The sequence below is a fragment of the Mixophyes fleayi genome, chromosome 4 (genome assembly GCF_038048845.1).
Source record: "Mixophyes fleayi isolate aMixFle1 chromosome 4, aMixFle1.hap1, whole genome shotgun sequence".
In the NCBI taxonomy this organism is placed as follows: domain Eukaryota; kingdom Metazoa; phylum Chordata; class Amphibia; order Anura; family Limnodynastidae; genus Mixophyes; species Mixophyes fleayi.
Window position 1 is genome coordinate 117,115,546 of NC_134405.1, and position 144,179 is coordinate 117,259,724.

The 144,179-nt window shown below is 41.6% G+C and overlaps 1 protein-coding gene across 5 annotated transcripts; it reads right to left on the reverse strand.

Moving 5' to 3' along the window:
* Positions 1 to 59,321: 59,321 nt before the first annotated feature.
* SLTM (SAFB like transcription modulator) lies at positions 59,322 to 115,486 on the reverse strand. Of its 5 annotated transcripts, none has more exons than XM_075208071.1 (21): positions 115,397 to 115,486; positions 98,147 to 98,231; positions 97,674 to 97,735; positions 90,115 to 90,297; positions 85,568 to 85,618; positions 74,504 to 74,534; positions 72,949 to 73,408; positions 72,334 to 72,383; positions 67,665 to 67,774; positions 65,632 to 65,781; positions 65,445 to 65,554; positions 65,210 to 65,364; positions 64,594 to 64,685; positions 63,615 to 63,778; positions 63,262 to 63,442; positions 62,637 to 62,761; positions 62,332 to 62,499; positions 61,417 to 61,731; positions 61,115 to 61,250; positions 60,678 to 60,826; positions 59,322 to 60,479 (listed from the first exon to the last, which is right to left on the reverse strand). In XM_075208071.1, the coding sequence occupies exons 1-21, from the start codon at positions 115,400 to 115,402 to the stop codon at positions 60,374 to 60,376; spliced, it is 2,889 nt and encodes a 962-aa protein (XP_075064172.1). In that variant the 5' UTR covers positions 115,403 to 115,486; the 3' UTR covers positions 59,322 to 60,373. The 5 variants fall into 5 exon arrangements, with proteins under 5 accessions (XP_075064172.1, XP_075064170.1, XP_075064171.1 ...); XM_075208069.1 differs by lacking the exon at positions 115,397 to 115,486 and adding an exon at positions 105,718 to 105,949; XM_075208070.1 differs by lacking the exon at positions 115,397 to 115,486 and adding an exon at positions 99,962 to 100,124.
* Between the last annotated feature and the right edge of the window lie 28,693 nt (positions 115,487 to 144,179).

Sequence of the window (144,179 nt, forward strand, 5' to 3'; positions counted from 1 at the left end):
ATGGATTCACCACATTATAGTGCACTTACATAGAGGACCAGGCTGACAGTAGGCACAAAGCTTCACAGAGCACCATTTCATTCCTTGGGATTCAGACCCCAAACAGCTGCAGGGCATCCACACTAGGTAAGACCAGTTATGTTACATTATGTAGGATGGTAGTTAGTAACTTTAGGGGGTAAATTTATTAAACTGTGGTTTTGTCAAATCGCAGATTCTCAGCGATTTTGACGGCCATATTTAAAACGGCAATTTTATTAATGGCATATCTCTCCTGGTTTTTCCTTTAATAAAATTGCTATTTTAAATATGGTCCTCAAAATTACATTAAGTTGACTATATGACAAAACCGCAGTTTACCGGAGCACTTTTCAGTGCTCTCGTAGAGCCTGTGGAGAAGGATTACAGCAAGATGCATAACATTTGTGCAACCTGTAAAAAACTTTTAACGAAGGGTAAAAATTTGCTCCCGGATCAGTATAATTATAGCATGGGAGAAAGACTTTTGTAATTAAAGATTTGTGCCATATAGAGGTTATGGAGAGCGCATAATTGGAGTATGTGCAATCAGTGTGATTTCCCCACTTGATTTGGATAATTCCTCCAGTGGTGAATCCCGAAAAATTAGAGAGTTACATAGGATATTAAATGTGGACATTGTGGAAAAGTTGTTTAACCATGTTTACAAGTTTATGGGATTGGATCACATTGGGTTTCGACAGAAATGCAAAAATCCTTATTTTAAAAATAAAAAATGTTTTTTCTTGTACATCAGCTGGTGAAGGAACTGATCAATAAGGAATAGGCACAGTTGGATAAGAGTCACTAGCCTAAATAGGTTACAACATATGTATCCATTTAATAATGTTAAGCTCAGATGTGGGGTGTCCTTCCTAAATTAGACACACTTGTAGCGAGTATGTCAGAACTACTATTCCTATTGAAGCTAGGGCCCTCCCTAAGTTATTCCATGGATGGTAAATGTTCTCAGAAATGGGGAGATGTCCATGAGAGAGATGATAGAGCACATGCTGAAAAGCATCAAGGTTCTGACAAGAGAATATTTGTGTGAAGCATCTTTATATACCATTGCTTCTTCAGTAAGGACTATGGCCTCAGCAGTGGCTAGGAGCACCCTCTGTTAGCACACATTAATGGCAGATGCTCAGTCAAAAAATAGTCTAAGCTCCTGTTTGGAGTGTCCCTGCTTTTTTGGGACACAATTATACAGAAGTCCTTTGGGGCTAGATCTAACTGCCTGACACAAAATAGGATGCCTAACTATTCTTCCTCAGCTCGTCGGCACTTCTGAGAGGTGAAAAAATAGAAGCCAGGCAGACAAAAAAAAAAGTCTTCCACTTCCAAACAGGTCTTCCCGGCTTTTAGGCCCAAAGAAGATAAGATCAAATCAAAAGACTCCTCAATGACTATTGTCGGGATCAGCAAATTTATTTGTACCACGTTTCCACATGGAGTCTGAAATCAATTCTCGCTGCCATTAGCAAAGTAGCATTTCACTTCCATAGACCTTCAGGATACCTAGTTTTATATCCTTATTGTGGTTAATCAGAAGAAATTCTTCAGTTTCTGGGTCTCGAGCAAACAATTTCAGTTTACTCGACCGCCCTATTGGCTGGCGATATTTCCATGGACTTTGGCAAAATTGAGAAAACAAGGGCTAAAGGTATGGTATGCATTGTCAGTTGCAAAACTGGTCAAGTAATATGTTCTCTTGGACGACATAACCATCACCTTTTATTTGTATAGCGCCACTAATTCCGCAGCACTGTACAGAGAACTGACTCGCATGAGTCACTGCCCTATTGCAGGGGCGGATCTAGAAAAATTTTCTACCCCGGGTGATTTAGGCCCAGCCCCCTTTCTGACTTCTAAGGCTGCCAGCGGCTGCACACCATGTGCAGGTCCGCTCGGCAGTGACAATGTGCTGGCTGCTCTGTTTGTGTTTTAAACACAATCAGAGCAGCCGGGCAGCACACGGTCACTGCCGAGCGGACCTGCACAGCGTACAGCTGTCGGCAGCAAGCCCCTGCTAGGGGGGGGGGGGGCGATTACCCTGATTGTCCCCCCCTGGATCCGCCACTGCCCTATTGGAACTTACAATCTAAATTTACTGACACAGACATAGAGAGAGAATAGGGTCAATTTGTTAGCCAATTAACCTAGTATGTTTTTTGGAGTGCGGGAGGAAACCGGAGGAAACCCATGCAAAATTGGGGAGAACATACAAACTCCTTACAGATAAGGCCATGTTCAGAAATTGAACTTGTGACCTCGGTGCTGTAAGGCAGAAGTGCTAACCACTTAGCCACGTGCTGCCCACAACATGACTGGATTGTGATCAAGGGAAAAAGTTATCTAATCCTATCACAACAAATACAGTATCTTATCTGGGGGTCCAGATAGAGCAAAGTGTAATTGTATCAGAAAAGTTATATCAAGATCTGGTCCCAGGCACATCAGGTTCAGATTTATCACTGAGTGTCAATAGTAATGGGGATTCAGCTGCTGGGGATGTTTTCCGCCACCATAGGGATCATCCCATGAGATCTCCAGTCAGAACTTGTAAGAAAATTAAATCGCAGATTTGTACCCCGTCCCCTTTTTTTCCCTAATAGAAGCATGGGGCTTCCAGCAGCAGCTCACTAGATTGATGTTCCCGGCGGCTGACAGATAAGCAACTAAACGCTGATCATGTTAAAACAGGATTTTCTACCTGTCGGTCAGCCGCTAGGAACATCAGTATAGTGAGCTGCCGTTGGAAGCCCACTGCTGCTAGGGATGGTTATTGCCCAGATCTCCCCCACCTCCCTGGATCCGCCACTGTTTGGAAGAAATGTATCAAATGGTGTGGCTCTAAATTGTAACCTGCTGCAGCTACATTTCCGCAGATTCAACAAAAGTTTTGCTATATTTACACATAAGGTACCGGTGTCCATGTTGATTGTATTCTTGGATAGCAAGCTAGCCTCAGAAGATTTGATTGTCTCTTCCAAGCAGTGAAAAGGTTTCATCCATCCATCAGACCATTTGTGTCTTCATTGCATCTTAAATTAGTTCTACTCATGCTGATGTCTGATCCTTTTGAATCACTTCAAAAAGTTTAAATGAGATGGATGACACGGAATGCGATTTTCCTGGTAGCAATTACACCTGCTTACAGAGTTGGAGAAATATAGGTACTGTGGTTTAAGGAGCATTTTTTCAATGTTTATATGGATACAATGGTGCTCAGAGCCAATCCAGATTAAGGTAGTGTCTATGCTCCACATTAATCATGAAGTTGTACTGCCATCTTTTTGTCTACATCAAAAGAATTAAAATGAGGATAAAAAACCCTGCATTCACTAAACTTAGTGAGAGCAATTTCTCTCTAGCTTTCCAGGAGGATTCAGAAAGAGAGCAACTCTTTGTGCTTCTGGCTGCACCTAGGAAAGGATATGATCCTTTTAAACAAGCCATTCAAGATGCATCACAAAAGTAGTTCTACAGGCGTGCCAGAGATCATCCATGCCCACTCCACAGGAGCAGTGGCAACATCTTGAACAAGCAAGGTTCCGACTTCTGCAGTAAAGCTTTGCAAAGCAGCTGGATGATATTAAATGTTCACTAGACATAATCAGCTGGAAATCTCATCTGCCTAGACTTCTCAGTTTGAGACACGTTCTCAGTTCAGCCTCTAAATAAATTCTTGATTTGCAGCATATATGGCTGTTTTGTTTTTTTGTTGTGTGGCTCTTCCTACTGTATTGCTGTGGCTGCCATGATTGAGGAGGAAAAATGTGGATTATGGTTACCGGTAAATACTTTTCTTTGAAAGACTCCATGGCAGTCCAATTTCTCACCCGTGCTTGTATCATTTTGTCATTAATATTTTTCAGAAAAAAAAAGCTTCTGCAGTCATTCAAAGACATAGGGCAAGAGGACGAACTACCTTATATGCAGTCTGGCTTATGGTTTGTTACCTGTTTCTACCTCTACTGCAACGGGACTCCGCCCAGAGTTATGCCTGCCACAAAGTCTTTTCAGGATAAGGAATTATTGTCTAGCTAGTGATTGTGAAGGGATCTTTTGTACAGTATGTAATTACCAACCAAAGAGAAGTAATCCCAAGCCCCTTTAGCAATTTTAAAGAGCTGATATAGCTTGTTTGATTAAATAATTTGTGGCTAAGGAGACTTTTTATGGTATACAGGGGTGAATAGAGCAAGGACTCAGACAAATATGGTAACATATTAATAGATTCATTGGAAGAGGTGGATGAATCCTTTGGTAGTAAATTTGTGGAAATTAAATAAAAACCTAGACTATTTAATCTGGATAATATAGATATTCTCCTTGAGCACATATATAAATTCATGGGGATGAATGAAGCATTAGCCTCTACTCCATGTCATAGTGTGTCTTTTGAGGATTGTAGTAAAAGAAAGAGCTTTTTCCATGCACTAATAGTAAAGGATTTAATTCATATAGAATTGGATGAAGTTGGAAACCTTCTGTCTAACGAGAAGAGATTATAACCCTTCAGTAATAAAGAGACATGGAAATAAAGTTCAGATACAAAAGTAGTACTACCACTATTCAATCAATATTCCTTTAGAAGATAGTGGTCCTCTAAGAAATCCAATGGATAGGATGATGGATTTTCCACCTTCATATTTACTTAGGAATTACCTTGAAATCAGTGGTAGCTATGGCTTTAGTGGCTAGAGCACTCAGAATATAAGGTAAGAGTCTTCATACAGATGTCCAGAAAAATAGTAGTAAACAATATTTGCTGAAAAGTATTGAAGCTATACAGAGGGGAATATAATTCCCTTTTGGTGCTTGGTTGGTTGGCGGGAATATTGGGCTGCTACTGAGTATCTCAAGGAAAAAGAACAGTAATTATCACTTAAGTGACACAGTTCACAATCCCTGAAAGTCTGCTTGTTTATTGGATGATCACTTGGAATGATGTTGGAAAACGGAGGTAAATATCCTCAAATACAAAAAAAACAATGATAAAGGTGCCCAGTAGGGGGTACCATCTCCAGATTCCCAAGACAGTGAAAACCATAGTGTGAAACAACTGGATAGAGAATGATATATATTGAGAGGGGATACACCTCTTATTTGGAGCCCCTCTTGTGAATGCACTTGCACAAATAACATTGAACAAGCCTCAGTATGACTTTAGCACCGCAGCTTCCAAAACGTTCCTTCTGAACTCTTTTCCTCAGTCACTTCCGATGCGTTTTGACCTTTATAAAGATGGTCTTTTTCAAGGCTTATAACCTATAAATGCAGCTTACATATCGTGTTAACAATTCCTAGGCAGATATTGAAAATGTGTTCAGTCTATGAAGTACTTGAATTCAGAGAGACACCCCGATATAAATAAATATATGGGTTATAATAAATCACAGTCTTACAATTTTTAGTTCAAAAGAGAGACCGTTTCCAATCCACGAAAGTCTGCTGGTGTACTGGATATCGCTGGATGATCAGTTGAAATGATGTTGGGGAACAGAGGTAAATACAAAAGAAACAATGATGGTATAGTATTTCCAGATATTACATATATGCACCCCCTGTGTCAAAACACCTCCACACTAAAGGTGCCCAGCAGGGTGTACCATCTCCAGACTCTCCAAGACAGTGAAAGCCAGTGAAACAACTGGATAGAAAATCGAAAATGATATATATAGAGAGGGGATCTCCTTCACCTGTTGTTTGGAGCCCCTCTTGTGGATGCACATTCAAGAGGGTGGAGGCAGCACCAACATAGGCCTATCCGTAGGGGTCAGAAGAAATTCAAGGGAAAGAAAAAGCAAAATACTGGAAGAATAAGAGATCTCCCTGCCCACTTAGAAGAATTACAGACAGACTTGAATGTAGAGGACGCTCTGCGAGTGGTTAATCTATCTGACAAATCCTTTAGTCCCACCCAACTGTCATTATTGAGTAGAGGTATATCCTTCTCCCCCCAGGGCTGCCGAGAGGGGGGGGGGTCGGGTACTAATTACCCGGGCCCCGGGCATGTCAAGGGGCCCGGCCCGGGCCTTTGCGCTGACGATTTTTTTTTTTTCAAAACTACTAGAAGTCCAAGAAAGAAGAGAGAAGAAAAGATAAGTGAAGGGAGGAAAACCGGGGGGAGGGGGGGCACAGTGGGGTTAAAAATGAGGGGGGCACAGAGGGGTTAATAAACAGGGGGGGCAGCATGGCCCAGAGGGGTTAAAAAACGGGGGGCATGGCACAGAGGGGTTAAAAAACGAGAGGGGCAGCATGGCATAGAGGGGTTAAAAAATGGGGGTCGGCATGGCACAGTGGGGTTAAATAAATGGGGGGCGGCATGGCACAGTGGGGTTAAAAAGGGGGCAGCATGACACAGTGGGGTTAAAAATGGGGGGCGGCATGGCACAGTGGGGTTAAAAAATGGGAGGGGCATGGCAGAGTGGGGTTAAAAAATGGGGCAGCATGGCACAGTGGGTTTAAAAAACGGGGGCAGCATGGCACAGTAGGGTTAAAAAGGGGGGGAAAGCAGCATAGTATAGTGTGATGAAGGGGAGCCAGGTGAAGGGGGCAAAAGCAGCATGGAGGGCGCATTGTGATCATAAGGCATGGCGATGATGAAGGGGCACAATATTGTCATATTGGAGCTGGAGGAAGGCCTAATTATTAATCGTGGGTGGTATTGGTTTAACGCCAGGGTTGTTTGGAATTATCTAAATGTAGCCATTTTTTCCCAAATAGGGCCCCCAGCATTGCAGGATCCAGACAAGCCACAACTAAAGAAATATGCAGCCACAGGTGGTGAAAGTGAGAAGAACAGGTTGGAGGGAGCAGGACAGTATGTGAAATGTTGTGATTCTAGTAGGGACAATGGCAATTTTTGGTGAGTGTTGTGCCAAATGTAAGGTGCAGGCCAAGACTGAACTCTTTGTGAACACACTGTATTCTTTCTATACTACACTGTGGTGCTAGATGTCCTGAAAGTCAGGAGTGCTCGGACATATGTGACGCTCCGGCGAATTGAGAGCCTAGTGATTTTGATGTGTTAGCCACGCCTCAATAGCACATTTTCCACGCCCCTAAATGCATGACCACACACCTTTTTAGCATACTCGACTATAAGGGGGGCCCCATGAATTTGTTGTACCGTGGCCCTGAATTCCTCTTGGCAGCCCTGTCTCCCCCACACAACATTTAGACAGATTTGAGTGGGAGAAGGATTTGATATTTTCTCGTAAACTTTTATAGAAGAAATTCTTTTGTAACAAGCGGAAAGAGATCAATTCAGCAGATGGTCCTACCCATGATAATGATGACAATGACATCAGAATTTTTCAAACTGAAGAGGAATTACATGCATTGAGTATTTTGGACGAATTAGATTCATCACATTATACCTTGGACATTAATGATTAATGACACTCCACTTACTCGTAGATTATTGATTAAGAAAAAAAAATCCACATTTCTTCTTGACATCTGTATATGTCCTGAAATCAAAACTTACAGAGATCTAGTCTCTAGGGAACTTGATAAGCTTTACACTCAATGCAAATATCAACTTAAAGCAAGGTGGAATTTAACCTGGAACAATATTATAATTAAAGCCTCTGATAAAGGGAGGAATATTGTCCAAATTGTCTATCGTCAGTTGAACACTACGGACTGCTTCAAACGATTGATATTCAATCCAATTGTGAACTATTTATCTATTTATAATGAGCTGATCAAACAGACATTCAGTATAGGAGTGATATCTAAAGCAGATTACAATTTTCTATTCTCAAAATTCACAAAAATGAACCAAACCCCTCGGTAGACCTATGGTTACTGGGGTGGGTAGCCTGACAGAAAATGCCTGCCGATTTGTAGACCTGCACCTATGACAGTTGCAACAAGTTTGGACTCGTACATAAGAGATACACTTGATGTATTAGCCAAATTGAATAATGTTACAGTAAATACAACTACCAAACTAGGTTCCTATGATGTGGAGTCATATTATATATGAACATATTGAACAAGGGATATGTGCTGTATGTTACTTTCTAGACATTGGAAGAGCCAACAATTTAAATGACTTGATCATTAAGCTACTGCAATTTGTACTTACCAAAAATTATTTTTTCAAATTAAAGGGACTGCGATGGGGACAGACTGCGCCCCCACATATGCTAATCTTTTCCTGGGGTGGTGGGAGAAAGAAGTTGTATTCCTTCACTCTAATGATAAATATACCAGCCTTAGTTTGTGGCTTCGGTATATTGATGATATTTTTATTCTCTGGGAAGGGGATGATAACTTGTTTTACGACTTTACAGAATCTTTGAATACAAACACATTGATTTTGAGGTTAACCTCTGAGATTCATGAGACAAATAAATTTCTTGGATCTCACCATCTCCAAAGCTATTGATGGCAAATTACAGACTGATGTATACCGTAAAAAGACAGCTACCAACAGTATTTTACATTCCTCTAATTCACATTTTTCTTCTGTTATCAAAGGGGTCCCAAAAGGAGAAATGTTAAGAATGAAACAAGTTTGTTACCAACATTTTTACAGAGGCCTTGAGAACTCCATAACAAATTACAACGAACAGGTTACAGCAAAACGGTTATCAGGCAAGCAAAGACATTTGTCGAGAATAAGCATAGGGATATTATAATTTATCCGCCCCCTAAGAGTAACACCAGAGATCCTAAAGTCTAAATGGTTGATGCCTTGAGTGGCAGGAAATTGCGAAGGCATTTCAAAAGCATTGGAACATTCTAATGTTAGATGATGACCTGAGGGAGTTCTGGACAACAAAATTTCCATTACATGGCATAGATCCAAGAACCTTAAAGATAAAGTGGTTCATAATTCCCTTGCACCTCCTAAAAATGTATTCAACAAGCCTAAGGGCTTTTTCAAATGTGGAATGTGTAAGGCCTGTCAGTACATGATACAGGTTAAAGAATACACAGTGTCATGATCTGCCTCCTGCAGCTCTTGTCTGCCAGGTACTATGTTGGACTTTTGCCTTTGTGTGTATCCAGCCTGCAGTTCCACTGTTCCACCAAAGGGACCCACTGTCGTACATGGACTGCTTTCCAACTTGCTAGAGCTGAGCTCATTAATCCAGGATGCTTAGCACCTGTCTCTGGCCTATAAAGACTGCCTTCCTCCAGCAATCCTTTCCAGTTAATTTGTTGCCTTGACCTCTGCTGGTTCTCCTGTGAATTATCATTGGTTGACTTCCTGGTTTTTACCTCTGCTTGTCCCTCCGTTTTGGCATCTCTTCCTGTGATCTCTAACTCTGCTTTGTTATGACAGCACAGTTCGCATCCTGTTTCCAGTATCTCCTGTGTATCTGTCCGCAGACTATTGCATCCTGTGTGTCATCTCCACTGTCTAGTGGTAACGCCTCGCAGACCATCATATCCTGTTTCCAGTATCTCCTGTTTTCCGGTCTGCAGACTATTGCATCCTTTGTGTTATCTCCTTGATATAACGGCCCTATTCTGCTGACTTTTAATGCCTTACCGTTTATTGCATCACTTACCTGTGTAACTCGTGTTAAACAAAAACAACTTCATTCCACTTGCATTTTGTTTTTTATATTGGGAATCCTGACACACACAAGTACTCAAAAAAATATGGACGATTCATCAATTTCTAAATTGCAACTCCCCTAATATTGTCTACTATCTATCTTGTCCTTGTGACTTACATTATGTTGGAATGACAAGTAAACCATTGAAAAAAATGTATCTTTGAGCATGTTGGGAACAGTAGAAATTCCCTGAAGGACAAATCTAATTTTAGGCAGATAACATCAGTAGCGAGACACTTTATGAATTATCACAGCAGGACCCTCAAATGCTTAAGGCATTTGCAATTGAGGAAGTTAATTTGGGCCTCAGAGGAGGGGACCTTCAGAAGGAGCTTCTCAAGACAGAAGCTAGGAAAGTCTTCTTAATGAGAAGTGTAACACCACATGGCCTTAATGATTACAATAATTATATGGTGTTCTTATAATTATACATTATAGCTTCCCAATGATATAGGAGAACACAGTCATTGGGAATTTAAGATCGGTTATTGCTGTTAATTCTCACTATACTTTGTATGGGTGCATGTTACTCCCTGATAAGTTTCTGTATATTATTTGAGTCAACCTATGGGTATATACCAATTATCTTTTAATGGTTATATTAATTTAAATATTCATCTTCACTATTTTAGGAATTCTAATAAGTACCCAGAAAATATTTTGTTTAGATGCAGGTATAATTCACTAATTTATTACTAGTATTTATGTAGAGGGGATTTCTTTCATAGTCCTGCATCTTACTTATTTATTATATCATCACTATTTCCATTCACAACTATATTTTTACAATTAGAATTCATAATCACTGTTTTCACTTTTTCTACTGTTAGTGTTATTTGAATTACTTTATCACAATATCTCACTTATTTATATACATTATGGATGTCTCACATCCCCAATACGTTTTAACTTTCACCGACCAATTAATTATTTTTGTTTTATATCTATATACTTATGTTTTTACTATTATGATATTAAAATGATTCTCATTTGATTCAACATGATCTCTCTTTTTTAATTCACTTCTTGCACACCTTTATTATATATTCCCCTTTTTAGGTTTCCATGGTGGACAATTATATTGCTAGTGAGATCCAATTTAATATGTTTCATGAGGAGATAAATATTTCATCTTCAACTCTTAAGAAACATTGAGCATCTTTTTTCCTGGTAATGTATTTCCTATTAGTTATTTATGGGTTTCCTACCTTTGTTTTAATATGACACTTTACACAGTGTGTGTTTCAACATGCAGGAACCAATCACGAGTGAGAGAGGTGATAGAGACACGATATTAGCTCTATCACATGACCCGTCTCCAATACGTTGCTATGTATGACGAATCAGAAGGGGGCATGGATCTCACTATATCAAACCTGTCAAAGCATACCATTGGCTTGCCGCGATTAAGCCTATAGCGAAAAACATGCGTCGGCGTCTTGCCACGCACGCTGCTTCTCTGCTTAATAATTAAATATTATATAGCTTACCTAAGAGATTGGTGTCGGAATGGCTGCATTGTTTACCAGTAATAGGGTGTATTTATCCCCTATACCAGGGTAGGCAACCTGCGGCTCTCCAGGTGTTGTGAAACTGCAAATCCCAGCATGCCTTGCCACCTATCTGCTGGTTATCTACTGGCAAAAGCATGCTGGGACTTGTAGTTTCACAACACCAAGAGAGCCGTAGGTTGCCTACCCCTGCCCTATACACAGTATGTCTGGGAGTATGCATGCCTAAATGGTTGATATATATGTGTGAGGTGACTTATAAAAGAGGAAATAAAATTAGTTTTAGCCCAGAACTAGTGACATGAGGAGAAAATATAATTGACTGTATATTCATTTAGAGATTGAAGTAAGCATGTCTGCCTTACAGCACTGGGGTCTGAGTTCAATTCCCGACCATGGCCTTATCTGTGAGGAGTTTGTATGTTCTCCCTGTGTTTGCGTGGGTTTCCTCCGGGTGCTCCAGTTTCCTCCCACACTCCAAAAACATACTAGTAGGTTAATTGGCTGCTAACAAATTGACCATATTCTTTTTGTCTGTCTGTCTGTCTCTGTCTGTGTATGTGTGTGTGTGTTAGGGAATTTAGACAGGGACAGGGACTGAGTGAGTTTTCTGTACAGCACTGCGGAATTAGTGGCGCTATATAAATAAATGATGATGATGAAGTAAGGTTACCATATATCATCTTATATTAAATTAACTATCCCTTTTGGGGATTTATTGAAACTGTCATCTACATACCTCTCAAATTAGGAGTGTGATACTGTCTAACACATGGTTATTGAGATACAAGATCAGTAATGGAATACATTTAAACTATTATTCCATCTATAGAGGCTTTATTCTTCTTGAAAAATCTATCAACTCACCTTTCAATGCCAAGCAATAATACAAATTAAAATAAATATATACACAGAGACTCAGGGTATACCAATATATATTTTATTGCTTTTCATTACTAAAGGCTCAGCTATATATTTTCATATAACAAAGCAGATGATTTTTAGATCATAATCTTGTGAGATAAATATTGATAATCAACAACAGCGACGAAGTTGGCAGTTTTTTCTGCCATTTTAAGTGGTATTACAATATTCTCAGTTCATCTTTATTCATCAATTTTTATTATTTTGCAATAAGTTTTAATAAGACTATATGTCAATAAAAGGCCTATTAATATATGGCCATTATATGTCCAGTATTTTTGAGAATTATTTTTAATGTATATCAATAAAGAATGACATTTTAATTCTATTTGTAAGTATAACTGAGTTCGTCAGGGATACACACTTTCCTTTCTTTCTTTTGTTCCAAATTGATCGGAGTGGCGCACATGTCAGCCCTGAATCACAAACATTCTATTCACCTTGCACATCTTTCACTCCTCACCGCCCTCGGATATTTGACAGTACTATACTTGCATCAGCTGATTCATCTCATTTGTCTATATCAGATTTAGCAACACCTGTGATTCCCTGCCCCACGCTCCAACCAGGGAGGTTGAACATGAGAGAAATAAGAGCGGACATGGAGGAAGATAGACCAATACTTCAGGCACCGTTACGTACAGTTATGGTCCCTACCCCAAGTGATCCTGAAGCAGTCCAGCAGTATAACATTGTCACAATAATGACCTTTAGAGGATGCCACTGCCTGATATTGACACAACTAATCGCAGAGTTTAACGCACCCCCGGTATTCACCAGGGACCCCTGCAAGGAGGTATGGGCTTGGCTGCCAAACAAGCCTAACATTGGTGCAGTAAGTCAAAAGTGTGATCCAAAGGGGATGTCAGAGGCAAGCCGAGGGTCAAATTTTGGGTAGCAACGGAGCCAAATCGCAGGGCAGAGAATAGTCAGGAAGGAAGCCAAGGAGTCAGGAACCGAAGAACAATATACAGGAGGAAGCAGGGAACACTATGCTGGAGCTGGTGAAGCCAATACTCTGGCACCAGACTCTTGGAGGGAGGTGCCAGAAATACCTAGTGTGGACCCCTGATAGGTGGCAGTGTATTTCGGTGGTCAGATGCACCTGACCGCAGATAAACAGAGGGAAGAGGCGTCCCGTTGCTAGGCAATGGGAAGCGGGTCTACTGCACATGCGCGCACAACAAAAATCCCGGAAGTTGCTAGGCAACGGGACGCGTGCCGGCCTGGGAGACAGGCGTCCGTCCCCGGCACATAGGAACAGTGTGGGGACGACGCCTGATAAACATGCAAATAACCTGGACTGCTGCACAGTTACTTGCTATGACAGAAGCTCTTCCTAATGTGGAGCGCGATCTTAAGGAAAGGAAACGTAAATTTGATTTGTATATTGCATGCTATAACCTTACTTACATTGACCTTATGCAATTATTAGAGACCAATTTGAAACCACATCAGAGGCAAAAGGTTTGCACTCTGTGTAATTTCAAAGGGCCAGTATTGCCACCTTTTGGTGATACTGTATTAAGACAGGCTAAAACTATTTTTAATACTCAATTCTCTGTAGCTTTCCCTACTATAACAAACTAGGTTAAGATACAAACTTGTAAACAAGACATTGTTGAAAGTACAAATGCTTATTATAATCGTCTTTTGGATATGGTAACAGCCCATTCTGGTATAGAGAACCCTGAAACTTCAGCACCAACCTTGTTAGTTAGTGCTTTGTGCAGGGCCTCCTCTCCAAAATACAGGGACAATTGAAAACCATTAAAGTAGGATGGGAACGGTCTACTGACATTTATTATGTATGATCTCGTCTCCTTTTGTGAGCACACACCACAAGCTCAAGCTGCAAAGAAACAGGAAACATTTATGTCTCTGCAAACAGAGAGAATTTGATGTTTCAGTGAGCACAACAGAGAGCGCAGGGGAAGATTTCAAGGGTAATTGAAATAACTATTCTTTATCCATTGGGAATCGGTCTTATTTTTGTGGACAGGAGGGACATTTTTTCAGTATGAATGTCCAGAGTGAATGCATCCGGAGTATCTATAACCCTGTTTTGCAAGACCGATATGATGGTAGGACAACACAATAGAAACTAACATCCAAAATATTCCACCCATTCCTCGTGATTCCTCCTCACAATGATGTAAAGGAGTAGAAGGCAATGACACAGATCTCACAGCTTTTCCTGTTGTTATCTATCCCCTGATGGAACTTACAGTAGCTGCTCAAAAAGAACAAGTCATATGTTGCAGTTTAGCAGGATGGACTGTTCCCTACCTTGTGAACTCTGGAGATACATGTTCTGTTTTGTCAGCTGAACTTTTTTTTAGATTTACCTCATACAAGTGAGCACATAGCAGCTGCAGGAGGGTAAAGGGAATTTGAAGATTTTGTACTCTTCAAACCTTTAGAATTCCTTATTGGTTCACTGTCAGTCAAACAAGGGTTTCTGTTGTCAGCTTCTACTCCCATGAATCCCATTGGTAGGGATTTGCTATGCAAACTAGGAGCAACAATATATTGCATACCAGATGGAGTATTTTTTTACAAATCCCTGAAACCTGTACTGATGATGTATGTAATTTGTTGTCCAAGTCTCTGTCTCCACAGTCTTTTTATATTTTAACATAAGATCAGCGAAGGACCCTTGCCAATGTTCCTATTCTCTGTGGACCACAGGCACCAATGATGTTGGTAAGATGATTATTGATAACGAGAAAGTAAAATTTAATGAGAGTTAATGACTACCTAGGCTCCCTCAGTATGTGCTAATACCATATGCAGTGCAAGGCATTAGGGCAGTCATTACAGACCTGTTACAGCAGAAGGTGATTATACCTACCTCCAGTCTTGTTAACATCCCAATAGATTCAATAAAAAAAACAGGTAAGAATACTTGAAGACTTATACAAGATATAAAAGCCATAAACTAATTTGTCATACCATTATTTCCTGTGTTCCCCAATTCTGCTATTATACTTGCCTCTATCCCTTCAACTGCTACAAGTTTTTCTGTCATTGACCTTTGTTCTGCTTTCTTCTCTATTTCTATTCACACTGATTCTCAATACTTGTTTGTCTTTCAAAATGAAGGTCAGCAATACACATGGACAAGGTTACCCCAGGGGTTCTGTGACAGCCCTGGCATTTATAACACTGCTTTAAAAAGAGACTTAGATATGCTCCCTGCGGATTTTGAATCCACCCTAGTCCAGTACATGGATCATTTATTGTAGCATCCCCTGATCTCGATACATGTAAGAAAAACACCATTTTACTGCTTAACCATCTTGCATCGCATGGGCATAAGGTGTCCAAGGGTAAGTTACGGCTATGGTCTCCTAAGGTTCTGTATTTAGGCCATGACAGCTATAACACAAACCCCAATACCTGAAAGTAAGTATAAGTTGCATACATTTTTGGGGATGACTCGCTTATGTCGTCATTGTTTTGACTATGTCAGAATTGTACATCCCTTGCAGGAGATGTTACTTTCTACTGAGCCTGAACCATTAAGTTGGACACAAGAGAGACTGAAGGTATTTACACACATTAAATGTGATCTTGTTTCTGCACCTGTATTGGAACACCCAGATTATAAGAAACCATTCATGTTGTTTTGTCAACTGCACAAAGGATATGTGTCAGGGGTTCTAACACAACAGCGTCCTATAGCATACTATAGTTTTAAACTAGACAATGTAGCCATAGCATTGCCAGATTGCTTGAAATCAGTGGCAGAAGCTGCTTTGCTAGTTGAAAAATCACCTGATCTTGTATTAGGTAACCCCTTGATTCTTTCATGCTTCTAGATTAACGAAGTATGAAATTGAACTCTTGACATATTAAAATACAGCGTTGCACCACCCTTAACCCACCACACTGCTCCCTACTGTTATGGTTAGCGGTTATTGATATAAACTTCTAGAACTGGTGAACACGGTCTTCACCTATGGCAGCTGCTTTCCCGTAGAGCTTGTTGCATTCAAAGGTAATTGGATGCAGCACTTAACTCTTGGCATAGTAAAAGTTTATATGCAATTCTGCAGCTGGCAGGTAGGATGCAGTAGCCAAGAACAGGAGCAGATGATCAGAACCAATCCGGGGTCAGGAGTCTGTAGCTAACAGGAGAAATGGGGACAGACCAAAGGGTCAGGGCAGGCAGCGAGCAAGGATATCCAGTAACAAGACCATAGGTCAGGACAATCAGCGTACAATCAGGGTCCAGAAACAAGCCAAGGATCACAAAAGGATTCAGAATCAAATGGACAGAGTATCCACAGCATTTGAAACTGGTCAGGTAGTGTGTCACACAAAGCTATAATCGGCAGGGAGGCTAGGTCCTCATTGCCTTAAATACAGAAATTGAGCAATCATCTGCTAGTGCAGCAGCTCCTGTAATTATCCCCAGATGCTGCCTAGTTACGAGGGTCCACCCTGTGCACACACCTGGCTGTCAGCAATTGAGCCGTGGATCAAGAACATCCAAACCGTTGCCCTGGTGACGGCCGGGACGAGTGGGTCAGAAGTGACATCCTGGCTGTCAGGGCAACAACTGGGCCGGTAGCAGCAGAGCCAGAAGGCGAGGCATCATGGCGGCGGCTCGTGATACACACACAGCAGATCATGATTGCCATCAGATGGTTCATGCTGTCACCTCTCTGCATCCGGACTTATCTGACACGCCTCTTCCTAATGCTGATTTAGAATATTTTGTGGATGGAGTGACTGGATCACTGATAAATAACTTTTGGTATGAATTTATTTAAAGGAAATAGCGCAGGGCGCTTATTTATATAATTGCACATGCATTTATTTTTTGATATTGTGAGATAGGAAATCGTTATCTCTGAGACCAGGGCAGAAAATGTGTTTTTTCTGTTTAGCCTCTCTAGATGAAATGCATTCATGTCTAAGGTATATGTTTGATTTCTGATAAGCATTTGTAAGTCTGTTGTGTAGTCTAGAGTCCTCATTAAGGCTAATTAAGTCTATGCAATGTGAGTGACAACACTTGAATGTACAACAGGGGGCCGTTACCTGAATGCAGGTCCTGTTTGACAGACAGGAACTCTAAGCAATGGAGACAGAACATGTGAAGAAATCAGGGGGATGTGGAAGTTAAAATGTGTTAGATGCAAAACTAGATTACATCCTTAGATCTTATGGAAATCAAGTTGATATGGAAGTTCAATTGTTAGATGCAAAATTAGATTACATCCTGAGATCTTAGGGAATATTCTAGACAGGTTAGAGCCAGCTAGGTCCAAGGGGCTGGCTTACCTCTGCTAGGAGTTATGTCAGGACTGTATAAAAGGTGAGCTGTGTGAGCATGTAATGTATCATTCTGATGTTGCATCTGACCTGACCACTAATACCTCTAATCAGTGGATCTTTCAGTTACACTGATTAGAGGTGAATATGTGAAGTGAAAAATAAGGTTCACTTTTCTTCTATCTATTAATATTTCACTTATCGTTGTTTTAATGAATCTAATAAAATATTTTTTATGTATTAAATATGAACTTAGAGTGCATCCTTTATGGAAGAGAGATTCTTCTTCTTTTGTGTAGTGTAACATTATTATTCTCTTTCTGGAAAGCACCTCCTGCCCAATTTTGATAATGATAGGATAAGATATGGGATAATAAGAAAGCAGGTGTTCTTAATAAAAGATAGTATAGAGCTCTGTGTGATTGCTTATTATTTTCCAGTTCTGTAGCCTCGAGTATGTTTTCTCTCACCCAGGTATCTGAAGTGTTAGTGAACCACTGATCCTTAAAAATAAGACTGGCTCTCACCACCAGAATTCCCAGGTGGGCAAAGTGCCCATCATGCCGATTATTTTTCTGAAAGTTTGTGGCTGGACCTTCAGGAAGAAAAAGATGGGGCTTATTCTAGGGGAAATTCTTCGGTCTTCATGGACAATAGCAGAAGACAGGCTAGGTCAGCTAAAAGTACCGAAACCTCCAAGCTCTTTCCCCCTGTGATCTGACTATCAATTTTATCCACTTCAGAACCTAACATGACATTATCTGAAAACAGATGGGACCACAGAGTTCTTTGTGGTCCTGGATCAAAGTGAGAACACCGGGGTTGGAACCGAAGCTCACTAGATACCCAGTCCGCTAGGTTCATAGGTGACTCACATAAGGAGACAGAGATAATAATCCCTTTTATTAAACAAAGTTAACATATTTAGTAAAATACAACAGTGTTCCCCAAGGAGAAATGTGTTCCTCCACCAAAATTAACAATTGTCAGACAATCACCAGTGCAAGTAAATTCCCCAACAAAGTCCTCAAGCAGGTTACCTCACCAGCACAATGTCCTAGTAGGCACAAAGCCCCAGCAAGAACAGACCCCAGAAGATAGTCCAAGTGGGCCAGGGGTTCTGGTCTGTAGGTAGGTCCATGTACCTTGAGTATCCCTGCCGCTCAGCCAACTATCCACCAGCTTGGTGAAACCCTGAGTATTCGTCTCCCTGCTGATGCAAAACATTTTTTATGCATAATTTGTGAGTGTACCATTCTTTGGTTCTGCTAGTATTTCATGATTGTAATTTTGCAACCGGTTGCAAATGGCGTAGCTAGCAGGATTACTTTTGTGAAATCTGCGCTGAGGGAATGTTCAATAACTCTGTATTGTTTATCTGTATAATGGTGATTTGTAGAGTTGTTATAAACTGTGTTGCTATTATTATTGCACTTGTGAAGTGACTCTTTAAATGTCTTGTGATGACACAGGGTTTTTGTGATTTTATTCTTTAACTATAGAAGTGTAGTATATAGTTAAAGAATATGTATGTTTAAATAAAGCAATAGAAAATGCTTGAAAAGCTTAAAAATTGGTTGCTAGGAGGGAAGGAGGAGCTTGCCAGACCACTGCCTACTTGTATTAGAGCTAGCCCATGTTCCAGTACTGCGCAAGTGTTGTTGAAGTATCAAACCCCGATACTATAATGTAATGTACTTAAGCAAGTGCAGGACTTAGGTTTGAGCATGTATAACTGCATGGAGCAGAAGGCCGCAGCATGAGTGGTGTGGGTGTTTCTGGAGTCTCTTCATGAGGTTACACAGCAACAGGCAGTTGTAACTGAGCTGCAGGCAGCGCAGGATCAACTAGCTATGTTAAAAGCATTTTTGAGATCAGCAGAGTGTAGAGAAGAAAAAGTAAAGCAATAATATGCAAAATATGTACCTAATGTTGTAAACAAGCGCAGAAAGCAAATAGAGAGAAATTAATTATAAATGGCACAGGTTAGAACAGTTGTGCAAAAACAACAAGGGTGCAGGGCCGGACTGGCCATCTGGCACTTCTGGCAAATGCCAGAAGGGCCGGTTGCTAGCTGGCCGGCCCCATCGCTCAGCGCACAGACTGTCATGCCAGAATCCGGCATGACAGTCTGTGCGCTGAGCGATGGGGCCGGCACTACACTTACTTCCTGGTGGCCGAGCGTCCCCTCCTCCTCCTCTCCGCTCCAATGAATGGCTCTGGAGATGTGTCACATGGGACGTGCACCATGGGTTTGAGGCGTCAACATTGATTTGGCCATTGCAAAATCTTGATTCTTTTAATTTTCAAACTATTTAGTTGTAGATTTGCTGGTGTGCTTAGAATCAATTTCCTTTTGCATAATCTAATGTTGGCCAAGCTTCAGTTGTCGTACTGATGACCTCACATTTTCCTAGAAAAGAATACTCTGATATAAAGAGGAGTTCATTGCAGACTCAGTGATTGAGAGGCGTGCAGGTCCTGTGGCTGCAAAACAAATCCAAATAACCACTGCTACATCACCATGCTTGTGATATACTGTGTGTTTTATGCCAAACATGGTATTGTGCACTAAGAACAAATAACTTCAGTTTGGTCTTGTCTTTCCAGAGGACGTTGTTCCAGACGTTTGGTTGATATGCAACTTTGCATGCCTAAGGCATACTGAAATAATTGTTTTGGGGTTTTTGGAGAAGGGGGTCTGTTAGCTACCCTTCCTTGATGTAGCTGTTGAAATATTTTTCCATTTCACAGAGCATCATACAGTCTTGTCGTCTCTCCTAGCTTCAGTGTTCTTCATTTGTAAATAATGTTTCTCAGTGTAGAATGATGCATATCAAATTATTTGGAAATGCCCTTATATCAGTTACCAGACTGATAAGCAGCAAGAGTTGCTCCCCTGCGATCAATGCTAATGTCTTTTCTCCTTGGTATGATGTTAACGCATCTCCAGACCAAACAACCTTCTTGATGACCAAATAATGAATGACTTTCTTTATTAAAAAGTAAGTACACTCTTACTATCAAACCAATGTGTGGGTGTGCTTACTTTTAGTTTGTGTGACAGTGTATCTATAGTATGTGTGTGACAGGGTATGATTATAGTGTGTATGTGTGTAACAGTATAACTATAGTATGTGTGTGTGTGACAGGGTATGATTATAGTGTGTATGTGTGTAACAGTATAACTATAGTATGTGTCTGTGTGAGACAGGGTATGATTATAGTGTGTATGTGCGTAACAGTATAACTATAGTATGTGTGTAGGGGTTGGTGTATGACCATAATGTGTGTGTGTGTGTGTGTGTGTGTGTGTGTGTGAGGGCCGCTGTATGACACTAATGTGTGTATGGGGGGCCGGCGTATGACTATAATGTGTGTATGGGGGGCTCTTAATATAATGTGGGAGGTAGGCTGTTAATCTAATAGTGAATTGCAGGTGGGGGCTAATTATTGGGTGCTATTCTATTTATTGGGTGATGGTGGGAGCAATTTTATAGTGGGGCCTATCAATTTAAGATGGGGTGATTGGATTTTTTATTTAATGCTGGGGTGGTTTGGGAGTTATTAATTGAATGTGGGGCTGTTTGGGGAAAATTAGGTCTATTTATTAAATGTGATTATGAGTTATTTAAGGCCTAGGGTGGTTGTAGGAAATGGATATATTTATTAAACTTAAATGCTATTTAATTTCTTGCTGTGGTTGTTTGGAGAGAGGGAAATAGTTTTATTTATTAAATGGGAATACTATTTAATGTCAGGGCTAGTTGGAGGGAAATAGATGTATTTATCAAATGTGAATACTAGTATTTTAATGTTGTGGCTGCAGTGAGGCCTAATTTTAAAACATGGATGCTATATTGATTTAACACCAGGGCTAGATTTCATGTACTTGTTTTTTTCTCCAAATAGGGCATTCAACATTCCAGGATCCAGACAAGCAGCAACTGATCTAAAGACACCAGCAGCCACAAGTGGTGACCATGACAAGATAGGTAGTAGAGACCAGGACAGTCTGCCAACTGTTCTGAATTTGGTGGGTGACTGTCCCGCTTAGTCAGGATTTGGTCTGACTACAAGAACAGTTGGGAGATATGTCCTGCTTCACACTGTACTGCTTGTTAAGGCAGAACTGTGTGCACCTAACAGTAGTGCACACAGTATTGCCTGTGTATTTGTCAAAAATTTCTCTAATAGCCAAAGTACATCATAGGAGCCCCCCTGACTTAAGTGCCCGGGCCCCCCGAGCCTTAATTCAGTTGGTCAGCAGGAGGATCTGTGCTCCGTCCCGGACAGGGCAGGACACAGCCTGCAGAGCAAGCCGAGGAGCTCTAAGTCTCATGAGATTTATTAATCTTGTGAGACTAAGAGCCTCCCTGCTCACTCTACAGGAATGTCAGCAGCATCAGAAGCATAGATAAGTACAGTGGGCTGGGGGTGTCATAATGTATCTGGGGGGTGGCGTAATGTGGATGGGGAGGGTCTGATAAATGTAATGTTTTATTATAATGTATGTATCAACGCACAATTTTGACCACGCCCCCAACATAATGTAGCTACACCCTTGGCGGCACCGCCACTGCACTGCGGCACACATTTTTTTTCCTGCTCATCAACAGAGGTAGGGCCTGTGTGCTTTAAAGGCCAGGGCTGATTTTTTTGTCCCAGTCCGGCCCTGCAAGGGTGGGATGCTGAGGTCATACATAACCTGTGTACAGAAGGTTCAGAAGTAGAGATGGACCTAGAGGAGAGTGACTCACATATTTTTTCCCATGCGGCATGTACAATGATTAACAGACATGCTAGTGAGAATGTGGAAGATATAACACAGACTAGCAGGGGGGAAGTTTCACATGTATTAGACTGTGATGCCAATTTAAAGACAACTAGATATGAACACCAAATGATAAAAGAAACAGAAAATTACAAAACAGTAGAGTTGAGCATTTTGTTGGTAAAATTCAAACAAAAACAAGGAGAAAATGTGCTGTCATGGTTGCCCCACCTCATTACAAGTCACCTTTGTTTGCTATGTTCACTGATATGTGGTTTACAACACAAATACATGAGGCTTTACATTGTTGAACCAATTGATTGAATTGGAACATAATGAGCAAGATGGAATATTTTGCCATCATGTTGATACACAAAAGATGCAATTGAAACCAAAATAAATGTTTTTTGAATTATCAAAAGGTGATACTCCCAAAGAAAACCTAAATGGGCCACCAACTATTGACATGTGGAAACAAATGATGCAGAAACAGAAGGGGCAAGCAACACCTCCAAAGAAGGTGGTACTAAGTGATGCTGAGGAAGCAATAACGCCTTCTGTTCCTCCTATGATTCAACCCAACTCATATGGTCAGACATGGGAGGTACCATAACCTATTGCATGGGAAACAGGCAGGTCTTCAGTCACAGTCCATGCCTTTATAGCTGGAGACCAACACCCTCATAATATTGGTTTTCTTTTTTGGCATGGACAGACCCGCCCTCATCATGTCACTACTGTATTAGATACTGAAACCGACAAAAGTATCTTTTATGGCAATATGTCTATTGCAAACAATACTCACTGTTTACCAACTTTACAATTAGAAGGGTTGGGGAAACATGACACACTGGCATACAAGGTACAAGCACAAATGGCAGTGGGAAAGGGGCAGATATTCGCTGCAGACATACCAGTTAGTGAGCTACCTAATAACAGAGCGCAAAAGCTACATACAGATCAAGAAACTTTACCCAATGGCCTGGTACAGAGACATTCCCTTCTGAATAATGGGAAATTATGTCTAGTGGTTTAAATAGCAAGGCGTTCCAAGCTGGATCTGCTAATATATAATATAATGTTCTGAGTGATTTGTGCATGACTGGGTGAATATGACTAAGCAATATGATAAACATTTTCTTGCTTGTGCTTTTGATAATGTGATTTTGGTTAATGCTTATATAGAAATTGAAAAATAGTTGCTTTTGACATATTATTTCGCTCGGTGAGTGGCTGAAAGAAGAAAAAAAGAAAAAAATTAAAGAAGAAGAAAATCTGGAAGCCATTAGATTGCACAAGTAGTTAATTCTGAAGAGTTAATTCTCAAATTGCACAGCATGTATTTCTTGGCAGAGTTAAAACGGCTGGAAAATGATTCTAGTACAGAAGGCAAGCTTGATGAATTAATTATAGATAATCAAATGGCACTAGCCATTCACAGGATTTTGCAGATGCAAATAGTTGATTAGTGAGTGGCTGCAATACCACAAGTACCAGTAGATGGCTGTCGAAGTTAGCAAATTGGATAAAGTCATTTCAATTAAAATCGAGCAAACTTGGTTGTCTTTGTCTGAAAAGATGCGTAGAGCACGCTACGGCGTAGAAGGGCGTGCCCAGCCGCAACACGTGGCAACAACAGCATTTACGCTTTTACATACATTCGCACAAACACGCACATTTGTAAAATAGTACACATTAATCGTAGTTGCAACACATAGTTATTTATGTCGAAATATAGTAGTGTTTATGTGTAATATTATAAGTTATATGCATATTAGTGATACATATGGTTCAGGTTAAAAGAAATGTGTCATGTTTAATATCATATTAATCCCCTTTACATCAGCAGCTGTTCGGTGCATTCGGCGAAGAGATCGCACATTGCATACTCTAGTTATTGATGTTAGGGAATAAACCTTTAATATGATATTAACTGTCAAATGCTAATGGACTGATTGTAATTGGAGTGTGTCGGGAACAACAGAGCAGTTTGGCGGGAAGAACAGAGCTCATCCCCTGGAGAGACCCCCACCTTTGGATTCCTTAGATTGAATCAGCCTATGATGTGTAACCCCCTGGACCCTCCTAAAGCCTGGACCAATAGAAGCAAGCTATACCATCTGCATTGTTTCACTGTATCTCTGTTTGCATATAAGCAGTAGCTCTCATGTAGTGTTCAGTCACCTTGACCACAGACTTCAGGACCGAATGACTGTTCACTGGATCCAGAGTGCCTGCGATAAGTAACGGCTGTATTTACTATTATTTCGCTTGAATTATTCTGCTACTTTTTGAGAATAAATAATTGTGCGTTGGAAACACAAATTGAGATTCGACAATCGTTATTGGATAGCGACAAAACGCTCATAACAATTTGGGGGCTCGTGAGTTTGGAGGTTTCGTTGCCGGACGATACGCAAGACCAACAGATATCGGTTCCTCAACAAAGGGTGGAGACGCGTCATATATACGGGTAAGAACGCAATGTGTTCAAAACCTGAATTTTACTCTGTGTTGTGAAACCGAATGTCTGTTTTGCATTATCTAAGGTACGCTAACTGAATCTAGGGACAAAAGAGAAAACTGTTTCTTTTTACTGTCATTGTGCGTTTTAACTGTATTGCATTGCTTAGCATAAGTGTACTTCCTGCTTTGCGTACGCGAACTTCCAGTAGATTTTCCACGTGGTTAAACAATTGTTTTGATGTTATACATTCATAGTATAATTACTTGTTAAAACCTCTGGGACATTATTACTATTGTTGGGAACTTTGATTTTCTGCGCAGAAAAGGTGTATGTCGTGTGATTTGATGACTTTAAATACACTAAGGTATGATTTATTGTTGAATAGAGTGTCAGTTGCTGTCTGACGAGGCAGGTGCTCAACTGGTGTATGGTATACAAGGCAGGTATACCGGGGGCGGAAACTAAGTGAGTTTTCGCGAAGTGCACCTAAGGGTAATCGCATCGCTTACTGATAAGCTTTAAGCGTTGCGATTGCACCGCATGGTATGGAAAGCCGTGATTGCGACTTGGGGGTAACGGGGAGGAATTACGTTGGTAAGGCTGGTAATTGACTTTACCGGATGCTGCCAGGCGTAATAAACTCAACAGATTTTGTAGGAGAGTCAGGGGTAATCAAGGAGCTGATAACCCTTTAGTTCGCATTGATATTTCTGTATTAGGGGTCCTCGTTCAATACGAGAGGAAGCGAGTGGACGCGCCTTGTAGCAAATACATTCACGGGCCAGTAAAATATCTCTAGCGGTAGATTGCGGGTAGCAGAGTGTTGAAATTAGTGGCAGGATATTGTGATATTTCTGGAATCCTATTTTTGTGGCAGGATATTGTGATATTACTGGAACCCTATTGTTCAACATGGGTGTAAGCAGACGCTAGAGATGGCCGAGGTACTGCCTAAGGAAGGGCCTATTGGTTCAGCGAGATTTCTCATATGTAAGAAATATGGTGCATACGCAACTGCGTATTGCGACACGTGGGTCAAGATGACCAAAGATTGTGTTAGACCTTTCCCAACAATAGGAAGTTTTAATGCAGAGGTACTAAATACTGTAAAGGAAAATGAGGAATAAACATAATGATTGTTTGAAATTGTGTCAAATGGAAGGTAGCAGAGCAGCGAATGCACAGCGGAAGTAGGCGTGGCAAAAAGCGCGCGCACGGCAGAAGTAACCGTTGAGAAGCGTGGAGAACACCCTATGTGGCGGGGGGGGGGGGGGTAAGTACAGCCGTTATTAAAAATGAAAAAAAGGAAATTGCTAAGTTATATCCTGTTTTAAGTCAGTTTAAAGCAAGTGTTTCTGAAGAAGAGGATGAACCCACTGTAATTTCAGCCATTGCCCATGCTGCTAATATGTTAGAGGTTCAGCGTAAAGGGGGCAATGGCTGAGATAGGTGAGAGTAGTGTGACCACTAGGAGAGATGATATTCAAAGTACTGAAGTAACTAACCCTGAAGATAGTGAACCGGTGGGTACGTATCCAGTCCGCACAATATCAGTTCCCAATGGGAAGGCGGATAAGGATGGTGTAGTTCCTTTAAGAAATGTTACAATGCATTGTCCCTGGACTAGATCAGAATTACGTTCCATTATGACTGAATTCCCAGATCCTAGAAAAGAGTTGGCTAAGTGTCAGAAGTTTGTTAAAGATTTGGGAAACGCGCACGAACCAACCGATAAGGATTGGCGTGTAGTGTTGAGGGCGTCTTCCTCCCAATACTAACGTACAACAATTTATTAAAGATTGTTCGTTGGAGGAAGACGACACCTTGACAGATGAGATTAATCAAGAGAATATAGAACAGATTGTCAAACATTTAGCCATCTATTTTCCAGTAGTAGTGAATTGGAGTAAGATTTTCACCATAAAACAAAAAGATAGTGAAACAGCATCAGATTACTTTAGTAGAGCAATAGCAGCGATAACACGGTTCACTGGGATATCAAACATAGGTGAGGACCCACATCACAGGGAAGTAGCTGTAGGAGTACTAATGGATGGTCTTAGGGAAAATTTAAAAACCAGAGTACAAACCTCATTACCTAATTGGAGAGGCATCACGGTAGATTCCCTTAGGGAGTCTGCTGTGGAGCATGATAAAAATATCTTTAGGAAAAAGGAAGAAAAGAGTGACAAGTTGATGACGGTGAGTATACAAGCATTCGAGGGAATGCATACACGACCACCAGCCTATAACCCACATAACAGGAAACGCAGAATGTTGAGATGTTATAATTGCAAAGAAGAAGGCCATATGAGGAAAGATTGTACTAAGGGAAGATATAATCCTAATGAAGGGTCGCATAGATATCCTCCAATGAGGGATTCACATAGGACTAGAAGACTCACACCTGCCCACGCATATTACAGCAGCAAATCCTGCGTGGGAAAGCAATAGTCAGCGCTAGGGGTCAGGTCATACCTGTAGTCTACAGCCAGTGAGGTTAACCTGAGAGTCTGAGAGAAGAACCAACAATGATAGTTGACATAGCTGGTAGGAAGCAAACTTTTCTTGTAGATACAGGGGCGGCCAGATCTGTGATAACCTCTCCTTTTAATCTACAGGTGACCAGTAAAACTATTCCAGCTATGTGGGTAACGGGAGGAGTGTTACATTATCCTCTAACTAAACCCGCTGAAGTTACTATCGGGCCCCTGCATACTAAGCATTCGTTTCTCTTAGCTGCAGCGGCTCCTACTAACTTGCTAGGGAGAGACTTGTTATGTAAAATGGGATGTGTCATATACTGTACTTCAGATGGTGTGTTCTTAGACATACCAGAGAAGGTCGCGCACGAGGTACAGGATATATTGGACACCCCTCAAAGGTTAATGTTACACTCTACTGTTATAGAACAAAGTCCATCTCAAGTAAAGGGGATGTTGCTGGAAATACCAGGTTCACTATGGACCAGAGATGGACAGGACACTGGACTAATGGCAAACGTAGCACCTGTCATGGTGCATCTAAAAAGTGGTAGGATAGCTCCAAAAATCCCACAGTATCCATTAAAACCAGAGGTGGAATTAGGGGTATATCCTGTTATTGAAAGGCTGTTGCAACAAGGGATTTTAATTTGTACATTGAGCACAGCAAATAGTCTCATTTTCCCTGTCAAGAAGAGTGGGGGGAGGGGCTATAGATTAGTCCAGGACTTAAGGGGAATTAATAAAGTTGTTGAGAGCCAATTCCCCGTAGTGCCGAATCCAGCTGTCATCCTGATGCAGATTCCACCGTCTGCTAGTCATTTTACTGTCATTGACCTATGTTCTGCTTTCTTCTCAGTCCCTCTTCACCCTGACTGCCAATACCTTTTTGCATTCTCCTACCGGGGTGTGCAATACACATGGACCAGACTTCCCCAGGGGTTCATTGACAGCCCCAGTGTTTTCTCCCAAGCCTTACATGACTGTTTGCAATCCTTTCAACCCCGCAATGGGTCTGTTCTAATTCAATATGTGGACGATTTGTTGCTGTGCTCTAATTTTTTTATGTCATGTTTACATGATACTAAATTATTGTTGCTTCATCTCTCACAAACAGGGCACAAGGTGGCAAAGGATAAATTACAGCCATGTCAGACTAAGGTCAAATACTTAGGACACTGCCTCACCAAGGGGCTAAGACACCTGACAACCGACAGAATTGAGGCTATACAACACATGACTCTGCCGCAGAGCCAGAAGCAGATTCGTACCTTCCTGGGGATGTGTGGATACTGTAGATCCTGGATCCCAGGTTTTTCTATTCTGGCATTACCATTGCAGGAACTAGTCTTTTCCTCAAAACCAGAACGTGTGGTACACACAGAAGAGTCAGAACAAGTGTTCTTTAATCTTAAAGATAGTCTGACTAGAGCACCTGCATTGGGAATACCTGATTATGAAAAGCCTTTTGAGCTGTACTGTACGGAAGATGATGGTTGTGCAGCAGGTGTCCTCACACAGAAACATGGTGATGCTAGCAGACCGGTAGCATACTACAGTGCACAATTGGACACTGTGGCAAGATCACTCCCAAAATGTCTCAGAAGTGTAGCAGCAACTGCTCTTATGGTAAGTAAGAGCGAGGACATAGTATTAGGACATAATTCAACTGTCTATACACCCCATGCTGTATCAGCTCTGTTAAATTCAGCTCAAACCAGACATGTTTCTTCAGCTAGATTCACAAAGTGGGAACTAGCTCTGATGGCACCCTCAAACATCACCATCAAACGATGTAGCACCTTAAATCCAGCTACGTACCTTCCATATGTGTCTCTAGAGACACAAAGGGTGGGAGGTGAGGAGACCCTGGTTGATGAGTTAGGCAAGAGTACTGATACGCATGATTGTATGGAACACCTGAACCAGACCTCTACTGCAAGGCCCGACATACGTGACACCCCCTTAGAAAATGTAGATTTTACGTATTATACAGACGGGAGTTGTCATAGACAGACAGAGACGGGAGAGCTATGTACTGGTTACGCTGTTGTAGACGATCAGGATGTGGTAGAAGCTGAATCCCTTGGCCCACCTCACTCAGCCCAAGTGGCGGAACTAGTAGCATTAAGGAGAGCGTGTGAGTTGGCAGAGGGTAAATCAGCCAATATATATACGGACTCTAGGTACGCCTTTGGGGTAGTGCATGATTTTGGGGCCCTTTGGTGTCTTAGAAACTTTACGACAGCAGCAGGTATGCCAGTGGCACACTCACAACACATAAAAGGACTTCTGACAGCGATACAGTTACCCAGAACAGTAGCCGTCATAAAGTGCAAAGCCAATACCTTTGAAGAAGACCCGGTGTCATTGGGCAATAACAGGGCGGACAAAGCTGCTAAATGGGCAGCCGGGCAACCTATGACTGTATCAACCGAGACTATGATGGTTTTTCAGGCATTAGACATGCAGAAATTAATTGAAATGCAAAATTTGTGTTCCCTGCAGGAAAAGGCGGCCTGGAAGGCGAAGGGATGTGGTTAAGAGTCCTCAGGACTCTGGAGGGATGGACAAGGTAAGCCTGTAGCTCCTCGAACATATTATCCAAGCCTGGCTGAAGCAGCACATGGTCTGACTCACCTGGGTAAAGAAGGTATGTGCAAACTGGTGAGAGCATACTGGTGTGCTCCTGGATTTTCCTCTAAAGCTGGTAAGAAAGCAATGTCATGTCTTACTTGTTTGAGGAAAAATGTCAGAAAAACTATTCCAACTGAGCCATCTCACATCCCTCCTACAGACGGACCTTTTCAGGTAATACAAATTGACTATATCCAATTACCACCGTGCAGGAATCTAAAGTATGTGTTAGTATGTATTGATGTGTTTTCCGGTTGGGTAGAAGCATATCCAGCAGCCACTAATACTGCTGTGTTCACTGCAAAGAAAATTGTACAAGATTTTGTGTGTAGGTTCGGTATCCCTAGAATTATTGAAAGTGATAGGGGTACCCACTTTACTGGCGATATCTTACAAAATATGTGTAAACTCATGGGAATCAGTAGCAGACTTCACACCCCTTACCGACCACAAGCCAGTGGTAAGGTGGAAAGAGTAAATGGTACTATTAAGAACAAGCTTTGTAAGGTAATGGCTGAAACTGGGTTGGCGTGGCCTGAAGCTTTGCCACTAGTCTTCCATAGCATCCGAACCACTCCTAGACCTCCTCTTAATCTGTCCCCCTTTGAGATACTGTTTGGCCGACAACCTCATTTGATCGTGCGTCCGCAAGACGACTTAAAGTGTAATAATGAAGTGTCTGTGCAATATCTTATAAAAATGAGCAGACAGCTGAAACAACAACAACAAAAACTCAAAATGCTGTCACCTGGTATGCCAGAAACGAACTGTCATGATGTTGAACCTGGGGACTATGTTATGATCCACAATTTCTTACGTTTAGGTTGTTTAACAGACCGTTGGGAAGGCCCGTACCAAGTGCTGCTGACCAGTACCACATCACTGAAGGTTGCAGAGAGAGATACTTGGGTCCATTCCACCCACTGCAGGAGAGTCAGTAACCCGGAGAAGGTGTGAGATAAAACTGAGACCGACGACACAAATCTGTCACTCATAAATCTGTTCCGGGAGACCTAAAGCCTGCAGTCAAGACACCTGAACCAGAGACGTTGCATCAGAACTATCTTTCCAGCGATGGAGTGGCGGTTTTTGTTTTTCTTTTGTTACAGGATTTTCCTTGTTTTTATTTTTTCTAGGACATTCTATTTTTTGTGAAGGAGGAAGGAGAACACAGGAAGGTTTTGGCAGTGATGCGGATTAAATGGAGATCGAGGAAAAATTACTAGAATACTCAGAGCAGCCCATTATCAAGCTTGGTCCAGGGGTTATGAAAAGGTCTGCTAGCTCAGGAACTCGGAGACAGTGTGAGGGGCTATTGTCTGATGAGTATTGTATCTGCAAGTTCTGTGACTCCCTAGTTGAAGAGAGATGCATCCAGCGATGCCAGTCCACCGGTAATCTGAATGTGGGTGGGCATCCTCTAGAGGATTATCACTCCTTGGTGGGTAAGGTCCTAAACCAAACCAAGTGCTGGGTGTGCTCTCACGTGCCGCAGGGGCAGCATAACATAGGACTAGTGCCATTCCCTTTAAACATCTCCGAAGTACTCGAATTGAGGGGTGGGAGGCCCATAGAGGGGAGGTACAATAACACTAGGTCCCCTAGTCTAACGCTTCGACAATACTCTGTAGACAGTTCTTTGCTGTGCCTAAATATCTCTCATGCAAAGCATCTGGAGAATTGGGAAGCTGACCCATCAGATCAGACAATGGCTCGCCACACTCATTTTAGAGGGAGACTTACAAGGTCACCAATAGGCAGGAATGTTGATGGAAGTCACAAATTAGGGCGCATAACCAAACATAAGAAAGTATCCATTGGAAAAGTCTCTATAGATAATTGTAAGAATGTCATCCATGCTGACACGTGTCTTGAGCAAATGTAGACACTAGGCTTGGGTAGTTTTATCAAAATTCTGTGTGATATAATTAATGGACATACTGTTCCTTATGTTCTCCCTGATGATGTGTATTTTGTTTGTGGGAGAAAAGCTTATTCCTGGGTGACTCCGAGTTCCAAGGGTTTGTGTTTCTTAGCTAAACTGGTTCCTGAAATCATGACTATTACTCATGAGGAAATGGTTGGTATTCACAAGACTACATCACCACCATACATACACACACAGTATGAACACCGTGGCAAGAGAAGTATGATTCCTGGGGAGGAACCCATAGCTACAAAATTGATTAGTGAAACCGCTGGGTTTCAAGTTATGGTTGCTCTAGATCTCACCAGGACCGCTCGGGGAACGTTAAACTTTAAATATATCCAAGACCTAGCTAAATTAATGACAATATCACTGAGATGATTGATGACACTTTCAGGTATACTGGAAGGGAGCTACAAGCGTACAAGAAGGAGTTGGTGCAACATAGACTGGTACTAAATTATCTCACCTCTATTACTGGCGGGTACTGTGTGACACTGGCCACCCAGTGCACATACATCACCAATAATACGGATGACCCTAAGGAGGTTATAGACCGGAAGATGGATGAAATTCTGCAACTGAAATGGGAATTTCGAAAGAACCATAATTCTTCGTTATATGAGGTCGGGGAAAAGGTGGCAGGTTGGTTCTCGTGGTTGAACCTTGTGAAATGGTTCTCTGGTCTGGGGGAGTGGGTACAGGAAATAGTTGCTAGTGTAGGTAAGCTCCTTCTCCTTATACTGGGTGTCACCTTAGCAATTGGTTTATGTGTCAAATGTGTTCCTACTGTGTTGAAGTGTGAAAAACAGTCTTCTGGGAGTAACACTGAGAAAGAAACTGAAAGGTTGGTGAGAGATACCGAGATCATGGTCTGTGAAGATGTATTGTATAATCCTGAACTTGAAACGGTGATTAGGTGATAGTTTATTACACTATCAAAGTGTGGAGCTGTCGAAGTCAGCAAATTGGATAAAGTCATTTCAATTAAAATCGAGCAAACTTGGTTGTCTTTGTCTGAAAAGATGCGTAGAGCACGCTACGGCATGGAAGGGCGTGCCCAGCCGCAACACGTGGCAACAACAGCATTTACGCTTTTACATACATTCGCACAAACACGCACATTTGTAAAATAGTACACATTAATCGTAGTTGCAACACAGTTATTTATGTCGAAATATAGTAGTGTTTATGTGTAATATTATAAGTTATATGCATATTAGTGATACATATGGTTCAGGTTAAAAGAAAGGTGTCATGTTTAATATCATATTAATCCCCTTTACAACAGCAGCTGTTCGGTGCATTCGGCGAAGAGATCGCACATTGCATACTCTAGTTATTGATGTTAGGGAATAAACCTTTAATATGATATTAACTGTCAAATGCTAATGGACTGATTGTAATTGGAGTGTGGCGGGAAGAACAGAGCAGTTTGGCGGGAAGAACAGAGCTCATCCCCTGGAGAGACCCCCACCTTTGGATTCCTTAGATTGAATCAGCCTATGATGTGTAACCTCCTGGACCCTCCTGATGCCTGGACCAATAGAAGCAAGCTATACCATCTGCATTGTTTCACTGTATCTCTGTTTGCATATAAGCAGTAGCTCTCATGTAGTGTTCAGTCACCTTGACCACAGACTTCAGGACTGAATGACTGTTCACTGGATCCAGAGCGCCTGCGATAAGTAACGGCTGTATTTACTATTATTTTGCTTGAATTATTCTGCTACTTTTTGAGAATAAATAATTGTGCGTTGGAAACACAAATTGAGATTCGACAATCGTTATTGGATAGCGACAAAATGCTCAAAACATGGCGCAGCAACTCCATTTGAGGTGGATGCTATGGAGGAGTACAATATGCCACTAGTATATCAGAAACAGTTAAAAGGTGAGAGAATAGGCAGACAGTTCATTTGCATTATCATGTAATAAGTGCTAACATATAGGAAAACAGATCAGATCGTTAAGAAGGAATAGGCAGCTCTTGGCAATGATAACGTGTCTGTCAGGCGCCGCCTCCGCACCCCCCATAGGTGCTGGAGACGGTCGCCCTTGTGTTCTCGCTCGCATCCCGTTGCCTAGCAGTGGGACATCCCCCCGGGTATGATGGCGCAGCGCACGCATGCGCTGTGCGTGTCGTCCCATTGCTCGACAATGGGACGCCAGCTCTTTCCCTGCTTTCGGCTGTCAGCTGTGCCGGAAACCCTCTCTCCTGTCAGAACACACCCACCAGTATTTAAGCATCACTCTGGCGCCATTAGCGGTCCAGAGTATTGGTTCTCGCTACTCCAGCATTCCTGTGTTATTCTGTGCTATCTTTTACTCAACTGGTTCCCAACTTGGCTTGCCTAGACTTTTCTACTGGATTCCATTTGTACTGCACTGCCGTTCTAGTTTTGATACTCTGCCTGTCCCCGACTACTCTTCTGTTTACCTACATTGTACTGCGCTACAGTTGGCTTTGATCCGGACTGTCTGACCATTCTTCCTCCATCACTGCACTGGTGAATATCTGGGAGAACCGCGACCTGGGCACCTCACCTAGCAAAGTCCATACTTCCTTGCGCGAGTCCTTGTCGAGCACCGGGGATACATTAGACTCTGCGCCTCCCAGTTTAGTTGCACCAATACCAGTCAGTGGTAATTCCTGTGTCATACATGTGACAGTGCCATAGCACACATTATGACTATCTGCATTTAGTATGTGTGTATCATTCCACATAGCATGTCTGTGCTCACCCCCATACTGTGTTTGAATAAAAGCCTTAAAATTAGTAATATATGAGATTGTGTTATATTATCTATTACACTGTAGGTGAGGTATTCATGTTAGCCTAGTGCTTCCTATTGTTTACTTATGCCAAAGGAATAAGTCTGTGTGTATTCTAGATCTGCAGAAACAATGCATCAATAAATAATTATATTATCAGGTAGACCAGACTACTGTCTAATGGAAGCTTTCTTTGTTTACCTAAACATTAGGGGATCTAGTTAGGGATAGTAACCCTCCCCCTGCTGTTCCAGGCAAGTGTTATGTTTAAAGCACAATTCAGTGAATAGCCAACATTACAATATACTGTAACTATTCATATAGATAAATTCTGCCCTGCTATTTGCATTGCTATTTAGCCACATGTTCTAGGCTAACAGTAATAGACTATAAGATGGTGCGTTTTAGAGAAGCTCGGACTCGATTCTCTGAGAACCGAGCCAACTTGAACTTTGCCAATCTGAGTGCCAAGCCAAGCCGGCTCAGTACATTCGCATGCCTTTGGAAGTGAAAACGAGGCAAAACATCATTGTTGCATCGTTGGATTTCGCGAGTTTTGGATTCTATAAGTATCGCCCTCCAAGGCACTCTGGCGCCATTTCACAGAGAGACACAGAAGGGGTAGCACAGTTCTTTGCAGTCTCTAGTGCAGTTGGGTAGCGTCATATCTAAAACAGAAAGAAGGGGCTGGCAGATTTCTTAAAAGTCTCCGGTGACATTCTACTGAGTTATAGCTCACACAGAAACAGGAGAGGTCCCAGTGTCGTTGCCAGTCTACAGTCTACGTGCCAATGCTCCATTGCTAATTGTCATTGCTGAAATAGAAATAATAGGGCTGGCAGACTTTAGCCTGGGGGACAAGCACACAGCACTGGTCCATAAGTAGCGGCCCATCCTTAAAGGGTGGTTTTCAGTACACTATATATTTATCAATATAAATAGAGCCTATTTTAGTGTTGCTTAATCCAGCGATACTTTATTAGTATAAATGAAAAATCTTAAATAAAATAAATAAACAACAAAAAACAAACCTCACTTTATTTTGCATTTTATATGTTCCTTCTCCCTACAGCACTTTTATCAAAATGCTAAAAGCCTGTTTGCTTTAAAAACCTAGTGTTTTTGCCAGCAAAAGCACTTGTTTTTGCTTCGTCCTATATACTAACAGGGATATTAATTGTTTTAGGGTTAACCTAATCCAAATAATATTAGGGGTGTTACTGGGAGGAGGAGCAGAGCACTAGGTGTCAATCTGACACCCTGCCTCAGAACTGGATTAAGGCTCTGGGGGCCTGGGGCACTTTAAAAGGGGGGGGGCTATGATGTAACATGGTTATCATTTTAGACAAATACACTGGCAATAAAGTGTGCACTACTGTTAGGTGCATGCAGTTCTGCCTTCACGAACAGTACACTGTGAACCGGGACATACCTCCCAACTGTCCTTGCAGTCGGACCAAATCCTGACTAAGCAAGATAGTCACCCAAATTCAGGACTGTCCCACCAGACTCAGGACAGTTGGCAGGCTGTCCTTCTCTCTCCTACCTGTTCTTGTCACTGTCATCACTTGTGGCTGCTGGTTTGTTTAGCTCATTTGCTGCTTGTCTGGATCCTGGAATGCTGCAGGCCCTATATGGAAAAATAAATAGGTACTTACAATTTTGAAAATTCCAACCAGCCTCAACATTAAAATAATAATATTTAAATTTGATAAATAGATCCATTTCCTTCAAAACAACATTGACATTAAATTAATAATAAACACATTTAATAAATAGACCTATTTCCCTCCAATCAGCCCCAACATTAAATTAATAGTATGCCCATTTAATATATAAACCTATTTCCCTCCATCCAAACTAAATAGCATTTATATTTAATAAATATAACCATTTCCCACAACCTTCCCTGGCATTAAATAATTCATATTCACATTTTGTAAATAGCCCTCCTCCCCAAACTCAGCCCCATATTCAAATAATAGCCCAAACCACCTCAGCATTAAATTAAAGGTCACCTCACCTTAAATGAATAGGCCCCACTATTAAATAGCCCCACCATCACCCCACAAATAAAATAGAACCCATTAAATAACGAATCCTCACCATTAAATAGCCAACCTCCGACACTATATTATGACCTCCCTTCCTTCACACATTATGTTAACATACTCCCCCCTCCACAAACATTATGCTGGCATGCTCCCCCTCACACACAAACACAATCCTGCCATGCTCTCTCCCCCCCACACATAATGGTGCCATGCTTACGCCCCCTCACACACACATAATTGTGCCATGCTTCCCCCTCACACACACATAATGGTACCATGCTCCCCCCACTCACACACACATAATGGTGCCATGTCGTGTCCCCCTCACACACACACACACACACAATACTGCTATGTCACACACACACTATGTTCCCCCCAACACATATTTTACTAACACCCCACCACTTCCATCCGCGCAATGTGCTCCTCACACATGGGACGGCACCAGTCACATGGTGCGCGTCCCATGGGATTCCAGTCTCTCGAGCCACGCATAAGGGATGGAGGGGGAACAGATCTCCAGATCCGCAGCGGCCAACGATGTAAGGTAGCTGGTCCTGGAGGAGGGGCCAGCCACCAATCAATCGTGACTTGGAACGGTCTTTGCACCGGCCCAAAATAGGCTTTGTCTGTCTTTCCCAGGCGGCCTATGCCGGCCCAGCCCGCCCCTGGCTACCAGTGTTTTTAAAAGTCTCCAGTCACATTGTACTGTGCCATAGCTCACCCAGAAATAGGAGAGGTGTCAGTGTTTAGTGCTGAAACAGAAATTCAAATAATAGGGCTGGCAGTGTTTTTAAAAATCTCCAGCCACATTCTACTGTGCCATAGCTCACCCAGAAATAGGAAGGGTGGCAGTGTCCTTGTCACTCTCCAGTCACATTGTTCTTGTCACTCTCAAGTCTTAGTGGCATTAGTCACACAGAAACAGGGGAAGCAGTGTTCTTGTCACTCTCCAGTCTCAGTCATAATGATACTAATCCCTCTACGTCATGTGCTAAAGCCTATGTTCAAGTGCATAGTGGTTTTAAGTCAGGGAAAGAAAAATGTAAAAAAAAAGCTTGTACCTTTTTAAAGAAAAATACTCCTCTCTAATAAAGGTGAAAGTTTACTGTAGAAAAGCATAAAATTGCCAACATGCCATTCTACCCAAAATATTAACAAGCATACCAGCATCAGCTATCTCCCTTCTCTCAGCTAGATCCCAGCACCTGCCATCTACACTGTCATCATCCTCACCCTCATCAGTGTGTACATCATTCTCACAAAATACTAATACATCCCCGCTGGAATCCACTATTACAGAAGTCTCTGTACTTTGATGTAATTGCCGGTAATGGCCTACCCCATGGAATAGTTTATTTTATGACAGAGCTGTCACGATTTTTGGGCAATTCTTTTACACCAGACCAAATGTCAAAATGTTGTGCTGACTCATCTGCATCATCACTGGGTGTCTTTGGAAAGCTAAGTTTTTTCCTAGCAGCAGTTGACAATGAAACTGAGGGAGGATGAGTTGTTGTGTCATGTACCATTTGAGCTGTCAGCTTGCTGACCAGGAGCTCATTGCATCTCTTGAGATCTGGGGCAGCTGGAAAGAAGAGAAGACATAGCTCTTAAACCTAGGATCATGGACAGTTGCCAAAATGTACTGATCCGATTTCAAGATGTTGATAACTCTTGGATCCTGGCGAAGCAAATAAAATACTTGATCTACAAGTCCTTCATAGTTAGCGGAATTCCTTAGTTTCATCCCCTCCTTCAATTTCTCCACCTGCTTTTCCAAAAGTTTAATTAGGGGAATCACTTGACTCAGCTAACAGTGTCTGAACTCACTTCACAGGTGACTACTTAGAGTGGTTTCAGTACCTTGCACAACACGGAAAGTATTTCCCACTGTGCTGGACTAAAGTACATTCCCCCTCAAATTCGATTCTTCTTGCACAGCTGCAATCTCCTACATGCTGTTACAGAATGCCGAAAATTATCCAAATTATTTCTGGACACAGACAGCATCTCCTGCATGTCACTGTCATTTTTTAAAAAAGCTTGGTACCACCAAGTTGATTGTGTGAGAAAAACAGGGAATGTGATGGAATTCTCCCACTGTAATGCTCTCACAATATTGGTGGCGTTATCACAAATGACATATCCTCTGGAGAGTCCAAGCAGGATAAGCCATGTTTCAATGATATCCCTTAGTTTTTGAAACAGGTTGTCAGCGGTATGCCTCTTAGTGTAGCCGGTGATGCACAAATGTAAGATTCCACTTTGTATGTGCAACAGGATGAGGGGGATATCTGTGTAGCTGACGACGACGCTGATGAGGATGTTGATGAGGATGATGATGAGCATGATGTTGTTTGTGTAAGTCCTGCACCATTGGAAGCAGTTCTTGCCACTGATAAGAATAAGGCCATTTTCATGCCTGGACATAAAACCCAAAAATCCACTCTTATGTGTGCAATTATTTTTACCCAATCCTGGCAACAGTTGTCTAGCGTTTGTAAAAGCCACACCGAAAACACCTTCCTCATCAACATCTTCACTAGTGATCGAAGTTAGTCCTGCATCCAAGTTGCTAAGGCTAGATGACTTCTCCCCTATCGAGGATTACTCTGAAGAATTCTTGAGCATTAGTCCCACTGATGCTTCTGGGGTTGGATCCTCAACCCAGAAGTAGGCCAAGAGGAAGACTACTAGTAATTTACAACAATTGACTGTTAAACAATCCTTTGCAAGAGGATGCAAGTATGAAAGCTGTCACCCAGTTGCAAAGCTATGCTAATATTAGCGTAGTCGGCAATATCCACAGTCCAATATCCACAATTAATGCAGCTGATTTTAGACAGTTAATTGAGGTCCTGTGTCCCCATTGCCAAATTCCATCAAGACACCATTTTACTAGAAAAGCAATTCCTCACCTCTACCAGAAGGTTCCATGAAATTTAATTATTGGGCTACAAAATGCCATTCTACCCACTGTACACTTAACCACAGGTATGTGGACAAGCGGAACTGGGCAAACTAAATATTATATCACTGTGACAGACACTGGGTTGTTGAATTGCCTTCAGCAGCAGGCACAGCAGCAGCAGCAGCATGTACCCAACATTGCCAGATTATTCAGAGGCAGACTACTCTGTGTATCAGTAGCTTCACTAAGAGGCATATCAATGACAATCTGTTTGAAAACTAAGGAATGTTATTGCAACATGGCTTATCCCATTTGGACTCCTCTGAGGATATGTAATTTATGATAACGCCACCAATATTTGTGAGAGCATTACAGCTGGGCGAAATCCATCACATTCCCTGTTTTGTTCACACAATCCACTTGGAGGTACAGAGCTTTATTAAAAATTACAGGGACGTGCTGGAGATGCTGTCTGTGGGCCGAAAAATTTCGGCCCATTTTCGACATTCTGAAACAGCATGTAGGAAATTGCAGCAGCTGCAAGAACAAATTATTTTGCACTGCCACCAACTGAAGCAAGAGATGGTAACAAGGTGGAATTCCACACTTTATATGCTTGTGAGGATGGAGGAACAGCAAAAAGCCATCCACGCTTACTCCACAAGCCATGACATTGGTAAAGTAGGGGGAATGTATTTTAGTCCAGCGCAGTGGAGAATACTTTCCATGTTGTACAAAGTGCTGAAACGATTCAAAGTAGTCACCTGTCAACTGAGTTCAGACACTGATTGCTTGAGCAAAGTGATTCCCTTAATTAGACTTTTGGAAAAGCACCTTGAAAAATTGAAGAAGGAGATGAAACAAAGAAATTACGCAAAGTATGTCAGACTTGTAGATGAAGTACTTTAATCGCTTCGCCAGGATCAAAGAGTTATCAACTTCTGGAAAATGTATCAATACATTTTGGAGACTATGCTTGATCCCAGGTTTAAGAGCCATGTCCTCTCTTTATTTCCCACTGTCCCAGATCACAAGAAATGCGATGAGCTCCTGGTGAGCAATTTGACAGCTGAAGTGTTACCTGACACAATGGCGTCTCCTCCTTCAGTTTCTCATGCTACTGCTGCTGGGAAAAAAACTAAGCTTTTCTAAAAGACCCAAGGATGATGCAGACGATTCAGCAGAACCTTTTTGACATTTGGTCTGGTCTAAAATAATTGCCCAGAAATCATAACAGCTCTGTTGTAAAATGAACTACAAATTTTACAAGGAAGGCCTTTACTGGCATTTAGATCAAAGTACAGATGCTTCTATAATGATGGATTCCAGCCGGGATTAATTAGTATTGAGTTATGATGATGAACACAATAATGAGGGTGAGGACGATGACAATGTAGATTGCAGGTGCTGGGATCTAACTGATAGAAGAAAGCTAGCTGATGCTGGAAAGCTTATTAATATTTGGCTAAAATGACATGTTGGCAATTTCATGTTTTTCTACATTAAAGTTTTACCTTTATTAAAGATGTGTTTTCTTTTCTTTAAAAAGGTAAAGTTTACATTTTTGTTTTTGACATTTATGTTACAGAGACTTCTGTAATGGTGGTTTCCTGCGGGTTGAATTAATATTGTGTTAGGATGATGTAAACACTGATGAGGGTGAGGATAAGGCTGAAGATAATGACAACAACATCTTGCCCCTGTTGAGTTCATTGACAGCACTGTTACCTTTGCTGCCTTAACCCCATTGTTACCTTGTTTTGGGGGGCCCAACCAAGCACTTCAGACACAAATGTGGCACTCCTTGTCGCTGAAGTGCTTGGTTTGTTAAATTATGCATGTCCTTTTTAAGATCCATTATAAGGGTGGGTGGGAGGGTTCCAAGGAAAATTCCATCTTGCACCACTTTTCCATTCAGCTTCCGCTCTTTGCCAATCTTACCTACGTGTGCTATAAGTACTGAAGTTTGTTTTCAATCATTCTTTCAATTGCTTCTCTCTCGTACGTGTGACCACATACTTTGTTTTTCACTGGGTTCACCATCTCCAACTGTGTTATAGGAGTGCTCTGGGTGATGGCGATCTCCTCGTATTCATCTTCCAAATCTTCGTCTGCACGGTGACACAATCATTTGTTTTCTCAGGTCTCTTAGCAGTTCTTTAAACTGGACATATTTATCATCCTGACTCAGGGCCTCCTCTGTATTATTCTTCTGAAACGCAGTGTATCTCTCGTGTACAAGCTCTCTTAAATCTGGGATCTCATCCGGTGGGTCACGTTTTAATTTAAGTACGATCTCCTCAACTGCATCTATATATTGGTTTAAATCTCTGTTCAATGCAGCCTATTCCAAGATGACAGATTCCATGCTGCCCACATTTTCTGTGTCATAGTCTGTGTGAAGCAGATGTAATGCCACTCCAGTTGTATTATCCATTCCTGTGTCTATATAAGTTTGGCAGTTCTTGAGAGCTGAGAGGGAGGTATTCAGAGAGGAGAAGGAGATTAAAGATGCAGCACGAGCAGACATGGTTTGATAATGTAGCATTCATTGACAGCACTGTTGGGCTTAAGGCAGCTAAGATATTGGTAGCTTGTTTTGTGGGGGCCAAAACAAACCAAGCACTTCAGCCACAAAAGTGGCACTCCTTGTTGCTGAAGTGCTTGCTTTGTTAAAATGTACATGTCCTTTTCAATATTTTACATAATTGTGGGTGGGAGAGCCCCACTATTCTTTTCTGCCACTGCTGTGTGGCATTGTTTCCTTGATGTGCTATGAACTGCCGTGTGTTTGTGTCATTGCTCTGTCGCTTAGCATCCAGCCAGGTCGCTGCAGTCTTTGTCCGAAAGTGGATAAAGATAATATTGTGACCTGTGAGGTGGTCAAAATTGACTGGAAATGACTGAAAGTTAGTGTTATTGAGGTTAATAATAATGTAAGAACAAAAAAGGAGCAAAATTATGTGATTTTAGCATATTTTAGCTATTTTTCTAAAAAATACAGATCCAAAAGCAAAACCAAAACACAAGGGTCAGTGAACATCTCTAGTGCTTTTAGTTACATCTGTAGGCAAACTAGATAAGGTTTAGGAGTGTATTCACATGCCAGACATGGTGGCTCTCTGTGCCTGATTTAAACTTCTTAATTAGTACATGTATATTGTATTTCTGTGGTTTAAGATCCTAAGACACAGAAGAAAGCAAAACACACCCTTACAGCTTGAAGCTATTCTGTGGGTATAAGAAGGAACAGTTTAGTATTCAAAGGGATTTTAATTCTGAGGAATGACTCGTAGAAGGTGCAGGGTGGCTGATGTTGAGTTTATGTTCTCTACCAGTAGACTACATTTTCAAGTGCAGTTTTTGCAGAGCCAGGAGCAACAGGGCCAGGAGGCAACTTTGAAAGCTTGGGACAAATATGCCTCCAGAGTGGCGACCCGGGGGTGCCATAAATCAATGGTCATGCGCCTTTATCACGTGATTTTGTTGGCACCTTGCACTTTTGACCACTTCCTTTAAGCACCGCCCTTATATTTGGCCACTGGCGGATTCAGGGGGGGGGGGGGGGGGGCTTGCTGCCTACGGCTGCACACTGTGTGTAGGTCCATTCGGCAGAGACAGGCAGAGAGTCCTGTGTTTTAAATACAATTAGAGCGGCCGGGGAGCATACTCTCCCTGCCTGTCTCTGCCGAACAGACCTGCATACAGTGTGCAGCCACAGGGAGCCTTAGCCCCAAAAGGGGTGGGACTAAATTGACAAACTTGACAGTAACAGACAATGTCTTGGACCTATTAAACCTCCGTTTGGTATTGAACAACTCCTAAAAAAAATGGTTGTTTTTTCTTTCGCAAGAAAGTTATTATTCTTATAATTGTAATTCTTTTGGGAAAGCAAGAAGAAGAGGGGGTATTAATATGTCAAGGGGTTATCTCCCCACTCATTCTTCAGTGGGTGAGTAGGGGGCATGATCAACTACAGTTTGTTTTCAATAAACACACTAAACTCCTAGCAGGTGAATTCAATAGCTTTCAAGAAAGTTTTTTATATCCATAAAATTATGAGCTAATTTTTTTGCTGTCACTCCCTAACAAAGAGGTTATGCCACCTCCCCTCTTAATCCAAAAATCCAATAGTAACGTATAGTATAAGTAGCAAAATATAAAAAAATAAAAATAAATATTATATATATATATATATATATATAATTTTTTTGCTGCTTATATTATGTGCTATATATAAAAGTTTGTAGTGCCCCCAATTGTATATTATTGGATTTACAGTTTGTTTTCAAGTTCTCACCCATCCCCCAAAACTCTAAATTCTAGTGCTATTAATTTTGTGTGCTCAGAATACAATCGGCAAGAAGAAACAATGCCTTTTGAAAAATCACATGTGCAGATTGCTAGGCAGCAGCTGCAATTTTTTTTTTCATAAAGATATGATGATCATACCTGTAATTTAGACACTTCAGAAACTGCAGATGTTGTGCCATTAATTTTATTGTCTGATTGTCCTGAGGCTTTTATAACGCAATGTCATTCTGTATTGATCCAACATGTTGATAACTTACTTTTGTGTTCTGCTTGTTTACAGTCCTTGCAGATACCAATTTGCTGTTAACATTCCTGTATCAAACTGGCCATGAGGTTTCCAGAGATAAATTCCAACCTTGCCAGAATCATGTTAAGCATTTGGGTCATTGCTTGAAGGACTGAGACAGCTTTTCTCAGAAAGGACATGACCACAGAGTATTATCTTAATATCGGGGAGGCCCCTGCCGGCTCGGGGATTGGCTATTCTAGGATGTAGGCCGGAATCCTTGGGGGGTCTGTTCTTCCATATAAAGCTGGAAAGGGCCTTCTGACACACCCAGGCAGTATAAAAAGTACTGCCAGAGCTGGCCCCACGTGCTGGGGAGGCAGCCTGGACGGGAGCTGATGTGGAGAAGTGTGAGGCAGAGAGCACCCAACAACAAGCAGGTCAATACAGGGCAATAGACCCAATGCACATAGGGGGTCTCAAGAAAGGCATGGACCCAGAGTGGTACCTAAGCATTCACTAGGGATCTGCACCTAGGCATGTCAGTAGAGGAATGAAAAAAAGGAAAAAATACAAGTAAGATAAAACATTGCGGAGCAAGGGATTGGGGCCACAACCACCGGGGTTGAGCAATCCAGAGAGCTATGAGAGGGGGGTCATAGTTTCCAGTGGTTATATCCAGTTTGGGGAGTAAATCCTGAGCCTCGGAGAGGGACCTGGCCATAAGCATTGAACCTTGATGCCATATCAGGATGTGGAAGGGAAAGCCCCAGCGGTATTTGATTTCTCGCTGCTGGAGTAGAGTAGTAATAAGTTTGAGGTCCCTTCATTTGGTCAGAGTGAGTAGGGAAATGCCCTGGAAGATTTGTAGGCTGCCATTGTCGAAGGTGATCATTTGGAGGCAGCAGACCTCTTTCATGATGGCTTCTTTTGCCGTGAAGTAGTGCATTCTAAGTAGGGATGTGCACCGGCCACTTTTGGTGTCTCGTGTTTTGGATTTGGATTTGCTTGAGGTTTTGGGTTCGGATTTGTTTCACAAAACACCTGACGAAAGGTTTTGGTTCGGATTCAGATTTATTTTGAAAAAAACATAAAAAGTGCTAAAAACCAGTTTTGTGGGTTTTTTTTTTTCACTCCTATGCTATTATTAACCTCAATAACATTCATTAGCAATCATTTCCACTAATTTCCAGTCTATTCTGAACACCTCACAATATTGTTTTTAGGCCAAAAGGTTGCACCGAGGTAGCTTTAGCACATAATGCCAAAAAAAGAGGTACAAGATGGAATTGTTCTGGGCCCTCCCTCCCACCCCTCGCGAGATTCGACGTGAGACTTGGACGACAGAGCCTCGTTTTCATTTTTTTGCCCGCCGGAAATATCCGAACAGTGCTCGGATCCCGTTCGGATCCACGCTGTTCGGGTGGGCTCGGATTAGCGGAATCCGAGCCCGCTCATCTCTAATTCTAAGCAGGGTAACCCTGGGAGCAGGGTATCAGGGCCGATAGACTTGATCCAGAAGAAGGAGGTCCTCATGTGTCAAGAGGGAGACCTGGGTATAAAGTTTCTTGAGGTAGCGTTCCAAGAGGGCGTGTTCAACTTGTTTGGGTATCCCCCGGAGTGTCAGGTTGTTTCACCATGCCCGGTTGTCCTGGTCTTAAGCTTCTTGTAACTGGACAATATCTTGGTGCATTTGATGGAGGTCTGTTTTGAGTGACTGTTGATATGTTACCACCAGATAGGATAGGGGGTTACAGCAGGTATCCCCTCAAAGATACCACAGCACAGGAGCAGATAAACAGGGCTCAGGTGGTACCTTGGGGGGCAGGCAAGACAAGTTATCTGCCAAGTTGGTATGCAGCAGTATGTTCTTTGTCCATGGAAGATGATGTCTGGTCCAGGTGCAGGCAGGGAAGAAGGAACGCTGTACCCAGGTTTCCAAGATGGTGGCTGCTTCTTATAGCATGACCAATATCATGCAGGGGATTGCCGGCAGGGTGCCAAATTGTGCTCAGGAGGGTGTTGATCAGCTCAGGGAGAAGCACAGGGTCTCTCAGGGAGTGGGGAGCCGCTGATGTTCTACAAATGTGGCAGTGGAACCGTACGCCGCCCACCCCAAAAGCTATGTGATGAGACCTGTGTGTGGAAGTGGGTTGGGTGTCCGTCAGCTGACCTCACTGTGGAGTGCCCGGCACTTTGGGGGCTCCAGTAGGCCGGGTCACTATGTAGAAGATGACGCTGACCTGGCACCGGACTGGTGGGGGCACCTGTAGAGGGGGACCAGTGGACTGTAGTTGCAACTCCATTGTGGTGGGAGTCCCTGGACAAGGATGCGGCTCAGCAGTGTGGTGGAGTGGCCGGGGTGCCAATGGAGGACAACAGTAAAGAAATAAGTGGGTGAGAGGGTGGGCAGGGGACGGTTTTGGGTGGGGGTGACCTAGAATATCCCGTTTTGAGACCATTAAGCAGTAAATGCAGTGGGAGCTCATCCAGTGTGCTGCTGCTCTGTTTAGGCTGCCTAGCCATGCCCAATCCGATAGCACACTTTCAACATGTAAAGAAGTTGTTGGATGCTCTTCAGTTGCCATTTAAAGTAGCAGTGATTAAGTGACAAGCTCACACAGGTAATACGGATCCAATTGCAGTGGGTAATAAAAGGGCAGGCGAAACTGCAAAAGATGTAGTAAGAAGACCATTACTAACTAACTTCTTCACAGGATTCAAATTTTATGTTATTTCAATTAATTATTGATCAAAAACTAATCAGAATATAAAATGTTGTTATTCCCGAGATGTGACCCTCTGGAAGTTGAAGGGATGTGTACAAGATACCAATGATATGTGCATAGATGATAAAGGTAGACCAGTGGGCCAAAAGGCTTACCTACCAGCACTAGCAGAAGCAGCTCATGGTCTGACTCATTTAGGCAAGGATGGTATGTGTAGACTTGCTAAGTCCGCCTGATGTGCGCCTGGTGTCTCCTCTCATGTAGGTAAAAACAACCAGAACAATCCCTAATAATTTATACATTGTCTAAATAAACTTGGCTTGGCTTGTAAATTACGTTAATTCATATTACCTGGCTTGGGTTTTTCAGACAATGTATAAATTATTAGGAATTGAGAATAAATTACAAAACTCATATAGACCACAAGCAGTGGCAAGGTTAAAATATAACTACACCCAGGCCTCCATTTAATCTTTCACCCTATGAGATTTTGTTTGGAAGATATTTTAAAATGTACACAAGATATAGCAGTGAAGTGAATGATAGAAATGAGTAAATAGTTACAGAAACAACAAGAGACATTGAAATTAATTGCACCACAGATGCCAACTGAGAACTGTCCTGAGATAAAGTCAGGAGAATGTCATGGTCTGAAACTTTTTATGTTCTGGTTGTTTGACGGATTGATGGGGGAAGGACCTTACCAAGTATTGCTAAAGCTGGGTACACACTACACAGTTTTCATCCAATAATCGGCTTCAAAAGTCGGGTCAGTGTGTGCAGTGACACGATGGTTGAAAGTCTGCCCAAATGGACGATTATCGCCTCATTTGTTTGGTCGTACCGTTTAATATTTTCGTTCCATTCTCGTTTCCGCTGTGTAGTGTGTATAAACTTCCGACCGATCCACAACAGTGAGTACGAAATTACAGTCATTGCTCATGACAACATGGCTGTAAAAAGTCGCTAAAGGGACGTCCGCTCCTCCATCGTTCTAAACAAGGCTAGTGTGTATGCAGTCCATGGGCCGAGCGATCGGAACATCGATCGCATGTAAAATCGCTCGCCATAAAAAGTTGGTCGAAATTTCTGTACTGTGTACCCAGCTTAACAGTGACAACAACATTGAAAGTTGCTGTAAGAGATCCACATATCATACTGCATGAAGGTAGCCGATCCGGCAAAGCCCCCAAAAGCATGCAGAAAATAATAAAGTTGTTGATCCAGATAGCCAGTTTGTTTCAGGAGTTTGAAAAATGGCGTGGTATGGAAATAAGAATGTGACTAAGAATTTTTCAACAGGTAATAAGGTGGCAACAGATTTGCCTCTATAATTTACTTTACTCAACAACGGAATGATTTTCACTTGGTTAAGAAATATATAATCATAAAGAGACCGGTAATTGATGGTAAAAAGGAAGATTGTGGTGAGAAACTGCCATTGTAGTCATCCTCCTGATGAAAGATGTGTAAGATGGTGTAAGGAGGCTCCAGAACATTTTTTTGAATCAACATCTTATATTTTTGTAACATAATATAATAGTTAATCAGACTCATTGTTGGATATTTTTGCACACACCAAATGGACATGAACATTTAGGATTATTACCTGCATCCTTAAATTAATTATGTTAATTGAGTTATTATATATGAGAATTAACCAGAAGGACAAGCTGATTAAACCCTAGTGGTATTTTGGTTACAGAAGGACGTCCCACCTCATTTGAAATTGTTACCACATGTTTTAAATGAAAATGTTATATGTATAAACTTTACAGGTACACAAGTAATTAGTAATTGGGAGTTAAAATGGTTTGCATGGGTAGTAACATTTTTCAAAGACCTGATGGATTTGGATCCAAAGGTGAATATACAAATAAGATAAGAAGTCCAGCATTTGGTAATCCAAAATTTACTAATGTGGGGGAAAAGTTATTATTAGGAACTGTGCCCCAGAAATATTTTAATATAACTTTACAGGATGAAGGTTGATAAGAATGAATGGAAATGAGTAAGTATGAATCATTGATAGATATTCTGCGTACCGATATATACAAAGTTCATATGCCTTACTTGTTACCAGATGATGTATACTGTATATTACAGGGGCAAGGATTTTTAAGGGGGGGTTTCCAAATAGTTGAATGAAAAAAAATAAAAAATAAAAATCTTATAATATACATATCACACAGCTCTGCATCTCAAAATACTATATGTGATTTCTTCTTGTGGGCAGTATCTGAGACCTATTTACCGATTTGTATATATATATATATATATATATATATATATATATATATATATATATATAAATTTTGCCATATAAGCAAGCCCTCATCGTTCTTCAGGCCAGCCAGCGATGTAATGCCTGCAGATATGTGAAGGAGGAGCTGCGGCCGTGCATGCGCAGAAGATCGATTTCTGCAATGCTGAACAATACAGCGCCGCTGCGGACGCTTCTTTGACAGCGCCGCGGCAGCTGTACAGTACAGCAGCCGTGGCGTTGTCAAAGAAGCGACCGCGGCAGTCCTGTGTAGGGGCAATGTTTAGCATGTTTAAATACATGCTGTTTTTTGCCCATTCGTTCACTGAGTTGGAGGTTCCTTGCAAGTTTGGGGCTGCATTTCAGGAAATGGAGTTGGGGATTTGGTCAGGATTAATGCTGTCCTCACTGCTGAGAAATACAGGCATGTACTTATCCATCATGCAATACCACCAGAGAGGCATCTGATTGGCTCCAACTTTATTCTGTATTCGGACAAGGACCCCAAACATGCAGCCAATATCATTAAAAAAATATCTTCAGCGTAAAGAAGAACAGTCCTGGAAGTGATGACCTGCCAAAACTTTAAATGATGCCAAACATTGGGGGACACTGCGACACATTGGGGTATAGTAGGTGGAATTGGAGATAGGGCACTTTCAATCTTAAACTGAAGTACAGGACATCAGAAGCCAGCTTCAGTTTTAGTAAAGTGCTGCATGGAGTATGGTGTTTTTTTGTTGCCCTGTTTTATATTTTTAATTTATTTTGTTTTTATTTTTACAGATCAGAGACGCTTCTCCAGGGGTGAAATGCCTGATGGCTGCTTTCACCCTGAAGAGCAGAGCTGGACAGCGCATGTGTGGAGGGATCACATGATCCCTCCCTGTCACTCACTGCTCACTCTTTGCAGAGACAGAGCGGAGATGTCTGTGCGCATGTGCAGTTCGAAAAACTGCACATGCGCAATTCCAGTGTGAAGAAAAATGAAGAGGACCAGGAGGAGATCCGTAGACATCGCGTTCCGAAGAGGAGGGGTGTGATCTTTTTTTTTTATCACAGAAACAGCAGTTTATCGGAACTGCCGTTTCTGTGTTGCGTTTTTCATAAATTTAAGAAATAGTTCAATCCTCATCAATGCGATAAGGATTGAAAACTATTTTTCACTTTATGATAAGATTGGTAAATGTGCCCCTTAGGTACTATCTCAGACACGGAGGAAGGTGTACCTGTTACGCTGACAGTCAGTACACAAACTCACAGAACTAGTTGGTGGAGGTCTTCACCTTTAGCAGCTGCCTTTCCCATATAGCTTTATGCGCTCACCGGTACTCAGATGCCCCAGGACTTATCTCCAGATGTAGTGTGAGTTTGTGATACTAAACCGTAGCGGCAGGCCAGTAGACATCGTAGATGGCAGCAGATGGTCAAACGAAATCCAAGGTCAGGGGTCACTTGTAAGCAGGAATAGTCGGGAAAACCGCCAAAGGTCAGGGTCACGAGCAATATAGCGGGGTCCAAGGCACAGGCAAGATAAGTCAGGGTCACAGGCAAAAAGACAAATCCAAGGTACAGGCAGGGGTCATACACGGCAAAGACAATCCAAAAAGGGTTTACATCAACAGCACAGGAGCAGGTAGCAGGCAGAAAACTGGAAGCTATAACCATCAGGGAGGCTAAGCCCTCCTTGCCTTATATACTGAGACTCTCCAATCAAGGCTTAGACCTGTAATCACTACCAGGCCCCAGCTAATTAATTAATGAGGGATTTAATCAGCCCACAGGCTGTGCAGCACTAGCGCACGCGCCCAGATGGGTCCTGCTAACAGAGTGCTCGGCCTCCGGCCGTTGTCCTGGCAACGGTCGGGCAGAGTACAGGAAGTGACGTCCCGGTCTTTATAGCGACGGCCGGGACGTAGGTGAGAGAGTCGTGGCGGCTGGCCACCGCCGCGGCTCGTAAAAGTACCGTTTTCCTTCTCAATATTCAATGCACATATTTGTTTCACAGCTAGTACTAACCACTAGTGGGTCATCCAGGATGGAGGTGAGGCAGCTATGGGTCTGCCTAGAGAGGATTCATCATGGAACATCTCTTTAGAGGAATACTATCAAGTACTATATTCCTGAACTTATGCAGTTCTTTTTTCTAAGACTGTACTCCTTTCCACGGAGGATAGGGAATTTGTTTGAATCTGAGAGGAAGAATACTTGTGAAATAGGAGATATCCAGTCTACATAATCTAAAGGGCTGGCTCCTGATTGTTTGGCAGATTTAGGATTGGCACCCCAATTCCTCTAACTTCCTCTTTTTATGAGACAGAGTTAACAGATGTACCATTTTACAAAGTCTCGTCAAACTAAGCGGTCAGTTCCAATTGCCAGGAAACCTTTAACTTTTTCCCTTTACCTGCAGAAGTTTCTAATCATAACAATCTTCTCCCAGGGTAGATCCTCCTGCTGCCCGTCTCTCTAGATCCACAACAATCCAAGGAAGCAGCCTTGCTCCGGGTCAGTGTGGGTACAGGGTAAATCTCTTTTCCTTAAATCTGTCAAATGCACGTTTGTAGAGCCTGTCAGGTCTCTGTGATGGTATTCAGACTGGGGCGGCATAATTAGCAACCGTTCCCACACAAGGATGAGCCCAAAGGTGAGTTTTCTATTGGTTGAACATCGACTCAGCCTAGGCTTTGGTCCTTCTGTTCGTTCAAGTGGACGAAAGCTGCTTCCACTAGCTGTAGCTGTTACAATCTGTTTTCTGGGCTGGCAAGATGAGGAGTTTCCTGCCTCCATGGACGTGGATGATGTGATCCATGTTCCCATAGCGGAGAAGCTTCCAGGTCTTTCTGTTTGTAGTACACAATGCACGTTATCTGTGTCAGGTTTGTCCCTTTTTTGGCTTACCTCCACCCCATGGGTCTTCAGCAGTCTTGTAGCCATCATACCTCTTACGCTCTCAGGGTGTAAATATAGTACGGATGGGACGATTCGTTGTTTTGCCCGCTGTCGCTCTCAGCATTTTCTGATTCAGTGATTTTGGGTAGTTATGGCTGCATTCTCTATCTTCCCCAGTCTTCCTGGATCCCAGCACAATGGCTGAGGTTCCTCGGATGGACTTTGGCAGTACGGCCTGTTCAGGTGAACTCAACATTTCCCCCATTGCTGGAGTTCTGGGAGATGGATGAGCGGTAGATCTGGCCACATCAGGATCCCTCAGAGCGGTGATATCTTCGCATAGAGGTGATAGCTCTACTGGTTCAGCGCTGGGGTCTACTACGGATTTTTTCTTGGCTTTGTGTCAGTACAGCATGTGAGGAACCAAGAACAAAGATCCACAGATAAGGGTGGTAAACATGGGTGTGAGGGGCTAACCATTTACAGTTTTGCAGGAGGATCATGTTCCTGACAATTCCCGTACTACTGCTGGTGTTACAGATACTACAATTCGTGTGGGTAGCCGCACTGACCCTAGCCTTATATCATCCTGTAGATGGCAATCGGTCTGCCTTCTGGTTATTTCCTTGTCCTGGGTTGGCTTTGGTACCACTTTGTTTATAGTCTGCTTTGGGACGGGGCTACTGGTGCAGTTACACTATGGACCAGGGGTTCTTCCCACAAGCTGGTGCAGACTGTTAAGGGGTGGTTCCTTCCTCACCAAATTATTGTCATGTGAAATGCTATTATACAATGCGTCCGGGTCCCCATGTCTAGAGGCTGTTTTTCCATCCCCCCTTTTTGCCGATATGGTGAGCAGAAGCATGGATGGAAAACAAATGCACATGACCTTGTGGTTGAAAGGCTTCCTGGTTTGTTTGGCTTCCCCTGTGTGGCAAGCTGTTGGATCTTTTTGTGTACCAGTGGCTGTTGGTGCTTCCTAAGTGGCACATGTTGCTTTGGCGCACTCTATCATTCTGGGTCGCTGTGTGGTTGTCTGTCCACCCCTTTGCCAGTGTTTTGGGCAGGTTCCCAGGATTTGTATCCCAAGATGCATGTTATGCTTGCATGATATGTGCAGTTGTTTGAGCAATCCCTCCCTTAGGGGCAGATCTGGTAGGTTCCCAATGTGTCGCAGTGTCTCCCACTGGCAGGAAAGAGAAGCAGCAGTATTACCTGTTAAACTGGTTTCCTATACTCCTCCATGGCAGCATACACTATGGGGTTAATCCCCCCCCCTCCCCCTTGCACGTGAGTCAGGACAGAAAACACTTGTATGGTATATTGGGCCATGCCTCCCTGCTTTCTGTCTTTTGGTTTTCTCCAAGCTGAAAAATATCTTAATACCATAACAGAACATAACAAACTTAGGGCGGGCAGCAAGCCGCCATGGAGTAGTAAAGGAAACCAGTAATAAACTGCGGTTTCCTCCTCCTCCATTGCAGCATAGACTATGGGGTGATGCCAAAGCTGCATTTTGTCTAGGACGGGCCTAATCGTATAATTTAACCAAAGCTTAATGGCTTCAACTGCAACACATAATATCCATGTACACACACACTATTTGAATAATTTATTTATTTTTTAAGTATTACCACACTCAACACCTTCCTTCCAAACTTGGCATCTGCTCAAGCTTGGCCATTCATGATAGTTGCAGATTCCTTCTCTCGATCTAGGAAGTCGCCATGGCTCTTGTTGAATGTGCTTTGAGGCACGTCCATTATATACTGTATATGCTTCTTTACGGCAAGATTTTATCTATTTTCCCACTGGTGTTGATAGCACCTGCTATATGAACAACTTTCAGGCTTGCAAAGTGGTTATCTGCCCACTGCCATTGAGGCTGCCTTTCCTTCCTCATAGCGTGACTTCCATGCCCCCCCCTTGATGATTTATACAAGACACTACTATCTGATTGAGTGTATTTTAACATGCTGACGTGTAATGAGATCCTAGAAGTAGATGCACATTTGCAACATAGCCTTCATTTCCACTTGAGGCTTGTGGTCATCGCTTACCGCCAATAGCCTCGTGCTATCCGCATGTGGCACCCCAGCCAAATAGACTTGCTTCTGTTGTAATCTGTAAATGAACTTCCACTATCCAGAGTGCTGTTTGCAGACCACTACTGCAGATTCCGTCTCAACTTTAATGAAGTCAGCTGACCTTGTGCGCTTCATCTGGCTAGAAAATGTACTTGAAGACTTCTCATGCATAATCTGACTCATGGTGCTACCCCTATGGCTGACACCATTAATCCTAACCCCCTGAGGCAGTGTTCTGCCATGGTCCAAGGTGTTTTTCCAAGACAATACCTGTTTTATTTCTGATGACAGAAAATCCTTCCCTTGCTCCGAATCTACACACATTCCAAGCAGTTCTATCCTGTGTTTGATATAAAAGGACTCCTCCTTTCATTTATTATTAAGTCTTTCAGGACATGCAGCACCTGACTGGTGGCTTTCTTTGCTGAAACCACTGCTAATAGGTTGTCTAGGTAAAGCCATACTTTCTCAGTTTCACCATGGCCACACCTAGAGCTTTGGTGAATGTCTGATGTCAACAGTCCAAAGTGGAGCCCCTTGTACTGATATATTGCAAATCTGAAAAATTGTGATGTGCTTAGTAGATTGAAATGTAGAATTATGCATTCCTTAGCTCTACTGATGTAAAGAATATTCCTACCATTGCACGGACTTAATCTTGAATTTCATGGTATTGATGTCTGATGCCTCTGCTGTTTTCTTCTATGAAAATCATTGCAAAGTTCCAAAAACACAAAAAGGAAAGGCTTTTATTCAAATGACTGATTCAACAACATTTAGATTTTACTTCCTTAGCACCTGTTTTGTTCTGCTGCTGCCATTTGGTGATTTTTGAAATACTACTTCTGGATGTTGTGATAGTACCCACTACTAATCAGTGATTAATGCCCATTCTGCAAAAAAAAAAAAAAAAAAAAGTATAATCCTTCTTCCAAGCCTGACAATTACCATTGAATCTCTGGCATTAAGGGAAAACATTTTTTTTGTAGGTCTAACTTGGGGAAGACAGTGAGTTTCTCCAACACCATTTTGAAATAATATCTTATTTATGGTTAAAAAAGATAATCCCCTAGAAGAGAAGGGATGTTTATTTTTAGACTGTAAACAAACATTGACGTAACCATAATGGTTTTGTGTTTTTTATAACAACTGAGGAAGCCATGATCCTAGAAGCTTGTCTATTTGCATCCAGGAATGCTTCACAGATTCAATTACCAACTGCATATCTTTGGACAATCTTCTGTTCACTCCTCTTTATTACATCCTGTTTACATTTTTCCCAGATGCAACATGCCCTTGCTGTCACAGCTGTAATAACAGCAGAGCTTTGCCTCAAACATCAGGTGTATTTATTTTTTTTATTTTTTGCCCCTCCTCCTATCTATAGCATTCCTGAAAGTGTTATCAAGTAATTATAGTTATTTTGGTAAGTTTGCCTATTTTTCTGTCCCAAACCAGTCTCTTTGAAGGAAAAATGGTGCATTATACAAAATCTATTCATGTTAAGAAAATGTTTATCTGCAAACTTCCATACTTCTGATAGAATACTGATTGAAAAGTTCATTCAATTAAAAGGTAACCCTTCTTTTTAGAACACTGAAACTATGCATCCTGCAAAGACTGACTCTCCTCACTTTGAATGGCTTTTAACAGATTCTCTAACAAACTAATGCGGTACTCAGTTGAGCAATGCCCAATTTCACCTGCTGCACAACAGACAATTTTCTGAGTCAACACTAATTGCTGATCTAGACCTCCGATGCTGTAATCATCATGGTAACTAAATGATTAATCTAATGCAATCTTCAACCATCCTAACTAGAAGACAGAACCTGGGAGGTTACCTTCTGAATAGAGGTGATCTTCTCTACTGGGAGAAATATCCTTTGTTTGCTGGTGTCCATGATGAGTCCCAGGAACACCATGCGCTGACACGGAACCAACTGGGATTTCCTTAAATTTATCAGCCATCCGTGGCCCTCGAGAACCGATTGGGTGAGGGATAGGTGATAGCTTAGGCAACTCTCTGAGGAAGCCTTGATTAGCAGGTCGTCCAAATAAGGAACGACCTGAACACCCTGCAGGTGAAGACATGCTGCCATCATTGATATAATCTTTGTGAAGACCCTTGGCGCTGTTGATAGGCCAAAGGGGAGGGCCCGAAACTGATAGTGAACTGATCCTACCGAAAATCTGAGAAGGGACTGATGGTGGATCCAAATGGGAATATGGAGATACGCGTCCTTTATATCTATGGACGCTATGAACTGATCTTTCTCTAGGCCGTTTATCACTGACCTTAGAGATTCCATCCAAAACTTGTCCACCCTTAAGTGAACATTGAGGCCCTTTAGATTTAAGATAGGGCGAAAGGAGCCGTCCAGCTTCGGGACTAGGAATAGGTTGGAATAAAACCCTGTTCCTATCTGGCAATCTGGAACCTTGGCGATGACCCTCTGAGCTAGAAGAGAAGCTACACAATCCTGTATAGCCTGTCTTTTTACTGGATTTCGGGAAAGAGGGGCCTGGAAGTAACGGCGTGGAGCCGGGCCTGAAAGGTCTATTTTGTACCCCTCTGAAATAATTCCCCGAAGCCAAGGATCTTGGGAAGACGCTGCCCACTGTTCGTAAAACAGAGACAGACGTCCCCCCACAGGCACCCCCTGCAATACAGGGTGGTCGTCAGGACGCAGGCTTCTCCTGATATTTAGGGGCCTGGCGTTTGGATGCAAACGAGGACCTCCCTCTGGTAGAGGAGCCTCTGGAATTGGATTGCCTGCCTCTAAAGGGCTGTCCCCTATGGGGAGAGGCCCCACGAAAGGGCTGACGAAAGGAGCTACCCCTCGGGGCGCGGCTCCTGCTAGCATAGACTGGCAAGGACGTGCTCTTGCCCCCCGTGGCCTGGGAAATAAGGGTATCTAATTCCGGGCCGAACAAACCTGAAGCCGAGAAGGGGATAATTTCAACGGACCTTTTCGATTCCGCATCACCTTCCCAGGATTTCAACCAAAGCGCCCTTCTGGCTGAAATGGAGGCCACCTGAATGGAAGAGGAGACTGCCGCTGAGTTCTGGGCTGCTACATAAATATATCCCGAAGCCTCCTTTAGGTGTAAGGCTAGGGGAAGAAATTCGGAGTCCTGTAAGGCCTCAGCTAGCTGGTCTGCCCATGCCTCCATGGCTCTAGCCACCCAGGCCGAGGCAAATGTGGGTCTAAAGGCAGAACCCGCAGCCGCAAATATGGATTTGAGCTGTGATTCAACCTTGCGGTCATTGGCGTCCGGCAGGGACGCTGAACCCGGGGCTGGGAGTAAAGTATGTTTTGCTAAGCGAGCAATAGGAATGTCCACCTTGGGAATACTTTCCCAGCGAGCCACTTCTTCCTGTAAGGGATACAGGGAAGAGAACCTCTTGGGGATAGAAAATCTTTTATCGGGATGTTTCCATGCCCCTTCAGCGATATCTCTAAGTTCCGCGGAGGGAGGAAAACGGCTGGCCTTCCTCTTGGCCTTTTTAAAGAGACTTCTGTCTCTGTGGGTTACATCTTCCGGTTCCGGGAGATCCAACGCCTGTCTTACCGCTAAAACCAAATCGTTTACAAATTGGCCCTTAGACACTTCTCCCTGCTCAGAGGAATGACCTTGGTCAGTGTCCAAATAAATTTCCCCTTCTTCTTCAGACTCCTCCTCAGAATCTGAGAGGGTCAATAGGGGATTAACATATCTAGGCCTCTTTCTTTTAGCAGGCAGGGTACTAGAGGGGTCAAGTAGCTGGTTAAGCTTATTCAGCCCTCTGATAAAAGCTGTAGACCATGCCGGTTCTGTAGCAACCAGGGCTGGGTCAGTCTGTAATGAGGATGATCCCGGCAAACTCAAAGCACTAGAACCTGAGGAAGCCGGGGGGTCTGACTGTAAACTTGCATTACTAGCCACAGAAGTTGCCACAGTAGTCAGCAACTGGTTAGACTGGAGGACCATTTGAGCTAAAGAGCTAACCGACTGCGTAAGGGAGGTAACCCAGGCCGGTTCCACCGACGGTGGGACTGAAACCTGCGGTATCTGTGCAGTGGAAGCCTCTGCTTCGCATGTCGTGCAGAGCGCCAACGGGTCCCTCTGAGCACTAGGTAATTTAACATTACATTTTGAACATGTGAAATATTTTGGCATAGGGCCCTTTCCCTTATCTGTCATATTTATAAAGGAAGGTACACCAAGCACACAGAGTAATACAAAATCTAGCTGAATATACAGATAGATAGTTAATATATATATATAGAGAGAGTAAATAAGCAATGAAAAACAGAGCAATACCAAGTAAACAACTGATATATTCTAAAAGTTGTACTTGAAATAGTAAACACCATAAATATCAATGGCTAGTAGGAGGCTATAATAGTAAACCTGCTAGCCCAGTATAACCACATCAGATATGTGTGTAAATAAAGGTGATACTTAGCCAAAGGCCACCCTGGGGAGCAGATCTGACAGCAGTCTGTGCTTTCTCCTCAGCTCTGTTCCTTTTCCTGGGCTTGTGCTGGCGCCAAAAGACCTGGGAAGGACCATCTCTCTCTCTGAAAGAAGGGGGGAACTCTATGTATTAGCTCCCCCTTCCTGTAGTTCTTTTTTCCATGTCTTCTCCTCTTCTTCAAAAGAACTATCATAATAGTGGCAGAGTGGTGGAGACCTCTAGGACAGAGGTCTCCGCAGCGGAAGGTATCCGACGCCCCCCTCCTATGACTGAGGGGGGAATCTTGGTTTAGCCCCTTCTCCTCGGCGCTTCTGCCGAAATCCAAGATGGCCGCCACCATCTTCATTACCCGATAACCAGCGCTCTATGCCTGCAATGGCAGCGCCGGTTATCGGGGAGGCTATGGGAGTGCAGCGGTCCATGAGACGGCTTGTCACTCCCTTCAATCAGGCACCTTGTCTTCAGCCCGTCAGTGAGAACCGCTGGCTCTCAGCTGACAAGGGAATGCCTGCGCTGCCAAGCTGTGAGTGTGTTCTCTATATTAGAACACACTCCAGCGCTGCCACCTAAAAAAGTAAAGGAAAAAAATAAATTTTTAAACATTAAACTAAGCAGTAAAAAATAAGGCTGCCCAACTCCAGGGCACCTAAAAAAAAAAACTGGACAGGAAGAGGCAGGGGGTTTGTAGAGGGGAGGGGTTTGCCAGCAGTACTAAATTAACTAGTTAGGTGCCAACTCCCAAGCTCCCCTCCACAACCCATGGTAAGCAGTGTCCCCCAGACCGGATGAAAGAGAAAATTCATTTCTCCGCATCCAATAGATATTTTAGAACTTGCAACAAAAAACATTGTTATGGAGGCATCTTCTACAGTTTGGATTCATGCAGAACAGCTGTCAATTCTTTGGGCCGTGCCAACACCTCCCACTTCAGGTATATTTTGTAACAGTGTTTTTGTTTTTAATATCACTTCTCATAAATAAACTGAAACAAAAACGGTTTTATTTATACCACCTAAAAGTGTACAAGACATCAAGGAAAAACAGTTGTGGGCAGGATTTACAAACACGGAACAGTGTTACTTCACATTCCAGGAGAGGGGAGAAAAAAAAAAATAAAAAAAAAAATTTCTACAATTTTGAGAGACTATCTGGTTTGAGCTCCAAACATTAAAAACAAAAACCTATATACTACAACTTGAACACAAAGCCTTAGTAACCAGATATATAGCCTGTCCTAAACCATTTTGAAAAGGTCAGAAAAATAAAGTTCTCCTTTACTTGTAGTCTGCATTTGTTAATATTGCGCCGCTATAAAAGCGCAGTTAAATCCATCATACTAAACAGTTTGAACAAGCTGCACTTTATTTTTTACATATACTCCAACCTGCAAGTGAATTTCTAATTTGCATTGCTCATTATGAACTTATACAAACTGGGGTCTTCTGGTCATAATGTTATGTCAAAGCAAGAATGGGGGGTTTTTGCAACTCACACCATCTATAATTATTCAGACCAAATAACCCATTTTATTTTATATCTGTTTGGGTCACAAGTTTAACATGAAAACCATGGACAGCATTGAGCTAGCTGGAAGACCAAAATGTCATTATATTATTATTTAGGACCTTCCATTCCTTACATGTAAGAAAATCACAACCCTATAACCCCCTTTACAAGGTTTGCTCTGGTATAGTTGCAAATTAAAAAAACACATGGACACCTAACATTGGTAAGTGCCAGTTGTTACCTCCTTGCAGGGTCTCATTGCACTAAGGCAATTTGCTCCATTTTAATTACTCAGTATTTCTCAACATTTGGCTCCAACATTTTTTCTTCTTTTTACACAGATTTCTGAGACACAAAAGCCCTGGAGATGAGTGAAATCCACCATTAAAAGTCCTCTATCATAAAACAAAGAATTAAAATGGCTAAACAAAAAAAATGAAGTGGGAGAAAGATCTTTATGAAAAGCCCTGTTGAAGGTTTAGAACAAATGAGTAAGTTATCTCAAAAACCAGGTAGCAGAAGACTTAATATCTTCTTGGCGGTGCTCCCTTAAAGGCCTTGAATCCAGAACCACTTCCTCGCTGTATGGATCCACCTGGCATCTGCACAACTCTGTTGATAGCTGAATTACTAGAGTGAAGGAAAAAATAAAAATATAAATAAATTACTGACCAATTAACAAATTGAACACTTTACTCTGCTGTTTTTACATCATGCTTGTACTCATAGCACGTAATGTCTGATTTCTACATGTTTACAGATCAAATGTCAAACACAAAATAAAAAGAGCAAAATGGTTCGTAAGAACTCTATAGGCTAAAGCTATACCTGGAATGTGAAGGCATAATGCCTCCACTGCGAGCATCTGCCATCCTTCTGCCATCATATCCACTTCCCTGTGTGTTGGGACCATGCCATTCCTTTCTTGGCCCAGAATTGTCCCGTCCAGGGGGAAGGGGTCTTCCTTCATTATAACGCTGTAAAAAAAATAGAAGATAAATAAAAGCTGTGAAATTTAGAGATTTCGAACTTATGGAGTTCAGGTGGTCTATTTAGGACACAAAAATGCTAGGAAAACCCAGCACCAGGACAGACATTTGAGTAAATGGATCCTAGAGAATAAAACCTCACTTGAAGTTTACTGGCAGGATAATGAACGATGGAAACTGTACTTAAAACTTTGGTAAACCCACTTCGCTAAAACAAGTGATTACATGAAAACAGTGGGCTGTCATTAACTTAACACTACCAAGAGGGAAACTTACTTGTCCACCGCTTCCACGGTCTCCCACAATTACTGTCCGATCACCATCTCTGCCACTGTAGCCAGATTTACCCCCACGATTGCCATGCCCACCTCTGGATGAATGAGCAGATGTATCTCTTCCTGGCCTGTCCGTTCTGCAGAGTAACAGTAACAGTTTTAGGTTAGAAAATCCGCCTGCAGCACTACAACCAAATAATTCAAATATCTATTATATTAAAATTCTTCGCTCTGAATTATTGTGTATCTTCTGAACATTGTTACAAATCATGACCTAGCATCAGGTCTAAACAAGACATGTACCTTGCTTCCCGCTTATCTGCTGGCATTGCTGCTTCTCCCTTCCAGTTGGCTGACCGTGCCGGGTTAGCTGGAGCATCTCTTTGATGACGCCCTTGCTGCATGTCTGGATTACCAAGTCTTCCTCTGTCATGACTTTGACCGTCAGCTCTGTTTGTGCCTGCCCTTTCTATAACTACTGCTCTTCTTTCATCCCTATCTCTCCTGTCTGTGTCCCGTGGTTCATTTCGTGGTTGTGCCACCTCATTTCTTCTTGAATCATTGAAGTTCTTGTTAAAATTCTTTTTTCCTTCTCCTTGGGTCACAAACCGATCACGTCTACCAAAGAATAAAACATAGTGGAGTGACTGTTTAGTTCCATATATTGCTTTATATGGAAAAACCAGAAGGGTAAAAGTTTGTTTTACAACTCCAGGCAACAGACAGGTGAATGTGATTAATGTCTTTATCCATAACTAAATACGTTTAGCAATCTCAGCCTCACCTGATGTGCGGTAATGTGAGCTCTCCCTCAGCATGGCGTTTTTTTTGTTTTGTATTTTTTTTTAAATATTGACAGTAATGCAATTTATAGAATAGAAATGCTTTGCTGTCTGTCTTTAAAAGTAGCTGTATGTAAGCAGCCATACAGGTCTTCTGAGATAGTGTGACACTGCCTCCTATATCTTCTGTATTACTCCGCAACCTGTTCGCTTTTTGATAAGTTGTAACGGAGGATACAGTTTATCTGAATAACCGAGAAGTTGTTACATGTTCAGTTCCACTTTAACTTTATATCTAATTTAACATGAATAAAAATAGTGCCATCAATTAAGAATTTAACAACAGAATATGAGCTTAATGGGGACTCCCAACAATATCTGGATAACAAGCTGGACTGGTCAATGGGGGAAGGAGAGAATGATGGTACATATTTACCTTTCAAAAGAAGATGCTGACGAACCCTCTTGATACCGACCCCGCTGCTCCCTATGATCAAAGTCATTGAATCTGGGCTGCTGGCGGTTATACTCAGAACCCTGGCTAAAGCGGGAATCTGTATCCATAGTCATTTTCTTGTTTTCACCCCAAAAATTATCATCTCGTCTTGAGGGGAGAAAAAAAAAAAAGCGATGTTTCGGATTACAACACAACTGCACAATGGTGACACAGATATGAGAAATGTTTAGGTCACTCCTAATTCTAAAATCACTCCATTTTAAACCTTGTGTGTCTCTGGGTACCTGTGGTCAACATCTCGTGGTCGCTTCAGGGAGTTCCTCTTCTCTTGCTCAAAGCGAAGCTGTTCTTGCTGTCGCCGCAATTGTTCTCTCTCGCGAGCAATACGTTCAGCTTCTTTGCGCCTTTCCTGTGGAGTAAAGCATTTTAACGAATGCCATCTAGGTAATGTAAATGTTGGGAAAAACTTACTAGTGCAAAACTGAAAAGCTTTTTACAATAATTGTTGGTTTCTTTCAATGGAAAGTCTTGTATGAACAGGTTTCTGCCCGCATGGGTCAAATCTCTCACCCTGTTTTAGGTATATAGCAAGTTGTACACATTTTAGGGTAACTGCTGGACCTGTGTGAATACATCCACAGCATCTCCATATGAATTTGTAATTTAGTAAAGTCCAGTGTTGGCAATTACATGTCCTCCTTTCACCATCATCAATGCTTTTTCCTATTTATACATGTATAGTATACCGATCAGGCCAAACGAACCTTAATTCCAATGCAGGCAAATCACTCTGCACAACAGTAACAGCCGGAGACAAACGTCTCTTAATAAAAGTCAATAAGTTTGCTTTAGCTGAAGGGGAATATTTGAAGAACCCTGCCATAAATATTGTGGCAGAATTTTGCTCACCTGCTCAATGCGAATACGCTCTCTTTCTAGGCGTTCACGCTCCATTCTTTCGCGCTCCAGTTTTTGTCTTTCTATCTCTAGTCTTTCACGCTCTCTCTGTAAGCGGTCAAGTTCTTCTCGCTCTCTCATTATTCGAACACGCTCCCTCTCTCGTCTCTCTCTTTCAGCCATCTCTCGGCGCCTAATGAAAAAAAAGAATGTTGCGGTTTTACAGTGTGGAGCAATCAAATTATGCCATTTCTGTAGAGCTAATTTTCTGTGTTTTATAGTAATTTAAAAAAAAAAAAAAAAAACTTGACCCCAAACATGAATTTCCAAAATACAGGATTGTGCATTCTTGTATAGAAAATTACCTTCGTAGTTCCACAGCTCTGTGGTATCTCTGCAAGCGTTCCAGCCGTTCAACATTTTCTCTGAGTCTTTGTGCTTTCATTTTTTCAAATGTCAAAATGTCTTTTTTGTCCCTGAACTCACGGAATTTCATCTTGTTCGGAAAAAACCTTTCCCTGTTTCTCAACTGAAATGCAAACAAAGGTTAAAAAAAAATAAAATGAAAAAATAAAAATAAAAATAGGATTTCAGCTTTAAAGAAAACCATTCAGTTTTTATGTATCCATTTTATTTTTTTTTAAAACAGAAAGCAAGCAAACAGAAATGTTATGGTGGAAAGCTTCCTACCACCACCCTCCCCTGTATTTCTAAAAAAACAAAAAAAAAAGGATACTGCAGAAAGTGTGAAGTCTTAGCAAGCATGTTAATTAATACTTAAACTGGGAACTGAAGTGATTTGTATATTTTAGAGGTATCAGGAAGAACTAGGTCTCTGATCTAGTGCAAAGATGTGGAGTTTGGATCAGATCGCTGCACAGTTCAAGTATTTATATACGGGGGGAGCACCACCAAGTTACACAGCACTGTACCGAGAATGTTCAATAATCAGTCCCTGCCTCTTTGGAGCCTACAGCCTAAATTCTCAAAAACACACACATATCTCTATTTGCGGCAGCAAACAAACCTACTAGCATCTCTTAAATCGTGGAAGGAAACTGGAGCACTCCAAGTAAACCCACATAAACCTAAACACACAAGCTCTACATAGTTACGACCCTAGTTGGAAACAAACATGTGGCCCAAACTCTAATGCATCAATGGTAAATGTCATATTTAAAGGATAGACTAAATACTCCCTACGCACCTTTTCTATTACCTTGTATTCTATGATGAAATTGTTTTTTTTGTTTTTTTTTACTCAGCTTAAAATGAAGAGGACAAACCCAACAAAACAAAAAAATTATCTCCAACATAAACAAAAGGGTGTTTGATTAAGCTTACTTTATCAAATCTTCCTCTTCTCATCTGTGGCCTCATGTAGAATTGATCTCCTTTTGTTTGATCTATTACCACCATCTGTCCAGGGTGTTTGCCTACGATAACAAGAAAAATACATTATGTATTTGTAGTCATTAGGGAAGTAGTAAAGAAATGTCACTGCAGAAACCATGTATAGAGTTTAAATAGTCCAGCACAAATCTATAATCTGTTCTAGTGCACCAAGTCTATAAATAACTCCCATCTTCGCTAAACAATTTTCTGAGGAAGGGAATGTCATGATGAACTTAAGGCATGATCCTTTGGTAAATTGTGTACCCTCCCCTACCTCCCTCTATGGTCTGCCAAGCTTTTTGCATAGTTTACTTATAACAGAGGTCATGCCAATAAAATGCAGCACAAACATTCTGACATTACAGAGTTATGATTATTAAATGGCAACATATATACATATGAACATGGTCTCAATTTAACCAAGTAATCTATATAAAATCGCAATATAATGCCTCCACTTCTTCACATGGATGGCAGAGTATCATGAGTGATGTAGTTCAGCAACAGCTAAAATGTAAAAAGCCAACCAATACTCCACATTTAAAATTAAAGGCTCCTTGATTACCTGGCCGTTTCCTCTCTTCATTCTTTTTTGCAGCATCTTGAGTAGAAGCACCAGCTCCATCAATCTTGTCTTTGCTATCTTTCTTAGTATCTTTGCTCTCTTTCTTTTCAGGCTTGTCCGATTTTTTGTCATCTTTCTTAACTGAACCCAGGGGCCTTTTTCAAATAAATTATAATATAAACAACAGAAACCAGTTATCCCTCATACTACTAAAGCACAAATGAATGACTCTTACTTGCTACTTTTGTCTCCCCCAGATGATTTCCTCTCTCCAGATGTTCTGCCAGACCCAGTTTTCTCATCACTCTCTTTCTTCTGGTCTCTTTTTGAAGTATCACTCTTCCACTAGAGATGGACAAAGATCATTAATGATTATCCAAATGACAGCTATATACAAGAACAAGCAAGACCAGCATACTTGCCTTCTCCACAGATATTTGCTGACCATGCAGCTCTGTGCGATGTAGGTGAGAAATGCACCTAGAAACATCAGTGCTGGATGACATGGTAACAATTCCATAGCATTTCGCCCCTGGACTCCTTGCATTAGTAACTACTTTTGCACTAAGTACCTGGAAATAGAGAAGTGTAAAAAATTAGAATGAAGAGAAACCCCCTCCTTACACACACTTTCATTGGGACAGCTAAAAATAAATATTCTATATACTGAACGTAACATTTTTAGAACTTAAGGAAAAAAAGGTGCCTTCTATAGAATTGCTCATCTAAACCTGTTATCAGACAGTAATATTCAAACATTACCGACCACTTGAATCAAGAACAGAAAGCAAAGGAATCCCAGTCACTAAAGCTTACCAGTCATCCCCTGCCCCCCCCCCCCCTCCTCCAAAACACACCACACTACAATTCATCAAAAACACTAAAATTTGACTATTAAATGTAGCAGGGAATCTATGAAACAGCCAAATCATGTAAAAGTGCAGATCAGCTGATTCGCAAACACCAGCCTTTGCAAGTGTGCCAGCATGTCAGACGGAGCATTAAAGGTCCCTGTAAATACAATTTTCATAAAGATTCAGAAACCAAGTGTTACGGCATTGGCTCATGCACAGTTGCCCGCTGGTGCCGCAGGCACATGACCAATGCCCTAGTAGGACCAGGAGCATAAAAATGATGTACAACAATCTAAATCTATACACACACACACACACACACACACAACAGTATGGGAACCCTATATTGCAATTTGTATATGGCGCTTACATTTTAATTTATGAAATAGCCTAATATATAACTTGCCTCATTTCTAGATATCAAAATGTAAAATGTTCCATTTAATGAGTGGCAAAAGAGTATCTATATAAATAAGAACAAATTAAAAATTGAAATGTTCATATAAAAAAAAAAACAAAAAAAAAAACACGAAAGGAGAGGACCAATCGTAAACTGCAATTAAAATATTTTAATGTTGGATAGAAAAATTGATTTGGCAGTACTGATAACCCTGGGAAAAAAATGAAGTGTGAATTTAATGGCAGATATTAAATATAAACTAACATTCCACCATAGTTCTATTACATCCACATCCCCCTTCACAACACCAGAGTATGCATAGTAGGTTGACTGTACTAACCCATTGCAAAAGTTCTAATCATGATGAGTTTGAAGCTGTACTACCACCTACTGAAAGATTTTCTAACTTTACCGTTATAAAAGTTCTGCTTAAGTAAACATAAGTTGGTGAAAAAAAAAATAATCACAAAAGACGTGCTAAACACAGCCACCGTGTTGCCCAAGAGGGTTTGCCCAGGGAGGGGGAAAACACTGGAAATTGGACCCTAGATATAAGGAGTTACTCCAGGGTAGAGGGAATATTCATTCTGGGACTGGAAGCAGCAGGGTGGCTGGTTTTTAGAGTTGTAGTTCTCTACCAGTGAAATACATCGACAGATCCACGGGTGGTCAAGTCCAGACAGCCAGGTGACTCCTTAAGCTAGTGGGGGCAAGGGACAGATAATGTGGTAAATGTACCTGGCATTTATTTACTGTGTGTATAATAATTTAGTGATTGTTTTTATTACAATAAATCTACTGTTGTACTTTTCTAACTGCATTTTCCTAAGTGACTGAGAACCTAAGGTTGTACTGGGTAGACTTCCCTTGTATACGAAGGCATTCCTGGGTGTCCAGCCATTGGGCCAGATAAACCCGGTATCTTCACAATGCTACTTTAACTTTATACTTATGTAAACAGGTATGTTATATTATATACATATACACACAGAGCCGTTCGTTCATTCACTCAATGTTTAACTTATCAATGTTTATTTATACACTTATTCAACATTAGCTGCACTGCATAGCATTACATAGGCTATATTCTGCTTTGGATATTTAAAAAAAAATATAAAAAAAATAAATAAATAAAATTAAAAAAAAATCTGCAGTTACTATTGTTGGCAAGTACTCCCCATGACTACAGAAAACCACACACCTTTCCATACTTCCCAAAGAGATTTTTCAGGTCCGCTGCTTTTGTATTAGAAGAAAGTCCACTGACCCAAAGATTCCTCAGTGAGCTTCCACTTGTGCCACCAATACTTCCTAGAATAAAGAATAATATTTTATGGTGTCAGATATGCTTTTCATTAGGATCAATAAAAAATTAAGACAGAAACAAATCTGATATATCTGCACAATGCTATACAGGACGCATTGTATCAGTGTCAGTAAATATGACTACACAACAGTGTTCCTGAACTGTATTTAGAAAGGGCTGTCCACTGTGAAACTAAGTCTTAGAAGAAAATGTTTTAGCCACTTCCCAAACACAATTTAACATGAATGTATCCCCGTCACTTTCACCCGTTGTGCAGGACTGCAGAGCACAGCATCGGCACAAACCTGGTCCTCTATGGTTGATATGTCGACGACCTTTTCATAATTTGGAAAGTGGGAGAGGAGTTTGCGAGTGAATTTGTCTTTTTTTAATTTAAACACTTTTAATCTCAAATTTACTCACACATTTGATTACCACAAGGTGAACTTCCTCGATATCACCCTCTATATGTGGCAACAAAATTATCACGACTAATGACAAACCAGTGGATGCCTGTAATATTTTACATTATAGGGAGCAGAATCAAATCTGCCACGAATAATGCGGCTTTAGCAGTATTACCGTTATTACGGTAAAACTGAGCACAATTACCCTTAATACGGTAATTTCAGTGCTGCATTTTTCATCCAGGCTAAAGTTACCGTATTAACGGTAATACTGTTAACGCTGCGTTATTCACGGCAGAATTAAATCGGCCCCTAGAAGTGCACATTATGGTCCGTAGATTAAGAACATCCCCAAAAGCCAAACAGGGAGATTGAGGAGGAATTGATCTTTGGAGTTTATTAGACAAATGAAAGATGTTAATTAAATTTAGAGATAGAGGTTACCCTAACACATTGCTAGAAGAGGCGGAAAAATATGCCTTAACTCTCAATAGAGATTCTCTCCTCAACTTTACTAAAAATCTGAATAAAAGATTTAGTAAGGGTATGACACCCGTTTTTGTATCAATGTTTAATTCCAAACCTAGACGGATAAAGATCATTAGGACTAATTTTGGAATATTGAAGCAAGATAATATATTGGATAACTGTCTAGAGGACAAACCAATTGTAGCATTTAAGAAAAATTTAGACCTAAAAGAGGATTTTGGCACCTAGTTTATTGAAACCACTGAAAACTTCTGGGGAAGGTTGGCTCCCAATAAACAGATGGTTGTTTTCGATGTAAGAAAACGGTGTCTCTCATTTGCAAACATGTTGTGAATAAATCTAAAAGTATTAGATCTAACAATGCAGGCGTTGATTTCCCTATAAAGGGTTTCATAAACTGTGACACCACATATGTAGTATACGTGTTAAAGTACAGTTGTAAACTGCAATACGTGAGAAGGACTACAAGATCATTGAAAACAAGTTTCAGGGAACACAGGAGAAACATTCTGAACAAGGTACAGGTTCACAGTGTTTCAAGAAATTTTGCGGAGTATCATGAGGGTGATCCTAGCAGTCTAACAGTGATAGGAGTTGAGCACGTGACCAGTACTACTAGGAGAGGTGATAGATTCCTGAAGTTATATTTGCGTGAATAAGCATGAATTATCAATCTAGCAACTTTATGTCCTACAGGTCTGAATGAAGCATTAGATCATAAGTGTCTCAATTGACATATCTAGGAAAAGTGTAGTTCTCTGATTTCTAGAGTTGGCTTTTTGAATAATGGGTGTGAATATTTAACTACTCACTTGATGTTATGTCAAATTAATGATCTCTTATTTAAGATGACCATTTATTGAAGCTGTGCGTTATGTTATGGCTTCATAGAATTCGATTATTAATGCAATGATACAATACACTATATTTATATGCAAATAGGTTACACTATAACTTTATAGCAATTTTCAATTATTTTTGTTTTATCTCTATGAATGTTAGAATTGACTACCATCAGATTATTAGAATAAGTGTTCTGTCCGATTTCCTATAGTTAATTTGTTTAGTGTTGTCTGTATCTCTAGGTAATATGATTATTTTAGTAGCATTTAATGCACATCAGGTACCTTACTATATAAATGGGTGCACACACATTTGAAATGAAAGACATTTTGATATGCTTCTATTTTAATTGTGAATTTGGATATAGTTTTCTATATGTATTCTTGTATGGATTGGTACTTTCCTCATTTTGTATATTCTTATCATGTATTTATATTTTACAATCAATCTTGGTGTGTATTATACAGTATTTATTAGACTTCATTAATTTCAGTATTCTATTTGTATGTGATGAACCACTTTAGTTGGAAGATTAAAATCAGTGGAAATATCATGAGATCAACCTAAGTAAACACGGCTAATTGATGGATTCCAACACCTGTGTTTACCAAGGTAAATATATATCACAGGCATTTGTGGACTGATCATTAGCTTTGAGAAAGTGCTTAACCCAGCACGAAATGCGTCAGCTATGTATTCAGAAGCCCACATGAGGTTATGACCTGCTGATAATATTCCCTTCCCCTAATGTAAACCGATTTGGAGGAACTTTTCTAAGATAAACTCTATGTTCCAGCCAGACTGCAATTGTGGAAACACATTGGTAATACAGCACAATTAAATGGACAGAGGAGTCTGTGAATCCGCACTGGATGCTGGTGGTTTCCAGTTCCCCTCCGGAGGGAGGTGAATTTATGGCCGGTACCGGCAAGAGGAATTAATTTGTATTCTGCCCGAAACGGATTCTGGAACAGAAATAACTATTTAGCAACATTTAAGAGGCATTAGGCGATGATATGTAAAATGCCTACAATATTACTACTACCAGGAATTTAAACCTTTGTTGCATTGGACCTTTTGTGAAATGTTCACTACTATATAAATATAACAGTTTGAAATTATCCAAAACATGAGTGGTTGATTACCATAAAATAATTCTCGATATTCCGCAATTAATGGTCACTATGTTTTATGGAGTCGGGTAAGGGTCAAGCAAACCTGATCAAGCAGTTACTTGTTTTTGTATGACGGCATAATGGAGTATTTTTTTCTGTGTTAAAGGTTTGTTTTTATTTTAAGGAACCTATCCATCAATTTATTTTGCATGGTAGTTACTCCAGTATTTAATATTTCTCATTTTTGCTACTTTCCACAGCGCAGTCTTTTCTGGTTTTTTTAGGTTTTTAAAGCCACCCCTCTTCCAGACTTTAAACTGGAAAAAAGTCCATATAATTATATACTTTTAAATACATTGTAAATGGCTAGTGGCAGCCTAAACTCAAAACATCTTACAATTGTTTAAGTTAGGACCTGTTATTTTCACTAAGCCACTAGTTTCACATTACTTAGCAGAACCACAAAACATCAAGTCTAAGCAGTATTTCATAGCCAAAATTAGCAACGTACAACCAAACTTTCTTCTAGTATACATCTTAGGTTACCTTTGTTTCTTGCAATCTGTTTATAGGAAGGACTAAATGGCTGCCAAAAATGTGATAAGCCTTGTTTGAAACAATGCCAGGTTTAGTAATAAAAGCTATTTTTCATATACCCTCTCCTATTCACATAGCCACACCTGCTTACTGCCAGTTATATTCTCTTAACAAGTGATGCAAATGTTTACATCTCAAAAGCTGTAACAATGTCCTTAGCTGGTGGTGTGAACTATAACTATGGTTGTCAAAAGACTACACTAAATTAGCATCCATCCTGTTTTGATAAGATACCCATGAAGGAGTATTTTGAATATAATTTTTTAAATTGAATTGCTAGTTGCAGATAAAAATTCTAAACATAACATTAGCAAATAATATTTTGGAATGGTATGTTACGTTATAGGTCAATTAAAAATGTATCAAAAAAATAAAAAAAAGTTTAATTGAGCAGTCATTTGCATAGTCACCATCAATCAAAATAAGATGGCAATTTCAACTCTCTCCTTAGTGTAGCTCAACAGGTCACACTTTTAAAATTCCATTGTGAAAAGACAGATGCGTACAACATGTTTGACATGAAATAGTTAATTACTTGCCTGGTCAACATGTCAAATTTGCCAGTATTACTAGAGTGCTACACTAGACAATGTTCAGCTTTGCACAGTAGAATCAAGTAGTGATTTACATAGTTGTACTGTAGTTTCTCTACAGTACAAAGTCTCTTCTTTCCTTGCTCCCAGCACTCCTTATATTACAGCAACAGGATGCGCCTCTGCCATACATTGTATGGGTCTTGCCAGGCACATCTAGTCCGAATTGCGTGGGGACTGAAAGATTTAGTCTTCAAATGATGGAAAATCTCCTGTTCGCACTGGTGACAAACCCAATCTGCACCATTCTCAACCCCAGGTGGCTTTCTTTGATTCCCCGCTCCAGGATAGAATATATTTCAGATTCCAGACCAAGAACCCGTATTTAAACACTGAACATAATTTAGCTATAAACTCATCCTAACAAAATATAGAAAAACTGCTGTGCTCTAGACATTGTAAAAAACATATTACCTATATTTGTTAATTACTGGCATTATCTACGGCATTTCAAACCTATATACAAGTGGCTTACTGAAAGAAATAGGAAAAAAAAAATTGAGGAGGAAATAAAGCTTACCTTTATCTTCTTTAGATGTGGTTTTATTGTCCTTCACATCCTTGGAAGAACTGCAAGAGGCAAATTGTTAAGAAAATAAAATGAAAAACTTATCAAGGATCCCCTGTACAAAAGAATACAAATACAACCCCTTGCAATGGTTCAATTGATTCTTAGAGCAACAAATGGATTCCCTTAAAGCTTCTTGATCTGATTTTCCCCAGGAAGCCTGAAGATCTAGGTTTTCTGATAATTCTATTCAGTGTGGAAATATGTCAAATCTTCTCCAGAATTCAAGAATGGGACTTGACTTCATTTTGTGTTCAAACAACGGGCAGCTGTTCCTTACCATCACCACAAGGAGTTTTAGAAACTTGTCAATTTGGAAAAATAAAAATAAAACTGCTGGTAACTCGTTAATGAAATCAGTAGAACATACTGGGAAGATCTTGAATTTTAAAAAACAAAAGAAAAATAAAATAAAAAAAAAAAAAAGGAACTTATGAGGCTCAAAAAACCATTTTACACACAAAAGGCAAGGTGCTAATAATATTCTTGATGCTACCCCTTAATGTAGAGTGCTTTTAGTGAACGTTGGTAATCAGTATCTTAAAGAACCGACATAGAAAAACAAACCTCTTTCCTTGACCAGAGGCCCCTGTAGATGAGGGACCTTTCTTCTGAGAATCCTTGTCTTTATCTCCAGATTCAGCTTTCTTTGAACCTTCTCTGGATTCCTTCTTAACACCATCTCCTTTAATATTCTCCTCTTTCTTTTCATCTTTGTGGTTCTCGGACTTGACATCTTTTAGTCCCTCCAGGCCATCCTTGGGGTCACTAGTCTCCTGTTCATCCTTTGGCTTGCATGTCTCAGAATCTGCAAGTTTCACATTTTTACCTGTTTCTAGGAGGTCATCCCCATCACAATCGATCGTGATGGCATCTTCAGCCTGGATTGTGACAGATACATTATCGTCCTCTGCTTCTTTCTGAGAAGAGTTAGCTTCCATGTCTTTGACAGCCAGTTCTGATCCGTTCTCTTCTGAATGAAGAGGTTTAGATACTTCGTGTGTACCATCACCAGAACCTGTTATATCTAAGAGGATTTAACAGGAATAAACATGGCAAAGTAAGAAGTTTAAACAAGTTCAAATTCTAGAGAAGGACCTAGAGAAAACAAATCTGGTTAACAGTAAACATTTCTTAAAAAGTATAGACAAACAAGAGGACATTCTTCATGGCAAGACAGCATAACAGACATGATGTTAATGCTCCATGTTTCTTGACTTGAGAATGGGTTTCATGATACAGCGCCTCATGTCACAGGAACTCTTCACAAAATCAAGTCCGAAATATTTCGGACAACTTGAAATGCATTCCTCTCAAATCAATCTTTCTTCATCTCATCGGTAGACACCGAACAACAAGGTTCACATTTTCAGAGTTCTTCCAATAGCCACAAGACCAAAGACATGAAATTCTTCAACAATGTCCAGCTGTCAATACAAGACATGAAGCTCCTGATGACCAAGGCAATGTGAAAAGCAGTCTCCCATCTATCCCTTTGGTGTTCAAGTGGCAAAGTTTCCACTTTTCCAAACGATGCACATGGTGATCAGTCTTTCTGTAAATGCACTCTGGACTTCACCACTATAGAGCTGCGTTGTCATTCAAGCAGAGGATGGCGTTTCATTTCATTCCCAGTTCATTTCTTAAGCATGTTATGTATACTTAAGTTCCAAATATCTATTTTTATAAAGTACATTTTCCAGGTCTCAACTGTTTATAGAATCCCATAACAGCACAAATAGTCCTCTGGTGGTGGTCCCAGAATTAAGTCTTTCCAAAAAATACCACACTGGCATTTTGTAAAAAAGGTACAGCAAAAATCAGATGGCCCAAAAAAAAAAAAAAATATATGATAAAACAAATACACAAAAAAAAACAACAACTTACCTTCCACAAAAAAAAAAACAAAAAAACACCACCACACCCCCAAAAGGAAAAAAAATCTCTGCACACTTGCAGCAAATACTGCAAAAACTATGATGCAATAATCGCATATAAGTTATTGTAAGGCCCTCATCTTCTAATTTTCCTAATGCGATTAGAAGTTGGTAAGTGGAAATCTGTTTCATAATCTCAAAAATATTTTTTTAATTTGACGCTAAAGTGAAACCAGCAGACTAACCTTTATTTTCATTTTCTTCATCTTCTGTTTCCTGTGGGGAGGGAAAGTAGAAGTGAATTAAATGAATATAGGAATTTTCTCAATTCAGATAATTCTGTCACACAAAAAACCCGCCCAAATCAACTGAGGGAAATAATGCTGCCATCTTTTAAGGCCAAAGCCTTCATAAAAGGACATCGTGGTAGGGGAGGGGTGGGCAATATTATAACCAGTGACTAATAAAATCTTTTCAAGATTGCAAGGCAGTACTGAATTGCAGTATTGTGTAGATAACATGGCACCAAGGCTTAAGGAGATTGATCGATTAGAAGTGGTTGGAGTGATGGCCCCGGTATCGTAAGGGAAAATATTTCCTCCTATAAATCGATATCAGAAAATACAGTATTCATATTCCTGCTGCTTTAAATCTGTCAGCCATTTATATTGAATACACTATCCGAAGCTACATAGGGCATAGTAATATGACAAATTCTATGGCACATGCCCCCTGGTACATAGTGACTTGATACTATGAAACGCAACATATTGAAAACATAGTTTACGCATTCCCAAACAGTAAAGCATAAGCAAATATAGTCAATGCAATCATTGCCAGGGTGTAAAAAACAGTATTTAACAATAGCTATACAGTTGTGATATGGGAAAAAAAGAGGATTTATATACTCACGTTAAATCCGTTTCTCTGATTCCGTCTGGGGGACACTGCTTACCATGGGGTTGTGGAGGGGAGCACGGGAGTTGGCACCTAGCTAGTTAATCTTTAGCACTGCTGACAGACCCCTCCCCTCTACAATCCCCCCGCCTCTTCCTCCTCAGTTAATTCAAAAAGCCCCAAGGAGATAGGTCAATCAACCAAGAGCATACAGAGGAAAGGCAGAAAGGAGGGATCGCAGTGTCCCCCAGACGGAATTAGAGAAACGGATTTAACGTGAGTATATAAATCCTCTTTTCTCTTTCATCCAGTCTGGGGGACACTGCATACCATGGGGACGTTCTAAAGCAGCCTCTTAAGGGTGAGAGCACTACGAGCGAAATTTGCATCCGTGCATGCGAATACATTAAATTGATAGAATTTTGTAAATGTGTGGACAGACGACCAGATGGCTGCCCTGCAAAGCTGGTCAGCAGAAGCCCCATTTCTTGCTGCCCATGACGCCCCTACCGATCTGGTGGAATGGGCCGTAAGTCTCTCTGGCACAGGCAGATTAGCTCTTATGTAAGCCTGCTTAATAGTTGCCGTAATCCATCTTGCAATGGACTGTTAAGAGGCTGGCCAGCCTCTTGTTAGAATCATATAGGACAAACAGAGAATCAGTTCGTCTAATTTGAGATGTTCTTTTGACATAAATACGGAGAGCCCGAACCACATCTAACTTTCCATAGACTGCCGATCAGACTGAGAAGTAGATGAAAAAACGGGAACTACAATTTCCTGGTTCAAATAAAAAGAGGACACCACTGTTGGAACAAAAGATGGGAGTGTTCTCAAAACCGCTCTGTCCTCGTGAAAAAACATTCCCGGCAAGACAGAGCTCCCAATTCCGACACCCTATGTGCCGATGCAATTGCCAAAAGAAAAACAACCTTCCAGTTCAGACACCTAAAGTCTGCCTCAAGTAAAGGCTCAAAGGGAGGCCCTTTAAGCATGTCCAGTACCAGGTTAAGATCCCATGGTGCGGTCGGTGGAACATAGGGAGGTTGAATATGTAAGACTCCCTGAAGAAAAGTCCTGATATCTGGCAAATCCGCTAATTTCAGGTGAAAAAAGACTGAAAGTGCCGATACCTGAACCTTTAGGGAACCCAAACGAAGCCCTGCTTCCAGCCCATCTTGAAGAAAAGCCAATAAGCGAGGAAGACGAAAGGAAGATGGCACCATCTGATATAGGCTCGCCAAATTCTGTGATAGATGCGAGCTTAAACTGGCATGCGAGCTCGCATCATAGTGTTCACCACACTGGAGGAAAAACCCCTAGCCCTCCAGAGGCTGGCTTAAACAGCCATGCCGTTAAACTGAGCTGAGGTAAATTCTGGTGACGAAAGGGACCTTGAAGAAGAAGGTCGTCTCGTGACGGAAGACGAAATCCATGTCCTACCGCCATTGGGATTATGTCCGCGTACCACACTCGGCGTGGCCATGAGGGAGCAATTAGAATTACGAGCAGACCGCCTTGCCTTACTTGTCTGAGCACTCAAGGAAGCATGGGAATCGGCGGAAACAGGTATCCCAACCTGAATTTCCATGACATCGTCATTACGTCCACTGCCACCGTTAAGGGGTCTCTTGCCCTTGCGCAAAACCTGGGAACTTTTCTGTTGTGTCTGGAGGCCATGAGATCTATGTCCGGAAGACCCCATCTCTGAATCAGAACCTGAAAAACTTCCGGATGGAGTGACCACTCCCCCGGCATCATTTGGTTTCGGCCTTCCAATTTTTTATTCCCGGAATGAATAATGCCGAGATTGCTGGAACGTACTGTTCTGCCCAAGCAAAAATCTTAGCTGCAATTTTCATTGCGGCTGCACTCCTGGTTCCTCCTTGCCTGTTGACATATGCTACAGCCGTGGCATTGTCGGACTGAACTCCTGACAGGGTGGCACCGAAGGAGGGACTGTACCCCCCCGAAGGGCTAAAAGAATTGCCTTCAACTCAAACACGTTTATTGACAAGGCTGATTCCTGAACAGACCAAAGTCCCTGGAGCCGGAGCTGCAGGATTACCCCCCAATCTCTCAGACTGGCGTCTGTTGTGGATATGATCCATGACCATGGAGCAAAAGAACTGCCCACCGACATGTGATCCTGATTCAGCCACCACTGGATCGATTCTCTCGCCCCCGGAGACAGCGAGATTCTCTGGAGATCCAAGCATAGGTGGGATCCTGACCATTTCCGTAACAGATCCCACTGGAAGCATCTGGAATGAGCCCGACCGAAAGGGATCGTTTCGAAGGAGGCCACCATCTTCCCAAGCAGCCGCATGCACAAATGAATTGAGGGCTTGGGAGAGGACAAGACCAGAGTTGTTGTAGCCTGGATTGAACAGATCTTCTCCGTAGGCAGGAACACTTTCTGCCCACTGGTATCCATGATAAGCCCCAGGAAGACCATGCGTTGACACGGGACCATCTGGGATTTCTTTAAGTTTATCAGCCACCCATGGCTCTCGAGAATCGCTATGGTGAGTGATAAGTGTTGCCGTAAGCAAATCTGTGGAGGAGGATTTGATGAGTAGATCGTCTAAATAAGGGACGACCTGAACTCCCTGTAGGTGAAGACATGCTCCATCACCGACATGATCTTCGTGAAGACCCTTGGAGCTGTGGAGAGGCCGAAAGGAAGAGCCCAGAACGGATAGTGGGAGTTCCCTACTGTGAACCTCAGGAGGGACTGATGATTGCTCCAAATAGGAATGTGGAGGTATGCATCTTTTAGGTCTATGGATGCCATAAACTGATCCTTCTCTAGGCCGTTTATCACCGACCTTAGGGACTCCATTCGAAATTTGTCCACTCGTAAGTGCACATTGAGGCTCTTTAGGTTTAGAATGGGTCGAAATGACCCGTCCGGCTTCTTGACCAGAAAAAGATTTGAATAAAAACCTTTTCTTTTCTGGTTGTCTGGGACCCTGCAGATGACTTTTTGCGAAAGAAGAGAGGCGACACAGGCCTGCATTGCCTGTCTTCTTTGGGGATCTCGGGGTAGCGAGGTTACAAAGAAACGCTGTGGTATTGGTCCCATCAGGTCTATCATGTACCCTCTTGAAATAATGCCCCGAATCCAAGGGTCTTGGGATGACGCTGCCCACTGTTCCTGAAAAAGAGACAGACGTCCCGCCCCCCCCCCCACCAGCGCCACCTCCTGGGGAATAGGGGGGCAGTCAGGACGCAGGCTTCTCCCGAGTCTTGGAGGCCTGTCGCCTAGCTGCAAACGAGGACCTGCCTCTGACAGACGAGCCTTGGGAATTCGGTTGTCTACCCTTAAACGACTGCCCTCTGGGCAAGGATGTACCCCGAAAGGACTGACGAAAGGAACTAAACCGTGGGGTCCGACTTCTACAGGAGAAAACCAGCAAAGAGGTGCTCTTGCCCCCCGTTGCCTGGGAAATCATGTTATCTAACTCCGGGCCAAACAGACCTGCTGCCGAAAAAGGAATGGATTCCATAGATTTCTTTGACTCAGAATCCCCTTCCCAGGATTTGAGCCATAATGTTCTTCTAGCTGAAACAGACGCAGCCTGAATAGAGGAGGACACAGAAGGTGAGCTCCAAGCCGCCTCAAATATATCCTGACGCCTCCTTTAAATGTAACGCCAGAGTAATCAACTCTGGGTTCTGTAAGGACTGTGCCAGTTGCTCTGCCCATGCTTCCATGGCTTTGGCAACCCAAGCTAAAGCAAACATGGGTCTAAAGGAAGAACCCGCTGCTACAAATATAGATTTTTACTGGGATTCCACTCAGCGGTCAGTGGTATCTTGCAGAGTTGCTGAGCCCGGGGCCGGAAGGAGAGTATGACGGGCCAAACGGGCTACAGGAGTATCTACTTTCAGAATTACCTCCCAGCGAGCCACGTCCTCTTCCTGTAACGGATACAGGGAAGAGAACCTCTTTGGAACAGAAAACTTTTTATCAGGCTGTTTCCAGGCTCCCTCAGCATTATCTCTGAGTTCTGTAGAAGGGGGGAAACATATAACCTTCCTTTTGGCCTTTTTAAAGAGACTTCTGTCTCTAGGACTAGGATCCTCCATTTCTGGGAGGTCCAACGCTTGCCTCACCGCTAAAACCAAATAGTCAATAAATTGATATTTAGTGACTTCTTCCTGTTCGAGGATGGAACCTGGTCAGAATCCAAATTTAATTCTGTTTCCTCTTCTGAAAGTCCCTCTGAATCAGAAAGGGCCATGAGAGGATTAGCGGATCTGAGCCGCTTTCTTTTAGCTGGGGGCAGATTTGGGGATTCAAGTAATTGGTTAAGTTTATCCAAACCCTTAATAAATGCTGAGGACCATGCCGGTTCTGTAGGTACAGGCGGATGGTCCGTAAGCAAGGAGGAAGGTCCTGCTATAGCCGTTTCTGTAGAAACCGTGGCAGCAGGGCGCCCCACAGAGGTAATCATCATCATCATCATTTATTTATATAGCGCCAACATATTCCGTAGCGCTTTACAATTGGGGACAAACGTAATAAACTAATAAACAAACTGGGTAAAACAGACAAAGAGGTGAGAAGGCCCTGCTCGCAAGCTTACAATCTATGGGACAATGGGAGATTGACACAAGAGGTTAAGTATACATTTTGCATCTTGGCCCAGCCAGACTGCAAAGGTAGGGTGACTCATAAGCTAAATGATCCTGTCACACAACAATGTTATTCCGGGGGTAGTTGTCTTGTGTGAAATTGTGTAACAGGCTAAAGGTAGTGAGGTTAAGATGGTGGTTGAGGAATATTATAAGCTTGTCTGAATAGGTAGGTTTTCAGAGAACGCTTGAAAGTTTGTAGAACAGAGGAGAGTCTTATTGTGCGAGGGAGAGAGTTCCATAGAGTGGGTGCAGCCCGAAAAAAGTCCTGTAACCGGGAATGGGAGGATGTAATGAGGGTGGATGAGAGACGCAGATCTTTTGCAGAACGGAGTTGCCGAGTTGGGAGATATTTTGAGACAAGAGAGGAGATGTATGTTGGTGCAGCTTTGTTGATGGCCTTGTAGGTTAGTAAAAGTATTTTATATTGGATTCGGTAGAAGACAGGCAGCCAGTGTAGAGACATACAGAGTGATTCAACAGAGGAATAGCTATTTGCAAGGAAAATCAGTCTTGCCGAAGCATGTAAAATAGATTTTAGGGGTTTGAGTCTGTTTTTGGGAAGACCAGTAAGGAGGGAATTGCAATAGTCAATGCGGGAGATGATTAGTGCATGAATTAAGGTTTTAGCAGTGTCTTGTGTGAGATATGTGCGGATTCTGGAAATGTTCTTTAGATGTATGTAACATGATTTAGATATAGAGTCAATGTGGGGAACAAAGGATAGGCGTGAATCAAGGATTACACCTAGGCAGCGAGCTTGTGGGGTGGGATTTATGGTCATGTTATCAACAGAGATAGAAATGTCAGGTATGCTCTTGTTGGCGGGTGGGAATATTATTAACTCTGTTTTAGAAAGATTAAGTTTGAGTTGGCGAGAGGCCATCCAAGATGAAATGGCAGAAAGACAGTCAGTTACACGGGACAACACAGATGTCGAGATATCAGGAGAGGATAGATAGATTTGGGTATCATCCGCATAGAGATGATACTGAAAGCCAAAGGAACTTATTAGATTTCCAAGAGAAGCGGTATAGATAGAGAACAGCAGAGGACCTAGCACCGAGCCTTGTGGTACTCCAACTGATAGGGGAAGCGGAGCAGAGGTGGCTCCAGAGAAATTAACAGTGAAAGAGCGATTAGAGAGGCAAGATGAGAACCAGGATAGAACTGTGTCTTGAAGACCTAGGGAGTGCAGTGTTTGTATGAGAAGAGAGTGGTCAACGGTGTCAAATGCAGCCGAGAGATCAAGGAGAATTAGGAGAGAGTAATGGCGTTCAGTCTTAGCAGTGATCAGATCATTAACAACCTTGGTCAGCGCAGTCTCTGTGGAGTGTTGAGAACGAAAGCCAGACTGAAGAGGATCCAACAGGTTGTTTGCGGAAAGAAAGCGTGTGAGGCGAGTGTAGGCAAGTCTCTCTAGAAGCTTGGAGGGGCAAGGGAGCTGAGAGATGGGACGGTAATTTGAGAGAGAGTTTGGGTCGGAGTTTTGTTTTTTTAGAATAGGAGTAATCACTGCATGCTTGTATAGTGATGGAAAGATGCCAGTAGAGAGTGAGAGATTACAGATTTGAGTTAGAGGTGAAATGAGCACAGAAGACAGGGATCTACCAATTTGCGAGGGAATAGGATCAAGAGGACAGGAGGTAGAGTAGGAAGATAAGAAGAGCGTAGAAATTTCCTCTTCATTTGTGGGGTCAAATGAAGAAAGGGTGTCAGAGGGTAGTGGGAAGGAAATGAGCTGATGGCTTGTTGAGGAAGAGGATACCATTTCTAGTCTGATCTTGTCAATCTTGTCCTTGAAGTAGGAAGCAAGATCCTGAGCACTGATAGTAGATGGAGGGTTCGGGGTGGGAGGATTGAGAAGATGATTAAATGTATTGAAAAGGCGTTTGGGGTTAGAAGCCTGAGCATAGATAAGAGATTGAAAGTATGTTTGTTTTGCAGTGTCCAGAGCATTTCGATAGGAGTGGTAGACAGAAGTATATGTGAAGAAGTCATTAGAGCTTCGAGATTTACGCCAGTGACGTTCTGCTTTACGGGACAGTTTTTGAAGATTTCGTGTTGCTTTGGTGTGCCACGGTTGACATCGAAGTCGACGTGTAGTATGAAGTGTCGCTGGAGCCACTTGATCAAGGGCCGTTGCTAAGGTTAGGTGAAAATGAGGTACTGCCATCTCAGGGGATGAGAATGTAGAGATAGGGGAGAGAAGGTGTTGGAGAGAGGTGGAAAATTGTTGAAGATTAATAGAATTAAGATTTCTACGAGTATGAGGAGGCTTGGTTGAGTCAGACAGTAGAGAGGTTAGAGCAGTGGGGGTGAGAGTGTAGCTGATAAGGTGATGATCCGAGAGGGGGAAGGGTGTATTAATAAAATTAGAAACTGAGCATAGTCTAGAGAAAACAAGATCAAGGCAGTGGCCATCCTTATGAGTAGATGATTCAATCCACTGGGAGAGGTCAAGTGAGGATGTTAGAGAGAGTAGTTTGGAAGCAGCTTTGGAAGGTGGGTTATCAATGGGGATGTTGAAGTCACCCATGATGATGGTGGGGATGTCTGAAGATAAGAAGTGAGGGAGCCATGCAGAGAAATCCTCAATAAATTGTTGGTGTGCTCCAGGGGGACGATAGATCACCGCAACACGTAGGGAGAATGGATTAAAAATGCGAATAGCATGTACTTCAAAAGATGTGAACGTGAGTGATGGGACATTTGGTAGAACTGTGTATGTGCACTGTGGGGAGAGAAGTAGTCCAACCCCACCTCCTTGTCTGCCTTCAGGTCTGGAAGTGTGGGTGAGATGGAGGCCACCATGTGAAAGTGCTGCAGGTGAGGCAGTGTCTGATTGCATAAGCCATGTTTCTGTTATTGCCAGAAGGTTGAGGTTTTTTGAGAGGAAGAGATCATGAACGGAGGTAAGTTTGTTACAAACAGAGCGTGCATTCCAAAGGGCACATTTAAAGGACTTGGGAAGAGAGGGGAGACAGGTGATGTGTTTGAGGTTTGCTATAGAACGGTAGTGTTCTGATGTATGTGTGTGTGAGGAGTGTGGGGGACCTGGATTAGGTGATATATCACCAGCTAATAGAAGCAGAGTGAGCGAAAGATAGGCAAGGGGATTGTAAGATGTGTGGCCTTTTATTTTCTGGCGACAGGTGGAGGCTGTACTTGTTAGAGATAATAAATAGGACAACAGTTCATGGGTGTTAAATAGAGGTGAGTGGAGGTAATAGCATTATTAGTCACAGACGCTGTCACACTAGACCACAATCGATTAGATTGGGAGACCATCTGTGCCAAAGAGGAAACCGACTGCGTCAGGGAGGCTACCCAGGCCGGTTCCTCCGTCAGTGGGGCTGGAAGGAGCTGGATTTGCGCAGAGGGGACCTCTCCTTCACAGGCTGAGCAGAGCGCCAACGGGTCTTTCTGCCCATTAGGTAAAATAACTTTACATCTAGAACATGTAAAATATTTTGCCATAGGGCCTTTTCCCTTTTCTGTCATTTTAAAAAGGAAAAGCACACCAAACACACTTAGATAAGAGATATTTTGAGAGAGACAGAGTAGACAACAAGTAACAGACTATTGTGTAATAAAAGCTGTACTTGTATGTGTGTAACAATGAAAAGATATATGTGCAAATAAGATTTTTACAATCCTACTAGCCTCCCTCCTGTAACCACATAAACAGTCAGTAAATGGTTAAAGAAAGGGTTTTTTGGTACTTAGCCAAAAGGGCCACTCAGGGGAGAAGTCCAACAGCAGTGTCCTGGTGCCTGCTCCCTTGGAGAGAAGTTCCTTCCCCGGCTTCTGTTTGGCGCCAGAGTCCGGACTGTACCATTTGTGCTGAGAGCAGGGGAGCTCTTGTGATAGTTCTCCCTCTGCAGCTTTTCTGTCTTTTTTTTGTAAAAAAAAAAAAAAAAAAAAGGAACTTTATCGATATATTTGGCAGAGTTATGGAGGCCTCTTAGAGGTCTCCTGCAGCGTTCGTACCCCGATGCCCCCTCCTATTCACCTGAGGGGGGGATCTTGGTATGGCCCCGTTTTCTCTCCTTCTTTCAGTACCTCCGCGGTCCGTTGAAAAAAATCATGGCCGCCGGCAAGGTGATGCGATAGGCGGCGCTCTATGCCTAATGGCAGCGCCGGTTATCGTGGAGCCTCCTAGAGTGACAGCGGTCCAGTGAGACCGATTGTCACTCTATCCTGTGACCGTTAATGCTCTGTCATTGAAAGCAGTCTGCTCTCTCTGACAGAGTCTGTCACCGCTGCCAGCTTCTGTGAGTGTGTTCTCTATATATAGAACACACTCCCAGCTCTGCCCTAATACTAACTAAACTGTAAAAATAAAGAAAAAAATTAAGTTATATATAAAATAAATGAAATAAATTACTAGCTGTTTCTAATTAGCCCAACTCCTTTGGGCACCTAGAAAAAACTGAGGAGGAAGAGGCGGGGGGATTGTAGAGAGGAGGGGTCTGTCAGCAGTGCTAAAGATTTACTAGCTAGGTGCCAACTCCCGTGCACCCCTCCACAACCCCATGGTAAGCAGTGTCCCCCAGACTGGATGAAAGAAATAAAAAAGTGCAGTGACAAATCACTATATTAACACTTTGTGACAATGTATCATCATCATCATTTATTTATATAGTGCCAGCAAATTCCGTAGCGCTTTACAATTGGGAACAAACATTAATAAGACAATACTGGGTAATACATACAGACAGAGAGGTAAGAGAACCCTGCTCAAAAGCTTACAATCTATAGGACAATGGGAGTTAGAAACACAAGGGCATGTGCTACATCATATTGCACAATGGACCAGCCAGACTGCAAAGGTAAAAGTACTGAGTGGGCTATGTGTGTTGCAATGTTGGTCAGAAGGTTATTGTCTTGCGTTAGCAGTGTAGAGGATGGCAATAGGGTAATCTAGGGAAATTAAGATGATGGTTGAGGAATATCATAACCTTGTCTGAAGAGGTGGGTTTTCAGTGAACGCTTGAAGGTTTGAAGACTAGAGGAAAGTCTTACTGTGCGTGGGAGGGAATTTCACAAAGTAGGTGCAGCCCGGAAAAAATCCTGTTGCATGTTATAGTTTTATACAACTTGTCATTGCTAGGATGAACAGGTTTAGATTTAAACTGCTGCACCTAAATGACTGCAATGAGGGGTGAACTGAAATTTAGTAAACGTTTGATTGTTTTATTTAAGAGCAAATCTAGTGCCTCCAACACAAGGTAGTGCTCCCTCTACAAAATTACACTTTCGGACACTTCTATGATTGCACCTTCAAAATAAGTGTCTCTTGGAAATATTTGGTTGCTGCTTGTTATTAGGAGAGTAACCTGAACTTAATAGGAGACATTCAGTTATCAAGCTCCTTTGTAGGCACATACGGGCAGAAGGAGGGTAATGAGGCTTCACGCTATGCAAAGTTACTCTGATCAGCGCATCATAAGTTATATGACTGATTGCCATGACAGTGGCATGACATTTGGCAAACTAAATTAAAAAGTAGCTTGAATCAAAATCCTAAGAAAAACATTGTGTTTTTTTACAGGTAACTGATTAAGGTTTAAAACACACATTTTTAGAGGGTATTGCATCATTTACAGCTGTGCACACCTTAGTAAGTACACCCAAAAAGTTAATCACATGCTTGATGCCAAAGTCCCAATAGACCCGGTTACAATTTAGTTTTGTTATATATGCAACTGAACTAAATCTAACCATTTAACTTTCAGTGTCAAATGACATTGTAAACTACTTACATCTGGAACAACATCATGATCAGAAAACGTTTGTGCATCTTGATTGTCATCCTAAAAACAAAACAAAAAAACACATTATAAATAAAAGGAAAGAAGTTGCTACACTAATGCAAGATATCTCTTAACTATTTGCTTCTAAATTTGAAGTTAAGACCACTTTACATAGACCTAGGAAAATATGTTTCAGGACCTTATATGAACCAGTTTTATTTAATCATATTTTTAGGTTGGGAACTGGCCAGTGACACCACCTGTCAAATGTGAACACATATGACATACTGTGATTAGCAAGTGCTTTTACTTGTGCGCAGGATGGCTAAAATGGAGCAAGAGTATGAAAAACAGTGCTGTTCTACAAAGTAACAATCACGCACAAGTGGATATGGAACACTGGAAACCGTGGGTCCCAATGTCCTTCCTATTTACACATGTTCCACAAACTTAAAAAAATTGTAAATGCTTATATTTTAATACCAGTAGGTACGAGGGGAACAGGACAAATATATGCCATTTCATATACCCGAAGAAAATTTGAAAGGGACATTTGGCAAATGTTATAGTGGGTTAAACATAAGAGGTTAGCCTTTGTCAACCAATATTAAGCACTATTCAGAAGTGCTTACAGTCTTTACCAATTACATATATTTATAAAATAAACTTATACTCATTGGACCAACATGCACTTTACACTTCATTTCTACTTCTAAAAAGCATAAAAAGGACAATGTTAACATTTAAAATTTGGAGTTCTTGCAGACAAATGTGAAACAATAAAGAATTAAATACAAGTAAAATAATTGCACGTCCCAAAAACATTCAGCAGATTAAGTGAGCAGCAAAAGGGGCAATCAAAAAGCTGCAAAACTTTTTTCTTTTTTTAAATAATGGTTCTCAGTTGGGCTCTACAACTATAAAGCAAGAAATGGATGTTCTCTTATATTCACTTCGGCAGAAAAAAGGGCAGTGTTGATTGTCAGAAATACTGCAATATTCACAAGAGGTATGTAACAAATGTGAATGAGAAAACAAAAAAAACAAAAACACAACCAAACAAAACTTGTAGGTGCATTTTTTTAAAAATGGTCTACATTTTTTACCATTATTTTCCAAAGTAATTTTTTAACAAGTACACCCCCATTCAAATAAGTCAGAGTAGCACATAAGAATCAAGCAATAAAGTACGGTTCAGAATATCAAAGTAGATACTGTTGAGTCCTTGCTCTAGACACCTACATATTTTATACAATAACTGCTCTACAGGTGAGAAAACATGGTGAGAAGGTGAAAATTATACCCAGCTCTCATTACTCACAGACTATAAACAATATAGATTTCCAATTCTCATAATATTCTTCTGTGTACATAATTACATAACTTTTCAGGAGACACTGCATATCAGAATTGAACAGCAAGATAACATGTTTAGTGTATTTCCAAAAAAAACACAGAAATAGCTATGTTGGTGAAGGGAGGCAGACCTACAGAGAAAGGCAAGTGGAAGTTTCAACAACACAGATCTGCGAACATGATGTTATACTAAGTGACTTCTGTAAACAGTAGTCCCTACTTGGGATATTATGTTGTGCAGTCCGAATCAAGTCATTGCGTCTGTCAAACTTTCCTTTTGCATAGAGTGTATTGTATCCCTCTCCGGCTCTCTAAATTTAGTGGGGGTCAGTTGGCTCTGTGTCCTAAGTGTGGGAGTGAGAGGGTGGACTTTTGGCATATGCTCTGGAAGTGCCCATTGGCTTCCTACTTTTGGAGAGAGGTGGGGGTTTGTATAAAATCGACTGGAGGTTGGAATGTCTGCCATTTCGCCAGGACTATGTATTAGTTGGTTTGGGCTCAGACAAGAACATCCATAAGCTTATTAGACTGCTCATTAATACTATATTTATGCTGGCAAAGGTGGTCATCACTAGGAAGTGGATGGCTCCGAAGGGCCCGGCTTTGAGAAATTGGATTGATCTTGTTAATGACATAGTAGGCCATGAGAGTTATGTACATCAGTAGGAACCTAGTTGATAAATATGAAAATATATGGTATAGATTGAGAACATCCCCCTATGTTACAGAAGGATTGAGGTAGGTGGAGCTTTCCTAATGCTGTGTTTAGGGCAGGCACCCAGCCACTATCACTATTAATGTCAATGGTTTTTTTATTTTTGTCACTATTATTGCCGCATTGCATGTTGTATTTTAGGCAGTTCGTACGGATTGTCTTTATGTCCTTTAGTATAATGCCTTTTGATTGTGTTTATAATCGTAACAGCAGGACACAAAAACACATGTTTGTAACGTGTGCCCCATGTGTTATGCATTTAAAAATGTTAACTTTCAGTGTCACAGTCATGGGGGGGGGTATTCATGTGGTCGCGTTACTGCCGAAAGTAACACGGCCTGCGCAACATTACCATGGCAATGCTGTGCAGGCTGGATTTCTGCTCGCGGCGAAATCCGGTGTTAAAATGATCATATTAACAGTAATAGAGCGCACATTTACTGCCTGAAGTAACACAGCCAATTGAATCCCCCCCCCCTTAGAACACACTGGTAGGAACTGTACAACTGAATGACCTATATGATACTTTCATGCAATGTAAAAATTAAATAGGTGTGAATGAGCCTTAACGTAAGACACTGTTTGGCAAAATACAACACACACACACACACAGTAGATCAAGAAGGTACCAAGGAAATGTAATAATTACATTGACACATTAACTTTAGTTAGGGAATTTTCATAAAACTTCACAAAATACCCAAATGTTGAGTTCTTCTCATATTTTTTTGTCCTGCAACAGAGTAATTTTTACTGTTACAGTTGTGCATTTAGCCTCAAAACTTCCAGTATTGCTAGATATTCACTATAAATGACAAGATATATCTATATACAAGTTAACCAGTGCATGAGTATCATGCATTCTAGTCAAATCAAGCTACTTAAGGTGTTAAAAAGGTTCTCGTCATGCATTTGGGGCTAGGCCAGGCCTCCTCAGGGGAAGAGCGTTACTTCCAGACGTAAGCGCCCTTTTTTAACGTGGTTTTGTCCACATGTCACCACCTCATCATTCGTCTCCATCGCCACATCCTTAATCTCCATCGTCGTACTGTTCTAAAACCTCTCGATACACAACGTTTCTGCTAAACACCTTATCGCTGTGCTCAGTCAGTCTTCCTTGAAGGGCAGTATTCATAATCTGCACTTTTACATCCCTGCTTCTCCGTACTCGTGAAAATGCGACATACAATTGTCCATGACCAAACACAGGCTCTGGTAAATAAATACCCACACGGTCAAGAGTTTGAGCCCTCAACTGGTAAATTTAGCCTTTACTACCCCTGTAAAGGATGATGGAAGTTAACCGACTTCACTATTATAAATATATATATAAATATATATATATATATATATATATATATATATATATATATATATATATATATATTTATATATATATATATATATATATATTTATATTAGATTACAGCACACAAGGTATATACTAATGTGAGTAATAGTTTACATGCATAGAATAAAATATGAAATTAACTAAAACAAAGTAGATTAAAAAGATTCCTCTAATAAATAACATGTGGTATATTAAAGGTTTCATATAATCCTTTTTGAAGTAATCTGAAAAGTCCAAAATAAAAACCTTAACAGGGAGAGCGACCAGCTGCTGCACATTTAATCATGGAACGAATAGATTTCATATATAAAATGAGGTCGAATGCGTTAGAAATGGCAGTGGGAACTCTATGCATTTTGCCAGACTGAGGACTTCAAAGGAAATGTGTACATTTTTTGCCTTTTTACATTTTTATTTTTTTTTAAATATTCTTTGCACGTGTTTACATGCATAGATGAAATTGTCTAACTCATTTATTAAAGTATAATCTATTAGTATACATCTTTTATGCTGTAAGTTTTATATATTTTATTGTATTGTTTCCTGTACTTGCAGCAAAAGGTATTTTCCATTCTGTGTAGTGCAACATCCCATGATACCTTGTCAGTCACTAATGTATTACACATTGTTTTGCTAAAATTGCCATTTACAACAGTCAAGGTTTGTTGCAAGGAAAAAAAACAAAAACAGAAACGCACTTGCAGTAATGCTTTTTTCCCCCCCTTGGCACATTTCCCTTCTAATGTGGGTTTATGCTTACACATTAAAAACAGACTAAGACAGAAACTGTGAATTTTACAAGCCATGACAGTAGTAGCATAAGAGATTATGTAAGTTGAATTGTTGGAGAGCCTCAGAAATTGAATCAATTTGAGAAGAGTCAGGAATACGATTACTGGATAGTATTTGTGAATAGCCACAAACGTAGTTTTAAAAAGCTTTCACATCGATTCAAAGCTTGCGTTGACTGAGCATCAGCCTTAAACGATACCAATCTATATATTTATCTTAAGTCAAACCCTAATTTCTATTAAATGCTCACCAAACCGATGCATTGGTACATTTTAAAATTTAATTTGCAGCTAACAAATACATTGCACTGAACTGTGATTTGAAGGTAACCACTCATCATACTTTGTTTTGAGGCTCTCTCTCAGTGTCCTCGTCTGGATGGGTAAGCTTTGATTCACTGCTCTTCTCTTCTTCTGTGGATAGTACTGTGACAGACTTAGTATTTTCTTCATCATTCTCCTCAGATTCCTTTACTTCATCACTAGCTTCTTGATCACTTACATCTTGAGACTCCAGCTCATTGTCCTTTTTTGAAAGAGGCAAACAATGTGAATCTTTTAAATGCTCCGGGAAAAGCTTACCCAATCACTGAAAGGGTACGCAATTAGTTCGCCAACTTATTACACATCTCTATGAAGTACAAAATTTTGTAGCCTCTGGAGTTGCAAAAGTCGGCTACCTGGGTGAACAACTTTCCAAAAGGTACGCTGACCAAGTTCTTCACATACATGATCTCTTGAGCCATTTGTTAGTTTTAACATTTATATAGAAGTGCCTTCCCACTCCAACTATACCCCCATGATGCAGCCATGTTTGAGAGACCCAGAGCAACCCAAGCATGGTGTAAAGTATACCTACTACCATTTTATGAACTTGTTGAAGCCAGGAAAAAATAAACAGCAGATATTTATATTTAGATCCAATTTGACATTACACTCAATGTTGGCATATCAGAAGCGTTTCTGACAAATGGCTGGATGCATTGGATACCTCAAATGTGCTCAGAAGAGGAAACCATGTAGTACTGTGGTGAACCAACCAACCACTTCCCATCAAGCCAGGTTGACATATTCCTGTATGCCCACACACACAGACATTTGGAGACAATTCGCTCTAAGAAATGTCGGTATTAAATTTTGCAACATATATTGGCACCTTAAATGGAGCCATTGATATACAAATATGGGCCTGCAGGCATTAGTGAGACTATAAAACCAACCTTTAACCACAAAATGATACAACGGGTTTGTTATGAAAAGGTCTAAATTATACATCCAGTACTGGATATTCTCAGTCCCTATTGTTGTGCGACATCTTCAGAGAAGAAAAAGAGACCCATGCCTTTTGTAAGAGGAAAACCATGCATCACACCACATCTTAATAGAAACATTCTAGCTTATATTTTGAAACTTTACAAGTGATGGTGTCACATTTTAAAGCAATTCGTTAAATTATCTCCTTAAAACACTTACTCAGGAGGGCTCAGAAAACAAAATAGAATGGCATAAAGGAAATTGCAGTTATCACACATTTTAGTAAGCAGCTTGTTGCTTGGTCTTAGTTAAACATTTGCAAATTTAATTTGGCTCCTGACAAACATCCTCCTCATGGTCTTAATTTTCTAATTAAACACCTCCCTACAAACTGACCAAGAGCTTTCAAAGAGTCACTGATGAAAACATTCACTGTGAAGCAAGTGAGCCAGGTAGATTTGATACGTAATGATATACTGCTGCCTCTACTTTTTACCCACTGTATAACCTCTACACCCTTGAGAAAGTCTACTCAACCTAAGGCACTAATGTTGCCCACACTCAAGACAACGGGTTTTAAGACCCATTCAAGAACAAATGTGGGTGGACAGGTTTCACAGATTCAATGAGAGACTAGGCTGGTCATTGGTCAAAGACATTTTCTGTATCGTGCACTGAAATTTTGATCAGGACAATTTAAGTCTCAAGTTTAGGACAAGATGGTTGAAAAAAACCAAACTATAAACAATCTTATTGCGTGGGGCCAGTAGAACTTGATCTAATTTTCTATATTGGTCCAATATGCAACAGCAAATGTTAGACTGTCATTGTTATTAAACAGTGAAAGCATTACTAAGTAAATATATCTGGTCACAGCATAAACAGAAATGAACATTTAACAGTTTCCATGGCAAAAGTTTAAAAATAGCAGAAAATGTGCTGCATGATTAATATAGGACTACTAGGAGAAATGTATGCATACAAGTCTCTAGCATGATATTTTTATATAGCAATTGTTTTATTGTTAGCACTGCATTAGGATTACTTGAGTGTGTACCATTAGACAAATTGTGACGACAGCCCAAAATTTCTCAACTTTAATCTTATGCATCAATGCTTTACTAGGAACTACCTTCTGTATTTATTGGGAATATTTTTCACTATCCCAATTAAACCAATTATATGTAGAGTGCAATTTAGCAGGCTGAATAACACTTGAAATAGCGAGCAGCATCAGTCTCTAAAGTCTTGTCAAGGATTAGGAAAACAGACTTTCACAAGGTAAATCTAAGTTGTAAAGTAGAATTACAAGAGCAAGCATAGGCTATTCACACCTGCAAGCCCCAAATTCAACATACACACATACATATATATATACATATATATATACATATATATATATATATATATATATATATATATATATATATATATATATATATATATATATATATATATATATATATGGCAATTCAATAGCAAAGTGCCAGCAGATACTTGCACTCTTAAGCAAAACTTGTACTCTTCCACAAAGTTCCGGTTAATAAACTACTGAACTATTAATATGCTCTATGTTAGAAGCCATATGAGGCACTGAAGATACTCAACCAGAGCCTCCTTGATCAACAAAATTGTTCACTTTTTACACCAAAGTAACAGACTTGTACATGCTCACAGCCTATGCTATAAATGAACTGAGGCAACTCCTGTTCAACAATTGAGAAATATACTCACTGTTAATTTCCTTTCCTTGAAATACTCCATGGCAGCTCACACAATGGGTTAATCCCTAACCAGCTAGTGTAGACAGGAAGAATTTTGTCCTACCTGGCCCCTATATAAGGTAGCTCCTCCTCTTCCTCAGTGTCTTTTGTAACTTCCCAAGCCGTCCTATAACATAACTATAAGAACAAGGGTGGGAAAATATAGGGCTGCCATGGAGTATTTCAAGAAAAGGAAATTAACGGCGAGTATAATTCTCAATTTTCCTTTCCCTACTCCATGGCAGCCCATACAATGGGATATACCAAAGCAGTACAATAATCGGGAGGGCAATAAAACCAACACCTCAATAAAGTCAAACAGAAAACTTATTCACAGCGCTTGCTGGAGAATCTTTCTCCCAAACTGTGTCTCCTTAGAGACTGAAACATCATGATGATCATGCTTAGAGAGTGTGCCATGACGACCATCGATGCAGATGCATGGGTTCTATGTGCCCAGGAGGTCGCTACCGCCCTAGTTGAATGCACCTTCACGCCCTTTTTCCCCCTGTAGGCCTGTGCAGTCACTTCTCTGATCCACTTTGCCAATGTGGGTTTGGATGGGGCATGTCCTTTGCGAGGACCTTCAGGAAGTCCAAATAGTTGCTTGGTCTTCCTAATATTTTTTGTCTAGCTAATGTAAGCAGATATAGCTCTCACCACATTTAGAGTCTGGAGACGTGTTTCATCACTATTAGTGGGACGAGGGTAGAGAGATGGCAGAATCAATGCTTGATTGATGTGGAAGAAAGATACAACTTTGGTTATATACTCCAGATTCGTCCTCAAAATTACTTTATCTTCATACATATTCAGGAAGGGTTCTTCACACCATAACGCATATATGTCCCTTATTCGACGAGACGAAGTGATCGCCACCAGAAAGAGCACCTTCAGAGTCAGCCACATGAGAGATGTCTTGCAAGGGTTCCAAAGGATAAGCGGTTAAGGCGTCCAAGACAATATTAAGGTCCCAAGGGGCCAAGAATGGTTTCAGCCTTGGTTGTAACCTCTTCAGTGCCTGAAAAAACTGGAAGACGAGACCTTGAGATGATAGATTGATACCAGGAAGGATGCGAAGTGCAGATACTTGCACCTTTAACGTTGCGGGTGCTAGTCCTTTAACAAAACCATCTTTGAGAACACATCCGGCACACTGGCAGACATGGGATCCTTCGCAATGTCCCTTGCCCAACTAATTAATTTTTTCCAAATTCTGTAATAAATCAGAGGAATTCTTTTTCCTGGCCTGAATTATAACGTCTATTACTTCATCAGAGATACATTTGGATTTCAGCAATCGCCGATCACTCTCCACGCCATCAAACCAAGGGAGTCTGGATTTGGATGTAGAACTGAACCCTGATGTATGAGGTCCGGCCTCACCGGCATTGGCCATGGATGTTTCAGCAACATTATCTGTGCTACAGCGAACCAAGGGCGCCGCGGCCACGCCGGGAGGACTGCTATCACCTCCACCTTCTCTTTACTTATTTTTCAGAGTACCTGAGGGATGACTGGAAAGGGAGGAAACAAATACCCCAGCTTCAAGTTCCACTTCATTGACAGGGCATCTATCCCCAGGGCTCTGTTACGGGAGTAGAACAGGGGTACCTTGGCATTGCTTCTTGTGGCCATCCAAATCTGCATTGTTTACGTTGAAAAACTTCTTTGTGCAGCTCCCACTCACCTGGGTGGACTTGGTGTCTGCTTAAGTAGTCTGCCACTACGTTGTCTTTGCCTGCTACGTGAAGGGCTGAGAGATGTCAGGTTCGTATCTGCCCATTCCAATAATGTGGTTATTTCGGCCAACATTGCCCTGCTCTTGGTACCACCTTGCTTGTTTATGAAGGCTACCACAGTCCTGTTGTCTGAGAACACTCGTAGATGCTTGGTTCGTAGATAGGGCTGGAAGTACTGAATCGCACGCCAGACCGCTCTCATCTCCTAAGATGTTTCCCAGAAGAAATCTCTCTTCGTCTCGCAAAGTGCCCTGCGTGACCATAGCTTGCATGCTAGCACCCCAGCCTATCGAACTGGCGTCTGTGGTAAGGACACACCAGTCTGGTTCCGAGAGAGTCGCCCGTGACCTTGCCATGCGTGCGGGCGCCCTGACGCGAGCGCTACTTCCAAGTGTGCGCACCCGCCGGCAGTCCTGCTAAACTCAAGAGGCAGACTTGTCTCAGCACTTGCCCTGCTGGTACTATCATCCCAACATTTTGCTCAGAGGTAAGCCCTCTCGAATAAAATAAAAAATAAAACAAACACTAACTACACTACCTGTCCTACACACTGCTGATATAGGAAGAAAAGGAGCTACCTTTTATAGGGGCCAGGTGGGACAAAATTTTTCCTGTCTACACTAGTTGATTAGGGATTAACCCACTGTGTGGGCTGCCATTGAGTAGGGAAAGGAAAACAATATTACTAGCCAGTGATGCATTAACATGCTTCAGTTTTATGATCAAGCTGTACCGATCGATAAGAGTACATGTTAGAATACAATTCTATCAGAGTTCCAATCACGGTTCTAAAACATTAGACAAGAAAAAGGGAATGTATCACGCACAAAATGTTCAGTTATATGTCACGCACACACATTTCTGCTGATGCTTGAACGAAACAAGTGTACCCCTATCTCTAAACTCTGTTCTCTACATCCCCCCCCACTTCACTTTTCAAACACAATGACAAATCTGTAAAAGGCTAATCTACAGTCATGGCCAAACATTGAAAATGATATTTTTCACAAAGTCTGCTGCCTCTGTTTTTATGATGGCAATTTGCATATACTGCAGAACGTCATGAAGAATGATTAGATGAATTGCAATTCATTTCAAAGTCCCTCTTTGCCATGACAACAAACTTTATCCCAAAAACATTTCCACTGCCCTGCCACAAAAGGACCAGCTGACATCAGGTCAGTGATTCTCTCTTGTTAACACAGGTGAGAGTGTTGACGAGGACAAGGCTGGAGAAATCTCTGTCATGCTGATTGAGTTAGAACAGCAGACTGGAAGTTTTAAAAGGAGGATGGTACTTGAAATCATTGTTCTTCCTCTGTTAACCATGGTTACTTGCAAGGAACACGGGCAGTCATCATTGCTTTGTACATAAAGGGCTTCACAGGCAAGGATATTGCTGCTAGTAAGATTGCACCTAAATCAACCATTTATCAGATCATCAAGAACTTCAAGGAGAGACGTTTAATAGTTGGGAAGAAGGTATCCAGGGGCCCAAGAACGTCCAGCGAGCACCAGGACGGTCTCCTAAAGTGGATTTAACTGTAGGATCGGGGCACCAGCAGTGCAGAGCTTGCTCAGGAATGGTAGCGGGTAGGTGTGAGTGCATCTGCATGCAGAGTGAGGCGAAGACTTTGAGAATGGCCTGGTGTCAAGAAGGCCAACAAAGCATCCACTTCTCTCCAGGAAAACATCAGGGACAGACTGATATGCTGCAAAAGGTACAGGGATTCGACTGCTGAGGACTGAGGTAAAGTCATTTTCCAAGATGAATCCCCTTTCAGATTGTTTGGGGCATCTGGAAAAATGCTTGTCCGGAGAAGGAAAGGTGAGCGATACCATCAGCCCTGTGTCAAACCAACAGTAAAGCATCCCAAGACCATTCACGGGTGGGGGTTGCTTCTCAACCAAGGGAGTGCACTCACAATTTTGAATAAGAACATAGCCATGAATAAAGAATGGTACTAAAACATCCTCCAAGAGCAACTTCTCCCAACCATCCAAGAACAGTTTGGGGATGAACAATGCCTTTTCCAGCATGATGGAGCACCTTGCCATAAGGCAAAAGTGATAACCAAGTGGCTCGGGCATCAAAACATCAACATCTTGGGTCCATGGTCAAGATACTTCCCCGAACCTTAATCCCATTGAGAACTTGTGGTCAATCCTCAAGAGGAGGGTGGACAATAAAAACACTGAAGCAGCAAACTTTTTGAAAACCAATACTTGTGTCATTCTGAAAACTTTTGGCCATGACTGTACACAGCCACATTGAAGAATAACCTTTCCAATATAGGTATAAACATTATACAGACATGAATGCCTAGACAAGGAGAAGCACAAATGTGAAAAAGCTTAATTCAGTGAAATTTCTTAACAGCCCACATCTGCTTATTATTCGTAATTAAGTCATCACCACATCATGTGTTTTTTAATCTAAATTATCCTAGCCTTTTCAAATTAATATACAACACAAAGCAGAATGTATAAACATACACGGTAGCATTGGTTTGATCTACTCATTTGTGTAGATCATGTAATGTGTATGAAAGTTAAGACAAATTGGCCCATCTAGCCACTAATGCATGGGCACTTATGATCGAATTTTCGTTTCCCCCAACATCTCCATATTCACAACGCCTACTTTTGCACCTTATTCTAACCCATGGTGTACTACAAGGTTTTCCATCGATTCCCATTATCTGCTCTCCTCTAAATTGCACATATTAAAAACCAAGAGACTTCCTTTGTCAACTCTGCATCATTTTGTCTAGCTCTTGTCAATAGACAAGCTCATAAAATTTTCTTCTAAAGGGAAGAAATTAACTTATTTTAAAGTCTGGTCTAACTGTACAGCTTCCCGATCCGAATGGAATCAGTGGTATTTATTTGAAATGTTTATACACTGGACGGTTATGTCATGGTTGTCTGGGTGTGTATCAGGAATAGACTAAATTAACTGTTTTTATATGCAACCAATTAGAAATGGCACGATCATGATTTAGGACTTCTAACCTCTACAAACCAATTAGCATTTAGAGCCAAGGTTGCCTTCTACAGATTAGATATATCTGTATTTAACCTTCAATTAAGGTAGGTTTATTAAATAGGTTTTCCAGTGTGCCTTGTATATAGAGTTTTACCTTAGCAGAATCTTCCTCCATAGAAGCTTCACATCCAGACTCATCAGCATCCTGCTTTCTACCTGAAATCATATTACAACACAAAATTAGATTAAAAAGAAATTACACAAGTAAGCTCATAGCAGTAAAAAGGCGTTTCAAGAGGTACTTTAAATCCATCTCTCCCACATGTCAGCTATGACCGATAATATAGTGTATTCATGATATCTGGCATGTCCGTTGGCACAAACGCACTTTAACATGTGATACAATGGTGTATAGGTGTAGGAGACACACTCCCCACACATTATTCCAAACTAAACAAACCAGAAGGATTTAATTCAATAACCTTGTGTGATAGGAAGGGCGACGGTGTAAGATGGTAGAGTATTACTCCCCTATTTTTGTAATATAGTATAACTGAACAAATGAAGTTACCAGTTTTAATGTTAACAAAAACAAATAATGTGATAGTTTTCTTATTGGCTACAGACCTTTGCTCTTCAGTTTCTTTGAAGGTGTATCACTACTAGCAGTTATTTCAAAATTATCAGGATCGCCCCCTTCTTCTTCAATTGCCTGTAAAGAAAAAAAAATGTATAAGTAAACATGAAGCACCTAGCAATTTTTTTTGCAGAAGAGTAATGCAACAAAGTTAATCCAATGAAATTTGCTGGTAATTGTTCGATTTAAAATACATTTAATTTAGTATAAAACAAAGAATTGGTATATCTGCGCTGACAAAATAGGAGCAGCTCTCTATTAACCAGCACACAATCTACAACAATGTGCTCTAAATGATCTGTATAAACTAATGTGGAAATAGAGCTGGCACTTCCCACTATACAGTATAAATAAACTGAAAGATGATCACAAACAAATCAGTCTCAATAATATGACACTTCAAATAGTTCAAACTTGTTTTGCTAACACAAAGGATCCAGGATTTCAATAAGGCCAAAGTTCATATAAAATTCTGACGATCTCCGCCAAAGATGTGTGTACATGAAAATAAACAAAATCATATCATAGCGTAACATGTAGGAATGGTTTCAATAGTCTCAAATAGCCCAATTATTCTGATATGTTTAACTGTACAGTAACACCACCACGTGATGGGGTTCCACCCCCTTCTGGGTTTAAACTTACGAGATGTGAATCTCAAAACAGTGTAATTCAGAAATATTGCGTGGTCAACCTCACAACTGTTTAAATAGATTCCTTCATGTAATCCCTTTGTGACATATACCCAAAAGGAAAATATTGCCAATAGTGCATTATCTTTAAAAACTTATTGCACAAAACACACGTATGTAAATGCAGAAGAATCGAAGACAAAAAAAACTTGAGCTGCCAAAAGTAAGGAAAAAAACTTCACTAATAAGGTTGGACTCTTACCCCATTTCAGATGGATATGAGCATGTAGATAAAAATTTCTCCCGCACAATCGGGTGACTGGCTCGTTTTATCCACAGACTTCAAGGAATTGGAGTGAGTCCAAGCTGTTCGGTGTGTGCTTCTTTCTTGGTGCCTGCCCCTTCTCGACACGTTTCAATTAAAGCAATCTTTATCAAGGCATCCTTGATAATCTAATTCTTTTATCAAGGATGCCACTATGAATGCCTTTTAACTATTAGACCATTTAGTATGTTTAAATATTTTAAATCAAATCCAGATATGAGCTACTATAGTTATATTAAACCAGTGTTGTGCAACATAAATTAGGAGTTTAATTATGACAAAAAAAACACAGCTATGAAGATAGAAATATATAGATTTGCAGATCCAAAGACATTAGTCATTTAACATGTCCGAATAGCGAAAGTAAATAGTGTGTGTTGGCAGCTTAACAGTCACATTTTTTAAATTGCATAAAGTTACTACATGCTACAAAACGGGTATCAGGATGAATAGGAGCACACCATACAAATGAGCGACGCCAGCTTATATGCGTAGTGAAGGAACCATGTATACTCAAATGTAGAATTAGTGTATTGGGCCGATGCAGGAGATTTAATATTTGAAAACCTGAGTGAAACCCCAAATCTGTTCGCGTGCAGAAATAAAAGTATTTTTCTTTAGATGAATGCAATCCCCGGCGGGCTCACATACATGAAGCAACGTCGGCGTTATTAGTGTGAAGAGACCACGATAGCACAGGGATACACTAACAGTCTCCGCTGGACCAGAGAACACAAGCGCGCTCCGGGCACTCATCTGGCAGGAGGCAGAGCGCGAGCCGGAGGCCATTGGGCGCTAACTAGGCCTCCCCACCAGCCAGCCGCAAGAAGCTCCTCCCCGAGATCTACCTGCGTGAGCCGGGACACCAGTACATTCTTCACCCCGGTGAAGTCCAGGTTCCTCCGCTTCAGCTGAGTCTTGAGATCGCTGACGCGCAGCTCGGACACTTTCTTATTCTCGGTCGGGCTGCTGGATGAAGCCATTTTAGTCGCCTCGATCCGGGCACTGAAATGTCGCCGCGTCACGTGACAGGAGCTCTCGCGCTGCAATCCCCGGATGTCCAGGTCACGTGCTCTCACACACTCCTCCCCGCTTATTATTTACTACCTTACATAACACTGTATTCATTTCACGCCATAGGTCATTAGGGCCGTTATTTAACATACAGTCAGCTTTGTTCTAGTAAAAGTTTGACAAATAAATATTACAGACTATGACTGATTAGTGCACATGTTAGAAAATTACGTATTATAAGTCTTGTGTTATACAACGCCAACATAATATGCAGCACTTCACAGGGAATACAAAACACAGTAGTGGGCAGGTGATGGTCCTTGTGATGAGTAGACATAAAACCAATATAGGCGGATTAACCCCATTTACAGTTCTTCCATTAAACTTCCTTACATCTAGAATAAGCTATTTCTTCCACATTAGCTCAAATTATTAGCAGCCTTCTCTCATATATTCAGTGTTTTGTATGACACAAAAAAAAAAAAAAGAAGATTTACTTTATTGGTGAATGTACAAATTATACAACTTTGAATCAGGAGTCATTGTGTGGTCTGGAACATCAGAAGAAATTGTTTTCAGTGTCAGCAAATATTCCTTTGCATCACTGGAAAAGAAAACTTTTTAGATGCCTATATACGATCATTTCTAGTAAATGCATAAAGGGTGTAGTGTCTCCTACACTGTTTTTGGAGGTGTAAATAATTTTCTGTTACATATTACACCATACATTTTTTTGTTTTCTAGGTCATACAATTCAAAAACACTGAAGGTATAAAAGACTAGGAATAAAACTAAGAATCTGAATGAAGGTGGAAACAAGAACTTATTCCAAATCAAACCTACAGAACTTTTCATCTTTGCATATTTTCATGGGGTTTATTCACCTATATTGGGTACTTTGAGGCATAAAGAAATATTCAAAATCATCACTGGCTCTCTATTGCGTTTTGTATAATAAAATAAAAATGATAATGTTAATATTCACATCTATATCCAAAACAATTTCCTATTTAAAAAGTATTCTAAATCTTCTGGGGGCTCACAGACCAAAGGGTGACATGACAGCGTGTCCAAGGATGGACTTTAGAGGAGTTCAAATCCAACCAACAAAATCCACAAGACCCGAGTCATAAACTCAGGGTTTTAACTTTCCTATGTCTGTCTGTGGGTTACTCCACCACTACCTTGCAGCTCCAGGTCATTCCATGCTCACAATCTGTTCTCATGACATTGTGGCAATGAAAAACTTCTATAAATATGCTATCACCTATCAGAGCTAAATGTACCATGTATAAAGACATGAAAATTGCATTAAGAACATGATTTTGAAGGACTTACAAAAACATTCATAACGTTTTTGGTTCCAGTTATAGCATTTATTCCTGTGCATGTACTTGTGCATAAAGTACAATGTAAAAACGGAATGTGAAATCCAAATAGCGCTTCACTTTTAACAGCCGCCCGCTGGAATTCAAAGGGAATATACACAACTTCCCAACAATTCATAGACAAATTACAATAATATGAAGACCTACAGGCGCTTATAAATATTCTTTCTAAATAAATAATAAAGATAATACTTAAATTTGGTTATGACCACCCTCCGATTCTTATTTCTCACAAGTATTCACGTGATCATGGAACAGAGAGAAAAAGGACAATATAGTGTGATACAGTCCAATTAATATATATAACAAAAAATAAAAAATAAATAAATGGTTCAATAGACACAGAAGATCTTCTCTTATATGTAGACACCCCCTATGGTGGGGTACTCACAAGAGTCAGATGAAATATGGGCTCATCAAAAAATAACTTGTCTTTTCATATAGTCTCCATCCATGGGATATTTCCATTGACACGAATTTTAGATGTTTCACCAGCATAAAAAAGGAAATAAAATATCTCTAGTGTGATATTGCTTGGATAAAAATTTATTCATATAATCACAGCGATATATAGTATAAAAACAAAGTATATCTACTCATACCAGATAGATGAAATATTCAGGCAGTTGGTAAAGGTTCCACAAAGTTTCCAAACTGGTTCCCATGCAGAGTACACCAAAACATAAACATCCATTCAGTGTAAGAGATATTAAAATCAGCAATAAACAAGCTCCAACATGTTTTGACCCGAACTGGTCTTTTTCAAGGTGCATAGTTAACTGATCTTTCCTATAGGCTATTTATATTCAAACCCTCCAATAAGGGCATTCTTTCAATTAGGTTGGTGAAACATCATAATTTCCATATATCAGCAATTCCAAATCCAGTTACTAATATCACATAAAAGCAATAGATGAATATAATTATTCTTACTTTCCCTTTCATTAAGAAAAAAAAAAAAAACTTTTCTAACTATAACAGTGCAATGTCACTTCCGGTTTTTGGACATAGTGACATCATATCCGGTTTAGCGATATTCTAAAAAATACAAATATGGTACACAGAAAATCCTTGCAATTAGATTTTCTAAGTGAGAGATGCATACAAATACCAACCACACATGAGAGTAAAACGAAAAAGAATGCCCTTATTGCCCTTATGCTGGTGAAACATCTAAAATTCGTGTCAATGGAAATATCCCATGGATGGAGACTATATGAAAAGAAAAGACAAGTTATCTTTTGATGAGCCCATATTTCATCTGACTCTTGTGAGTACCCCACCATAGGGGGTGTCTACATATAAGAGAAGATCTTCTGTGTCTATTGAACCATTTATTTATTTTTTATTTTTTGTTATATATATATATATATATATATATATATTAATTGGACTGTATCACACTATATTGTCCTTTTTCTCTCTGTTCCATGATCACATGAATACGTGTGAGAAATAAGAAATCGGAGGGTGGTCATCACCAAATTTAAGTATTATCTTTATTATTTATTTAGAAAGAATATTTATAAGCGCCTGTAGGTCTTCATATTATTGTAATTTGTCTATTACTTGTGCATAAAGTCTGACAGTAAAAACAATAAGACCATAGTTTAACCAGCAAAAAGATGCAAATAATGGGAATGCAATCCAAAATAAATGCACAACAAGGTAGCCTTACACTTTTCTACCAGAAAGCAAACAAAAACTAGTTTAAATCCTGTTATTCATAATATAAAAGCACATGTCAGATGCAAACATTGGATGTTGGTCAGAATTCTACTTAAATTTGTACAAACACTAATTTTACAGTTAAAGATTTGAGTGAAATTTCTAAGGTGTTACTCCAAGAATTGCCTCAAGACAGGCAATACATCCCACAGAAGGCTTAGAGCCCACAAATTATGCTTTAAAAACACCATGCCTGACAACTGAAATAAAATCACACCCACCTAGATGATAAAAATAGGACCTGCAAATTTGTACCAATTTGGCTACATTCTGCTGGAGAAGTAAACGTATTAAAAGTGGTTTCAAAAGTAGGGCTGCGTAACAAAATCTCAGGAGTCAGGTGATCAAGGCGCCAACATTTTATATTCTTTTATTACTGGCACACAACTTTTGGGATTCATTTTTATTGATACCAATGAACACAGCTTTTCTTGCAATTAAAAAGATTCCAGATATTAAATATATCATTTCTTTAGAGGGAATAATGAGAATTCTTACATTATCCCCTCAGAAGAAACTATATTCCGTAATGAAACGCGTCAGTGGCTACATGGCTGATAGGATCTTACCCTGCCAGTGTCTCTGGATTTGCACTCGCTGTACACCATTGAGGATTGCTAGCTGCGGTTTATTACCTATTGCATGAATTGTGCCACTAGATAGAGAGTCTTTGGGACCAATATAAATATTCCACAGTACGGATCTGCTTGTTTAATTGCTAGCTTGATGGGAGAGGGGACTGGTTTTATTACTGAATCTTCAGAAGTAGTGTGACACTCTACTGCCAGCCAGTCATGGGAGTGTGATCTCTATTAACGCCAGATTCTATTGACAGTCATATCCTCACCGTCACTGGACTGCTGGATTGACAAGTGAAACAATCGAACCAGTGAAAGTTACTGGCGGGATTAACTGTCGGTACAGCAGCCTCTAGTCACGTCACTATCTTTGACCCAGAAACTCTCGAAGTCTGGATTGCTTATGGCATTAAAACTAACTCGGCAGGTACGAACAATTGCTATTACCTATAATCCACATTGCAATGCCTCAGCACAATCACTAATCTATGTAGATATTAGTATTGCGATTGGGTTTTAGGCAGTGTCCTATTGGGAGCAACTAAATCTGACCATATATCTTTTCACTATCAGTGCTACTTTTTGATTGAGATGGATTTTCCTCTTAGAAAATAATTTTGCTTCCCTATGACTTTTTTAGTTGCGTAAACCATACATGCATTGATTGGTTAACTAATGACTTGTGTAAATGTGCCTAGTTTCATTGTTTGACAGGGTAGTTTCTTATTTTTTTTCCCCCATACATCATTGTTTTTATTTTTATTGATTATATCCGTTTAGTTTTATTATTAAATTTGTATATTTTAAGCATTATCTGGTAAACCATGAAGTTTTTTTAAAGGTGTTTTGCACTGCAATTTTCAGTTATACAGTTGCATAAAGCTTGTTCTGGTATAGGATGTCAAGAATTGTTGGCAGGTTAGTCTGGGACTGGATTTGTGGGAGAAGGGTCATAACAGCTGGTACCCTAGCAGTAACAGGAAATGTTATATAGGTGATAAAGTACTCATTCCTTTAAGTTATAAGGCTACACACAGTAAGTCACAGAGGAGCTCCATAACAAGGAGCATAGGGTAGAGCAGTTGCATGCTACACCCCCCACCAACACACTATTGTAGCGGGTTGAGGGAGGGGGCTTGGCCAGCAAGTGGGGGCAAGTGATTAAAAAAAAAAAATTTTTTTAAAAGAAAGTGCAACCCTGGCACATTTGCTAAACTTCTGTCAGAGACCTTATAAAGTCACAAAGTTGTAAGCCAATTATTTAGGCCAAAGGATTTAATTACACTTAGTATCCCCTCTAATTTACAATAGATGATGCATTATTTAACACATTTTACTAATGAGCGAATTACAGAGTTAAGTTTCCACAGAAATATACTTAAATGTCATACATATAGCAGCATCACATGAGCATTACAAAACCATAAACTGTCACATATGCCCAGTTAAAAAAATATATATATCAAAGATTAGTAATGGAGTATAGTAACAAGGTGCAATTACTGTTTTGTTGAGAACATCCAACTAAAGGAAAATGGCAGTTACAGACACAAAGATAAACAGAAATTCAGTGTACAAATGGCAGGAGTCGTAACTATGTCCAATCGTGCAGACATGACAAACTGCACGTCTGGTAATGTGGTGCATGAGTGGGTGCATGCAGGTGGGACATCAGAGCACGCATGTGTACACCTAAGGGGTATACATGTAAAGCAGGCCCAGACAACCTGTAATTACCAGCCGCCATACAAGTACTACGGCTACTAGGCCACAGGACGACACAATTCCAGTAAGTCACACACAGGAGACCAACAGAGTCCAAGAGAAAATGGAGGTGTTCGGTCAGTTCCCTGCCCCCCACCAGGCCCAGCACTACTAACAAAGGCCTCCTCCTACCTGCTTCAGCCTGGCTATCAGCACGTTCTTCACCCCGGTCACATCCAGGTTCCTCTGCTTCAGCTCAGACTTGAGGTCGATAACGCGCATCTCGGACACTCTCCTTCCGTCAGGCGGGCTGCTGGATGATGAAGCCATGGCAGCCTGTAACGCCACAATCACGGAGTGATACAGAACCCGTCCCGCTGCACTCGCCGGATGAACAGGGACAAGCAGAGGCGAAGACGCCCTCTATGATCATGTGACGTCACACACACGCGAGAGCCGGGCTCTAACAAGGGGAAGGCCCTCCTAGTGTACATCGGGGAGGGGACCTCTACCTTTCACACTGCAGCAGTTTGTGGTATGAAAGTAAAATGTGTTGCAAAACATTGGTCTGCTCTTAGGGTATGTACTCACATATGTTTTCACCTGTAGAACAGGTGGCTTTATAACCTGATATTCTGATCAGCAGGACAACTGATGTGTATTAAAGGGTTAATTTATGACCAAATGCAAATGTTCATTTTCATTTCATATCGCAATGAAAATTAAGTAATGTGTCAGTTTATTAAAATTGTTGAGCTGGGACAGTGTCTCTGACCTCCTAGCGAATAGTCTATAGTAAAGTGATTCCAATTATTTTACTTACAGGTGTCTATGGTATGGCTGAATATGGTATAGGCCCTTTTGTGTTTTCCCCAACATAAATCCTCAGTTAAATGATAAATCCGCTAAATTCTGATTTATGATCATTACATATCTGCTGCTTTGCATGTGTCTTCGTTTTACCGAGCAGTCCTCATAAGTGTATGGCAACTGCTCAGTAACGCTATTTACCAATGTACAAAAAAATCATTTTTTTTCCCATGTTAATGTACACCAGCTGAAGCTGGCGTACATTTTTCTTAAGTGTAAAATTTCACTCTGAAGAGCTGTACAGCACATGTGTGGAGGAATCGTGATCACTTCCCGTCATATGATTCACGGTCACACTACAATGGCTCTCCATGTGCATTCCCAATACTTTCAGTCGGCGTATGCAAACTAGGATTTTCAGGAAGAGGTCATCAAGACAGTTCTTTTTATCAGCCTCTTCTCTTCGAAGAAAAAGTGATAAGCTTCTCATGGACAGCATTTTAATGTGACTGCAGTCCCCGTTGACGATTTTTTGATAAATATGATAGTTCAATCCTTATTAATGCGATGAGGATTGAAAACTATCTTTCATATTAAGCGGTGCATCTTAAATATGCCCCAAAGACTGCAGAGCAGGGATCCTAAGATCCCTTTACTGAGATGCTCTCCTAATAGGTTATTACAGCCAGGATCCAGCTGCAAAAATCAGAGCTTGATAAATAAGTTAAAGATACAGTCGCCGTAGACACGTAGAGGGACTGGATTTGCGATTGAAGAGGTTGGGAACATAGCTGCTATAGTCCTCCATTAATAAATAGCCTTGTTACCATTTATGTGTTAATCTCTCTCCCCCCCCCCCCCCCCAGAAAAAAATGCAGTTGTCAGGGGACTATAGGTTGATACATAGAACCCTAACAAATTTCCCTAAAGCTATATACTCGAGTATAAGCCGACCCGAATATAAGCCGAGGCCCACGGAAAACCATCGACTCGAGTAGAAGCCGAGGGGGGGCTTTTTCAGCGTAAAAAATATGCTAAAAACTTGGCTTATACACGAGTATATACGGTGTGTGTGTGTATACATACATACACATACATACACATACACACACATATACATATATACACACACACACACACACACACAGGCATCTAAAATGTGTTTAATACATGTTAGAGCGCAAATACAAAGGGAATATATTCTTGCATTTTAACATGCTTTTTAGAGATGAATAGTCATGTTCAGAGTTTACATGTTTCAGACAATCAAAAATCGAGTAAGTGGAGTTAAAAAAAAAAAAAAACCTCGATGCCCCCCGGCCTAGCCCGCCCCTGGGAACAGCTGATCTTTATTTGGATTTAATCATAAATCACTTTCACTGCTGGCAGGTGTATGCCAATTACCTTTGAACATAATTCTGAATGTGATTATCATCTTGTGGTTAAGTGTGAACACAGCTACAGCCCCTCTAGTGTGCACACTTGTGCAACCGGAGTATTGTAGGTTTTGTTTTTTCACTTTTTAATAGAGAAATTGTTTTTGTTTTCCAATTGAATTAAGTTGGTTGTAAGGTCACATTAAATGTGGAAAAAGGTCAGACATCATTTATCTTGATTTCTCACTTCCCATCACAAACACCTGCAATTTCAAGGGTATGCAGACATTTTATGCTCTGTACTACATAGCTATATTGCAATTAATTAATATCATTTTCACATGGTTCATCAATCCAGTTTTAAATGGCAGATCTGGCAACTATTTGCTTGGTAAATATCACATTTGTAGAACATACATAAGTATGTAAGAATTGTTTCCCTTTAGATAGGAAATGTGCTGTTCAGCATTGTGTATAGTCTGGTTGCTGTGCCAGATAATTTGCATAATCTGTTGTAATTTAGAATGGGCTTATTTATGGTGGTAATACAAACATGCATCTAAGGTCACAGTACATGAGTCACTAATACCACTTTCATACTGCCGCCCCGGCAATATCCCGGGTTTTTCAAGCCGGGTTTTTGCCGGGGCTCTGAGCGTCCCAGCTCAGAAACACCATTCATACTGCATCTCGGACCCAGGAATTTCCCGGGTTGACCCCATTCATACTGCACAAGTCTGTGCCCTGGCAATTTGTGGGAGTCATCACCAGAGCAGTTTTCATTGGCTGAAAAAAGGTGATGTCATTGAAAGGCGACTGGTTTGTTGACGCATAAAGATGATGCAAAAGTGGGTGGTGATTGTTTACCACATTACTTTTCATCATGGCCGACGACTCACTTTTGTGTAGCCCAGAGTTCATGTTTACTAGTGTGTTTTTGCTGTTTTATGCAGCAAATGAGAGTTTGCTGCAGCTGCTGACACTGTGCACTCTTGCACAGTCCCAGTTCAGGAGGAAGGAAGGCGAAGTTTATGGCACAACAGAAGAAAACTCAGTGTCTGTATATGCGCAGGAGGAGAGCTTTTCTCAGGGCCAGCATTGCCTCAATTTTGAGATTCAGTGCTGCCAGTAACCGAACCATGCGTGCCAGAAAGCGTAGCCACGGAGAAGCTTTCTGGTCTACTGTGGAAGCGTTTGAGGAACAGCAATGGATGCAACACTTCAGAATGTCACGTCGGACATTTAACTATGTGCTGGACCTTATTACCCCAGCACTTTCCAGGAAGGCCACTAACTTTGGGAAACCTATTCCACCATGTAGGCGCCTTTCTATTGTGTTGTGGTGGTATGCTACCCCTGGAGAATACCGGACAATCTCCTGCTTGTTTGGAGTGGGGATATCCACGGTGTGCACTCTAGTGCATGAAGTCACCACGGCATTGCTGGAAGCCCTGTATCATCGCTTCATCTCCTCCGCATCGCTCATCAATTTGTTCAGGACTTGTTCCTCTTTATGCCACGTTGTGTGAGTATTTTGGCGATGTTGTAGTACACTGTGGCATCCTTCACAGTCCCAGTCACTTGCCTTCTAATTTCTTCCTCCCCTCTGACATTCAGCAGCTCATGCACCTCTTCCTCCATCCAGTGTGTTATAATTGCTGTAAATAAACACTTTTTGTGAAATAATAAAAGCAATTTTCTCCCTAAAAAAACGTTTCTGCTTCAGCTTGATGTTGAGTACACCATCCACCATCTCTCCTAAAAAGCTTCTACAATCTCCCACGGGCTTCCACCGATGACATCATCCTCCAGAGACAGGCAGGCAGACAGCCAATCAGCATGTTTTCTGTGCAACCCGGGTTTTTAGACCCGGGATTTTGAACTTGTACCATTCATACTGCACCAAGACCCGGGTCGTTTGAGCTCGCCCCGGCAAAAACCCGGGATTTTGGTGCAGTATGAATGGGGTATTAACAGAGCAAAGTGGCCAGTAATAATAAATTAATGGGGCACATTCAGTTGTACAAAAAAAAAAAAAAATCATATCAAACACCAAGTAACAGGATATCATATATGCATGGGGCAAACACCAGCATAAATCTCATTGGTAGGTCCCCACATTGCCATTTTATAACTCAAGGAGTAACTTGCAACTGAATCCTAACACAAGACTATGTCAAACTGTAAAGTTTTTCACATCATAGCATTGCACACATTTATATTTTGCATCTTTTAGCTGTGTTGTCACATGAATCTTACATTTTTGGAATTTAAACTAAAGACAAGGTGAAAACTCTTCTATGACAAAGGACAGGTGTTTGGACTGGCTCAGCATTTAGGACTTTATCTTTGGCTATGTTTTAAGCTGGTTGGATAATTTTGTGGTTAGGTTACCTTAAGATTTTGGCTGATTAATTCTAGAAAATAGGTTAAATCAACAGTTTTCATTTCATTTTGAATTCCCCCAAAAAAGTTCCACCTTTTTGACAACAATTTTTTGTACATGTACAATACTACAGGTGCTAGTTATGCCCTGAAATCATATTTAACCACAAAACATACTTTTATATATATATAATTCAAAATATTGTACTCCATCATGGAAATATATACAGATGATTTTTTATTTAAACACTATTTCCATCTCTCTTTCTCCCACCAATGCACAGCACAGCTCCCTTTCCATGCACTAAGCTTTCCCATTTCTTAACCGATTCATTCACCTGCCTTAGTCTCTTCACCTGATATGAACATAACTGTTTTAGCAAGAGTGCTGCTCACTTCATAGGATTCAAGGAGACAGAGTGAGTCACTTTAAAAGCCTTAATTTATTTTATACACTGTCCCTCATTCCTGGACCAGAAGAAACTCGCATTTTGTGTATTGATTACGATCATCTGCCAGTATGCATAACTACAAGTGCATTTGGGAAAGACACCATACCCACTCGTAGTCCAGGTCTAGCCTTGGACTTGATTAGGTTAGTCTGGCTTTTTAATTTATATTGCCTTCAACACTCAATCTAGCTAATGCAAGAAGTTGGCTTTAGGAAAAAGTAGAGCTAGGAATAAAAATTTGAACCTCCTGTTCTGCTCAAGTAATACCCCAATCTTTCCAGTCATACCCAGTTTTTAATCTGCTTCTAGTTTTGAACATTTGTGAATCCACCTGAAAATGCTCAAGGTGGAAAGATTGAAACGTCGCTTAAAGATTCACTTTACAAAAACCCCTTTTATTCATTTTAAACTTTATCCATTTTTGTCCAAAACTACTGCTCAGTTTATAGTCTTGTATTAGTAATGAGAGTAAAGGGACAAATGTGTTACCTGTCACTTTGTGCTTTTCTAGATTTTTATTACACCAGTGGTTCCCAAACTTTTGCAGTTCGTGGCACCCTTAGAGTCTCCAAATTTTTTCAAGGCACCCCTCCAAAATAATTACTGAGCAGTCCTGTTTTAGAAGTAGTTGGGTCAAAAAATTGTAATAAGTATTTAGGTCACGACAGAAATACTTATTTAGTTGTATGCAAAAATGCCCCTCTGCATCCAGGCACACTGCCTCCTCTGCATCCAGGCACACTGCCTCCTCTGCATCCAGGCACACTGCCTCCTCTGCATCCAGGCACACTGCCTCCTCTGCATCCAGGCACACTGCCTCCTCTGCATCCAGGCACACTGCCTCCTCTGCATCCAGGCACACTGCCTCCTCTGCATCCAGGCACACTGCCTCCTCTGCATCCAGGCACACTGCCTCCTCTGCATCCAGGCACACTGCCTCCTCTGCATCCAGGCACACTGCCTCCTCTGCATCCAGGCACACTGCCTCCTCTGCATCCAGGCACACTGCCTCCTCTGCCCTCTGTCCCCTGTCCCCTTCCTCTGCCCTCCGCCAGCCATAGAAAAGAGAGAGAAAACGTAAACTTACCAATCCGCGCGGCGCCGGGACCCAGCAGCCTCCTCTCTCTCGCATCAGCTTGTCACCGACGTCATTCAGTGACAGCTGCAGGAGAGAGGAGGCTGCTGGGTCCCGGCGCCGCGCGGATTGGTAAGTTTACGTTTTCTCTCTCTTTTCTATGTCTGGTCCGCGGCACCCCAGTGACAGCGCCACGGCACCCCTGGGAGCTGCGGCGCACAGTTTGAGAACCGCCGTATTACACTGATCAAAGTAGACTTCGTAATTTATCCATGCAGACTTATCTCCTACATTTTCTACTCCTACCTGCCCCTATCTGGCCTTTTGCAATTCAATGCACAATGAGTGACCTAACAGTTGTCTGCAGAGCAAAATAATAAAAAAAGAAGGTCCAACAGAGGCAGCATGTTGAACTGTCGTACAGAGTACAGGGCTGCAGAACAGCAGTATCAGGAGGTATTCTTGTTGCTCTGGACATTGTTCATATGATCCCTGCAGGAGTGTGAGTGGAGAGGGAACTGGTGGTATTGAGGATGCTGCAACCTGATTTCCCACTGGGGGATTATAAAGTAGCATCTCCGGAGCCCAATTTGATAATGGCAGAAGGACTGTAAAGAATCATGACAGGGTTCCAGAGAGCAAACGCCACAGCTGAACTCAAAGCACTTTGGCTGTGGTATCTGCAGGACTGCAGCCCCAGGGTCTGGATGCCAGATACTGGAGCCAAATTCTGTTTAGGGGTGGCACTAGGCACTGAGGACAAAGTCCTGCAAGTTAGTTTAGGTGGGAGATTTAAAAATTAAGGGCCTAATACAGAGTTGATCACAAAATGGGAATAAAATTACTATTAAAAAGAAAAAAAAAACCAGCATGGAAATGAGCATATGTATGCCTATTTACAGAGCCAATCACATCTCGATATGCATCCGTATTAGTATCATATGCACCAGGTTTACAATAAGTCATCATCAGCAAGCATTTGCAAAAGATACACCTCCTATGCATGTTTCTGCTGGTCTGCATTTGCCTCCACAAATGCAGCTCATGCAGGCTTTTCTGTACTCAGCTGATGTTAGAATGCAGCTTCCCTCCCCCAGCCCAACTCTTCAGGTGTAGTTGGGGATAGGTGCCAGAATCGCACAAGTCTGCATAAGCACATATGCGTATACCCATTTTCTGGGTATGCAGAAATCAATTTTACACAAGATATGAACATGAGCCCACAAAATCTCCCAGCCCATACTTAATGGAGCAAAGGTGGAGAGACACAGTCCCTTGCCAGTGAGTGTAATGTAAAAGTAGATCATAAGCCCAACTGATACTTAGGGTAGATTGGGAGTGGTTAAAAGGACAAATGGCTTGATTACCCCCTGCAAGCATGTGTGCAAAACTGTATATAAAGGGGTGGGGGGGGGGGGGGGGGGGACAAAAAACTGTTGTGTAGCAACTATTTCTGAGCAAATAAATTCCACTACTACAAAATCTCCTGCTCTGTTCCTGGGTGTGGCCTGCAGTTACAAGCTACACTTTTATCCATCTGCCCACTACCCAGCAGTCCTGATCCAAAGTGAGCCATCAGAGGGCCACAATAACCAGCAAAGTGATGCTGCAGCAGTTACACACACCAAAGCTAACATTTCCAGGTGCCAGTGAAGGAGCATGGTGGCAGTAGCAAATGTTCTCCTGCAACTGAGGGCACCACAATGGTGCCCAGTTAACAGTCAGTGAGTGTCTGGTTTGGCCCAGCAGGACCACAAGGAGTGGTCATTAACAGCAAAGCCTCAATTTGTAAACCACCCATGGCAAAGAAAGGCCATCCCGTCACAACAGCATATTATTTATGTTCAATCTTACACATTACATAATGCACATGTGACTTGTTCGCGCATATTTGATCTACAGTCATGTCAAAAATATTGTTACACTTGAAGTTTTTATTCTACCAATTTCTTCCTGAAAATTGTTGAAACTAAAACATATTTTGTTGTCTACATTCATTTGGTACCTACATTCTTTTGCAGTGGAATAAAAGATTAAAAGCAGAAAAACGTACTAGGTCTTTGCTTATGCCACACAGAAATCCTTCATTAGGACGGACAAAATTGACACCTTTTACAAGTCTTAGATAGAACTAGATTTCAAGTAGATGATTCTACTTAACTATGAAACTGAATTTACCTGTGGTAAGCAGCAGGTGCTTGAAATATAAAAATTACTCCTTAAACAAGCTTGAATAGAGAAAATGCCTCATTCTTCTGTTTTGTGTCACTGTGTTTACTGCTACGAGCATGGAGAAAATAAAGCCAGATAATTTTCTGTGGCGTTCAGACAGAAGACTCTCCAGATACTTTGATGCTCCTGTTTACATAGTAATGTTATAAGGAAGTTTAAAGCCCATGGAACCGTAGCCAAACTCGCCTGGACTTTGCCGCAAGAGAAAATTTGATCAAGGATTGCAGAGCAGGATTGTTCGAATGGTGTAGAAAGCACCTCAATAAACTGTCAAACCGATTCAACTTGACCTTCAGGCACAAGGTATGACAGTTTCAACTCACACCATCAGTCACAAACTCAATGAAAGGGGGTGGGGGGGTATAAGGTAGGAGTCTAAAGGTGGGCCCCACTGTTGAGAGAGAGACACATTGGAAAGCCTGACTGCAGTTTGCCAAACACAAGTGAACAAGTCAGAAGAAAGTCCCGTGGATGGATGAGACCAAATTAGAGATTTTTGGTAAATCACATCATCCCTATCTTTACAGGAAGTAAAATGAAGCACTCCCTACAGTCAAACATGGAGGTTCACTCACCGATTGACTTTTAGGGGCATATTCAATTCCGATCCGATTCGCGGTAACACGCGTTACCGCGGAAAATGCGCATAACTGCCGGTAATACGGTATCGCAATAACGCGGATTTTCGTACGCAGCCCTACGGGCTGCGAACGAAAATCCACGTTATTGCGGTACCGCGGATTACGTTCGCGGCCGTTCCGGCGCGATCCCGCGAATCGGAATTGAATATGCCCCTTAGTGTTGCCGTGTCGCATCTGGTACTGGGTGCCTTGAAAGTGTGCTTGGCGTCATGAAAGTTTGTCAAAGACTATGGGTCTTTCAGCAGGACAATGACCCCAAGCCCACTTTAAAAAGCACCCATGAATTGTTCGTGACAAGACTCTGGAGTGTTCTGAAGTGGGCAGCAAGGAGTCCAAATCTAAATCCCATAGAAAATATGTGAAGAGATCTGAAAACAGTTGAGAGAAGGCACCCTTCAAATTTGTGAGAACTGGAGCAGTTTGCACAAGAAGAGTGGACCAGACTGCCAGTAGAGAGGTGCAGGAAGTGGTTGATTGCAGTATTTTGACCAAAGGCTGTGCTATCAAATATTAAGCATTGGGTCTCAATGCCATTTCTTTTCATCTTCTGTTTTTAAATGATATACAGTATTCAAATCAGAATAAAAAAATAAAAGGTTCCAATATTAACAGAGAATTGTGGGGACCAAATACTGTTAATTTCAACTTAGGTTTAGAGGAAATTGGGAGTTTAAAAAAAAAAAAAAAAAAAAAAAAAAGTGCATTGCAAGGGTGCCAATATTTTTGGCCACAACTGTAAATTAGATAAAAACAAATTAAAAAAAGTGTTGAAAAATGTAAAACACTATACAGTATGTACTAATGCACATCAGATACATGGTTAACTGAAGAGGAAGTTATGCATACATGAACAGGTTTTTAATAAGTGTAGACTATTTAGTTTACTGTATTGTAACTTACAAGCATTGTTTGAGTTTGTTTTTCAGTCACTTCACATCAACAAAATGTTGTTTTCTGACCTTTTCTGTTGTTTTAACATTTTGCTGCCATCTTTATCTGAGGAGGAAAATGAAAACAGATTTGTTACCGTAAGTAGGAAATTGAAATAGGTTTCCTTAAGCATTGTTTGATATGGAAAGTGGTGTTATAAAGCAGTTAAAAAAAAATATATATTTGTAATATCTAGTAGCGACATAGATTCGGGAAATTACATAAACTGATGAGAAATGCAATTATTTGTACATTAATAAAAATAAAAATGTCATAATCCTGCATAGGATCATGTATGTTCTGATTGTTAGTAAGCTGGTTTCTATTTTAGGGCTGTGAACATGTATTCTATTTATTTAGAACCCATACAATGGCTGCTAATTCATTCACTGAAGAGCAATAAAACTACCCAGTATGCTATATACAAAGGCAGGCACTATTTTCCCAGCATTAATAAAGGAAAAATCACATTTGCACCCCTTGCATCGCAATATGGTTTGTTCAGGTGCAAATTTGTACCCTTTAGTTAGATTTACAGCAAACTGATGTCAAGGGCTTCATTCAAACATATTGGCAAAAAAATATGTTAACTATTAACAGACAGGACTTTCACAGAATCTATCTTTCTAAGTTTCAGACCCATTTTAGGGCCAAATAAAAATGATTTAATTCCATTTGTTCATTTTAGGATTTATATAATATAATATATAATTTTATAAATTATAATGGATATATTTATTAACATGCATAAATATTTGAATCCAAGTCTCATCATAGAGTGAGGCCCATTAAGGTTTATGATATAGAATTAAATATACAAGAAAACAAAAAAACAACAAAAAAAAACCAACTTGCTTTTAAAGTAATGTCCAGCTTTGTGAGGAGAGAAGAAAGCATTGTAAACACTTTCCCGCCACATGATTAGCAGATCAGTACGAGACTCTTCCCTGGAATCATAATTTTATTTACTCCCCGAAGGTGAAGTCAGGTGACAAGTGCGGGCTAGGGTATGGTGACTCAACTGTGTTTCGTTGGCCCCACTCCTTGATGTGCAATGCCGTCATCCACAGGAGGTGGGGGGGCCATCATTAAGCCCCACCTCCACCCAGGGATCCTTGAGGATACCTATTCTTTCAGGAGGACTCTGAAATTTGAGAAATTCCTGGACATTCTAGGATAGTAGGTAAGTATTAGAGATGCTTACTGACCCCTGTGAAGTGGTTTTAGATCTGGATTAGCTTCGTGTTTTGGTTTTGGCAAAACCACCCTCGTGTGTTTTGTATTTTTTTAGAAAAATTGCTAAAAGCACATAATTTTGCTCTTTTTTGATCCTACATTATTATTAACCTCAATAACACCAATTTCAAGTCATTTGCAGTCAATTTTGACCACCTCACATTATTATTTTCATACACTTTTGGACAAATACTGCATTGACCTGGCTGGATGCTAAACGACAGAGCAATGACACAAACACACGGCAGTTCCTACCACATCTAGGACACATTGGCACACAGCAGTGGCAGAAAAGAAAAGTCAGAAGAAAAGCCTGCAAGGTCTAGTATTTGTATTTCAGCAATGACAATTAGCAATGGAGCTCTTCTCTTTGGGTGTATATAACACCATACACTTTTTTGTGCAAATTTCGAAGAAAAGCCTGCAAGGGCTAGTAGTTGTATTTCTGCAATGAGAATTACCAATTGAGCTCTCCTTTCTGTGTGTTACCTATATAACACTGTAGAATTGGACTGCATAATTAAATCAACCCTGTAAGCACTATTATTTGTATTTTTCTGCATTGAGATTTAACACCGAAGCTATGGAGCTCTCCTGAATGTCACCGATTACTTTGTTTAACACTGCTACCTCCCTCCTCTTTCAATTCTCTAACTTTGCCTGCCCAACTCTATGCTACCCCTTCTGTGTCCCTCTCTCAAATGGCGCTAGATCGCCGTGGATGTCGGTATTTATAGATTCCAAAACTTGCGAGATCCGACGACGTCACAATGACGTTTAGAGAGCCTGAGCATCTCTAGTAAATATTCCTTGAATCCTGTCATTCAAGAGATTCTCTTGTTTTGTTATTGACTGGCATGGGGGAGGGTCCTGACATAGGGGGGGGCTGGCATTGTGCTTCTTCATGGTGGTTGGCCTCTCCCCATGATCTAGCCACCCTCTCAAATGTCATGCTGTTTATAGCAGTTATCAGCCTCCTTCCCAGACTGGCTCAACTAACAGGCAGGATCCACAGTAAGGCAGGGCAAAGGGCTGATGCATTCGTCCTATCAAAATTGACCTTAGTCTCTCTCTCTCTGTCTTTGTGTGTATTTATGTTAGAAAATTTAGACTGTAAGCTCCAATGGGACAGGGACTGATGTGAATGAGTTCTCTGTACAGCGCTGCGGCATTAGTGGCGCTATATAAATAACTGATGATGATATTAGTAGAAGTTTATTAGTATAATCTAAGCACAGGGTGGAGGAAACCAAAATACTGGAGGCAGGAACCAGAGAAAGGTCAAAGGTCATGGGTCAATAGGGAGCAGAAAAGTAAAGGAACAGGCCAAATGTTTGGGCAGGTTGCAGACACTTAAATTCGTAGCACAGGCATTTGTACAGGGTCCAAAAAACAAGCCAAAAGGTCACAACAGGTCAAGGACAGTAGGGTATTCACAGGACAGAGCAGGTCAACAGTTGGTGCAGCACAATAACACTATTACCGGCAGAGAGGCTAAGCCCTTCCTGCCTTAAATACATGAATTGGCAGAGTGGTTACACGGGGGAGAGAACAATCAGCCCCCTAGGGCTGTAATTAATTCATTGACAGGAGCGCACATGTGACGCTGATGGAGAAAGTCAGCAGGGACTAGAACCCACAATTGATGTACCGGCTGTCAGGGCAATAGCAGGAACGCAGCCCCTATGAGCAGCAGTCGAGTCGCCGCAGTGGCGACTGGACTGGACAGCAAGGTCTGAATGGCAGGCTAGAAACAATAAAGGTCAAAACTAAGCTGTGTCAATACACAGGTAACAGGCGTTACGGCTTGCAGTTACTGATATAAGCTTGCAGAACAGATGATGGAGGTCTTCACCTTTAGCAGCCGCCTTTCCCATAGAACAAGATATGTTTGCAGGAACTTGAATGGCCTCAGGACTAGAGCTTAAGATAGTAGGGACTTATCTGAGTGCCAACTTAGCAAAGGAATATGGAGACTACAATAATGCACTAGACATACTGCAAGCTAAGCAATGCACCAAAATCAATTGACAATGTACAAGAGAATAACCAATCAGGGACAAAGCAAACAGTATCTGGTAGGCAAGCCAAAGGTCAAGACAAGAAAGGGGAATTCAATAACTTAGCCAAAGGTCAAGACAGGCAGCACACAGAAAAACCATCGGGAACAAAGATGAGCTCAGAAGCCAGGAGAACATCAAAAATGAGCAGCATGCTTAACAGAGACAATTCTGTGGCATGGATGCCTACCTTTTAAATGCCCAGGAATCAATCAGAAAACTCCTATGGAGCGAGCCCCACACCACCACACACCCAGAAGTCATTTGGAGCCATGAGGGCTCTTAACATGAGCAAAATTTAATGCAAGTGGAACATGCTGTGTCGCAAAGGTGCGAAGTTCCAGCGATACAATCTTTTGTTTTACCATTATGCTCTGTATTTGTAAATTGGCGAAAGGAATTTATATATAAATTGACATGGGACAACAATTATTACCTTTTTCTGGTGTGTGTTATGGTTGGAGTAGCACTGGGGTCACCTAAGGCCAAATTGTGCCAACGAAACATGCCATATTAAATGGGCAAAATTATTTTATTTTCATACATTTCACTCATCTCTAGTAGAGATTACTGGAGTCTCTGATGACTCTTCAAGGACTCCCCTTGATAAGAAAAAAATTAATAAAACTATAGAAAAACCAAAAAACCACCACATTGAAAACAAAACAACAAATCACCTATCTGTACCCAAATTTCTGGTTCTATATCTGCCTCGCACATGGAGCAGGATTACCAGGTGAGTGTACAGCAGCTTAGTTTAGTGTGCAGGAGATTTCCAATCCCCGACATGGCAGCACAAACAGTAAACTACAAAGCAGATTTGTCCACATAATGCAAATTATAAACATTATATACATTTGGCTGGGGATTTGGGTAATAGAATGTACCTGGCAAAAGAGGCCATCCCAGAATTGCAGGGTTGGATGTGAATATGAAGTGGTTGTCTCACTTCCTACCTCTTGGGCCTTCGACGCCCTGCTGCTGTCCAGTCTTTTAACTACAGAAGGATAAATGCTGTGATACAGCCAGGGATTTCCTATACATTTAATGTGGTCATGTAAAGCCCACTCTGAATACTACATTCAGTTAAACCAGTTCCAACATTTACGAACTGGAACATTGTGCTATTTCTGTGCTGTCTGTTGACACGGTGTGCTGTCCAAAACAGAAAGTTATTCAGAAAGTGAGACAGGAGTGAGTAGTACAAAGATTAATTTCTTCTCTGATGCAATATTAACTAGTTCAAAGTTTAATAATGTAAAACTTCCTCATAAAAATTGTATAGTAAATATGAGAATGCTTTTTATATATACATATAGAAATACTGTAAACTCACCTGCTCACACAAGCAGCTTTTCTTGTCAGTAATCCAACAGGGAGGGGCAGCTATCACTCTGCACTTGGAATAAATAAGGTGATCCAGTTCACCCGCCCCTTGCCTCTATTCCTGCAAATTGCCACTCCCCATTGTAGTTTGTCTCCACTGACTGCCCAGTAATACTCAACCTTTGTTGGAGAGCTACAAGAAGACTAATGTAAGTTCCACCTATGTAGTCTCTGAGGATCAGTTCCTAAAATAATACCCCCTTGTGAAATATATCCTACTTAACCTGTTTAGTCCTCAGAAATCATTTTGTGACAGGTGTTTGTCAGGGAGTTTATAATATGTAAAGTTCAAACACCAGTTGCTCCTATCACACTCCACTCCTATTATTCTGGACTATGTCCAGCTGCTATCTTCAAAGCCACGTGCACTTCACCCTAAAACTTAAAGGTATACATGTCTATTGCCATGATGATATTTATTTTCGTTTATTTACTAAACTGCAGGTTTTAAAAAGTGGAGATGTTGCCTATAGCAACCAATCAGATTCTAGCTTTCATTTATTTAGTTACATTATACAAAATGACAGCTAGAATCTGATTGGTTGCTATAGGCAACATCTCCACTTTTTCAAACCTGCAGTTTAGCAAATATACCCCTAGGAGTTGATTTGTTGTTGGAGTCTTAAAAAGTATACCTTTATAATATAGTAAAAGTATACCTATAAGCTTATTTTTGTAGACTTTGTTTGAAAATAGAATAATAAACCTAACAATCTATTTTTCAAATGCTAGTTTCATTCTATCTGTTAATATTTGTTAGATACACTATGCTAGAGAATGTATCTAGTGACAGTGCCAAGTGTATTCTTAAGTGGGAGGGGAATAGAATGCAATTCTCAACATATATCCAGCCCCACAACTGCCACCCAGTTGATTTGGGAGTTTTGTAGTCCAGGCTGACACTCTTATTTGGAGGACTTCTTTAGGGTTCGTTAATATCTATACACTAGTAATGCACTTTAAAAGCTAACGCTTGAAAACTATTAAAAATAGAATAAATGGTATGTTATGGGCCTGTAATCACCATTGCTTTCTGTAATTTTACTACATCATTGAAAATGTCATGACCTATTTCTCATGCATTAATGTACACTACAAATACAAAACTTTGTACTGGTTAAATGCACAGCTTATGTAAAGCCTATGGAAAAATGGATCACTAAAATGCCTCTAAACTGCACATTCGTTTCATGCATTTTACTAAGGCATATAATTATTATCCTTCATTTATAAAGTGCTGAAATATTCCACAGTGCTCTACATTGAGGGGATCATGACACAATAAAATTACATACAATGAAAAGAAACAGAAAATATGACCCTACCCAAATAAGCTTACAATCCAAAATGTGTGTGGTACACTTTTTATACGTAAGGTAGCAGAATAACAATTGTAACTGTTAGTAGGGTAAGTGTGTAAGGCTGAATCTGACGCCAAAAATTAAGCAACCATTGGTAACTGGCATTTCTGTACAGCTAATAACTGTAGAAATCTTAAAATATTCAGCTACAGGTAACCATAAATGTGCCCCATCATTTATCTCAACTGCATCTCATGCCTCTTCTAATGCTAGAGAAGGTTGTCACTTTCGTGCTGCATATGTGTGCACGAACCCTTAAACTTTTTATTATCTTAGAAGCAGTGCTCAAAGTGGGGTGGTATGTGCAGCGATGACATACAGGCGGTGAGTAGGAAAGGAGGGGGTGCATCATGTCTGATAGGCACTCTGCTCTGCCTGCCTTCCCCACTTGTGCTGCTCCTAGCTCTTCTCTGTGTTCTCTGGTAAATTCTCACGGACTGTCGGGACATGATGACGTCACGCCGATAGTCAGTGAGACTGCAGCCGGAGCAGATTTGAGCCAGGAGCGCAGAAAACAGAAGAAAAGGAAGAGAAGAAAGAAGGTCAAATAAAGATAAGTTTAGAACTGAGGGCGACAGGGTACTGGAGGGGGCACAGGGTGATGTATGGAGGGGGCACATGGTGATATGGGGGGTATAGTGTGATGAATGAGGAGGCACAGCAGGGGAGGACTGGCAAATTTTACCAATTAGGAACATTTTAAAGGGAAAAAAAATGCAGGTGTCCCAGCCCAAGGTAGCCCACTTTGGGACCAGCCTGGGGGGAAGATGCCCCCTGTCCCCCAGCCCAGCCTGCCCCTGAAGGACAGTGTAATGAAGAGGGCACAGTGCGCAGAAGGAGGCGGCAGTGTCAATTAGCTAGTGAAAGGAAATAAAAGGAGCAGGGATAGATAGAGAGGATCAAGGAGTAAGTGAGGAGTGAGAGAAGCAGGATATGAGGCACAGGGGAGAGCAGGGAGGGAGGGAGAGAGGGGGATACCTGCAATGAAGATAGGGGCACATAGGAACAGAGAAAGGAAATAGATGAGGGAAAGATAAAAGGTAACATGGAATATATAAGGGAGATATTTTGGATAGTTTTATTATAATATGGAGATATAAGGGAAAATGTAAGAACAGAAAGGAGACATGAGGGAGAGGTGGAGGGACACAGGGGAAAGGTAATTTGACACAGAAGAGATGGGGGACCCAGGCTGGATAGCATCATTTAATATCATCGTTTATTTATATAGTGCCAGCAGATTCCATAGCGCTTTACAATTGGGAACAAACAGTAATAAAACAATACTGGGTAATACATACATACATAGAGGTAAGAAGGTTCTGCTCGCAAGCTTACAATCTATGGGACAACGGTTTGATACACAAGGGTAAGTGCTACATCATATTGAATATTTGTCCAGCTAGAATGCAAAGGTTACAAAGTATTTAGTGGGCTGTATGCTCAGTCACACAACTATGTTGGTCAGATGGTTGTTGTCTTGTGTTAGCTGTGTAGAGTGTGGTGATAGGGTAACATAGGGAGATTAAGAGGGTGGTTGAGGAATATTATAAGCTTGTCTGAAGAGGTGGGTTTTTAAAGAACGCTTGAAGGTTTGAAGACCAGAGGAAAATCTTGTGGTGCGAGGGAGTAAATTCCATAAAGTGGGTGCAACCCGTAAAGAGTCCTGTAACCGAGAATGGGAGGAAGTGATAAGAGTGGAAGAGAGACGCAGATCTTGTGCAGAACGGAGGTGTTGAGTTGGGAGATATTTTGAGGCAAGTGAAGAGATATGTGTTGGTGCAATTTTGTTGATGGCCTTGAATGTTAGTCGAAGAATTTTATATTGGATTCATTGAAAAACAGGCAGCCAGTGTAGAGACTGGCAGAGTAACTCAGCAGATGTAAAACGATTTGCAAGGAAAATCAATCTAGCCGCTGTGTGCAAAATAGATTGTAGGTGCTTGAGTCTGATTTTAGGAAGATCAGTAAGGAGGGAATTACAATAGTTGATGCGGGAGATAATGAGTGCATGAATTAAAGTTTTTGCAGTGTCTTGTGTTAGATATGTACGTATTCTGGAAATGTTTTTTAGATTTATGCAGCATGATGTAAATATAGAGTTGATGTGGAGAACAAAGGATAGTTGTGAGTCAAGGATTACACCTAGGCAGCGAGCTTGCGGGGTTGGATTTATGGTCATGTCAACAGAAATGTCAGGCAGTAAGCTTCAATTGTTGGGTGGGAATATTATTAAGTCTGTTTTTGAAAGATTGAGTTTGAGTTGGCAAGAGGACATCCAAGATGAAATGGCAGAAAGACAGTTAGTAACGCGAGACAACACAGACGGTGAGATCAGAAGAGAATAGATAAATTTGTGTATCATCCGCATAGAGATGATACTGAAATCCAAAGAAGCTTATTAGTTTTCCTAGAGAAGTAGTGTAGAGAATAGCATAGGCCTTAAGACTGAGCCTTGTGGTACTCCAACTGATAAAGGAAACGGAGTGGAGGTTGCTCAAGAGAAATTAACACTGAAAGAGCGATTAGATAGGTAGGATGAGACCCAGGATAGGACACTGTCTTGAAGGCCTAGGGATTGTAGTGTCTCTATGAGGAGAGATTGGTCAACAGTGTCAAATGCAGCAGAGAGATACAGGAGAATTAGAAGAGAGTAATCACCTTTATTTTTAGCTGTGATCAGATCATTGACAACCTTGGTCAGCAAAGTCTCTGTGGAGTGTTGAGAGCGATAGCCTGATTGAAGAGGATTCAATAGTTTGTTTGCAAAAAGGAAATGTGTTAGGCGAGTGTAGGCAATTCGCTCGAGAGATTTGGAGAGGCATGGGAGCTGAGAGATGGGATGGTAATTAGAGAGAGAGAGTTTGGGTCAGAATTTTTTTTTTTTTTTACAAAAGGAGTAATCACTGCATGCTTGAATAGTGATGGAAAGATACCAGTAGAGAGAGAGAAATTATTTTAGTTAGAGGTGGAATGAGCACATGAGACAGGGACCTATCAAATTGTGAGGCTATGGGATCAAGAGGCCAGGAGGGAGAGTAGGAAGATAAGAAGATAGTAGACTCTTCCTCTTCATTTGTGGGATCAAATGCAGAGAGGGTGTCAGAGGATGCTGGGAAGGAATTGAGCTGATTACTAGTCGAGGGAGATAGTACCATTTCAAGTCTGATCTTATCAATCTTGTCCTTGAAATAGGAAGCAAGATCCTGGGCACTGATGGTAATCGGAGGGTTTGAGGTGGGAGGATTGATAAGAGATTTAAATGTGTTAAAAAAGCATTTGTGGTTACAAAACTGAACAAAGATAAGAGATTGGAAGTATGCTTGTTTAGCAGTGTCCAGAGGAGTGGTAGATAGCAGTATATGCGCTGAAATCATTAGAGGTACAAGATTTACACCAGTGATGTTCAGCTTTACAAGAAAGTTTTTGTAGATTTCATGTTACTTTAGTATGTTTTATAGTATACTATAGAGTTTTAAAATGCATCTAAAATGAATTTCACTCTATGAAAATCCCTAAATCTTGGGGGGGCCCAGGTGGGTGGTACTACAAGAAATATCCACAAGGGTAAAATAATGTAAGAAGGTTGCATATTAAGTTACTGATGTGAAGTTTTTAGAACCTGGAGGATATTTAGTAGCATAAAGTAGGAAGTCACTAAAAAATGCTATGGTGGTAATATTTAGAGAGTAGAGAGCACTTTTTAATCGGTGGATTTCCGTCCTTGATTATGGGGTTCAACAAAAAGCCATAAATCTACAGCTGACTATATATATGTTTCCTGTTATAGAGATATGTATTTTTCCCCATAGAGGCTACATGCCTTATTATTATTATTATTATTTATTATTTATTTGTTTATAAAGCGCCACAGATTCCGTAGCGCCGGATACAGAAGCAAGTAACAAATAGATGAGGTAATACATGTCAGCAGCATAGATGAGTGTGAGTAATGCTATGGGGACTCACACAGAGTGCAGCAAAAGACGTGACAGGATGTACGAGGAACAGAAGACAGACGTGGGACAATAGGTAGAGAGGACCCTGCCCATGAGGGCTTACATTCTAAAGGGAGCGGTGGTGAGAGACAGTAGGACCAACTGGGAGAAAAAATTTAGATGGGAGACGAGGAAGAAGAGATGATGGATATAATGGTTAGGAGGTTGTAGGATAGGCAAGCTTGAAAATGTGAGTTTTGATTGAGCGATTCAAGGACTGAAGGGTGGGGGGAGAGTCAAGTCAGATGGAATAGGGAGTTCCAAAGATTAGGGGCAGCATGGCAGAAAGTCTTGGAGCGAGAATGGGAGGAGGTAATGAGGGGTGAATTCAGGTGGAGCGGAGTGGACGGGTAGGTTTGTACCTCGAGACAAGGTCAGAGATGTAAGGGGGAGAAGTGTTGGTAAGGGCTTTGTAAGTGAGGGTAAGGAGCTTGAACTGAATTCTGAAACAGATACGGAGCCAATGAAGGGATTTACGCAGAGGAGAAGCGGAAGAGGTGTGGTGGGAGAGGAAGATGAGCCTAGCCACAGCATTCTGTATGGATTGAAAGTCAGAAGTGCGAGAGTGAGGAAGACCAGTGAGAAGGAGGTTGCAATAGTCAAGATGAGAAATAATGAGTGAATGGACCAGGATTTTGGTTGCATCCTGAGAGAGGAAGGGACGGATTTTCATAATGTTACGTAGACAGAAGTGGCAGGATTTGGTGAGGGACTGAATATGGCGGGGGGGGGGGGGGGGGCAGCTGAGGGCTGAATTAAGAGTGACTCCAAGGCAGCGGGCTTGGGTGACAGGAGAAAGAGTGATGTCAACCAAGAGGGAGATATTGGGAGGGATAGCAACATTGGCAGGAGGAAAGATGATGAGCTTGGATTTGGAGATGTTGAGTTTCAGAAAGCGCTGTGACATCCAAGTAGTTACAACAGAGTAATATATGTTAATTTTTTTGTTTTGTTAATTTGCAGTATGTTTTTTTTTTTTGAAAAGAACAGGAAATAAGTAGATGGACAACAAGACACATTATGAAACATAAGTAATAATAAACCTCATAAAGCTAGATGCTCCTCATAACCATATAACAAGAGAAATAAGCACATCACAAAAGGCTAAAAAACCAATATAACATTACAATAACAGCTGTGTCAGGTAAAGGAAACCCCAGAAATAGAAAATGGGACAAATTGTCTTTTAATTAATTCAACAAATGTATAATATAAAAAAAACATATAACAAAAGAACAAGGGGAAGGTGGTATGGGAAGAGAAGAAGGTAAGAGGGGGAATCTCAGGGAACGATAGGTTGGTTTTTGATGGAGGGTTCTATGTGGATTAATCTCCTTTCAAGTGGGCCCAGGTACTGAGAGTTATATCATAGAAAATATTATCTATTTGGACAAGGTGGCATATGTCTCTGTTTCATGACACTCTAAGCATCTGATCCAAATGACATAGTAATCTATAAACATGTCTGAGAACGAGTCATCCATATTTCTGTAAAACTCAATTCTTATGAACCACTCTTTAACTGTTGGAGCAGAGAAGGATCTCTAATGGCTTGGGATCACTACACTTAAGTGTTTCAATAGGGACTTTATGCATCGATCGGTAAGCAGCTTTAACAGCCAAAAGCTGGGAGTGTTTATTTCTAAAGATATTATGCAGAATAACATTACAGAGATCACTCCTTCCCAAAAAGGTCAGAGTTTTGAACAATCCCACCAAATGTGTAGGTGTGTCCCAAAAGCCAAGTTACTTCTCCAACAAGTGTCATTAGTTTCAAGATACATTGTGGAAAGAAGGCTAGGACACCTGTACCACCTAGATAGTAGGTCCCAATTATAGCTACATTGAGTGAACTAGCCTGAAAAATTTTATTCCATCTATTTTCCTGGATGAAATCTCTTTGGTCCTTCCCCCAGTCCTTTGTGAATTTAGGTAGCGTGCTGAAGCGATTCTTTATTAGGAGCTTATAGATACATGATAATGTATGCATGCACACAACCTCGAATGCTGAGAGTTCTCTGCCTGTCTCTTTTCACAGCGTTTCCATATGCAGGAAGTGTTTCAACTGATATAACGCTAAAATTCAGAACCAGGCAGGTCCCATTTGTCTTGGATATGTTCAAAGGCATGTACACCAGATGTACCAAACAACTGGACGGTACACACGATCCCCGCTACTTCTTGGTCTCCTGGGGGAAGACTGGTTGGTAAACAGTGAGGTCAAAGGAGAGAGTTTCTAGGAGGCATGTTTTTGATCTTTTAGCTTTCTCCAGGGCTATTTGTTAGGTGTTGTATTGTAGGCAGACTGGATAACCACGATAGAACCTTAATGGAGATTGTACGGAACTGCTCTGCTATTGCTATCCACTCCTTATCTTTGTATGCCTTCTTTCAATCCAGAATCCTGCAAAGCATGACAGCATCATGGGGGAGTTGAAGGCCACCCAGATCCCTACATCTGAAAAGTGTATCATGATTAATGTGTGAATTTTTCCTATCCCACATAAAGTCTCTAGTCAGAGGGTGAAAATCTAAAAACCTTTAATGGGGGATGTTTTTTGGGAGGGTCTTTAGGAGGTATAATATAAGTGGGAGTATATTCATCCTAATATTATTAGTCCCCCTATCCAAGAAAAATTCTTATTTCAACAATCTCTAAGTTTCTTTGCGTATTTTATTTAATATGGGATGGAACTTGGCGTTAAAGAGTTGAGATATGTCCTTATTAATAATCACCCACAAATATTTGATGTATGTTGGGTGCTATGTGAAGGCAAAGGCATGTTTCAACTCTTTCACGACTTTCAATGGAGTGGAGTGGTTCAGCAAGACAGATTTTAAGTAATTTACTTTAAAGTTGGTGAGTTCTCTAAAATTTTGAAATTCAAGTACTAAATTTGAAACGGAAATTACTGGGTGGGTGTCAAGGTTCATGGCAAAGAATAGGATCCCTGGGTCTGTCTGAGTTGACTCTACTCTGACCCGAAGGAGTGGACTCTAACGAGGCAGGTTGTATTCACCAGGAGCCTCCGCAAGGAGGTATAGAGGTATAGGCTTAGCAGGCCCTGCCCTGCAGGTCGCGGCCCTCTGAGAGAGTGTCAGGCGAGACCTATATGTAAGAGATGAGCTCAGGAGTGATTACAGCAGTGAGGGCCGTAAAACAACAGACAGAAGTTGTGGAGCAGTGGTAGGGCACAACGGTAGAGGAACACTGGAACAATAGCTGATCCCTATGAGATGATGCGCAGAGATTAGTTGCACTGAACAGCAGTATAGAAATACTAGAACAAATGGTTCAACTCTATGAGCAGGAATCCAGATATGGGTTGCACTGAACAGCGGTGTAGAAACACTGGAACAAATGGTTAAACTCTATGAGCAGGTATCCAAGAACAGGCAACTTGAGTGTCAGCTCAGGTGCCTTAAATAGTGAGCTAATTGGTGGGCTGGATGAATGGGAACAGAGAGGAGATGTGCGCCAAGGGAGACCGCCACCTGAAGTAGGTAAGTATATCCGACCCCTTGTGCCGGACTGATGTGTGATCACCAGCAGTAGCCCGTCAGCAAAAAGAGCTAATTTGTGGGTAGTGTTACCAACTTTAATCCCTGAAATACACGTACAGCACAAAGATAAGTGGGTACCCTTGTCTGGTACCATTGGTAGTCATTACTGGTTGTAAGATGTTCCCATTTATCTTAATCTTAGAAAGGGACATAATATAACTTGGGAGCGCTCCTATATGAAATGTGGCTACCTACAGTGTATATTGGGTTGTTCACCATTCCTCACCAATAGACATCAAAACATAAAAAGAAGGATATACAGCCACGACCTCACTCTTAAACTTAGCTCTTCCCAGATCTTTCCTATCACCTGGTCATACCATGCCCCTGTTTCCGCTGTACTTACCGCCCTTGCCCACCATCCTCCTAAAGCAACCTGGAGAATTAACGAGTCACTTCTACATGATAAAGATACTATTACTCACCTTCAATCTCTTCTCTCTGAATACTTTGATACGAACGACACCCCTGATATCTCCCCTATGACTCTTTGGGACGCCCATAAGGCGGTAATACGGGGTCATCTTATTGCTCTGGCATCTCGGACTAAGCGACTTCGCCTGGCTAAAACTATCCAACTGACGGACTCGCTGAGAGCTCTAGAGCAACGTCACAAATTGAACCCTGATCCCTTGGTTCTCCAGGAAATTGCTTCTGTGCGGGGTGAATTAAATCTCTTATTATCCCACCAGGTTGCTAATAAACTGAAGTGGCTCAATCAGCGCTTTTATGAAAAGGGCGATAAGGCCGATAGATTACTGGCCACCAAACTCAGAGCTAAGATAGCGGCCCGGAATCTCCTGGCTATCAGGGACTCAGACGGGGTTTTACACTATGACCCTCAGCGGATACGTGCCACCTTCCAATCATACTACACTAAACTTTACAACCTTCCCCAACCCTCTGATCCCTTTGTATCCCAGCAACACTCGCAGTTGATTGAGTCTTTTCTTTCTTCTGCTAAGCTTCCAAAACTCTCTCCACAGGCTAGTACTCTACTGGGGGATGAGATTACTAGTGAGGAGATTGTACAGACTATAAAGTCCCAGAAATCTGGAAAGGCTCCGGGGCCTGATGGCTTCACGGCTGTCTACTGTAAGAGGTTTGCTGGGCTTCTGGTCCCTCGTTTGCACACCCTCTTCAACTCAATCCTGACTGGGGGTTCTTGGTCCGGGGATTCTTTGGAGGCTCGGATCTCTGTCATTCATAAAGAGGGTAAAGATGTTCATGACTGCGCTAGTTATCGCCCTACTCAATACAGATGTTAAATTATATGCTAAAATTTTGGCTAATAGATTAAATTTGGTCCTCCCCTCCCTTGTACGTTACGATCAGGTTGGCTTCATACCGGGCCGTCAGGCCAGAGACAATACCAGGAGAGTCATTGATCTGATTCATATCATTAATACCAGGAAGACTCCAGCTATTATTCTCTCCCTCGACGCCGAAAAGGCTTTTGACAGGATCTCTTGGAGATTTATGTCCAGAGCCTTGTCGGCATTTGGCATCTCAGGTAGCCTCCTTACTGGTATTCAAGCCTTATATTCTCGACCCACTGCAAGAGTCATGATCAACGGCTCTCCCTCGGACCTTATTACTATATCCAATGGTACCCACCAAGGTTGTCCTCTGTCCCCTCTCATCTTTGCCCTCGTTATAGAACCTCTTGCTGCCTCTATCCGGGCCTGTCCAGATATACGGGGTGTGCGAACGGGGGACTTAGGAAGTAAGCTCTCTCTCTTTGCGGATGATGTCCTGTTGACCCTCCAGCAGCCAGGGGAGTCGCTTCCTGGACTCTTCAACATTTTACACCATTATGGGCACCTTTCAGGTTACAAAATTAATATTGCAAAATCGGAAGCCCTCCTCCTTAATATCCCCTCCCTGGAGGGACTAGCACTCACCTCCCGTTTTAATTTTCGGTGGCAAAAAAAGAAAATTAAATACTTAGGTATTTTTGTTACCGACTCCTACGACTCTCTTTATCGGGAGAACTACCCGGGCCTCTTTGCTAAAATCAAATCAGAACTTTTCTCCTGGCGCTCATTGATCATCTCGTGGCTGGGCAGGATCATTTCTGTCAAGTTGAACCTCCTTCCTAAGCTTCTTTATTTATATCAGACCCTTCCTGTTAGAGTCCCCCTCTCGGATCTTTCATCTCTCCAAAAATGTCTCTCTAGATTTGTCTGGAATGGTCGGTCTCCCAGGATTAAGCTGGTTCTCTTAGAGACCCACCAGAAGTGGTGGTAGGGGTTTCCCGGATTTGAAAATTTACTATTGGGCGGCTCATCTGAGCCATATTGTAGCCTCCTTTGCCCCCCCTGTGAAATTGTCGTGGGTCGCCATTGAATCCGCCTATCTTAAATTTCCGGTTCTTTCTTGTATTTGGGGTCTCTCAAAACAAGCTAGATCTCCCCTTACTTGCCGATGCCCCATCTCAAAATCCCAATATCCTCTTTTCCTGTCCTACCTCTTTGGGGTAACCCTGCCTTACCTCCTGGGCTCTCCTCTGCCTTCTATAGTCCCTGGGTCTCTGCAGGTGTTCGATTTGCAGGGGATCTAATACTTCATGGTGCCTTTATCTCCTGGGATGATCTGCGCTCTAAATTCCCAAGTCTCCATCCTAAATTCTATGAGTATTTCCAGTTACGGCACTTTGTGGGCTCTCTCCTCGGGGGGATTCCTTCCCCCTCTTGCGCTTCCGCCTTTGAAACTTTATGTCTTTCCTCACCTTTGGGTAGGGGCACGATTTCCTATATCTACAGCGTTATTCTTGATGTACTTTTACCTCCGGGAGGTAGGCATGAGAGGTAGTGGGAGAGGGACTTGGGCCCCCTTCCCGGAGGAGGATTACTGGGAAACCATAAGGGAACAGGTGGCCACCAGTTCTATTTCCACTTTAGTTAAGGAGAACGCTTATAAAATATACTATAGATGGTACTACACCCCTGGCAAACTTACTAAAATGTTCCCCTCTAGTTCTCCATTATGCTGGCGGGGTTGTGGCCAGATGGGTTCTTTCTTACATATCTGGTGGTCCTGCCCTAAAATATCCTCCTTTTGGGACCGAGTTAGGGCCCTCCTCTCCTCCCTCCTTCCGTGCCCCGTCCGGAAAGACCCATGGTCTTTTCTTCTCTGTTACCCTCTGATTGATGATGATAGACAGTCTGCGAAATTGGCTTCCCATGTCCTTGCAGCTGCGCGATGGATGCCTAGTGGCTAAGTCATGGAAACAAGTTGAACCCCCCACTATGGCGGCCTTACGATCCTATATTTGGTTCATTGCAGGGATGGAACAGATTACATACCACCTTCACGATAAGGACGATAAATTCCACCAGATTTGGGCTCCTTGGCTTTACTTATAACCCCTTAGCTCCTGCACCAACTCCTTCCTGTTAAGTAGTGGGCATAGGGGGCCTGACTCCTGAAGCTGTTACCCATGTCCCAAATACCTAGGTAATACTCTCTCCTGAACTTATTTTTTCTTTTTTTTCTTTTTTACAATAAAAGAAGATAAAGGGAAGAATGTTCTCTTTTTATTTTTATTATTTATCTATTTTCTTTAGGTGACGACCAGTGCCCCCCCCCCTCCACCCTCCCCACTCCCTTACCCCCCACTATACTATTATAAAATGTTATTGATGTTTGAATATCCTGAGTAACATTGGTATACTTACCTATTTCCTCAATGGCATTCTGTTGATGTCTTGCATATCCATTACTTAATTTTCTGTTACATTGTTATTTATTCATGTCTAGCTTTGCTTCCTGTTTTGTTTTTTTCTACTTCTGTAATGTACTAATTTGTTGATTCGTATCTGTATATCATTGCGATTTCTCAAAATAAATAGTTTTAAAAAAAAAAAGAAGGATATAACTTCAACAGGTGCTACACAATTGATCATGTAACTTATACATCAATGTGTTGCAAAAGTTTATACAAAATCACTTGAGAACAAGTAAAAGTCCAATAGCGTATTGTAGTGCACAGTGATTCTTCCACTTCGATGAATAATATTTCTCTAGTGAAATTCCAAATATTGTAGATTATAAAAAGCAAAAGAAAACGGATATAGTGTAATATGTTTTACTATATATTCTGATATGACACAACAAAATATGTAATTTTTGTGATTAATCAAAATATAGATATCATTTCCCTCATAGGATTCCTTTATGTGAACGTGATTTTTTTTTCAATAATGTGCAAATCACAATAAAACTTAAAATAATCAATTCAAATTCCGTCACCATTCGTAAAAAATATTTTTCTGGGGAAAACGCCCCTTTGTGAATACACTTACTTCAAAATGGATAATTAGACTGCATATTGCCATCAAAGATTCTCGATATCCATATGATGTTCCTGACTAAATCTGTGATTCTCACATGCAGATTGTATGTGTAGACAGATAAACTGCATATGGTACATTAAAAAAACATTATCTAAAAAATATCAGTTTACAACAGATATGGTTTCCCTAATCATATTTCTATAGGACTAGCTGCCTACCAGAACTTGTGGATTAAAGAGTCCTCAGCAAGTTCTTTGAATGAGCACCCGATATAGCTGTGGAACAAGATCAGCAGGAAAAGGTAGTCCAGTGATAGTGAAGAAATCACAGCTGACGAGTTTCAACCCCACTGGGTCTTTACCAAGGCAACACAAGTATTTCTGTTATCTTAATCTTTCTTAGCTGTGAGATTGCTGTGCAGTGCAAGGATCCCCTGCAGCTATATTTCTACTTTTTATGAGGCTTTTGGCAGCCACTAGAATATAGGACATCATTTTTAGCATGTCTGTTTAAACATCATCATCATCAACAATTATTTATATAGCGCCAGCAAACTTCGTAGCGCTTTTCTCATGCCAAGTCTTAAATCTACCAAGTTAGCGACTCTGGTTTTATTTCCTATTTTTTTCTGAAACTTATTTGTGCAAATTATTTTGTATGTCTTGTTATTAACTGTTTTGTAATTAAGCCTTGGAAACATTTTTCGGATAAAATACATTTAATCTAGCATATTCTCCGTGATTCTTTGTGAATTTAGGATGCCATGTAAGGCTCATGCTACATGTGTATGTGATTTAAGTGTGAAATATTAATAAGTGGTTATGGTGAATGTAAGGACTCCATAGTAAATCCTTCATGGTGGCAGAAAAGGTGTATTCATTGGTAAGTGACCAAGGTAACTCCAGTCACAGCCAGCTGTTTCAGATTGCTGTATTTGAGAAAGGCTGGGCATTCGTGACAAACTGGTAAACATGTAAACATAGAAGAAAGGTTTTTTTTTACAAGAGCTTCAAGCACAGAGTTCAAAAAGGATTGCATTTTATCTCATAAAGGTGATATCCGAAGGTGGGTTCACCAAATATAGAGAAATTTACCCCTGTGACCACAATTTCTTCAACATCTAGAGTTAGAGGAAACACCTTGCTTAATCTCTCAGATATGTAATGCCACTTGCAATATATTTCCTAGACCATTTCCGTAAGCAAGGTGAAATCATATAATTTGAAGACATATTTACACAATTTTAAATAGGAAAAAGTAACAGAGAGGACAAGGAAAGTGGATTGAGGAATCCTCTCACTATTTATCTGCCACCGTCCTGATAATCACCAGACTGAAATAGGATTGCTGTTGAGTTGCATGTCCTACCAGTTTTCAACCAGTAGGCTTTAAGTGCAAACATGCAATGTCATTTACAAAGGAGGTCTATGTAAGTTTCCATATGGATGAAAGGAATAATAGATTTAAATATTTAGTTTCCATATCTAACTAAGAGATTGTATTGATCAGAGTAAAGGTAGCCACTGTTTGTGTGAAATGGATGGCCAAATAGTATAATTTGATATCAGGAAAACTTCTTCTCTGTATTATTGATTTTCTAGGGATTGATGTTGAAATCATTGGGCTTTACCATTCCACATACATTTTATTAATATGTCTTGGATGTTATCAAACATCAAGTATGGGATTTTTACTGGAACAGTCTTGAATAGATATAGCCATTTTGGAATAATATTCATCATTACTGATATGAACCGGGCCAGCCATGATATTATAAGAGACCTCCAATTAACCAGGCCAGCTTGTAATTTGGAAAAGAGTGGGGTGGGGGGGATCTTCTTGGTATAATTGATCATAGATGTTAGAAATACTAAATATTTTTTTTTTTATGTCAATTCAAGTAAAAGTAGACGGTTAAGCATTCTTGTTCTTAAATGGAAACATGATGAAGCATGGCCTCTGATTTGAGTACTTGAAAATTTACCATTTCTCTACAGGATGTTATAAAGGTTAGGGCAGGGTTTCCCAAACCTAGTCCTCAGGGCTCCCTAACAGTGCAGGTTTTCAGGATCACATGTGACATAATTAGGACCACCTGTGGATCTGTTACAATGTATCAGTCAGTAATGAATATACCTGTGCTCCAGCAAGGAGATATGGAAAACCTGCACTGTTGGGGAGCCTTGAAGACTGGGTTTGGGAAACCCTGGGTTAGGGATAAAGATTGTAGGTTGTGTCAGAGTTAGTAGAGTATCACTTGTCCTATCTGCACCCCATGTATATTTTCTGAGGCTCTAATGACTGCAGCTAGAGGTTTAATAACCAGTGCAAAGACCAGGCGCGACAATGGACAGCCTTGTCTGGTGCCTTTTTGGATGTTAACCCTAACCATTAATCATTATTAGCGGTGAGAGATCGGAGTATAAAGCAAGTATACCTCTCAGAAAGTCTCCTGTGATTCCAGCGAATTCTAAATAATAGGCTATGAATTTCCATGAAATTCTATTGAACGCTTCCTTAGCATCAAGATATATACAGGGTGATTCAAAAGTTGCAGTACACCCTTTTATTTCAAAAACTCTACAGGAAATTGGGAAACCTGAATATTCCAGTAAGGTATGGGTGACGTGGTCTATCTTTTACGGTATGTACCAAACATGGGCGCCATCTTGAAATCGGCCAATCGACCCAATTCCTGTAGATTTGGAATTGAAAATAAAATAAAAATAAAAATTTGTGATCCACTTAGTCTGTCAAACAGGTCAGAAATGAGGGTTAGTGGATATCGATTTTTGATAGTGATACGATTAAGAGGACGATAATCGATACAAGGACGAAGAGACCCATCCTTCTTTTTGACAAAGAAGAAGCCTGCACCAGCCGGGGATGTTGACTTACGGATGAATCCCCGTTTAAGGTTTTCCGTGATGTATTGGGACATGGCCAACGTCTCAGGACGGGTGTCACTCACCGGACCATGAGTGCCTCTACGCTGGTGCGTGGCTCCCTAGCCTTCCTGCCGGCACCTGTCCTAAACCGCGGCCGTCCGCCATCCTAATGGACTGCGCATGCGCAGCTCCCAAGAACTGTTGCTTTTAATCCAAATTGGTTGATCAGGCAACTCCCTATTTAAGGCACCTGTGTGCATAACCTCATTGCCTGATCTTGGAGTCTCATTCCCTGTGAGTCTCTGAAGGTGTTCCCTGTGTTCTACTAGTGTCTTCAGTTTCCAGCTGATTCCTGATCTACTCATCGCTGGTTTCCATACCCGCTACTATCTCCTGTGTACTACTAGTGTCTTCAGTTCCTGTGGATTCCCTGTGCTACTCATCGCTGGTTTCCATACCTGCTACAGTCTCCTCTTTCCTGCCTGTGTCCTCAGCTGGACTCTGATTACCGGATCTACTCACCTGTGGTTCCTACACTCGTCTCTGCAGTTCCTGCATCTCCCTGTGGACAGACTGTTCTACTGAATAGCGGTATGCCTATCTGTTATTGACTTTCTATGTTTACTCTGCATATCCGCTAGGACAAGTCTCCACGCTCAGCAGCGGTATCCATACCCGCTATAGACTGTTATTGTTACGCTGCATACCTGTTTGGAATTAACCGTACTACTCAGTCGTTATATGCATAACTGTGATTGACTATCCATTATTTGCCTGCATATCTGTGCTGAGCAAGTCTCTACCAAGCAACGCCACAGATACCGTTATATAGACTTGGTTGGATACGCTGCATACCTATTGGGATCAAGTTCCTCTGTGCTCTCAGTGTCTGCATCCTATTATCTTTGTATGCTTCCACTTATCAACACTTGTACACAACCTCACCTATTAAGCAGTGGAACAACTTGCTATATGCAGACCACTGACTTTCCCGCTACCTACCTGCACCCGGACAAGTCTTCTCACCATAAGCAGTGGTACAACTTGCTATACGCAGACCACTGACTTCCCCGCTATCTACCTGCACCTGGACAAGTCTTCTCACCATAAGCAGTGGTACAACTTGCTGTACGCAGACCACTGACTTCCCCGCTACCTACCTGCACCTGGACAAGTCTCCCCACCATAAGCAGTGGTATAACTTGCTGTACGCAGACCACTGACTTCCCTGGTACCTCCCTGCATCTGCTCACGTCCATCCTGATCTCCGTGTTCAAATCTGCCTTTCCACTATATCAGCTAGTCGCTGACTCATTGATCAAGATTGCTGCAAGTCACTGACTTTCCTATTCTTTATTGGCATTCTCTCTCCATCTGCTGTGATATAGGTTCCGCTAGTCACCCTGCTACCAGAGGACCGTTGTGTTAACTTCACCACTCTGGTAAGCCCAGTCATCTGGTAAATTCCTGGGCAAGACTCCTAGTGCCCGTGACAGTACCTTTAGGGGTGCTCAGGATGACGGCCATAAGAAATTCTGGGGAGTTTTTGGACTAGGGAGCAATAGTGGACGCTCCTAAAGTGGCCTCCCCGCCACCGTTCAGGAGGAAGAGTTTCCCGGTCTCTTGGGGCAAACTCTCAGAAGATGTCCCGGGTCTCCACAATAAAGACACAGACGTTGCTTGAAGCATCTCTTTCTTTCCTCCGGGGACAATTTAGAACGTCCTACTTGCATAGGTTCATCGACTGGCAAGATAGGGTTTTGAAACTGAGGCGCTAGCCATGGTAGGAACCGTTTACCAGAGGGGCGTTCTTGCGTGCGCTCCTGGTAGCGCAAGTCTACCTTGATGCACATTGAGATGAGGGAATCAAGATCAGCCGGGAGTTCTCTGGAAATCAATTCATCTTTAATCCGATCAACCAGACCCTGCCAGAAGGTTGCCACCGATGCTTCTTTGTTCCATTTTGACTCGGAAGCCAAAGTCCAGAATTGAACCATATATTGACCCACGGATAGATCACCTTGACAGAGTTTTAACAGACTGGTAGCTGCAGAAGCGACTCTCCCGGGATCGTCGAATACTCTTCTAAAGGCCTCGATGAAAGAGTTTGAGCTGCTGAGGAGGGGATCCCCTCGTTCCCATAAGGGTGAGGCCCAGGCAAGAGCTTGACCACTGAGGAGGGAGATGAGAAATGCCACTTTCTCTTTCATCCAGTCTGGGGGACACTGCTTACCATGGGGTTGTGGAGGGAGCTTGGGGAGTTGGCACCTAACTAGTTAACTTTTAGTGCTGCCGACAGACCCCTCCCCTCTACAATCCCCCTGCCTCTTCCTCTTCCTGTCAGTTTTTTTCAGGTGCCCATGGAGTTGGGCAGTGTTTTTAGTGCTTAGTGTAATTTTATTACTTTTATTTTATTCTTTTAATTTTTACTTCATTTTTTCCCAGTAGCAGGCTGGAGTGTGTTCTAATATAGAGGACACACTCACAGCACAGCAGCGCAGACGCTCCCCTGTCAGATGAGAGCCAGCGGTTCTCACTGACAGGGACAGGAAAGGAGATGGAGGAAAGGGTGTCTAAAATTGAGAGTGACAAGCGGTCTCACGGACCGCTGTCACTCCTGAGCCTCCCCGATAACCGGCGCTGCCATTGCAGGCATAGAGCGCCGGTTATCGGATATGTCAGTTGACAACGGCCATTTTGGATTTCGGGAAGGAGATCCTAGGAAGAAGGGGGCTATACCTGGATCCCCCCTCATGCATAGAAGGGGGCATCAGGTATTATCCGCTGCAGAGACCTCCTCTGGAGTCTCCATTACTCTGCTACAGAAAATGTATTTTTATTTTTTAATCGCTGCAGAAGCAGCACTACTGAAGGGGGGGAGTTAACACATAGAGCTCCCTGAGAGAGAGATGGTCTGTCCCAGTCTTCTGGCGCCAAGGAGAAGCCCGGGAACAGAGAACAGATCTGAGGGAGCAGGCACCAGGATACTGCTTTTGGACTTCTCCCCTGTTTGGCCTATGGCTAAGTATCTGATTTATTTAAACACATATGCTGTATTGCTGTGTACAATAGGGCTAGTAGGAGTTATATTATAGTTGTTCTACCTGCTTAAATATTATTTTGTGTTTAAAATATTACAAGTACAACTTTTTATCTAGATTAGTTGATTCTTGTAGTTACTCTTTCCTCTATACATATTATATTTCTCTCTCTCTAAAAATAATCAATTTAAGTCTGTGTGTTTGGTGTGCCTTCCTTTATTCAGAAATGCCAGATAAGGGAAAGGGCCCTAAATCAATATTTTTTTTACGTGTTCTAAATGTCATGTAAAATTAACTTGTGGGCAGAAGGACCCGTTGGCGCTCTGTTTGTGAAGCAGGGGTCCCCCCTGCGCAAACCCAACAGGTCTCAGCCCCTCCATCCGAGGAACCGGCCTGGGTGGCCTCCCTGACACAGTCGGTTTCCTCCTTAGCACAGATTGTTTCTCAATCCAATCAATTATGGTCTAGTGGGGCAACTTCGGTGTCTAATAATCCAAATACACCATTGGGCCTCCCTGCTTCCTCTGGTTCCAGTGGAACGTCTATACCAGGACCTTCCTCATTACAGATGGACCAAGCCCCTGTTCCCACAGAGCCGCCATGGTCCGCAGCTTTTATAAAGGGTTTGGATAAACTGAACCAGTTACTCGAAATCCCAAATATTCCGCCTGCTAGAAGGAAGTGGCCTAGATCTGATAATACCTTTATGGTCCTTTCAGACTCTGAGGAGTTTTCAGAGGAAGAGGGGGATATTAATTCTGATCCTGACCAGGTTCTACCGTTTAGACAGGAAGAAAGCTCTAAAAACCAATTTATTAACGATTTGGTTTTAACAGTACGACAAGCGTTGGATCTCCCAGAACCGGAAGATCCCAGAGACAGAAATCTTTTTAAGAAAGCCAAAAGAAGGGCTAGCCGTTTTTCCCCTTCTGTAGAACTTGGAGATATCGCAGAAGGAGCCTGGAAACAGCCGGAGAAAAGGTTCTCTGTTCCCAAAGGTTTTCTTCCCTGTATCCATTGCAGGAACAGGATGTGGTTCGCTGGGAGAGCATTCCAAAAGTGGATATTCCTATAGCCCAATTGGCCAAGCACGCTTTACTCCCAGCCCCAGGTTCTGCATCCCTATAGGATGTCAATCACCGCAGAGTGGAATCCCAGCTAAAATCTATATTTGCGGCTGCTGGTTCTTCCTCTAGGCCCACATTTGCGTCAGCTTGGGTTGCTAGAGCCATGGAAGAATGGGCAGACCAGCTGGCAGAGGCATTACAGGACTCTGATTTACTTCCCCTGGTTTTGCATTTGAAGGAGGCATCGGGGTACCTGTATAAGGTGGCCCAGTATACAGCGGCTGTATCCTCTTCTATTCAGGCTGCATCTATCTCAGCAAGAAGTAGTTATGGCTGAAATAATGGGAAGGAGATGCGGAATCAAAAAAGTCCGTGGAAACCATTCCTTTTTCAGCGGCAGGTTTGTTCGGCCCGGAATTGGATACCCTGATCCCTCAGGCAACCGGGGGCAAAAGCACTTCCTTGCCATTATCCCTAGCGGGAGCCGGAACCCTCGATTCAGCTCTTTTTCGTCAGCCTTTTCGGGGGACCTCCTTTCCTAAAGGACAGTCCTTTAGAGACAGACAGCCAAATTCTCAAGGCTCCTCTGCCAGGGGGAGATCCTCGTTTGCAGCTAGGCGCTAGGCCTCCATGTCCCAGGAGAAGCCTGCATCATGACGACCACTCTGTTCTGCAGGGGGCGCCAGTGGGGGGACGTCTGTCTTTGTTTCAGGAACAGTGGGCAGCGTCCTCCAAAGATTCTTGGATTCGGGGTATTATATCAGAGGGGTACAGGATAGACCTGTTGGGCCCCGCTCCACATCGTTTCTTCCAAACTCCACTACCCCGAGATCCATCAAGAAGGCAGGCTATACAGGATTGGGTCGCCTCTCTTCTTTTTCAAAAAGTTATCTGCAGGGTTCCAGATTACCAGAAAGGGAAGGGGTTTTATTCAAACCTGTTTCTGGTCAAGAAGCCGGACGGCTCCTTTCGCCCCATCCTAAATTTAAAGGGCCTCAATGTGCACTTAAAGGTGGACAAATTTCGTATGGAATCCCTGAGGTCGGTGATAAACGGCTTAGAGAAGGATCAGTTTATGGCGTCCATAGACATTAAAGGACGCATACCTCCATATTCCCATATGGATTCACCATCAGTCTCTTCCAAGATTCTCGGTGGGATCCTTCCACTATCAGTTTCGGGCCCTCCCCTTCGGCCTCTCAACAGCGCCGGGGGTTTTTCACGAAGGTCATGTAAGTTATGGCAGCATGTCTTCACCTTCAGGGAGTTCAGGTCGTGCCTTATTTGGACGATCTGCTCATCAAATCCTCCTCAGTAGATTGGTTACGTCATCATTTGTCCCTCACCTTGGTGGTCCTCGAGGGCCACGGATGGCTGATCAATTTAAAGAAATCCCAGATGGTTCCGTGTCAACGCATGGTTTTCCTAGGCCTCATCATGGACACCAGCCAGCAAAAGGTTTTCCTGCCTGTCGAGAAGGTTGCTTCAATTCAGAGCATAACAACTCAGGTCTTGTCTTCCCCCAGCCCCTCAATGCACTTGTGCATGCGGCTACTGGGAAAGATGGTGGCCTCCTTCGAGACCATCCCCTTTGGTCGAGCCCATTCTCGGTGTTTCCAGTGGGATCTGTTGACAAAATGGTCAGGATCCCACCTTCGCTTAGATCTCCAGAGGATCTCTCTATCCGCGAGGACGAGACAATCACTCCAGTGGTGGCTGATTCGGGATCTCATAACGGTGGGCAGGTCCTACGCTCCATGGTCATGGATCATAGCCACGACAGACACCAGCCTGAAAGGTTGGGGGCGGTGATCCTACATCTCCGGCTCCAGGACCAGGACAGGAGTCGACCCTTCAATAAACGTGCTGGAATTGAAGGCTATTCTTTTAGCCCTTCGGGGTGGCCCAGTCCCTCCTCCAGGACCACCCCGTCAGTCCAACAATGCCATGGCTGTGGCATATGTCAACAGACAGGGAGGAACCAGGAGTGTAGCTGCAATGAAGATTGCAACTCAAATCTTGATTTGGGCAGAACTATATGTTCCAGCGATATCGGCAGTATTCATTCCAGGAATAAGAAATTGGAAGGCCAACTACTTAAGTCGAAATCAGATGATGCCAGGAGAGTGGTAACTCCATCCAGAAGTATTCCAGTCTCTGGCTCAGAGGTGGGGTCTTCCGGATATAGATCTCATGGCCACCAGACACAACAGAAAGGTTCACACATTACGCGCAAGGGCAAGGGACCCCTTAGCGGTGGCAGTGGACGTAATGACTATGTCATGGGACTTCAGGTTGGGATACCTGTTCCCTCCGATTCCCATGCTTCCTCGTGTGCTCAGACGAGTAAAACAAGGAGGTCTGCCAGTAATTCTGATAGCTCCCTCATGGCCGCGCCGAGTCTGGTACGCGGACATACTTTCTATGGCAGAAGGACCGGGGTTTCGTCTTCCATCTCGAGTCGACCTCCTTCTGCAGGGTCCCTTCCGTTACCAGAATTACCTCAGATCAGTTAACGGCATGGCTGTTGAAGCCAGCCTCTGGAGGGCTAGAGGTTGTTTCCTCCAGTGTGGTGAACACTATGATGCGAGCCAGAAAGCCAGTCTCAGCTCGCATCCATCACCGGATTTGGAAAACCTATATCACATGGTGTAAAAGTAGGACATGTCACACGTCCTCTTTTCGTCTCCCTAGTTTATTGGCTTTTCTTCAGATGGCCTGGAAGCAGGGCTTCGTTTAGGTTCCCTAAAAGTTCAGGTATCGGCACTTTCAGTCTTTTTTCACCTGAAATTAGCGGATTTGCCAGATATTAGGACTTTCCTCCAGGAGTCTTGCATATTCAGCCTCCCTATGTTCCGCCTACAGCACCGTGGGATCTCAATCTGGTGCTGGATATGCTTAAAGGGCCTCCCTTTGAGCCTTTACTTGTGGCAGATTTGAAATGGTTGACCTGGAAGGTCCTCTTTCTTTTGGCTATTGCATCTGCACGTAGGCTTTCAGAATTAGGAGCTCTGTCTTGTCGGGAACCATATCTGGTTTTCCACGAGGACAGAGTGGTGTTAAGAACCCTCCCTTCTTTCGTTCCTAAAGTAGTTTCGGTTTTCCATCTGAACCAAGAAATTGTAGTTCCGGTCTTCTCATCTCATCTACTTCCCATTCGGATCAACAGTCTATGGGAAAGTTAGATGTGGTTAGGGCTCTCCGCATTTATGTCAAAAGAACTTCTCAGATTAGACGTACTGATTCTCTGTTTGTTCTTTATGATGCTAATAAGAGAGGCTGGCCAGCCTCAAAACAGTCCATTGCAAGATGGATTACGGCTACTATTAGGCAAGCTTACATAGGGCTAACCGTCCGGTGCCAGAGAGACCTGGTCCTCTGTCTACACCTTTACAAACTTTTACCAGTTTAATGTATTTGCACCCGCGGATGCAAATTTCGCTCGTAATGCTTTGCGGGCGGGATTTTCAGAGTAGTCCCACCCTTAGGGGGCTGCTTTAGAACGTCCCCATGGTAAGCAGTGTCCCCCAGACTGGATGAAAGAGAAAAGAGGATTTATGTACTTACGTTAAATCCGTTTCTCTGATTCCGTCTGGGGGACACTGCGATCCCTCCCTTCTGCTATTCTTCTGTGTGCTCTTGTTTGACTGCCCTTTTTTCTCCTTGGGCTTTTTAATTAACTGACAGGAAGAGGAAGAGGCAGGGGGATTGTAGAGGGGAGGGGTCTGTCGGCAGCACTAAAAGTTAACTAGTTATGTGCCAACTCCCCAAGCTCCCTCCACAACCCCATGGTAAGCAGTGTCCCCCAGACGGAATCAGAGAAATGGATTTAACGTAAGTACATAAATCCTCTT

Bases quoted from the DNA above. Each gene is read 5' to 3' on its own strand.
- SLTM (XM_075208069.1), bottom strand. From the start codon at position 105,855: ATGGCTTCATCATCCAGCAGCCCGCCTGACGGAAGGAGAGTGTCCGAG. The intron at 65,782-67,664 runs GTGTGTGGTTTT...CTCTATTTCCAG, and splicing joins TCTTTGGGAAGTATGGAAAG to GTACTTAGTGCAAAAGTAGT. The intron at 65,365-65,444 runs GTAAGAGTCATT...TATTTGAAAAAG, and splicing joins GGGGGAGACAAAAGTAGCAA to GCCCCTGGGTTCAGTTAAGA.